Source organism: Camelus bactrianus, chromosome 8, assembly GCF_048773025.1.
Source record: "Camelus bactrianus isolate YW-2024 breed Bactrian camel chromosome 8, ASM4877302v1, whole genome shotgun sequence".
Classification (NCBI taxonomy): domain Eukaryota; kingdom Metazoa; phylum Chordata; class Mammalia; order Artiodactyla; family Camelidae; genus Camelus; species Camelus bactrianus.
In genome coordinates this window covers 51,312,918-51,457,096 of record NC_133546.1, presented here as the reverse complement: position 1 = coordinate 51,457,096, position 144,179 = coordinate 51,312,918, and the positions used below count along the sequence as shown (strand labels likewise).

The 144,179-nt window shown below is 42.0% G+C and overlaps 2 protein-coding genes and 1 long non-coding RNA gene across 8 annotated transcripts in view; 1 reads left to right on the top strand and 2 right to left on the bottom strand.

The window, feature by feature from the left end:
• Positions 1–32,982: 32,982 nt before the first annotated feature.
• On the bottom strand, positions 32,983–101,734 carry SIM1 (SIM bHLH transcription factor 1). 3 transcript variants are annotated; one of them, XM_010965157.3, is made up of 12 exons: positions 100,953–101,734; positions 99,624–100,239; positions 90,158–90,240; positions 86,676–86,765; positions 86,020–86,128; positions 85,830–85,915; positions 84,910–85,109; positions 84,590–84,696; positions 83,800–83,947; positions 61,482–61,650; positions 40,625–41,027; positions 32,983–38,597 (listed from the first exon to the last, which is right to left on the bottom strand). In XM_010965157.3, the coding sequence occupies exons 2-12, from the start codon at positions 99,796–99,798 to the stop codon at positions 37,867–37,869; spliced, it is 2,301 nt and encodes a 766-aa protein (XP_010963459.1). In that variant the 5' UTR covers positions 99,799–100,239; positions 100,953–101,734; the 3' UTR covers positions 32,983–37,866. The 3 variants fall into 3 exon arrangements, with proteins under 3 accessions (XP_010963459.1, XP_045380755.1, XP_045380761.1); XM_045524799.2 differs by lacking the exon at positions 100,953–101,734 and adding an exon at positions 100,720–100,946; XM_045524805.2 differs by lacking the exons at positions 99,624–100,239; positions 100,953–101,734 and adding an exon at positions 91,955–93,708.
• A 4,037-nt stretch (positions 101,735–105,771) lies between these two features.
• LOC123619909 (uncharacterized) lies at positions 105,772–131,849 on the top strand. 2 transcript variants are annotated; one of them, XR_012508686.1, is made up of 4 exons: positions 105,772–106,204; positions 108,761–108,854; positions 127,184–127,541; positions 128,779–131,849. It is a non-coding gene; the product is annotated as an uncharacterized LOC123619909 (long non-coding RNA). The 2 variants fall into 2 exon arrangements; XR_012508685.1 differs by lacking the exon at positions 127,184–127,541 and having other exon boundaries at positions 105,844–106,204; positions 128,779–131,847.
• Positions 131,850–140,921: 9,072 nt separating this feature from the next.
• Positions 140,922–144,179, bottom strand: part of ASCC3 (activating signal cointegrator 1 complex subunit 3) — a 301,513-nt gene continuing 298,255 nt past the window's right edge. For all 3 annotated transcript variants that reach the window (XM_074368581.1, XM_074368580.1, XM_010965191.3), the window contains exons 40-42: positions 144,142–144,179; positions 141,826–142,001; positions 140,922–141,730 (exon numbers count right to left, since the gene is read on the bottom strand). The exon at positions 144,142–144,179 is cut by the window's right edge and continues 172 nt beyond it. In XM_074368581.1, coding sequence (XP_074224682.1) covers positions 141,583–141,730; positions 141,826–142,001; positions 144,142–144,179 — 362 coding nt within the window. In that variant the 3' untranslated portion in view covers positions 140,922–141,582. The remainder of the gene's footprint in view (positions 141,731–141,825; positions 142,002–144,141) is intronic.

The window sequence follows — 144,179 nt, the reverse complement described above, 5'->3', positions numbered from 1 at the left end:
TTTATTTAAAAAAAAAGTTAGTCAAAAAATTTTAACACAGGAAAGTATAAAAAAAAAGAAATAGCACATAATTCCATTTAGCATATTTATTTTAAACATTGTCTTTAAAAAATAAAAGTAGAGCACACACCATTAGAAAATTCCAACCGTTCAGAAGGGCATAAAATGAAAAGTAAAAATCGCCCTCCTTCTCTCACGATCACCAACCCCAGCCTCTTTCTAAAATTATTTAAAACTTTTAAATACATTCATCTAGAAATACATGTTTATATTTGTACCCACATTTACATATACTCACCTACCATTGTACAAATGTTTTTAAAGTACTTTTCCATTTTGAAACACAAATAAGAAAACTATTCCACCTTAAATCGTTAAAATGCTGGTGTAGAACAACAAAAACCTTATCTTTATCATCACTCCATTAAATTTTGTAAGAAGCATGATTTTTCAATGAATTTATCAATTGTATGTGCTTTGTTTCACGTTGTCTCTAGTCCTTGGAACTAATTCTAGGACATCACACGCAACACAGCCAAACCCACACTGAAAGTGACAGGGAGAATTACCCACGCAATTCTACGTACGCCCAAATGAAAATGGAATAAAAAAATAAATAAACAGAAACTCTTCACATATTCATATTAAAGAAAAAAATAAAAACCTTAAAAGAGAAACAAGTCAGGGAAACACCTAGGCTAATTTGTAGGAACACAAAATTTATTTTGTCAACTGCTACTTAAAGTAGTACTAAAAAACCTAACTTCATCTACCACTGCTTAGATTGAACATAAAAAGCTACAAAAATTTAGGTAAGAGATGCAAACATTTAAAAAATGTATATTCTACTATTCATATCTATTTTATATCATAAGTATATGAAAATAAGTAAAATGCTCCAAAAATTTCATTTAAACTTTTTAAAAGGCAGCTGAAATTAGAAATATGTCTCAGTTGTACAACCTGTTTTGAAATCTCATCAAATTATAACTTCAGTGCTTGTCTACTATATCTGAACATATTTTGAGTATTTTTAATTGAAGTAATTCAGTTCTGTTCTTTAAGTCCTCAAAAAAAAAAAATTAAAAAAAAATCCCAGTTCTGTTCGTACACGTGAATAAGGAACTATTTCTTTACTTCAACATATTCTGCCCTGAAACAGAATTTTTGTCTGTCAAAAACTTCATTTTATCATAAATCATAAAATTCCCATTTTAGTTCTTCTACAGCACAATTTATTTCATATGAGAAAAATACTCTTCAAGTAAATCTGTAATTATTTATTAATTCAGGATTATTGATCAACCATCTCATAACCCAGTAGCAAATCTTGTCAGTATGGGTAATGACTCAACGATGGAGTGAAAAGTCAAACTTCTAACTTGGCTTTCATATGGAGAAACGCTTGGGGAGGAAGTTATCATTCAAATTGATCATCTCATGGATAGGCAACTTCTGTTAGAGGAGGATACAACTCTTCAGGTGGAAAAGATCCTTTGAAATTCATAATACATAGACAATTAAAAATAAAAGTGCCATACTGCAGAGTAGTTTCAGGAAGCAGATTATGTGCATTTGGTCTGCATAGTTCAGAAAAAGGTTTGAAATCTCTCTCACGATTAGTAACGGCTTGCCTTCTGTCAGAGTGCCCTTGCTGTTTGAATACAAGCTTGGGTGACAGTCAGAACACTTGCTTCTCAAAGTGCTAACTTTTCCTCCCCGGTGTCTGGTCGCTCTGGCAGTCAGATGCAGCAGCCCCCTCTCAGCCCTCCAACCGCGGCCATGGAGGACCTCAAAGAAGGAGGAAGCTGCGAGAAGCCAAGCTGGTCTACCATTGACTCCTCTACATGCATTCTCGGGTACGAGTCCCGACAGCCTCTCTGATTAATATTGTCATTGGTAGTCAACGAAATCGATTCTTTCACCCCCTTCAAAGCTCTACAAAAAAGAAGACCAAGGGATGTATGGAAGGTAGGGGGTGATCTGTCTTCATGATTTACAGAAGTGATGAAGAAATTTAGCAGAAGAAAGGAAGTATTTATCAGTAAGTTAAGGGGCTTCTGTCACAGGGCAAATTGAATCACCAGGTGTTTACAAGAAGTCCCACACTAATTCTGCCTAAGTACATGACAAAATATTTCCAATTTTGACCCAGTCTTATACAGATTCCTTGCTGCACCTTAGCTGGTTGCATTCCTGAGCAACTTAGAGACTATTTGCTCAGTATTTGCCACGAAACATATGTTGTGGGTAATTTGTCCTCATAGTTTAAAACATTAATCTCCTTGGCTTCTCTCAAGGAGAATTGTGAGTGAAGAGAAAAATCTCTTACACTGTAAACCAACATCATGTACTGATAGCCTAAATGTCTTTGTTCATTAAAATAATAATAATAAAGCACAGTGACAAAAAAAAGAACATTTTCCCACTTGTCCATTTACTTCCCTCTCACCTCTGTTTCTTCTCTGGGGAACATAAAAATCTACTCCCAGGTTTAGAGCTGTTCTCAAAAATCAGCCCTTAGCTTCATTTCTTTGCCTTTTCTCCTTTTTTGTCCCGAGGGAAAAAATTCCTCTGGAAAAAAACCAACATTTTCTGCCTGAATTGATAGCCCAAGCTTTCAATTCTAACATTTCAATACATGGAATAAGGGCGATTATATATGTGTCTTGTGTTTCATGGACTTGGGGTTGTGATAATTTAGGTCTAGATTGCTGATAATATTGGGACATTATACAATATATAGTCTGACAGTGGCCATAAAATGGGCATTTGTTACTGCACTGGGCTTCACGTTGCTTAATGGTGTCCACAAATATTTGCAAAACATAAAAAATACTGATATTTTAATGATGCAGTAGGATCACATCAAATAAAAAGCACTTTCGCTATAGCTGTGTGACAACAAAATTTACTGCACAACAATGGCAACAGAATTTAAATGAAAAGTTATATGGAAAAAAAAATAGCCTGCTTTTTCGAGGTTTATACGTGTGTGTGTGTGTTTATTGGTGTGCTAAATTGATTCTATACAGTAAATGGCATCATTGCTTTTACATAGCATTTTGATAATTTCCAGATGGTCCATGTTTTCATTTTACATTGGAAATTATGAACATAGAATTACTTTTCCAAAGTTTGAAAATGTGACACGGTTGCAAATCTCAAACCTGGGTAAACACCGTAACTACGCGATAACACTTTTTCCGTATAAATGTAACATTTATAGAGATATTCTTGATTAACTGTGCAAAATCCATTTGTGCCTAAAACTAATACCACGGTAGGTGATGAACCACACTGAAGACAGCCATTGGGAGGCAGACTATTTTATATCCCACCCGTCCACTAATAATACCTCTTCAATCAAAGCCAAAACTTCAGAAAATTTTTCTTTCGTTCTTTATTCTCTTCCCCTCCCCCAACGGGACTTTTGGCCCAAAAGGAATTTTTCCGTGGCATCTGATTTCCCAGAAGTCCACCTCCGCAGCCTATCATTTGATATTAAATCGCAGTGTTTCTTCTGCCCACCCTGCTCGTGGCGATCCCGTTTCAGCCCGGTGCACAGCCTGCATTGCCATCCATTCTCCACACATGTCCTCCCCAAAGATCTTGTATTGCAGACAGCTTTGCCACAGGGTCGGCAGCCTGGCTGAGATCCAGGAGCACGTTGTGGGTGATCCTGCTTCCCGTTTCATGTTAAGTACGGCTGGTGGATGCTGCTGAAGGAATGGCTCAAGAAGCCAGATGTCACATCCAGGGGAGGCTGGACACTATCATCACCAAAACAACTTCCATTTGGTAGGGCGCTGGATGCCATGCTGGTTTCTCGTCGTCTTCTATTTCACAAAGGCCTGGCAGCTCATGTCCTTCATATGACTGTCTTTGCTGAGGACATCGAATTCATCTAGGTAGTAATATCCATACTGTCTCTACTATGCTAAATCGTATCATTGGTTCCATATTTGCATTTTAAATCATAAAAAAAATATGTTCCCAACGGACCAAAAACAGACCATTCAACTAATACTTACGGAATCCTCTGCTTTATGCTGGGATCTGTGCTGGGGTTCAGGGATAGAGAACAAGACACCCCAGAGAGCTCACCACTTACCACTGGATTCTGTCTGTATTTCTTTCTTTCCTCAATGAATTTTTTTGGCATTATGGAACCAATTGCAGAGCAGTTTTCAATTGTGCTGTCAGTAGGAATGTTACAAATTTAGTTATATGCAAGTATCAGATTATAACCTGAAAATGGCTGAAGTACATCTAATTAAACCATTTCTTTTCTTGTTTGGGGGTAGTTGTCATATATCTAAATAGAATCTTGTAGAATATTCAAAGGAAAAGAGTCATACAGAACAAAACACGTTAATTTCTGGTTCACTGGTCCCTCATCCCACCTGCAAAACACACGTGCACATTTCTACACACATGCACATGCTCACACATACTCACCTGCACCCCTCCCAGAAGTAACCTCTGTCAACTGTTTAGTATGTGCATCCTGCCTTTATATACATGTGTGTTCAGAGCACATTTATACTTTGTATCCTTTTTGTATAAATGAGATTATACACTGTTATTGTTCCATGCTTTTTTCACTTAACAATATGTCTCAGAGATCTTGCCAAGTCAACATGTGTAAACCTACCTCTTCCTTTTCAACAGCTGAACAGTGTTCTCTACAAAGGATGGACCATCTTGGATCTAACCCAGGTCCCTACTGATAGATCATGGCACCATTTCTCAGCTTGAAGGAATAGCACTTTATTGCCAATTCTTTTTTCTCTTCTGTTATAAGGAATTTCTGAGAAAGGCTACACCATACATATGATCTCCATTTTCAATATGCTATTTCTTTTCATTAGGAGTGTTTGAAATGTATCAAAGCTCCATAACGGAATTCTGGGTCTAATTCTCTCTGGAGTCTTCTCTGAAGTACTCATTGCTTGGAGGCATAAGTTCCAAGTTATATATTTGGTGGTAACAGTAACCTCACATGTACTTTACACTTTGCATGTTTTTAAGACAATTAATTAGCTTACAGTATTACACACCCAGCATTGAGATTTAAAAACCAAAAAAGATAAAGTGGCCTTGTAAGTTTTTATTTACATGACTTGAAAAAGGGTATATCTCAAAAAATGGAGAATAAGAGTACAGTGCGTTATTCATTGGATTGAATTTTAAAAATCTCTTCCCAGTAGGAACAGAGGATAGATCAGGGTTAAATCTTGGTGCTTTGATTGTAACTCTCACGTCAATCAAGACCCCTCACATTTGTCCCCTCAAATTCCTTTTTGGTAAAGATAAAAGCAAATGCCAATGAAAAAAATATATTAGTGGGTAGTGAGCACGATGTGGTTCCAAATAATTCTGAGCAGCAATTTCACCCACTCTGGCTGTTGCTGGTTGACCTTTGTTCCCCATCACAGTTGATAAGTTGCCCAAACTCACTATTCTTTGGGAATCTCTCTCAGGTTGCGAGCTTTCTGATAACCTATTAGGACAAAATATGCCAGGACACAAAAATGTCAGTGATGTTTCCAAGAATGGGCGTATCACTGGTGTTGTGAGAATTTCTAAATTGAATGCTGTCATTTTCATCATCTTCTGCTTATCTTTCAAAGATCACTGGATTGAAATGATGTCCCTCACATCTCTCCATATTTTACCAAGTTCTGCAGAAGGACTAAGTTTATTTTCTATGCTATAGGGGATTAGCTTCATAAAGGCTTTAGACCGAGGAAAAAGCCTCTGACGTCCATAAAGCATATTGGAGACAAAGGGCTTTGGGCACCATTACTGCTGACTCGGGAGTATCCACTTTTTCCTTAACCCTGGCTCAGGTTAGCCAACAGACTGCCTTTGTCTTTCTACGCCCACAGACCTAATCCACGTGGGGTCCCAGCGAGCCAAACCTGAGCAGAAATGGAAGGGGAGATTATTGCCCAACAATAGTAAATAATTCAATTCCATCCCCTTTGCTCCTGAGTTTAGGAAGTAAAAGAGTGAGTCATCCTGGAAAGTGGCATTTTATTTGTATTAACATAACCTCTAGCAGGACAATGAGAAAAGGAATCATTCAGCCAAGGGCACTTTCTCAGGAATGTTTGCCTCTTCTGCAGACGGACTGCAGGCAGGCACTCTGCCTGTCTCCAGCCTTCTCAAGCAGCTCACCAAGCTGCCTCTGCCTCCCTAGCCTCTTCTGATGATGCCTGGGGTCCTAGTTTACTTTAAGCAAATCAAAATATCCATACCTTGCAAAATCAACTTATGTGACAAAATCTATTTTATATCTTTTTATTTCTCTACAAAGTATGATTTCTTTTCAACCTCTTTAATTTCTTATTTTCATTATCATAACAGAAATTAAATTTTTATTATTCCTTTATTCCTTTTCTTTCTATTTCCAATATAATAATAGTAATAAAATGTCATAGCCTGGTTTTTACCCAAACACTGTAGATAAAGATCATATCAAAATTAAATGACCAATGACAATGAGATACCAGCACACATCCACTAGAATAGTTAAAATTAAAAAGAACTGACCATATCAAGTGTTGGCAAAGATATGGAGCAATTGGAACTCCCATCCATGGCTAGTAGGAATGTAAATTGGTAAAATCATTTTGAAAAAAATTGGCAGTTTTCTACAAAGTTAAGTATGTTCTTTTCATATGACCCAAAAATCCTACTAGGTATTTATCCAAGTGAAATGAATACATATGTCCACACAAAGACCATGCAAATATTCAGATCAGCTTAATTCATAACACCCTAAAACTAGAATTAATGCACATGTTCAACAATGGGTAAGTCAATTATTAAACAAATTGTGGTATATTCATACAATGAAATCCTACTCAGTAATAAAAAGAACCAAACTACTGATTTACACAACAACCTGGGTAAATCTCAAAAATATTATGCTGAACACAATCAAGCAGAAATAAAAATGTGTAGTCTGTATGATTCAGTTTATACAAAATTCTAGTAAAACTAGCAAAATTAGCTTATATGTGCCAGGAACAATTACATTCAAGAACATATGTATTATATAAGATGTATATTTAATATACAACAAGCAGGTACATAGTACATAATACTCTGTAGACAGAGATTTGTACATTAGGGCACACTTTCACATTCACTCCTCCTGGTGGAGGTATCACCAAGTCCAAGCTTGTACTGCTTGCCACACCATAGGCCAATAAATCGAGAGAGATGAATTGTTGGGGCAAAGAATAGTGACTATTCTGAAAGCCAGCAGACTGAGAAGATAGTGGACTAGTGTCCCAAAGAACCATCTTACCCAAGTTAGGATTCAGGATTCTTTTGCACTAAAAGGGGAGGCGGGGAAGTGGCTGGTTATTGCCAACTTCTTGATGCCAGAATCCCTTGTTCTTGCAGCTGTCCATGTAGGTCTGGTCACAGTGTTCCTATAAACCCTTAACAAGAAAAATTTTATTCTCTGTTCTACAACTTTTTATCTCTGTATGAATAAAAAAGTGTTGCACCTTTAAAGGTCATAGCCTTGAGAATGGGCTATCCTATAGATTTCAGACTATTGGCAATATTCTTTTAGTTATTAACTTGTAGCAAAAACAACAGAATACAAAGGTTAAAGTAAAAGAAACAGATTCAATATGGAGTTAGATTTGTTCTTTCCTATTACAGAGGCTGACATACTTTCTTGTCCCCTGTGGCCCTATCACCCTGGCCGGCCCTGGTTAGATCCAGAGCCTGGAGACTACCAAATCCTTCAGCAGGAGGAAAAACACCCACAGCTGTTCATCACATTGGATGGTACCACACCGATTGATTAAGATCCCAGGGGATATATTGTGGGAGGTGTTACTGGTGAAGCAGGAAAGAGAGGAAATAGAAATGCAAAGAGGAAAGGCTGAGTCACAGGTAAGTTCAACCCATAGAGTTGCCATCGTACCCTGGAAAATGCCCCAGTCCTCACTGAGGTCTGGCTTTTTAATACTGGGTGGCTTCCCAGCCTCCTTACTTTCCCACAGACCCTTAGGGTCAACCCTGTGACCTGAGGTCCAGAACACACTATGCTCCTTGCCTCTTGAAAGAGCCAAGACATTGATTTTTATGAAGTGAAATGTTATTAAACTCTCTGGGATGAATCAGAAAAATCCAATCTCCTATCACTGAGAAAGAGACAGTAAAAATAATCAATATCAAACGCTTCAATATTGGGAAGAAATGGTTTTATCATCCTGAACAGAATTCTGTTTTCAACTACTGAAGGAAAGAAAAACCTTCAAACTTGGAAAGAGAAAGTGCTTTCGGCTTCCCCTCACTTCCCCTCCCTAATTAAATCAAAACACTGCAGCCAACACAGCAACATGGTGTTGGCCGTAAATGAATCAGGTACATGAGTTCTGTGCAATTTAACAAATTGTTCAGGTCCATTTAGGTCGCCTTAGATTTTCATTTAAAACCTATCACATTTTCTTTATTATTGATATTTATACTACAGTGCTGCTAAAATTTCTGAGTCTAGAAGGTGGCTGCAGAGTGCGAGGACCTGGGGCCAGACACTAGGTTCTAGCGGACCTGGAACGTGTGATTTGGTATCCAGTGCTTGCAGGGTGGGCATTTCTTTCCCAGCACGATCCACACCCTGGAACTGTGTTAGGATGAGAGCATCTGTCCCTATTTTATGAAACCGTGTTTCACTTTAAAGTCACCCTCAGTGCTTGCTATGGCTGCAGGGAAATATATTTTTATAATATAAACAAACAGATAAATAGAGACTAGAATCCTTGTAGCTAAAAGTTATATGATTCTTGTGTATGTTTTTCTTCTGTTCCAGCTGGTGGCACGTGTATTTGGAGTGTGTGAACAACAAACCGGGAAGCAATGGTTCTTGCTTTAAAGGAAGAAAAACATCACTCCCGATTAATCTATAAATGCTGTGGCCACTTGGTATTCTGTCCAACCCCACCACAGCAAGCAGAGTATCTCTTTTCCTCACGCACTCACTCTCACACCTGCACATAAACTCCTAAGTGCCGTTAGTAGAAAACACAATCTCTGTTTAAAAGATGATAACTGAGTTATTCTAAGATAGGAAAGCTCCCCTTCACTCTCAACACCTGCATTAAAGTGCCCTGGGTATTTAAAACAAGTGGGCTGGCATTTATTTCCAGACACCAGCAGTACTACCCGTGCAGCTCGATAAACATCACGTGACATGAGGGACACCAAACATTCTGCCGTGGCCTCCAACAGCTCTGAGTTTACAGAGATTCAGGCAGACAACACTGAGAAACTCAGGCAAGTGAAGAACTTAAGATGTGACTTCTTCCCAGCAGTGTAAAAAGCAATGGGAATTTATTTATTTTTTTTAAAGGAAATGTCAAAAGTTTTGTAAAAATAACTTGCAGAGATACTAGTACAGCTACTGGTGTTAAATGAGACGTCTCTGAAAGTGGATTTTGACTCAGACAATAAGTGGATTTTGAAACTGGACCATTGAGACCAGTCTTTAAAAGGATGTGAAATTGGCAGGAGCACATATGGGTCTGGTAAGATTTCGGGGTTGCTGCTGGCTAAAAGACTGCCCTTATTTGATGATAAGTAGAAATCCTCCATCGCAGCTTTATTTCACTGGGTTCTAGTTTGTCCCTCATCAAAAGACCTATATCCCTGAGGAAAGCATTATTTACACTGTGGTGACAATTAGACTGTTATTTCCTCAGGATAGCTTTCAGTTGGAATATAGAAAAGAACAGAAGATCTTGAGAGCTATTATTTACACAAAAGTGTCCACTCCTACGTTGGAATCCCCAAACCACCAAGGTATAATTATGGAAACCCATTTTTACCAAAATTTCCATTCTTTCCAGATGTACATCTACAATTTCTGTTACTGCATGGAATGTATTAATGTAATATAAATGCATAATGAAATGAAAAAAGTAAGAAAAATATGCTTTCTACCACAGGTTAAGAGGGAAAAATCCAGTGTGGTGTTGTACAGTATTTTTCTTTCTCTTTCTGGCTTACTTCACTAAGCATGACAATCTCCATATATATGTACACACATATATATATCACGACTTTTTATCCAATCATCTCTCAATGGACATTTAGGTTGCTTCCACTTCTATACTTCAATTAAAAAAAATCCAGTGTGGAGAATCAGTGCCCCTTGGTTCTAGTTCCAACTTTACCTCAAATGACCTTGTGATCACAGGCAAGGTTTTTGATATCTCTGGAACAGAACCTTCTCCTCTGTTTAAAAAAAAAAGTTAGGGGGGAGATTCATACGTCAAATCCGCCCTATCTCCATCACTGGATTGCTGTCAGAATAAAAATTAACACAGGGTCGCAAACTTTGAAAAGTTAACAATACTATCCACGTGCAAAATGATTTTTATAAAGTCCATAAAGCATGACCTGGGTTCCCCGCACCACACACACACACTGCTCCGAGGAGCACTCCAGCTGTCACTTTCCCTCTTTCCCAAAGACAAAAGTGACATAACTGTATTTCTACTCATTTTTATCTAATCTCATAAGAACACTGAGACAGCACGACATTCTCAGGACATTTAGAAATGGTTCTTTTCTTGAATCTGCATGACCAGGGAATCTAAAATATTAATTTGTCTCCAATTCTTGCTGTGTTTTCATTTACACCAAAACCGTACACAAAACAAGGTTTTCATTCTTTCAACAAATGTTTTCTGAATGCATACCATGGGCAGGCTCCGGGCTGGGTACTGGCACCTCAAAGATGGTGGAGGAGGCATTCATTATGTATTTGTTGCCAATTATTTGAATCGAAATGAGGGTAAAAGATGTTGTGAATTAGTAAAAGTCTTCATTGCAGACTAAAAAAAAAGTTGCATTATTTTCAAATATGACAGTAACTCAAGCTGAACTAACAAACTTAACAAAATTCAATGGATATTGTACATAGAGAGAGACTCTACTTTGACATGGACATGAATGCTTCTAAAATATTCAAGAAACATTTCTCTTCTCAACCATTTTACTCCTCCACCCTTCTGTCCACACTATTGACTCTTAGTGTCTTCTAATTGACTGAGTAAAGGAAATTTTCAACTGTTTCTATCTAAATACTCAAAATTCCTGTACAGGCAGCAACCAAATTTGTATGTGTCATTGGGTTTCTATGGCTCTTCTCCATTCTGCTTATCAATTGCTCTCACATCACATTTAGAACTTCCTTCTTAGGTGTCTTCATATGAATTGTGAAGCTCACTTTACACGCAAGAAGTGTCCAGACATCCAGGGCTCCCCTTGGAAGATCTCCTCACTGTCTAAAATAGGAATATTGACGTTCTCATGTTGAAAAATAGAAAAGTGAGGCATGCAATTGAAAATAAACTAATGACTTCCAAACTTTACAAATGTTTAGTGGTTTTAATCATTATGTTAGCAGAGATCTATAACTTATATTTATTAACACCAAAGAAAAATTCTGTCCTAATAACATCATTCATTATCTTATTATTAATAAACTTCTGTCTGTTGGAGCTGTTTTGTGTAAAAGTAATCAAGACACAGCAAGCCATTTGCGACTTCAACAGAAATGATTTTGCCAGTGGAAGCTTCTGCCGGGATGTTACGCACACATAAACCACAAATGAGTGTTTCATTACCAGAGGAAGCAGGGTAGATACCGTGTTAGGATTTACCTTCTCAGAGAGACCAAAGAAAGAAGATTTCTCCTGCCTTAGCAGTTTGAAAACAAGTGAAGCAAGCTTTTCACTTCCCAAAGCATTCTTCTCATGTAGAACACTATGCAATTCAAATTTACTTGCCAGAATATAAAATCAGATCATTTAAGAGGTTGGGGGAGGGGGGACAAAGCCAAGGGAAAAAGACCGAAGGAAGCCATGTGTCATTAATTCAGTTATAAATTATTAGCTGAAAGCAGCCTCTCAGCATTTGTATTTGATGAACAAAAATTGATTGCTTCAAGGGCATTTCAGTCCTTTTGATGTTCCCATCTTTAGCCCACCACAAATCTGAATCCTTAACAGAATGATTATAGCATTATAGTAATCCTGAGAGCCAATACTAAAGGATTTGCAAAAGCAACGGAGATCAATAGTTTGAAAAAAGAATGTCTTTTTGAATTGACAGCACTGTCTTGCCTGATCGTGAACCTGAACAAAATAAGCGGGGACTGAGTACACAAGCAACCGCCAGGGCCCCGGCCCGGCCGTGGGGCTGGAAGAGCCAGGCTCGATGCTGAATAGGCCGAGTGCCGAATATTTCTGAAGGATTAATCCCTAACTAATGGCAACCCAAAGAGATTTTGCAAACAATCAGCCTCTCCCCAAAATAGTTCAGATAATATATTATGGGTCTTGGTCTGGTATTCAAAAGACTGCGTTCAGCTTCAGGTTCAACATTTGCTTTTGCACAGACTTTCAGATTATGGGAAATTGGATTAGAGGTGATGCTGTCTTAATGGCTATCTCCCTGGGGCCACTTTGAAACAGAGAATCCGCTGCAGTATCTCAGGATGCACTGGAGAGAACCACGTCCTTAACACACAACGTATTAGAAAACCCAATGGGCCGGAATTGTTTAAAGACACAATTGCCCACATCTATGGGATTTCCAAGTTGTAACATCATTTGAGACCTCCAAAGACAGAGAAAGGCAGCTGACTGTTAAGGGCTCCTCAAACAATTCGAGGATTAGCATAAAATTATACATAAAGGAGGGTAAGCACCGCAGAGGCACTTGCTTTCCACAGTAGGGGCATTGTTGGGAAACACAAATGGACTCCGGGAAAGTGTGAAGGCATCTTAACATTGTCTGAGGACCTGTATGTTTCACATTGATGTATATATTTTCCAGTTCTTTGTTTCCTCAACAAGAGGCCAGCTTAGCCCACCGGAGTGAGGTGTCAGGACACTTCAGATGGCACACATCTGGAGAACATCCCATGGAAAATCGTGAATGGCTAAGTAATCTCTTTCAGTACCAAGACAAGGAGTGGTAATTTATGGTCGAACAGACTACAGAACCTGCCATCAATTCTAACATAACAAACTTTAAACCAAATGATTTGGAAGAGTGAAATACACAACAGCAACCAACAGAAGGAAAGCAACCATCCCGGGTGATACGAGCTCCACATCCTCTTTCAAAGATGAGGAAAACTTTTCTCCAGCAGAGCTGATGTTTTCGTCCACTAAGCGGGATAGCCTTGCTGGCGCACGCTGCCATGACAGTGTTGAGCCCCACGTTTCTGGCATCTAAAAGAGTGGCTCAAATTAGAACCATGTCAGAGTCACAGTCCCTGAGAGTTGTGCTGGAGCAGATTAAACATTTTATTTAGAGAGTATGCATGATAACATGCGGTCCTTAGAGGTAACCTTTTTCTCAAGCTGTTTAAAATGTTTTGTAGCTGTTCTTGTCTAAATGAATCAAAAGACGGATAAGCAGGAACTGGCATAAATAATGCTGCCTTAAAAGGGAGGGGGGCAGCAAAATTGATAGCTCTGCAAATGGCAGCCACCTGTACCAGGAAAACTCAAAGAAAGAGAGTAAGTATTTGAAGAGAAAGAATAATTGGAGATGTGACAGCAAAGAATAGAAATCACTCCCCAGGAGGTGTTTAAAAAGCTCTTCTCTCTCCTACTTAATCACTGTTCCCGTAAGCCCATAAATTAAAATGCAATGCGTATGTTATATGCATTATAAGTATGAATACTCATGTAATCTAAAGCATCTTAACTCTGCCCAGCTTGCTTTCATACTGCCAGAGTCAATTCCATTAATGATATAAGAACAACAAAAATCTTACAGTGAACTGTTCTGCATCACAGTCTCTTGTAATTTTATTAAATTATTGGATTGATGGTCTGTTCCTTAAGGCCCTCTTATTACTGCCTAAGCAAAATTTTGATTTCTTTAACCAATAAAGATGTATCATTCCTCCCTTTAGCAAAAGTATAACAGGTATTTCACTAAATTTGAAAGAAACTTGTAAAAGAGTAAAGTCCTTGCTGGCAGTTTATCCCCAGAGAATTAAAATGGTGCCGCTTGGTGTAGCCAGTTCGGTTACAGCTCGCTACATTAAAGCATCGTGTTTTAAAGGCGTCTATTGTGGAAAAAGAAATGCGTAGTTTCCTAATTGTTGAAAGAATGAATAACATTTAATTCTAACTCTTCGATAATTCAACTTAACCAATATGACTGGCGTGAACTGGCCCCATCATAGAGATTCCAAGATGAGTCAGGCACTTCACTTCAAGGACTGTGTAATCCAGTAGGGGCAATCTTCGTGCCATTCGTAGTCTTGTTTCATTATTGCTGGTGTCACCTGAAATCTGGTACTGATAAGAAAAATACCTATAATTCCAAAGGGATTTTGGCATCAGTTATAAATGAAAGAGCCGTATGTAAGTAATAAGAAAGCAGGGCAAGCCTGGCCACACCAGGCAACACCCACCTTCCCCAGATACTTCCACTAGGAAAACACACCCAAAATATGTTCCCTGGAACACTTGCCCCCAAAGATGTTCTCTACAGAAAAAGGATTCCACAGTCGGATACTTTGGGAATTACTACAACTTTACACTACTTGGAGAATCACAATGTGTATCATGGTATAAAATCTTTTTTAAAACCTTTAACAAAGAGCTGAATTGTGTTTAAATTCAGTGTGTCACAGCATATTTGTACATAGAGTGCCTTTATTCAATACGCTTGTTAACATAACTGAAAACAAGAGTTCAAAGGAACACGCTTAGGGAAACTCTGCTGAGGGCCACCCTCTGGCTCTGGTTTCTAGGCTGGACCAAAGTGAGGATTCTTCTGCTTTGAGATGCGACTTCCATTGATACCAGAAACATTACACAGTTTCTTTCTTAAACATGAGTTGGCACTAACTTTTACAAGGAGGAGGAGGAGGAGGAATACAAATATTCTTTACAGAATTTAAGGCACCTTTCAAATACTGGGTTAGAAATAAATGAATTTCGTTAACCATCATTTCTTAGACTTTCAGCAGTTATAAAATGAGACTGTTCCAAATTTACACAACTAAATCAAATGAACTGTTCTACGTTCTAAGAGGTTAAAAAAAAAAAAAACTGTTTGAAAATACATGGATATCGGTGCCACTGCCCTAAAACCAAATAGCACTAGACTGACAGAGGTCATGGGTGAGTGATGGGGTCCTGTGCATGGATGGCAATGGACTTGTGAGCTTTATTTGAAATCATCACTGATCAGAACCAAGAGTCTTTAAGGTATTTGGTTGCTACTCAGGTACCTTAAGTGAAAACACAAAATTCATTACATCGACAGAGACTTCTTCATGAAATGGAAGAGCAAGAACGTAGTTGGACCTGCCATGCCACCAGGAGTCCTGTAGGTCAGCTCCCTTCGAGTCTCTCTGAATCACATCTGGCTTCTCTCGTCTGCTCCGTTCTCTCTGGCTGTAGACAGGCTTTCTCTACTTCTCTGCACCAATGGCTCCAAGATTTGTATATGACAGTACCAGCCACATGCAGCAACTAGAGGTCTCAGTTCCAGAGCCAAATTATCGACAGAAAGAATGTGACAGGTCCGTTTCAGGACAGCTGTCCCGACAGCCTTGGCTGAAGAGGTAACAGCAAAGAAATATGCGACCTCCAGGCACCTGCCCTGTGGAGCTGAGAGACAGTTCCCCGGGAGCCACACAGAGCATTGTTAAGAAGACTCTTCAAAAGTATCCACTGTTGGTATTGTGATTGGTTCAGCAATTTGTGTCTTGAGAAACCAGCCAGGCTTTATAGTCCCACAGATACAGGAAGACTACCAAAGCCATTACTAACACTGATCGTGGAAAGGCCTGACGGGCAAATCAATAGAGCAGAATTGCAGTGGTTTGTAGAACATCATAATCTCACTTCAGAGAAGGAGATACAATGAGAGACTTTTCCCCCACTTATCTGACCTCATGAAGTTTTTAACAACTAATTTTTTAAATAAGGAACACACTTTTAAGATGATCTTTTAGATACGGTCCCACTTAATAATTAACATTTTCTGCAACACTGTTTGAGATTTTTTTAAGTGAAAGAACTCAATTAATAGTCTTGACAACCCTACAATTAGGCACTAGTTTCATCCCCACTTTACAAACTATGAAACTGAGGCTTAGAAAGGTTAAGCAAATTTTCAAAGGTCACGTGGCTAATAAATGGCAAAGCCAGCTTTTCACCCAAAGAAGTCACAATGGAACTCTCAGAGTGATCAGTCAGTCCGATACAGAGTCCAGGCAAGCGGTCACGGATGTGCCCACAGCTGCACAGTCACATGGGACTGGGCACCGCCTCATCATAGCTGGCTATCGACCACCTTTCTCATGACCTAACATAGATACAATTTTTAAAATGCAATTTAAATCAGTGCACTCACGAAGGTTAGGGAGCACTAGCACTAGCAAAATCCACTAGCAACCCAGGACTAAAAATTATTGCCTCTGAAGGCAGTCGGCACACATCCTGTACACCATATGTAGAGAGACACTCAATCCACAGGTCCTGAGAATTAAATTATTTCCTCAGTTCACAAGAATTGAGGAAGAATTTAAAAGAGTTTGTGTTGGGGGAAAAAGCTTTCTAACCAGGTTTGTTCGCTGGAGTTAAAGGACAGTTAATTTTAAACTATGTGCACTTAAGAACAGCGTTTGATCTGCCAACAAGTAAACCAAGAATTTTCAATAAAATGGAAAAAGTTTTAAAGTCTGGAAGCGATATAAAATTGTCATGAAAAATAAAATGTTGCAGTTGTGTGATAGCAGCCTGGTGCCAGGTCTGATAGATGCTGTAGAATCCAGAGTTTCCCCAACCAGGGGCATATGGTAGAGAATTGTAATGTATACCAGTCGGGTCTAGGACTGTACCAGGCTTTTAGGAATCACCAGTTAGTACTCAAGTGTCAGACTTCCAGCTTTAGTTGGAAGGGAGACAGTGGTACAAGCCACGTTCACAGTCATGGTTGCCACCTCTGGCCACGCTGCCAGGTGACTTGGGTGTGCTCGCTCATGGACCGCCTCAGGTTGCTCTCAAATGGCACTGATGCTGTCAATTAATACAATAATTCTCAAAGAGGTGAGTCTGCTCTTATTTCTACAGTCCTGTTGATGGAACTGCAAAGGCAACAAACATTTCAATGGTCTGGGTGGGGGAAAAAATGTTGCAAGATGAGAAATCAGAGTTGGAAACAAATTTGAGGCGAGTTCTCTGGGACTGAACAGGAGCATCACCAGGAAAGAGCGGAAATCTGAGTCTGAGGAGCACGGGCTTCCTAAGGAAAGAGCCCGAGTGCTATATGAGAAGGATGAATGAGCAGCGGGAAGCCCTAAGATGGACTTTTCTCCTCTGGTCCTCAGCAAATGAGCCTCCTCTTCAAGAAGCTACAGCTAAGGACCCTGAAAAGCTTCACTTCAAGATGAGAAGAAATACGAATTTGAGAAACTCAGAGTTTCTTGAGTATGAACTATTCACAGCCTTATCAGAAATGAAATGTCTTGGTTAATAAAATGAGCTAGTTACCTTATATGCTATATACGAAGCATCAATTTCCAAAGATATGAGCACAAAACATGATGCTCCCTGCATTACCCGGAATAAACTTATTTGTCCCTTTATGGTGTGGGAGGCCCTTGAGGATCTCATTCTACTTCATTTAACACCATTTATCATTCAGCGAAAGATGTGTGAAATTGCTAGTTAACACAATTCCCTTCAATGGGCTGTCAGATTAAACCCCAGCTTTCACTGTTTGCAGTATGTGTTCTCTATATAAATTAATATATTAAAGCTGGAGTCAAAACCACAGCTAATATTGACATTGCCATAGGATTAGGCGAAGGTCCATTTTGCGTTCAGGAACTCCAGGTTCCAACCTTGTACAGATAACGTTCCCGTTAACCAGCTCCACATCTCTCTCCCTGGCTCACCCCTCTCTCTCCCTTCCTCACCCCTCTCTCTCCCTTCCTCTTCTCCAGGAACCCTTCCAGTCTCTTCCCATTTCACCATTTTTAACTTGGTCTGCTTTCCTTATTATGCCTTTCTTATGACCCTACAGATTGTGGCGTGTCTTCTCCAAATTTTAATGTAAGAATCAGTTCAGAGAGAATCGTCTGAGAGAATTTGGAAAGACCTGGGGGTGGGGGTGGGGAGTGATTTAATGCTTTGCAGAAAAGTCATCCTCCTCTACAAGCAGAAAGCATAAGCCATTAGCATTCCAAGCAGGCCGTTCAGAGCTTTCAAATGGTGAGGCTGAGCTGCTCTTGCTCTCTCCCCAGGCACACGCATCCCAGGGGTGCCTCCGACCTGGAGCCTTTCCACACACGGCTGGCACCGCATCTGGGATTTTATCACCACTGTGGAGAGTGAGTCTGGATGGACCCACTGCTGGTTACTCCAAATTGTTTTCATGACTGAATGGCTTGATATGCATTAACTCGCATGGTATTCTTTGTAGTTGATTTTTGCAGATATTTGCTCTTTCGACACATTTGTATTACAAAGAGGAACATATGGTCCCCCCAAAACTATTTCTATATGTATAGGTTCCAGAGTTTTCAGATCTTTTTGTTTCTAATTTAGCTTTAAAAAAAAAAAAAAAAGCTTCTTTTTTTTTTTACATTTTAAAAGTGGTTTTTCTACAAGGAACACGTAGTCATACTTAAAATTCCTTAAGGTCACTGGAGTTTGAGTGCATACATTTTACTTAGGAGATAAATAATGTTCTTTGGGAGGTTACAACAAACAAGAATACACAGAATGGATTTCTATGGAAGGAAACTGTAGAGGGTTACCAGACCCATCCTTCCCCTCATCTGGCATTTCTCCTCGCCTTCACCCCGGCTAATTCACACAGACCACCTCCACCATCACCACTAGGATCCTGGCCATTGGGACCCAGAGGCCATATTCCTTTGACAGCTGGAATGCAGAGTAACGTGGTTGATGTTGAACTAATGGGAATAAAAAGTGATCCTGCCAAATCAAAAACAGAAAAGTGGGTGGACCTGTTGTGTTATGTCTCCATTGAAGTATCCTGGCCCAGCTGGGGAAGAAAAACTCCATAGATGATGCATACATTCACATCGTTATAAGTGCTGAAGTGAGTACCCAGTGACCTGAGGACAGAGATTTTCAGCTATGAAAATTATAGTTACTCGGAGCTACTTACCACAAGACTTTTTAATGGTGATTAGGGCAAAAATTTATTTGACACAAACTTCATTCCATGATTTACTTCTAGAATACAAAAATAATAATAGTAAATGTGATGTTTCATAGAAAAATATCAGAACAAAATGGTTAAGTACATGGCTTCAAGGTCATTCTGCCTCACTTTCAATCCTGGTTCTCTCACTCATTAGCTTGTGACCTTGGCCTGGTAACACGCACTCTAAGCTTCAGTCTTTGCATATAGTTAATATTCAATAGATGTTAGCTATTCTTAGTATTTTGAGTTATTTCTATATTAGTAAAGAAGCATTTATACTGTTTTAGTCAGGGTAAGCAATGTTAGCTAGTATAACAAACAACTCCGAATTTCAGCAAGCTTAAAACAACAGAAGTGTTTTCCATTCACATTATTATGGGACAAGGTGTAGAGGTAGTTCTGCTTACCAGTGTGGGATCCAGACTCCTCCTGTCTAGCAAGTTGCTTCTCCAAATTCTATGGCCTTGGAATCCATCACTGGATCTTCTCCATCCCAGCCAACAGAAAGAGAGATCAAGAGAGTTCAGAAGTAGTCTGCATCACTTCCATCACTTTTTATTGGCCACCAATTAATCATATGGCCCCATCTAGATGCAAAGAGGCTAGAAGATGTAATCTAGCAGCATGCCCAGAAGAGAGGAGAACTGGCTCTGCAGCAATAAGACATCCTCATTCTTATTAGTCATCCTTGATACAAAGGACATTCATAGGAGTGTTACTTGAGATGTAAAGATGAAAAGAGAAAGCAATGTCTTTACAGTCTATCAAAGCAATGGCATATTTATGATGTGACATTTTGCGAGCACTAAATGTCTTGGCCCATAGTAGGTGCTCCAAAATTGTTACCTATTTCATTCATTATTAATTACTGTATATGAATTTACAAATCTTAGGCACATCGTATACCAAATATCCTGTGTGAGACCATACAATATCTTTTCTACCAACCTTTCAAAACCTATGTATGTATTTCACACTCACGCTTTACTTGACTCAGAGAAAAACAGACAATCCTTTGCAACAAGAGGATAAAACCAAAGCTGTAAAGCAACATTAAGTTCCATATTTTCTAATAATCCTGCTACTTATTTCTCCTCGACCTCATCTCAGCTTCTCTTATTTTCTTGAGAGTCCTGAGAATGAAAAAGAGTAACAATGCAAGGGTACTTTTATGTAACCCAATAACACTACTGGGTTATTGATCAAGAATATAATCTTCTTCCCAGTTTCTTGATCTCATAGCTCTCATTTAAAAATGATCTACAATTCCACTTTCTTTTCCAGAAGGTCCTGAGAAACAATTAAATTGAGAGCATCATTTCAAAGAGCAATAAGTTTTATACCAGCCAACTTTAACAAAACATCAACCTGTTAAATAAGAAGAAAGTATTATGTAATTCAAATCTAAAGATGACTTGTATCTATCAGGCCACTGAAATACACTAGCATATTATTTCTTCCATGATGATACCCTATAAGAGTTAATTCAGAAACGTGTCAAGAATTATGTTTATTTTATAGAAGCTATAGTTATCAATGGGGAAAAAAATATCCCTCCAAAGAAGAGCGTTCGTTGGTTTCTGTAGAAAATTTTACCTTTTGAGTCTAGCAAGTGTTTCAATCACTTTCCAGCAGAGAATAAGCTACCTATAGAATGTTCAAAAAATTGAATCACAAAATAAAACTGAATTACCTTCCTAATCCCTTGCGGTGATACAATACTAACATATTTTGAATATTTACCAGAGAGTGGTCTAGACACTCTGAGGTAGATTCTATTGCTTTCCCCGTTACACATATAGGAAAAAGGGGACCCGGAGAAGGTCAGTAACTTGCCTAAGGTCAGAGTGCTAGTTTGGGGGCAAAACTAGAATTTGAATACAGAACTTTGCTCCAGCGTTCAAGTTCTTAACCACAGTCAGTCCTTAACAACCAGAAGGTGAAAAACTCTCTGAAACTGATACTCAGTACAATGTATTAAATATTTCTCATGCCGTTTCTGTGTAGAAACATAACCACTTGGTATTCCAAACCAGTGGTTGGTCCCTAGTTCTGAACATAGGGAAGAAAGTGCTGACACTAAGGAAACAGTTTACTAGATCCCTCCTGCCCCTTCTCTTCACCAAAAACACCTCCCTCTGAAAGTGACTGTGTGCTCCAAGCATCAGACTAACTCTGAATGGTATGGATATTCAATGAGGGCCAAGAGAAACCAAGAACTCCATGGTGTGATTTCCCAATGGGGACTGGGCAGGTTAGGATGACAGTGCAACGGGCTCTTCAGAAGTTCATGTTCATATGCATCTTGAAGACAACATTTCCTAACCCAGGTCCCTGGTCCCAGGTCCAATTGTGGGGATTGGCTCTGACGTGCAAGCACACAGCAAACACCCAGGAGCAGGAGCCCCTCACAGCCAGCCTCCTGAAGACAGCTGGGAGCTACTCCACAGACGATGCTGTCCCTCCCCCAACCCCATGGGTAGGCAAAGCTCAAGCTTACAGGAAAGCCACAGAGAGGGTGTACTCGCTCCAACTTTTACAGTACGGGATAATGGTTAACGGATGGATTGCAAAACAGGATATTCAAATGTTCTTAGTACTTTTTGCTTTTTTTCAGTTGGTGTTTGCATGCAAAGGGTGAAAGCCAGTTGGGGTGGGGTTTTTTGTTGTTTCTTTGTTTTGGGGTTTTTTTTTGGTACATTGAAGGGTGTTAACATTTTATGGAGAAGAGATGGATTGGTCTTTTTGAAGTGCTTGCTTTGCTATTTCTGCTCAAAGAAAGAAATCAGTTCCGCATTAAGCTGAGGCTCTCATGGTAGACTGGGCAGCCAGAGGGACATCATGTTTCCACTTTCTGAATTCAAGACACATAGCTAGGATAATGTCTTGGGATATCTCAGATCTGCTTAGAGCCACTTGCAAATTAATAGCTATAATTGGATCAAAACTACCCAGCTATTGTTTGTTGCTAAATGGGTACAGCAAGGAGAAGCCCCTCTTGTCCCCAGTGGGAAAAATGCCTCAGTTGGACAGCAGATTAGACAGACAAGAGTGAGGCACTCTCTCAGGCCTTAGAGAGTCTGCTGCTTTCATGCTAACTTTCCAAATCACTGTGGGATGAGAAAATTTGGAAACCACTTCAAAAATTCACCCAGCCATTCAGAGCACATGACGAATGCACCATCTTCCACTGGTCTTCCTCATCGTCATGCTGGGAAATGGAAGTTTTGTAAAGTCTGATTTGTGACCCAAGTGACCTAGAGTAAATCACTGAGAAATCTCTGAGCCTCAGGTTCCTCGTCTGTCGAGTGAGGATAATAAGGCTTGGGGGAAGAGCAAACATGGAAATCCCATGAGGAGGTCCCAGCTTGTCACAGACTCTCTGACCTTTGTCTGTTGCTGTGGGGATTAACTCCTGCTCTGAGCACCATGGACTTCTTCCTACCTGCTGCGAAACTTGCCCAACCAGAAACACTTAGAACCATTGAGGACATCCCCCAAATTCACACATATTCATATGAACTTAACTGTTCAACTGCTCAGTTACATTTCTTAAATCTTGTAATTCCAACCATTGAAGAATAAATAACCTGAAGATGGGAAATAGGTTGAAGATATCATTACCCCAAACTTCACCCCCTCAAAGGATTCTTATTCACTGATAACATCTGACCACAGAACAAAATGTTGTCTAGAGTACTGAAGAGAGAAGAGGAGGAAATAATAAGCGATCTGCTCCCATTTCCCCACCTTTCCTTCAGGACGGCTCCCTGTCCGTCACTGGTAGGAGGCTACCTCTGGGACCTCAAGCCAAAGCATCCTATGAGTAGGGTGAGAAAACAGTAAATTTCTGTTTCTACTCTAGGCATCAGAATAGTGTATTTTATAGTGGGCTACAGATGCTAAATTATTTGAATCCTCGTTCAGATGTTTCTAATTTACATTGTCTGTGGCAAATAAAAAGATAAGTACAATCCATATTGCAAAGGCATCACCCTATGATAAATCTATAGCCTTCTCTCTCTGGGGCTTCTCCACCTCGTGGAATTTATATTGAAGTCATAATAATGTCAGACCCGCACTATGAATATCTTCCTGCTAATTATGCCTAGTTTTTAAAACAGTGCCCATTTATGAAGACAGTGTTATGGTATTCTTGATTATACCCTAAATAATTCTGTAAACATAAAACATGCTGAATAATATTGGAATTCCACTAAAGAACTGCAATAAAAATAAAACTATCACATACATTCCAACAGTTCTTTTTTCTCTTTATGAAGAATGCTTTTGATGAGATGCAACTCCCTTTAAAAAAAACCCTGAACAACAACAAAAAAATCCATAAATATTAATTCTGACTTCAGTTTAGCCCTAGAAACAGAAATTATAGAATTTTAGCTCAAAGAATAATATCAGAATAGCAATGATTATAGTCATCATAGTACTAATCACAAATAATATTTGAGTCCTGAGCTGGTTAGGTCCTGGCACTCTGCTTCTAGCTTTTTAAACCCTTTCATCAATTGTTTAAAGTGGGGACTCTCCTTATCCCCATTTTATGGTCGAAGATACTGAGACTTAGATCAAGTCCTTTCCTCAAGGTCGCATTGCTGGTATGACAGAATGTAGATTAGCAAGACGTTGGTTTTGAGATCATATTTTAAATTCTTGGTTTTGTGAGTTCTTAAATTCCAAAAAAGCCAAAAGCAGAAAAGACAGAAAATTTCTCCAGCTAGGCTCCAGCCTCCAATTATTTCTTTCTTTCTTTTTTTTTTTTTTTTGCTAAAAAGACCGAGTAGACACACTTAGACTGGTGGGTCTTGTAGGCAGAGTGTCAGTAGCTCCAGCAGTCATATAATAATGTAAATGTCCAAGAATCTGGCTCTGATTCAAGGTCAGGTGTGTTTGTACACAGGACGCAGTCAGGCCTCCCACCACCTCTGCTGCTCGTTTTCCTCCTAATGCCCTCAGCCACCTCGCTGAGCCTCTTCACTTCACACCCTGCCCCTGTGTTCACAGCTTCTCCACTGGAAAAGTTTCTCAGAACAGTGGCAGTGACAACAGGGTCCCTCTTTTAAACATATTCTTACAAAACCAAGGCAGAAAATGGGGCAGTGTGGCATTTGAAACTGTTCTGACATTTTTAAACCTTGATTCAGTTTTCCAAGCTTAATTTACCTCTAGTTTGGCCATGTTTATGGCTCTAAAGAGCGTGTCCAGCTCTGCAGCATGTGAGAGTTTGGGGGTGGGGGTGGGGATTGTTACTCCTGTCCTGTGATGGTCACCTGTGCCTGTGACACACATGAAGCTGGGACATGTCCCATGGGTTGACAGGAGAGTGGAGAGCTGGATTCAGAGTACTTGAAATGAGTATTCAATTTCACTCCAATGAACAATCCTAAACTTAGTAAACACAATAATTAATACACCACATGTGCTAGGGACACAGAAATATGATTCACTCCCTTTAACATACAATAAAAGACAAATCAAATTTCGCTATAATTTTAAAATCTCATCCTATTAAAAAAACTAAAAGGCTATTAGCTTCATTAAACTACATTTCTCCCCCAAATATCATCTCAAATCTTAGTGTAATTAAGCAATTCCTGCAACTTCTATGTAATTCAGTTTGAATTGAAGGAATAGCCTCTCTGTTACCCCGCACTCTGGGACATCACCACATACACACACACACAAATCTCACACTTAACAAAAAGGAAATGACTCCTGGGAGAAAAATGGAAATATTAGCAGAGATCTGTGCAAATGATTTTTTTCTGATCAATTATAACTTATTCAATAGGACTTGGTCTGAAATAAATATTGCAAGGTTTGGGGTACACTAATTTTTTTCAGTATTTAAAAGGTTTGTCTTCTTCACATCCTTCACAGAATCTTCTTTTCCAGGGGAGAAATGAAAAAGAAAATCTAGTTCAATTCATTTCTCCCAATGCAGCACACTAGGACTTCCTCATTTAGACCCCAGGCAATGTCCCCTCTAGTCTCCCTGTCCCCTGAGCCTGACTGGAGGGAGACTGTCTCAATGTATGCTCAGCCCCCAGCTACCACAAGTCACTTAAGTCAACACAGAGACACCTTGGTGAAAGCAATTGCACGGTCTGAATACCATCAGCTGACACTTCTATCCAGTGACCCTCTCAGGTCTCAGACATGGTCTTTTCAAATTCCGAGTCTTGAGGTATTGATTTCAATCAGCAGCTTTTCCTAAGAGCATCATTTCAAAAATAGCCCTGTCACAATTTCTACTATCTCATCTGAGTTTCATCTGGGTTTCGTATTCCTATTTGAAACCACTCAGCGAGATGACACCAGAGGGTTTTCCTGAGGCATTGATTCAACTCCATGCATAGGCAATCCAATTCATTCTCCTGTATATGAGAAAACATTGATATTTAAGTTTGCTGGAGGGAGCTTTCAGGTTTAAACAATCCAGTTCCTTTTTTTTCTCTTCTTGAAGAAATAAAAATCTCACATGAGAGTAATCTCATCACAAAATTCTCGTGCTTACTGCTGAACTGGTGACTTAAATCAGCATCCATTCTACCCTTTCAGGTTCTAATAGGAATAGACTTTAAAAAAAATTAATAAGATGTGTGCTGTGTGTGTACACACGTGGTTAAAGTAGAAAACATGAAATAATGAACTATAATTCCAATGTAAATTTTTTTACTAATTGACCCCAGCACCTACATGATATTAAATTTTTCTCAAATTGTAATTATGAGATACCTAACAAATATTTATCTGATGACAGTGATCAAAAAAAGGTTGACATCCAACCATCCATTTTGTGGTGAGAAGGTGGAGATGCAGAGTCACCCATAATCTTCTCCATTAAAAAAAATCTTGGATTGCCCTGATAACTGTCCCATGACAGATAAATTCAGGTTATTTCTCTGCATCAATGGGAAAATGAAGGGAGTGAACTTTAATTACTTTTTATGCTCTGAACACTGTAATGGACTTTACATATGTTCTTTTATTTAATCTTTACATAGGCCCTTTAAGGAAGTAGTATTGCATTTTACAAATGGCAAAACAGATTGATATTAAGTAGCCTGCCCACATCATTAGTAAGAGGCAGAATTGGGATTTGAATCCAGGACTTCAGAGCACAAGTACAGGCGAAGTTTTAGAATCTACTGTGTACCAGGTGTTATGTGAGGTGAAGGGGCATTTACATTTATGGTTCCTGTTCTCAAAGAGCCCTTATTCAAATGGGGCAAATACAGGAAAATGATTACAACTAAAAAAATAAAGGAAAATGTCCGAAGTTCAGCATTAGCATATTGAATATAGAAGTATATTAAAAGGATAATTTGATGAAGCAGGTTTTGGCCAGAAATGCAAAGATGTTTCAACATTTGGAAAGAATGTTTCAAATTAAGAAATTAGGAGGGGGGAGGGTATAGCTCAAGTGGAAGAGTACATGCTTAGCATGCATGAGATTCTGGGTTCAAGCCCCAGTACCTCCTCTAAAAACAAATAAATAAACCTAATTACCTCTTCCCCGCCAAAAAAGAAAAGAAGTTAGGAAAGAAATGTACTATCACCTTGAATGCCAAAAAGACATTTGATAAATATGTTATTGATGGTTAAAAACTTATTAATACAGAAATAAAAAAGAAATAATTGCAAATAATAGAGAATAAATATTATTGTTTACCCAGAAAATCCAAAGCTACACACTATTTGATGTAAAAATTTGTATCTGGCACAAGATACATATACAAAAATTAACTCTTTCCTATACACTATCAATACCAAATTAGAAAAAAAAAAGTTATAGAAGAAAGTTAACTTGTTAACAGCTTACAGAATTATTGAGTACCTCAGAATAAAGTCAAGAAATACACAAGTCCTATGTGAAACAAAAGAGAAAACCATTAAGGGACAAGTATATAGTCTTATATACCATTGAGGGGAGAGTCCACTATTACAGGGTCTTTAGAAGGCAACCGGATAGCCCTTATCAAGAATAAAGATACTCTTCAACTCAGCAGTTTTACTTCTGGGAATCTATTCTACTGAAATTCAGTCACAGATGCAAAAGGATCTATTTGCAAAGATGTTTATTGTATATACGTATGTAATGTAAAATGATAAATAAAAATTGGAAAGAAGTAGATGTCTATCAAAATCAGAATAAGTAAGTAAACCATGGCACACCCATACTATCAACTATCGTATACCCATTAAAGAGAATAAGAGATACAGAGACGCCGATGTAGGAGGACGCCCATGGCACATTGTTAAGTGAAAGAGGTCGAAAAATTGTGCACATTCTCTTTATTATTTTACACACTTCTGCACTGTGTCAATTTTTTTAACTCATGTCTTGTTTTTATAATTTAAAAAAGATCCTACAACTCACTGTACACTTGATAAACGTGGCAACAGAAATATGAACCAAGTACGATGACAGCCCAGAAAGAAAGTGTCACACTTTCCCAAAAGGAGCCAGGCTTCAGGCATCATTTGTGAACACTGAGGCATGAAAGGTGAAGAGGAACTTTCTCAGCAAAGAATGGTTGTGGAGCATTCCGCATAGACAACAGCCCTGGCCAAGGCCTAGGAGAGGGGAAGGCATGGTGTGTTCCAGGAAGATGGGAAAACCAGTGCAGGGAAGCCTCTGGTGTCTGGGGGGCCAACAGAGAAAGGACAAAGGAGGCAGTTGAGGGCTCAGTTGTGAAGGGCCTAATGTGACAAGCTCAGGGATTTACGTTTCCTTCAGCCACAACGGGGATGCAAAGAGCCTTTTTATGCACATGAACGGCATGAATCCTGGAAGAAAACCCTGTCTTCTTAGAATAGAATGGAGGAGAGAAGTTTGAGGGGGAAGAGGAGGATTTTGTAAAGAAAGAAAGGTAGTATCTCACACAATGACAGGGTAAGAGCAAGTTGCAACCCCTCCCCCATAAAGAAAACATGAAGAAACTATAATGTTTCTAGAATCCAGAGTGTCATTATGGGTAGCACAAGCCCCAGGAAGTTGTATAATAATGACTGTAGGACAAGATGAAATAACCTGAAACACATCATCATCATTTGTGGGGGAGCATGTAGTCACTCATCCAATATATATTTACCTTTTTTTTTTAATTGAAATATAGTCAGGTACAGTGTGTCAATTTCTGGAGTACAGCAAAGCATTTCCATTATACATAAACCTACACTTACTTGTTTTCATATTTTTTCATTATAGGACCACATGTATTTATCTTGCTTCTCTTATGCCTAGGCACGGTGCTGGGGGCTGGGGCTGGGGGAAACAGAAGGATAGGGCACAGGCCCTTTGATGAGGGTCTTTGCTGCTAATTAACGAGCCCAAACACACTGGAGAACATGGGGGAGCAGCTGCCAAGCTGGCTGAGGACATCAACACGGAGAGTTTGGAAAAAAGTGAGTCCTGAGCCAGCAGAGGATGGGTCGGTCAAGGGGAGGCCATGAGAAGCCGGCATCAGAGGAGGGGCAGCAGAGAAGGAAGTGGGGGAGGAGTGGAAGGGCATCTGGGTACCCCCCCCAGCCCCTACCCCCGGCTGTGACCCTTTTACCTTAGGGGCTGCACAGGTTTGTGTCTGTATTGCCACTGGCGAGCTCAGTGTCCTTCAGGGAGGCCCTGGGCCATGTCAGTTGGAGGCTGGCTGGATGATGAATGAGAGGGAGGTGGAAAACTGCATGATCAGCTTCTCAGAGGCCCATAACACTACATGTCAACATCTATTGAGCACTTGCTGTATGCGGAGGGCTCGGCAGGTATTGCTTCATTGACTGTTCACCACAGCTTCTTGGGATAAGAAGCCCCAGCATTTTCCTTTGACAGAGGAAAGTCCCCTGGCTCATGAGATGAGCAGGCAGATACAGGTACACTTTGAGATGTCAGGAAGAGACATCGAAAGTGAAGGCTGCAGAGCACCACATCTTCAACCCACAGTAGGATTCAAGTTGCTCTCAGGATTGAATACAGCCGCCGTGAGGGTTGAATGGAGAGTAGCTAAGCGGTCATGAGACCTGATGGGCTGCAGGCTGGGCTCCTCCCGCAGACCGCGTGTGCACGGACGTGCAGGTACGCACCCAGCTGTGTGTCAAATGAATACGAGCACCCTTATCTCGGGGAAGAGCTGAGAGGGGTCAAAAGAGAGGAAGAAAACGAAGGTAAGTAGATGAAGGGGCTGTGGGAGGGCTGAAGCCTGGGAGTGTCCAAAGAGAGGCCTCAGGACTCTGAGACACTGGACAGAATTTCATGCCTGATGTCAGTCCCCTCCTTTTACAAAATGCCACGTATTGCATGGCAAGACGTTCTGGTTAATTTTTCTAGGCATGGGAGTGGCATGATGGTTATAGAGACATATTTTTTAAGTCCTTCTCATTAGAGATGGATGGTCACTGAAATAAAATGACATGATGTCTGTAGGACACGGGGATCTTGAGGAAAAAGTAAAAATTTGGAGCAATGCAACATGACAAGTTCTCTAAAAAAGGGTAATCTGGCCATAAACCAAACAGAGGGGAGATGAAAGAGTGGTAGAAATCTTTAGCCATCTTACTTCATTTTGGGAACATTAAATGGAGCAACAGCAGTGTCCATGAAGAGAAAAGTGAATTTCAAAAATAAAACTGTATCCTATATTAAAAGACACCTTCTACATATTTTATTTGTGCAGAAAAGGCATCAGGGTTAATTACATAGCAGATGTGGGTATTTAAACAAAGTACACAGGTGACTGAGAGATATATTTAAGCAGTGTGAAAACCAGCTAGCCCGCCCACCTCTTCACCTCTCCACCCTGGAAAAAAACTTCTTGGCTATTGATAACCTTTTATTTAGTAATAGAATTGCAAATGCTTATTAAAAAGGTGGCTCTGACCTTTCAAATTTAAAAGTAGGTTTAGCATGGCACCATAGACAAACCCCATCTAGCCTCATTAAGGGGGCACGTGACTGAACACAAGGGCTGAAATTAGAAATTAGAAATGTAGAAATTTCTGCATTTCTAATAATGAACCTCAATTAATTTCTGGACGATTCTTGTCACATTAGATCTCAATTCTCCATTCCTGAGTGGACTCTGGAGATCTTACCCATAAAAAGACTCTTGGGGTTCAGTTTGTTAGGTGTGTGTGTGTGTGTGTGTGTGTGTGTGTGTGTCATACACAGCTATCAGAAAACCGTCACCAGATACTGAGAATGATTTCCTTATGGCTTGGGAGGCTTGGGAAATACTGCCAAGATTCCCTTTAAGGTTTCTTTAGATGGCACTCAAGTCAGATTCCCATATGGAATTACTCCCCACACAGGAGCCTGACCTGGGGGAAGTGGAACAAAGTGGAGATTATTTACAAACTCTCAAAGCAGGGGCTGTTTTACATTTCTCCCACCCTGGATCTAATTCCATCGGTAAATACAGCACATATTAAGTTATAAAGCACATATATGGTTATGAGAAGGCCCAGAAGTGCTACAGAGGATCCACCCTCCTGACACTGGAAGGCAGAGGCCGGGGCCGGGGGATGACTGGACAGGCTGCCTGGGTTGCTGGCACCCAGGACTTAGCACCATCACAGAGGCAGAAAGGCTGATGCCAGCAACCTCATGCGTTGCTTAAAGGCATCTTACAGGAATCATCTATGTTCTGAGGGGCAGTCTTTCTGTCAGGTAACTTTCGGGCAGTTTCCCTTCAAAGGAGGAAAACACGTAATATGGTAGTTGCAACAGCCCTCTAAGCTCTCCCCACAAAATACCCTTGAAACCAGGCCCTGAAGTAACGCAGGCGAGACTGACACACATTAGTTCTTGGTGGAGTGGGCTTTGGCTGGTCTTTATTCAGAGAGGAAGGAAAACTTTCCATGAAAACAACAGTATTTACCGACTAGAGTGAACAAGTAACACTTCTGCTTTAGTTCACCTCCTGAAAATGTTGAATGAGAAAAATGTGTAGTTTTTCCTTACTATTGAATCCACTTGTGTTTTCTTAATTGAGAAAGCCTCAAGATTGTCTTCAGATATTATGGGGATCCTGTTAAGATACTTTGCCTGTAGCTTATTTAAGCCGTAGACTTTCCTTGGTATCACATCTATTTAAAAGAAACATCAGAATGCTCACTCAGCAGGAAGGCAAAATGCCGTGTAAGGAAGCACAGGCTTGGCCTCCGTGTACCTCGGGCTGGTCGTCATGTGTCAGTGTGACAACGGATGAGGAGCAAGCCCATCCCTAGGACCCCACGTCGGGCCCCTGGAGCCACCACTGACTGGACTGAGTGATATGTTTTATGCAACCACCATTCAGATAATGTTTTCTTTCGCATGTTTATTTATTTACATAAAGAAAGCAGAATGAAGTAAGGTAGTGTTTTGAAGTAAACCTGCCTGGGTTCAACTGTCACCCCCATCACTTACTAGCTGTGTCACTGAGTTACTTAATCACTCTGGGCCTCACTTTCCTCATTAATGGGACAGCACATGTTGGTAGTTGCCTCTGTGATGGTCTGTATTCAGACTTCAGTGACAATCCGAGCTTGGTTCCATGCCTGACACATGATGATTCAATAAATGCTTGTCGTTTTTATGATTATCTTGAGAATTTACACTTTTAAAGCACATAAGGAAATCAAAGACCCTCTGTGTGTGCTTTCCTATAATGTCCTACAATAAGAAAGATTCTTGGTGTCTCTCCCACGTGGAACATATAATAGGGGTTCCATAAACGCTGTGAATTAAATTGGAAACCCAGTTATTCTGAAGTATAAAGTAGGTGAAAACAATTTTATTTTCAGAAAGAAAAGCACTAAAACAATTACTTAAAAAATCATGTTGGAAAAAATCTGATAAATGCTATAATATCAATGGCAACGATATTTTGTATAGGTTTGTCAAAAAGCTTTATGAGATATAAACAATATTTCCATTGAATTAAAAATGTATCATGTAGGTTTGTTGAACTGGCTGATGGTTGATAATTTCTGGAATACATCAAGGTAAATCAGAAATCTCTGGAGGGGGAAAAAAAACATGTCGGGTGCTATGAAAATGCTTAAGAGAGAACCTCCTGGCAATCTAATTTTTTTTTTGACCTTAATTCTTAATTTCTAAATTTAAAAAACACTTTGGATTCCAAGTAACAATTTTCAAGGTATGTTTTAATGTGTTTTAAATCACAGCAAACTAAGTGATCTCAATATTACAGGTTTTATTTACTTCCCTCCTTGGGCATTAAACATGTAACCTATACTTGTAAAGTTCTCACTTTATCTAGCAAAGTGGAGACCAAAGAAGTCCTGCTTAAGATGTTCTAATAAAAAATTGAGAAACTGGGGGAGGATATAGCTCAGTGATAGAGTGCATTGCTTAGCATGCACGAGATCCTGGGTTTAATCCCCGGTACCTCCACTAAAAATAATAAATAAATAAATAAATCTAATTACCTCCATGGCTCAAAAAAATAAATAAACCATTCTCTGGTATCTAATGCAAATCAGACCTGTTACTTAAGAGTTACCGTGCATGCGTAAGCTTCTATTGCTAGGTCTCTTTTACTGTGTGTGTGCACGTGCGCATGCACACACGCATGCGTTACCCATTCCAACAGAAACTAGAGCCAAAACAATCCTTATTTCTTTACATTTCTAGTGTTCTAGTTAACAGTCTGTTTTGTCCTGTAGAAATTTTTCTTTCAAATGAAGAATTCAGACTCAAACTGCATATTGGTAACTATATTTTAAACCAAAAATTTCCTCACATAATAAATACATTTTATGCACATTAACTTCGAATTTACTTCAGAAAGCTATTTACAATATAAATAATTATAAAGGGGAACACTTTGCAAGATATCATTGACATAGCTAATATTTTCTACTTTACATTCCAAAGTAAAAGTTCAAATTACAGATTTATACTACGATGTCACTAAAAACTATACATTGCAAGATGGTATTTGAAATCTTGGCAATCAGTATTTTCTTTCACAAATATAATCCTTTTTTATAGCATGTCAGTCAAAAAACAAACATAAAATATTTTATCTTTTTTTGAAGTGCCTACTCATATGTTTCACTTTTTGAAATATTTCCCTTTGGGGAAAAATAATGGGAAAAAAAAGTTACAGTACTTCTAAAAATTTTTCCACGCCTATTTCATTTCTTTTGAAATGTAAACACACCAGGGTCGTTGGGTGGAAATTCAACTGTGATTACATGTGTTCCAGATTGGCAAATTAGGACAAACTCTCCACTATACAGGCTTATGAAAGCAAAGTCCCATGCAGCAAAATTGCAATAAATAAAATGATAAATGTTTGGTTTTAAGTTATTAATTAGGATGTCTTATGTGAACCATCAGTTTTTAAGGAGCACAGCAGAACAGAATCTTGTTACTTGTTTTACAACTGTGTATATGTGCGTGTAGACAAAATGAACACACACACACACACAGCCTTTCTGCATACCATCCTAGAAAAGGAACTCTGAGCAAACCCCTGTTTGGATATGGGCACAATCTCCCTTTTTGAGTTCAGCATTACCCGTACGACTCTTGTGCACAAAAAATGAGCCCCACACAGAAATTTCTCCCAAGAACATTTTCTATGCATGTGTCCACAGCTGTCCTGTCATTCATTTAAAGTTGACAATGAAAATGATTGTTTTATCCACAATGCATTTCCCAGCAAAAATTAACCAATTGATTTTGCGATCTTATAGTCTAATTCTGATTCACAAAAGCTGACATTGACATGAGAGAACCATAGGGTTTACATTTATTATTAAGTCATTTGGAAAATAAGATGTATGTTTATGTCCTGTGATTTGTGTGAATGAAGGAACCAAATCTGGGCAAACTTTTTAAATCAAAGAGAGTGTATTAAAGCATAAGTTATTCCACTGGGCTAGGTAAATGACCCCAAAATGGTCAAATCCTCAGTTTTCCAAATATCAGCATTCACTCTGACACTTCCAAACACTACTAGTACTAAAAGAATTGCACTGAATATCTTAGTAATAGCTGACTCTTGAAAGAAAGAGAGAGAGCTCTAAAATATCATCTCTGTATCCAGAAGGTCTCTTTAGCTGTAGTGTCTTCTATCAAACTTATTTGGTCTAGGTTTTGGGAGCGGGGGCAAAGCCTTTCATTTTATTCTAAAATATCTATGCATATTTTCCAAACGATCTTTTATTGAATCGATCCTCACCCCCCATTAAAAAAGAACAGAAAATGGAGCATATTACCCTCTTCTAGAAGAGCCCATTAAAGCTTAAAAATTTTAAGTGGGATTCTCTGCCCAGAGGGAGCACGTGACAGCAGGGGGCTGAGGGAACTAAGAAGAGTGCCGAATGGAAATGTGCTAGTCCTATAAAATACAATCAAGAACGAATAAATGAGTTTTCTGTATAAACACTGAAGGCAATCACTCGTTGCATCCTGTCTCATGCTGAATGCCACCTCAGCCCTGTGTCGGATTAGTCTCTATCAGGCAATTACAGTTTAGAAAAAGCGAGGCTATTATCCTCAGCATAGTGTGTCAAAAGACCTGTGGAGCGGAAGCGCACCTAAATGTCTGACCCATAGGGATTATGACATTAGTATTTTGCATCCCAAAATAATACGTCAAACCTGTATATTCTCAAAAATGATTTTAACTCAACTCAATTTTCCCAAGGAAGATGGGGAAATATTCATTTCTTTCTTTGGTCATCCAAATTTTTTAATTAGGTGGGGCAGACAGGTAAAATGAGAAGTAAAGATACTCCTTCTATTACTCAAAAGTGTGAGATTTGTATTATTTAATGAATTGCTACATATTGTACTAGTAATTGGATATAACACACTTTTATGAATCCCCAGTGATATAAAAATCATACTTCTCTATTTCAATCATGTGTCATGATTCTGAGCATCTGGGAAAGCAATGAAAATCATGTATTAAAACTAAAGCCAATTTAAGTTTAGTTTTAACTGGGAACATACATATATAGGCATTATATGTAATGTAATAAAGCTGCTACTATAAAATTGTTGACATGTGAATTAAATAAATTGTTTGCATTTTGGTCAATTTACCAAAATTTTAATCAAGATGAAATTCAGGTAATTCTGTCTTCACTTAAAAATATGGGTCATACTATTTTAAAGAGCATTATTCCTTCTGATTATCCCCTGTTTGTAGAGTTCATAGCTTATTTCTTTCATCAATTAACTATCTCCCGTAAAAAAAAATTCCACAGAAATTTATTCAGTTAAGAGTCTTTTCTTTTGTAACAGTTCATTGTCCTTGACTCTTAAGATTCCATTTCTTTTATAGCATCTCTCCCTAACATTTTTGTTAAAAAGTGTATCCATCAGTAAAACCCATCTGTACAGATTTCCTTTCCAAAATGCACCATATTCTTGAGATAGTTGTGTCTTTGGACCCTTTGGCCATCTACAGAATTCTGCAAGAACTTTAGCGTTCCTAAAACCTTACTTCATGTTGCAAATTGATCAAAAATCCATCTTAAGTGTGCCAGGGGTTCCCATAAATATCTTTCTCAAAATTACTGAATCCTTTTGCTTGTGTAGTTCAAAATTTAGTTTTTTATTGTTCTTTGAACATTTTTAAAAGGATATATGATAAGCACTAACTTTCTCACTCACTTGCACTTTTTCCATTTACAGCACAAATGTTGCTCTGTCATACCCAAGAAATATTTAATTTTATGTAGCCTCTTTACTCATATACAAACAACCTGGTATTCATCTCTCAGATTACCATCATTCAGAACATCACCTACCTCTGGACTGCCAAATAACTGTGTTAAACGATGAAAATACAGTACTAATCCCTGAGTGTTCAGTGTCATGTTCTGTCTTCAAAATGATAAGCCAAGTTCTTCCAGTGCATTCCCATCCTTCCATATGGCAAGAGTTGTGGGCATATGATTCCTAGGGAATATTACCTGTGAAACTTCTCTAATCACTTATGTCACTTTGCTTTGATTACTATAGAATTATGCATTAAATAATCTTACTTAGTTTTCTTCTCCCTCATCAGTTTGTACCATCTACACTTTGACTGAACTAGAAAGCTGACTGTCACTATACACACCTAAAAGAGCCCATGCACCTGCTTAAGTTTCAAAGCACCCAGACCTCTGTACGAGCACAGAAAAGCCAGAATGATAAGACTTGGATACCTCACAGCAGAGAGTTAACTGGTTAACAAGTTCAGTTCTGCTGGACTAACGAAGCACAGAACCAGGGAACATTAGAACTGCCATACAGACAAAGAAACTGGGGTCCAGGCATGCTGAGTGACACATCGGTGCTCCCAAAAGAAGTTACAGGCTGGGAGAGAACTGGAACCCAGAGATCCCGGCACCTAGTCTGCTGGTCTTTATACTGTATCACATGAACTTAAGACCAAGTTTGCAGTTTTTGTTGTTTGCAAACAATAGGGACAATGAACGCTTTGCCTGATCCTTGGGTCAGAGAACTACTCTTGCTCTTTCACCACGTGTCTATCAGCCCAGGCTTTTATCTTAGACTCTCTCCTGAGGCTTTCCACATGTCACATTTGCACATCTGGGCTTTGAAATGTGTTCAAACACTTACACTGCTGTCATGAAGCACTTCATTGGTTTTCCTTAGGTTTCTTTTTTTTTTTTTTTTTCCTTTTTTGCACGTATCAGCGTTTTTTCTTGGTGAATTAGCTGGAATCTTTTATTTGTTTAGTTTTATGAGCCCCAAATATGTTGATTACATGTGCTGACCCTTAAATTGTTTGTTTTGAGATACCATTTCTTTTTTTTGCTGCCTCCAGCCTTTGCATCTTTACTAACCTATTTTCATTTGGGCACCCCCAAGCTTTTGATGTGTGTCCCAACATCTTGGTGTTTTTACTTAGAAGAACCCTCACTGCTATGTCAGTGTGATCCTGTTCCTTGTATAACTCAAAAGTGAGGTGAAAAATCACCACTTCCTGATTGCTTGTAATGGAAACCAGGTGAAAACTCATTCTTGTATCATATCCAGAACTATTTCCCTAATTTATGCCTGAACCAAATGAGCTGGATGATTGAAAGCACAAAGAAGAAGCCAGTTTACAAGAGGTATCTCTCTCTTTCTTAGTTACTTGGGGAGTGGAAATTTCTTTAAGAAGCTTAATTTGCTAAAGTTAAGGAAAGTAACCTACTCTGGGTGTATTTATGGTATATAGTTTCTATTGCCGTATGTAAAGTATATACAGCAGTTTGCAGATAGTGATCTGTGTGTGTGAAGTTCACTGGATCATCATGCCATCCGTCAGTCCTTTCACGTGGTGTATAAGCTCACTTAATCTACACAAGTATTTTTCAATTCAAAATTAATCTATTCTGATTCCCATATAAATAGAGGGGCAATGTGTATATTCACTTCAGCTCCACTGTCTGTGTGTAACCCTGAATGCCAGCGCTGTTGTCTTCGATTTCACAGGAACACATGTTAAATACCTAGTAACTTAAATTATCCACTCTAACAATCTGTGGCATTGTAAATGCTGGTAATGGGGCATTAAATGATAAATATGTTTCAGAGATCCTTAAAGAACAAAATGTTTTAGAAAAACATCAGCTTCCATTGGTTATTATAACAGATGTTCCCTTGTGTCCTTGTGCGGGATCTGGCTGCATCCTCAGATGGGAAGTTACATCAAAGTGTGAGCCATTACAGCCCAAGGAATAGTTTCTAATGGTTTCGCTGTCATATAAGTGCTCCAGGGCGTATCCAGTTAATGTGTAAGCATGCTTATCAAAATACTGCCGATGTGTGCCAAAGCAGTTTGGAGAGACGGCAGGATGGTCTCCTGCTGTCTGGTGAGGAGACATATCTGAATGGAGATAGTCTTTAGCTAGGATCAAACTGGATTTTGAAATGCGATCCGAATTGGGACTACTTATCCGAGACAGTGCTGTGGGACTGTTGTCATAGTCATTATCGTGGGGGCTCAGCATTTTTCCCTCTCTCTGCTGGATGTGGTCACACGGCGAAGTGTTGGCAAGAGCGGAGCCATGGCAGACCTCCCTTGTCGGTGGGGGCTGCTGGTAGTTTGCAAAACAGAGGGAGTGTTTTTTCCCAGCTCCATTAATGGAAGCCAGTTGGTCTGGGGGGCCTTTCCTTAGCTGCAATCTGTTCTCTTCTTCTTTAATCATTTGCTGGGTGGCTCTTATCAGAGTTTCAATTTTGCTAGGTTCATGCGGGCTACTTTGATACGGCTCAGTGCGATACCGGTCACCTGATTCGCTGGCAGACCCAGGGTCTGGAGAACTGACCACACTCTCTTCATCCCAATGACCTCGCCCTAGAAATCAGAAAAAGTAAAAAGTAAGTGGTCTTAAAACTCACCCCCACCTCAATGTAAGTATATTTTTTTCCTATTAAAAGAAACCTTATATCTTCCATTTTTGATACATGCACCAATATTTGAAACAGACACAGGCTCACATGACAGAGTGTCAACATTTGTCCTGGAATTCACAGTTCTCAGTGGCTTTTAAGTGCAGATGAAATTTATAACAAGTTTTTGAGAAGGTAAACCTTGTTCGTGGGTTGTGAATACCAATTAGCAAAGTGGTAAAGTATGTTTATATTTGTCCATGTATGCACATCCCTGGACCTGTCCAGCTGTAAATAATAAAAGGAAAATTCATAGCACTTGGTTTCTGTTATTTTTCTACAGAAGTGTTATATTGAATTGATGCTTAGAAAATGCTTCCAGTTGGGTTTGAGGAAGATGATGATATAGGCTGAACTGTTTTTTCAATTCCAACTAAGTCACCTAGAGTGTTAAAATTGCTATATGTATCGTAAGTAGAGTTAAAATAAAGCTCTAACGTTAGTTTTTAAACTATTATATATATACATATTCATATATATGTATATGTATACACGGATATATCTGTATATATCTTGTCCCAATCAAAAATATAAATATTGTCTTCTCAAATCTAGTGGTAAAAAATCTCAATTTCACACATAATTATAACTCTGGTATCTTAGATTGCTTCTGAAATAAGGTGAAGAACAAATAAACATTTAAAAAATTAATAACAACCTGTTCTGAACCAAGAAGAGACATCTATTATGGAGGAGGGGTGCATCCAAAATCTATTCCATAAACTGCACTGTTCTCAGAACAGTCTAAAGTCAGTACAAACAGAGAAGAGAGGCAGAAAGGGACACGCGAAAGCTGTCAACTGCTTAATGCAGCAGAGAAGCCCTGGATCACACTTTCCCTTTCCCTTTTCTTCTTATTTTATTTCTAATATTTTCCTCCCGACCACGTAGGTTAAGCCAGGATTTTCACTTCACTCCATTCTTTGGCAAGTAATTGCCCTTTGCCCTGGGTTTCCATTCCCAGTCTACTAGAGAAAGTCAAAGCAAAAGCAGAAAAAGCAAAAGCAAAATGGAAACAAAGTAAAAGCATTCATAGAGAACAGTCAGTGCCTAGGTGGTATTTGCAGACTTTTTTGGGTGACAACAACAACGTCTAGCATATTTCTCATCCTAGAGACACAGCAAGAAAAATAATATGGCTGTCAGATCGATTTTAATGTCACTGACTTTTAACGAAATAGGGAGGGTTTTCAAGACCTGCCTGGACCCAAGCTTGGAATGGACAGAATGAGTGTTCCTTGTGCAATTTACCTTAAGAGGAACAAAGAAGAGCATTAATAACACTAAGGGCTTTTACTGCAGTGCCCGTCTCTGTGTGTTCATTAAAGCCAAGTAACAATCCCCAGGTGAAACTCTCCGTAGGTTCCACACCTCACTCCATCCTTTATTCACAGGGACACGGTGGGTTGTCCTAATGATGGAGGGAGGGGGCAGGTACTGGCATTTAGTTCCCAGAGGTCCAGGAAGGTTAAACTACCTGTGATGTGAGTGACAGGCCATAAAATAAAGACAGGCATCCCCCAAACGCCAAAAGTGTCCTCACCAAGAAACCCTGCTAAATGAGCCCTAAACTACCAGGGTCCACATTTGAAGCCAAAGAATACAGAATAAAATTGCACACAAGACATGTAATGCATATATGCTACATTTCAACAGACTGACTCAACAATTCACTTTAATTCCTTTACTTTTTTTGATGTTAAAATGGGGATCATTTTTACTCGCCTGACAAAAATAAATTCATTTAGCAAATATCAGCAAAGTTAATACACTTCAAAAGAGTGGATTTGGTTTTTAAAATCCCATTAGTGTGAGTTTCTGATTTGTAAAGCCCAGCAAGAAAACCACTGGGTGGGGGTCCCTCCACGGTCAATGATGCACCTGCCCAGGGGCGCAAGGCTGCGAGTCAGGGGTGGTTGGAAAGGGCCTTACCGTGGATCCTGTGGACCGAAGCGATGTGAGGCATGCTGCTCTCGTAGGCTTCTCTGCTCTCTGGGGAGGCCTTGGTCAGGGGCAGGGCTGCTCGAGAGCCCCACCAGGGCTCCCTCCCCGCCTGCGGCGCTCCCAGAAAGTACCTGCCTGCCTCACACCGGCCGCTCTCGCAGGCCTGGGTGTGGAAATGCCTCTCCTCCACCAGCCTGGGATGGTCGAGGGCAAAGCCATAGCAGAGGGCGCTGCGCTCCGAGAATTGCCTGTAGGCGCAGGACGCGTCGTGCTGGGAGCCTGGCCGGTCCGCGGGGTCCAAGAGCTGCGGGGAGGCTGTGTCGGTCAGTGGGCTGCCTCCCCACTGGCTGTCGTGATCAGATTCAGATCTTTCCGTGGGAAATCCTGGATACTGAAACCAAGAGGGTGAGAAAAGTGCATTAAAAAAAAAAAAGAAAGAAACAAGGGAAGGAAGGGGAAGGGAAGGGAGAAGAAAGAAAAGAAAAAGAAAAGGAAAAGAAAGAAAGGAAGGAAGGAATCCGTTTTACTCTGAAAGCACCCTTAAGGTCATACTGGGCTTTAGTCACCAAAATAAGATTCTAAGAACTCTAGCACCAAGTTGGGCACACCAGACTTGGAATCAACTCATCAGTCATGGTACCTCAAAAGAAAATCCTTTCGGCTGCTGAAAGCAGTTATTATTAGAAATAATAAAAAACAGGGACTGAAAATACCAGGCACTGTTGGAAGTACTTCACGTGAATCACTTTACATAATTCTTAGAAGCGCTTTAGTGGAGATATTTGTAACCCATTATATGGCTAGAGAAACTAAGACTCTAAGAGGGAAAATGATTTGCCCAAGACCACAGGATTAGTGGGTGGCAAAGCCAAGATTCAAGCCCAAGTTCTCCATCACCTCCCAAAAGGTATTGCTGAAGGGGGAGTCCAAGAAAGCACCATATTTTTTTCCTATTTGCTTTTCACAGTTATTCTTACTTAAAAAACAAAACAAAAATAAGACTTAAGGCTGCACACTGACTGTTAACTCTCTGATAGCTATGCTGGATACATGGCAAGGTAGTTAATAAATGCTTTCCTAATCTCAGTGTGACTTTGGAGAAGCCTTGCCCCATATAAGGTGGGCCTATGCACGAGGATGTGTTTCTTGCTTTCTAAAGTACAACTTCAAATATGCACAGGCTCCTTGGGACAACACAGCTACAGGCAAGGCTGTGCCTTGTTGGAATCATGCTGCTCACCTGTTGCCAGAGTATTTGGTCAGGTGTTTGAAAGAAAACATAGAAGTCCCCGCAGACCTCCCTAGGAGGTGTGCTCAGTTTGAAGGGCCTCAAGAGCCACTAAAATCAGTGATGTAATCATTTCTACCAGTTTTTGGTTACCTAGTGCCAAACACAATACTACGTACCATACAGAGATTAACTGCTATACTAATAATAGATGTCATTTATTGAGAACTTACTGCGTGCCTGGCAATGCACTAATCATTCATTATATATTACACCAGTGAATCCTTGTAACCACCTGGACAGTAACGGATCTCCATTTTATAGATGAGGACACTGCACACTGAGAATTTTAGCAAGATGTCACTGCCACCCCATAGGCTATCTGGTCTCAAAGCCTGCTCTCTAAACCATGGTTTTATACTTGAGAGACAACACCGGTAAGGAAGAGAAGAGCGAAAAAAGGATTCAGTGTTAGAAAGATTTCCAGAAAAGTGGCAGGAACTGCTTAACAGTCTCAGGAACCAAAATGTAAGACCAGTTTACATTTTCTTTCTTATCCCCAAGAAGAAAGAGGGACGGGCATGTGTGGGGGTGGGGGTGGGGGAGAGGAGAAATTCCTGGGCTCCACTGTTCTTGTCACATGCTAGTTAGTTGAGCAAATCTGACCCATGATGAGACCTTCACAGGACTACGCAAACTCTCCCTTCCCAGAGAAAGAGTCCCGGCTCTTCCCAACTCAGTGCAAACCAACAGTTCCACCAGGTCCCCGGGAGCCAGAAGGATGAGGCCCTCCAAATCACACTGGAACTCCTCCAGGGGTTTTCCCGGGCACTCAAAAGTCTGCTGATACATACAGTGTGCTCAGGCCAGAGTTCTAGGCAATTCCAGGTTCAGGGTTTTTCCATGACCATTTCTAATATTGCTTTAATTATTTTCCAAATGAACATTTGGACCATCAGCATAGTCCATCAAGGAAAAAAAAATAGAAGATCCAACTTGTCTGCCGCAAGCCTGACGGAGGGGCACACGGAGGCATCCAGAGCAGCATTTCTCTGCACCCGCCTCCACGTGCCACTGCCTGTTCTCTCTGTGACGGCGGCCACTCTTTTCAGAGACGCCACCCTCACTTTCACCAAGTTGGGGCCAGCACCTCTCTCCTTCCTGAGCGGGGAGCACCGCACTACCCATTCGCACTCGGAGCGCCATCCCGGTGCGGGCCTAGAAAGATTTCAGATCGTCAGGGCTCTTCCAAGCAAGGAACTGCCCAGGCTTTGCTTGTTTTCATAAAAGTATAAAGCAGGCCTATTTCTGAAGTACTCCAGTCAAGACTTTTGAGCCCTGTTGAGAGGGGGAAAAGCCTTCCCTAAGTGTATGTGGGAAAGAGCTATTGGCGCAGCAGAGAGGAACATTCTGACCTTCTCTGACAAAGAAAATTCAACACGAGGCAACCCTAGCACACATGAGGTACACATTTCAAGAGCACCCAAAGAAGAATCAGACAGATAAGCCTCTTGTCAATAAATCAGGAAACTACAGCAGCAAGTGCACTGCCCTTTGATCAGGCAGGAGCTAGGTGGTTCAGTAAGTCCCAGAATACCCACTGCTTCCGAGGTACGGAGGAGAAGCCTAGCCTTCATTTATAAGGAGAAGGCCTGTAAACTTGAACCTATGTGCACTGTCAAAACTGTGAGCCACATCTACCCTTTAAGATGAACTGCACTCCTTTAACTATCCAGCCCTGTAATCTGATCTGAAATAGTTCAGGTGTTCATTAAGTATTTGAGGAAAGAGAAAGGGCAGAAAGGGAGGAAGGCAGCCAGGCAATGTTGGCAGGGCGTGTACCCAATAAACCAATGCTATGTACCAAGGCTTCCAGTCTCCCTCCACCTACTTCTGCTACTTACGGCGTGTAAAGTTGTGAGCAAATGCTTGAATTTCTTTTGTCTCAATAGGAAAAGGGTCATGATGGTACTTAATCTACCAACCTACTATGATACATTTTTTTTGTAACCATAGAACCACCACCTCTTAATTTTACTTAGAAACACTGAGCAAGTTTTAATTCAAGTGGGTGTAAATCTTGATAAATGATACCATCTGTCTTAACTGTACCAAAAATAAAACATTTAAAAACAACCATTTGAAGGTCAAGTTCAAAGACTGAAGCAGAGTTGGGGCCACTTAATGGAAGAGGCACTAGGAACAGGGTGCCAAGAGGACCTGGTCCCAGGTCCATCCTTGCTAGTAACTCTCAGGGTAACCTCGGGAAAATTACTTTTCCTTTCTTAGCCTCACCTGTAGAATGACAATATTTGGTTAGTCTTTCTTGAACTTTTCCTTCAGCTCTAACATTCTATAGGACACAATAATTATTTGGTATCTTTTCTAGTGTTGAAACATATGCTCCCTATGCCTGTTCCTATATTGCACTTATTTAAAGTTGATAATTATTTAGAACTATAATCCAAGACCAAGAATTTTTATTGTTATGGTTATAGGAAGAAAGTCATTATGTCAGTTATAATTTTACTGTAATGTCAATTTTCCCCCAACTGTCCCATTATGAACAATTTTTATAGGGATTATGAGGCCTTAGGATCAATAAATTATTCCATTCTAGCGGCTTCTGAGTGTGAAGGATGATGACAGCCATTTGAATCTGCAACTCTTCACACATCCTCTCCCAAGAACCTATAAGGTCATCAAAAAGCACAAATTAAATCTCATGTGACCTATGCTGTTACTACGTGGCAGGGAAAACGCTAAACTTCAAATTATGTGTAAGTAAAAAAATTAAAAGACCAACAGCAGCTATGAGCCTTGGGTGCAGAGAATAGGGTACAGAGAGGTTTAAGAGACTCCATAAAGAGAGAAAGAGAAAGGAATTTAGGACATAGTCAATATGAAGAAAATCATCCCCAGAAAAGGCACAGGTAAGTGCCAAACTATGAACACCAGTCAGTATGCAGTGGCTCACAGCACTGGTCACAGGAAAGGGACACAAAATCAGGCAAAAGCCAAAGTGGCAGCCTTAGACAAGTGTCATTTCCATAAAAGAAGACCATAAACTGAGAAAGGGCTGTGTCCTTCGGAGACATAGCAGTGAAAGGAAAGAAGGAAGAGGGAGAAATTAAGGGTCTAGCAGATACACAAGGAAAAAGCCCCACAAGACAGGCCTTTCCTCCCTCCTGCCCGTCTCCACCATAATCATCATGTATTTAAAAAACTGACAGAAAAGGGTAACCTTGACATAGTAGCCCAGCCCATGAAATGCCAGAGTAAGAAAAAATTAAACTCCCTATAAAACTCCTGTAGGAAAGAAACATGAAATTGGAAATACAAACATCTCAGCTGATAAAAATTTACATCAAACAACCAACCATGAAATAAAAGAAAATTGTAAGACAACACTCCAAACTGAAATAAGTACTCTCAACAAGCATTTGGAGACACACACGCACGTGCACACGACATACACACGACATACACATGACTTACACATGGGTGCACATACCTGGAATCAGAAATTTTGAAACTAAGAAACCATCAACAGCAATAAAAACAAACACCCAACAATAATAAAACATGAAAAAAAAGCAATAAAAACTAACCCAACTCAAAGAAATAAAGAATAAACTATAAGCTGTAAAAAGGAAAATAGATTTTAATGAAAATGTAATAAGGGAAATTGAAGGCAAACTAGAAAACATGTAAGGAAACAAAAACTGGTCAGAGAAAACAAAAGGATCAGAGAAAGTGGTTGAAAGAAGGTAGAAAAGTTTCAAAATGTGCATAGATTTATATAGAAGGCAAAGGAACTGGAATTGCTAAAACAATCTGAAAAAGAAGAATAAACTGAGAGAATGGGTCTATCTCCCTACCCTCAAAACTTACCACAAAGCTACAGTCATCATACCTGTGTGGGACTGATGGGCACACAGATGCACAGAGCAATAGAACAGAACAAATGTGTCCAGCTGATTTTTGACAAAGGTACAAAACCAACTCACTGGAGGAAAGACAGACTTCTCAAGGAATGCTGCTGGAGTAGTTAGACATCCATCAGCAAAAATAAAATGAACCTCAACCTAGGTCTCATACTTTATATAACAATTAGCTCAAATGGGTCACAGACTTAAATGTAAAAGGTAAAATTACAAAACTTTTAGAAAATAACATAGAAGAAAATCTTCAAGATCTGGGGCAAGATAAAGAGTTCTTAGACTTGACACCAAAGCACAATGCATAAAAGAAAAATGTGATAAATTGGACTTGATTGAAATTAAATATTTTGCTCTGCAAAAGACCCTGTTAAGAGGATGAAAAGACAAGCTACAGACAGGGGGAAAACATTTGCAAACCACATATCCAACAAAGATCTAGTAACTAGGGTATATAAAGAATTCCCAAAACTCAACAATAAAAAAACAAAATGTGCAAAAGATGTGAAGAAACATTTCATCCAATAGGTAGATAGATGACAAATAATCACATGAGAAGATGGTCAACATCATTAGCAATTAGGGAGATAGAAATTCAAACCACAATGAAATATCACCACATACCTATTAAACTGACTAAAACAAAAAATAGTGACAACACCAAATGCTGACAAAGATGAAGGAAAACTGGCTCACTATTGCATTGCTGATGGGAATGTAAAATGGTATAGCCCCTCGGGAAAACAGCTTAGCAGCATCTAAAAAACCTAAATGTACAACTACCGTATTCAATGCTAGATATTTTTTCCAGATAAATGAAACTTATATTCATATAAAAATCTATACATGAATGTCTATAGCAGCATTTTTTCTACCCTTGACAATATGTTATTTGGCAGAATGTTGGGAAATGGGTGCTCCCTGCGCCACATCCCTGGTGGAGATACAAACTGATACAACCTCTATGGAGGGGAATTTGGCAATGGCTAACAAAAGCTGCGATTCCCCACTTCTAAGAACCACTACACCAAGCAATATACACTGAAGTCTTAAGGTTTAGGTAAAGAGGCATCATATTTGGAACCTACTATAAGATGATTCAGAGAAAATAAATAATGAGAGAAGATGGGAAAAAAAGACAGCAAAATGCTAAGCCCTGGTGAACCTGGATTTAGTAGGCAGGAATACTTTACTATTCTTGCAGCTTTTATGTATGAAATCATTTCAAAATAAATATTTAAACATAAAAAAATCCTATAGAGCAAACTTATATCTTAGTCTTATAGAATTATTAGAGACAATGCCATTTAAAAATTTTTTTTCCTGACGATAGAGATATACTCTAATTAAGCTATAATTTAATTAAATCTTTGTTTTTATTACTGATGATTAGTATTTTGTGCAAAAAAAAAAAAATGTAATTTAAGTTATCAACCAGGGATTCCAGTAGAAACAGCACTGAAGTCAAATATTTGGAGGACCCTGACCTACTGTCATCCAATACGGCTTGTACAAAGCATGACCTTCTGTGGGCCTTGATTTTTTTCCATCTGCAGAATAGGAACAAGTGCATTATAAAATTGCAGCAAAAATCAAATAAATAATATGTACTAAAATACTTCTAAAAATGAAAAACATTACAGATATGTATGTACTATGTAAAGGTCCTTGATTAATGATTTTCACTTGGGTAAATGGGAATAGTTATCATATCACCATCTTGTAAAAAAGAGTTTTTTTCCTTAGACTGTATTATCTAGAGGCCATATTTTCTATCCCATCCTATAAGCATGTCAGAGATAAAACATATATGTTAAGGTATAAAGAAATCAACATCTCTTGTACAGAAAAGGGAACCCTAGGATGTTGTTGGTGGGAATGTAAATTGGTGCAGCCACTATGGAGAACAGTTGGAGGCTCCTTAAAAAACTAAAAATAGAGCTACCATATGATCCAGCAATTCCATTCCTGGGTATTTATTTGAAAAAGAAAAAAAAAAAACTAATTTGAAAAGACACATGTACCCCAATGTTCATAGCAGCACAAATTATAATAGCCAAGACATGGAAGCAATCCAAATGCCCATCAACAGATAATTGGTTTAAGAAGATGTGATGTATATATACACAATGGAATATTACTCAGTCATAAAAGAGAATGAAATATTGCCGTTTGCAGCAACATGGATGAACCTAGAGAATATATCATACTAAGTGAAGTCAGTCAGACGGAGAAAGACAAATACATCACTTATATGTGGAATCTAAAAAATAAGGCAAATGAATCTATGTGCAAAATAGAAACAGACTCACAGACATTGAAAACAAACTTATGATTACCAAAGGGAGAAATGGAGGAGAGGAGAGATAAATTAGGAGCTTGGGATTAACAGATACAAACTACTATGCATAAAATAGATAAGTAACAATGATTTACTGTATAGCACAGAGAACTATATTCAATATTCAATATCTCGTAATAAACGATAATGGAAAATAAGCTAAAACACAAAAATATAATTGAATCACTTTGCTGTACATCTGAAACCAACACAATATTGTAAACCAACTATACTTCAGCAGAAGTTAAAAAAAAAAGAAATCAACATCCCAGCTGCCAAAAAATCAGGCCACTGGCCAATCACCTAAACATGAGGGCCTTTTTTTCCAAAGGCTCTGATTTTCAAAGTTGAAATGACCTTTGGTACCAACGACTCTTATCACTTAAACTTTGACTCAAAGCCCAAAGATCTGTTTTAAGGGTGGAGGGAGAATGGGACTCATGATCAGTTAGAATCTATGCGTGCCCTCTGGACAGTTCTCCCAGCTATATCTAGACTATTTTCAGGTAAAACAAAATCATGTTTCAAGAGCTATAGGATATCTGCTCTTCTTTTGAAAAGGTAACAACACTTTCTCCTCCATTTAAACCTAAAAAACTGAATGATTCAATTCCCTATTTTAATTAGGTTACACCAACCATGAAAGAAAGTTCACTGAAACTAATTTTTGGTTAATTTTGCCCAAACCTCTGCTCTTCTTTCTTAGAAAATTTGTTGTTATTCTGAATACTCTGCACCTTAATTTATCCCTATTTCTTATTTAAAGTTTAATTTTCTAAACAGGCTTTCATGTTGGTAAATTTAAAAATGAGTCTGATGAAGGATGCCTCGATTCTAATAAACATGAAGCCAATGCCACTCACTAAAGGGGCTAAAGCTGATGGGCAAAGAGCCTGGATGCCTGCCAGAAAGGATGTCAGATGACAGCCACATCCCCCAGCGCCCCTCTGAGAGTCAGGGCTCATGAAAAAATCATTCCTTCTAGAAGAGACTGATACCTCATCTGGTTAAAGGTCTGTGCCATCAGCGGGGCTTTACATGCATTCAGTGGGAACTATTCATAACAATTCATTCTGATTCATTATAATATTTTTTGAGTGCCTGATATTTGCAAGACAGTGTGCGGAGTGATGTGAGGAATACAGCCCCGCCTTCAAGGTGTTCACATTCAAAGGCATATAAATAGTGCACAGAACATAAGTTTAATACAAGTTAGAAAATGGCAGAGGCTTGAATAAAGAGAAAAACAATATAGTTTAGGAATTCAAAGAAGGGAGCTATTACTCTCTGTTAACACTGTAGCTGCTTAGGAAAATGAACAATGACCTGGAGGCAGTTTTCCATGTGATTTGCATATGCTAACGAATGCCTATAACAAGGACAATAGCTACCGTTATCAAATACCTGCTATGCTCTCCTCACTATACTGAGATCCCACAGACATTATCTTATTAAGTACCCACAACATCTTAAAAGTCTCATTAATCCCTTTTTAGATGCAGCAAACAAAGCTCAAAAGAATTTTTTTGCTCAAGGTCACATGATTGTGATCTTTAAAAGGAGAGATGCAATTACAGAGTCCTTGCTCTTTCCTGGATTCTGGACTTATCCAAACTAAGATACTGAGCTAACAAAGACAGCAGCACCCTACACTGTAGGCAGCACTGGACCACAGGTCCCCAAGCATGTTCTTACAAAAGGGGCTTTCTCCAACCTCTACACTCCAGTAGACCACCTCCACACAGCGTGAAGCCTGCTTCCACCACAATTACACCCACAGATAGTCGCCTTTGGATAACAGTCATGAGATTCATTCCTGCCTCTGCAGCATGCTCCAGACAGGTGCTCTGCATTCATCTGGATGTGGCAGCCACAAGCCAACTCAGGAAAAATGCCAGATGTTCCAACAATAGATGTTACGGTTATCTATTTTGATTCTGGCAGCTCATTGAGGTTTTTATCATTTTTAGCTGTAAAATATAGAGAGAGACCCTCTTATGGTAAAGTCCTGTTTTCCATGAAAAACTTTCACTCTATCAGGCATAAGCAGCTTTCCTCTTGATTTGTGTCTGCACCGTGAGAAAAAGCATTACAGATGCAGACGTGTTGTACTAAGAACATATGCATGCTTTTAAATCACTTTTATCTTACTTTTTACTAATGTAACCCTGAAACATAAAATATGTCCTCTTTTTTCATTCACTGTTATGGGAAGAACAGATGGCAAAAGGGTTAGATTAAAGTAATACAGCATGTCCATTAAAGCAACCCCACTGCTGGGGATGCTTCCCTCCAACGGGAGTCGTGTTTACCATAAAGAGCAGCTTTGGCTCAGACACGTTGGAAACTGCCCGGAGTTTTCTCAAGGATAAACACAAGGGTAATAGGAAAAACTAATGGCAAAATCAAATGCATTTTCAAATGACAATTATGCAAGTTATTTTGCTAACCTGGGAAGCTGACTGAAAACACTTGCCTGCGATAATGTAACTGAACAGCAGTCAAAACAGAGTCCATTTCTAACTTGAAAAACTTTACTAGATAGAAATTATAACTAAATGAAACTGCAAAGAAGATACTTGCTCCGTTCCTGCACTACTAGTGGTAGGTAGAAGTTTATTGCTGCCACTTCAATTCTAATTTATTGTCTTAATTAATTAACAGCAAGAATAATTCTGTATAAACTATACATTAAGTGTAACATGATTCCCACACAAGTCTCACAATATTTAGCATTGGAAAAGAATCTTCATGAAAAATTCACTTTAATTACATATAGCTCCAAAAGAGTTAAGCTTGAACAAATCTTCAAGAAAAATTAGAGAATGCATTTAAAAATATATATATATATCAATCTTGAGTCACATCCCAGCATTGAGGGTGTCTTCACTAGAGGAACTGAGCAGTAAATATTTTCATTTATACTATAAATAATTAGAAAGCATTCACTGATTCAAAATTCAATTATTAAAAATTTTAAATATTTTGGCTTTTTCTTCCTTCATTTTAGAAGATGGTATAAATGATCAGCTTCTCAAAATCAGTTTTTAAGAATGGGTTCACAAGATTTTCACTCATTATTTTTATGATTTGCTCCACTTCAAGGATAATCTAGTATTTGTGGTGACACTGTTTTTAGCTTTAAGCCACATTTTCATTATTGTTAGCTCAAAGAATATGCTGGTGAGAAACTTTTCATACCTGTAAGTTCCTGATATATTTCATGAAGTGGAAGTAGAAACATGGGAAGTTTTTTAATATGCCCCAAATGTGGTTTGAAATGTCATAGGTCTTCTCTTAATCCACCCCCCACAGCTACAAAAATGTTCCTGGGATTTGGTTCAGTCATTTTTCTCACAGAGAAGTAACTGTAGTCGACATCTCCTTAGCTGTCAGGGTGATGTGCAGCTGGAGGGGAAGCAGCACTCGGAACCAGAGGCTGGGTTTCCTCCAGTGTAATTCTATAGGCAGTCTCCTCTAGGGTTCCATATGGAGAGAGCTATTCCCAGCCATGAAATCCACAATCCACATCCTTTTGTAAATCCAAAGGTAAAGTCCTAAAGACTGGCAGGCATTTTCATTGCACTGAAGATGTAAAACAGGTAATAAACATTTGATTAAGCCCTTTCTGTCCTGGCATCCACAGCTGTCATGATCAAGAATATCCCAGCCTGCATAGATCATACAGAAACGGCTGTAGCCCAGTAGGTAAATCCTGGGTTAACAGGACCAGTAGCACAAGTTTTAATGGTAATCTTCTTCCATGATGGGCTTTGAGCGTGAGCCAGAACCACTTCCATCTTTTCGCTGGTACTCTGACTCACCCTCTGATTTTTCACATGCAAGTGGCAGATTAGAGGGGCTTGAATTTGATGGGTGCAGGTGGTGCCACCTGCTCCAGCCCCTAACTGCTGCTTTGTTTGGTCTCCCGCTGGTTTATTCTGAGTCTGGACAAAAAGGCGGCTGCCTGAGCTGCTCTGGGCCACGTCCTAGAACTGGGCCAACAGATTGGCGGGCATGTTACCAGCTTTCTGCATGCTGAAAGGAGAGATCTATCTGATTTGTAATTTTATAAGAAAGAAATTGAAGTTTAAGGCTTTCTACTGAGTTAATCGATTTCAAATTGGTGTCTGTAAATGGAAGGATGGACCTACCTTTTCATCCTTTTCATCTTCTAAGCCAAGCAGAGTAAAATAATGAGGAGAGCTAAACTCGCCATTAAATAATATACATCCAGACCTTGGCCTTTTAGGGAAACACTGCAATTCAATGCACTATGATATGCTTAAAAGGGTTTCCTAAAAAATCTGTGAAACATGGAAGAGTTAAAGGAATCTAGATTTCTTAGACAAAGATACCAAAATCTAACTTTGTTAACTTAGAAAGTTTCCATTACGAGTGGGTCAAATCCCACCAAGAACTGTCGAATACGGCATTGCTCTCTTTAATTTCACTACTTAGTTTTAATAAAATTTGATTTTATACATTTTGTTAACATAAATTTCCCTGGGCGCATGTTGATGGTGGATTCTGCCACTCCCCTCTTCTCCTCTGTTCAGCTGCAGAGCACAATCCCAAATTCCAGCCATCACCTCCATTAAGCCAGAAGCAGAGGCTTTCCATTTGACTTAGCACAGCTGCTTCGCCCGCTGCCCAATTTCTTTTTTGACACTAACTCTCCCCTGATCCAAACCATCCTCCATTATGAAATAGAGATGTGTTTAACATGAATTATTCCTCAGAGCCAGGGATCTGTGGGGTCGAGAGGTGGGCTGCAGCTGTGCTTTGGTGAGTGGGGAGGATTTAAGAAGTGCGGCAAGAAGGGTGTCCTCAGGGCGAGCACACAGCAGGCCCCAGCGAGAGTGGAGAACCGATGTAGGGGGCGGGGGTGGGGCAGCTGGAGGTGGCCCACAGAGGCGAGGATGTAGCCTGGGCCACATTGTGGAGATGGGGCTGCATACTATAACCAACACAGAGCTGCTGTAGGTTTTTAAATAAGGTCTGGGGGCAGGGGGTCGGGCAGGGGAGGACACAGAAAATGAGATTTCTGGAAGCTTACTCTAACAGGAAAGATCAAGACCAAAAGAACAGTAAGGAGGCTGAGAAGCAGTCTCGATGTGATGTCCTGTTCTGAAGAGCCTGGGACTGGACAAAGACAGTGAGGAGCGGGTAGAAGAGACACTAAGGGTCAGGAAGCATCGTGAAGGAACATGACCCTCACAGGGCCTTCTGTGTCCAAGGGTCAAAAACCAAAGAAAGAAAGAAACAAAACTGTCTGAGTCTTTTCACTTTCTCATGGAAGAACTCTGTCCCTCCTAGGGTCTAACCCTACTAAAGGTGTAGCACCAAAGTGCACACAGATAATTAAAGGAACAAGAGAGTGATGTAGAAAGTGTCTACTGATCATGGGAAGTGGGCTCTGGAACTAGGGCTGAGTCCACAGACAGAGACAGTTTCCTGAGATAAACCACGGAGCCAAATGGCATTTCTTGGACAGACACGTCAGGGCAATTATTTTGTAAATCAAAACACACACACACACACACACACACACACACACACACACACACACACACAGAGCAAACATCAGTTGCCATATCTCTCCACTGCTGCACTGGAGATGACAGTGGAGACATGAAGACTAGAAAGCCCACTTCAGGACGGATGTGGACCGTTCTCTGCCCCTAGAATGAGGGCAAGAGAGTGCTTGTTCCAAGTTTCACTCTTGAAGGGGCCTCTAGATTCCACTGGATCTAATTCCTCCTCAGCATGCAGGTGTCTGGTTTGTACTGCAGGATTCTGCGTTTGCGAAACCATCCTAACATTGTTCTGCATGGGTATCTTTTACCTCTTACGTAGGTTTAAGTTCCATAGTAGCAGAATCTTTTCCCTCCTTGGGAGTTTTATATGTTTTTATAGGCAATTAACAAAATTACCCCATACTTTTTAATGTGTTTATTTAACTGGTCATCCATTTCATTAACATTTAGTGAATGAGTATTTGGAAGATGCTGTACTAGGTCCTGGGGTGAGGTGGGGGGTGGGTATGAAATGACATGGTTACTACTTTCAAAGGCATTATAGTCCAAAAGAGGAGATCTGACATATCTAGAAGACAGATTATTCTAGAGGCCCAAAGGAGAAATATAACTCAGTTATATTTCATGAAAGAGATAGCACTCAATCCTGGCCTTAGAAGATAGGCAGAATTCTTAAAAACAGAGACAGTGCAGGCAGAAATAACTGCATAAGCACAGTGTGGAGGCAGGAAAGGACAAGGCTTTCAGCAAAGAGTGAGCAGAGAAGTCCGGCTGGATCACAGGGTTCAGGTAATTTAGGACCCAATTATAGGTGGCCGTGAATGACGGCTAGGATTGTGGCGGGTCTCCAAACACTGACATGATCAGTGGTCTTTTAAGGTCACTCTGGGAAGCAGGGAAGACTGGAGAGGAAATTTTCCAAATCTTAATTTTCCACAGTGGGGGGAAAATTAAGATGTGTTGCAATTCTCCAGAGTGAGGGCGCTCCTAGGACACAGGCGATGGGAGAAGAAGGGTAGGTGAGTGAGGTGGTGAGCAGCAAGGCTGGGAGATGGAGCATGAGCCTGATCCTTGGGGGGGGGGGGGCACCCAAAGGGTGCAGGGCCTTATTAACAGTCAACCCGCAGCCCCACTGCAAACCTTGCCAACAGGAATAAAGTTGAACCTGCTGGAAACTCCCTTTGGCATGAAGGGCTCTGAGCCTAGGAACTGTTAGTTCTCTCACTGTCAACTCCCAACTCCCACCCCTGATCCACTGCTGGAGGGGCAGGTGAGCCCCCAATACACAGCACCACAGCTACCACCACGGCCACCATGGCATACATACTACACTGCCTTTAAATCACTTGCTCACATTTTTATCTCCCCCCGCTGAATCTGGAAGCCCTCTAGGGGAAGGGCTGTATACCCACATCATCTCATCTCTCCTCTGCTTCTTCGTCCACCTGTCTTACCACCTTCACTTCGGTGGGCTCATCCATCAGTTCATTCACTCACTCATTTCATATGTCCTAAGGGCTTTTGGGTGCCCAAGGCAGTCTGGTTGTCAAGGACAACATCTCCCATCCTCAGGGATCTCAGAATCCCAGCTTACTGCCTCCAAGTTTTCTTCCTTTGGTCTTCTCATTTTTGTAAAATCTCATCCCACCTCCCTCATTGATACCATTTTTTCTCCTTTTTTCTTCTCATTGGTCTTTTCTTATTCAATAAAGTCCTGCTGGGCCAACATGTAAATCTTGTGTGACTAAGTACAGCCACCTGTTTGTTCAAATTTTCATGAGATTTGTCATCATTGGATTCTCACTGTTGGGAATGAATTTTACGTGCCACGTGCCACGATGAAGTACATGTTTTAGTAAACCACACCAGCGAAACAGTGTATTTAAGATACCTGCCCGCTTGAGTAAACTATTCAGCAAAAAAGTGTATCATCTTCTGGTCCTCTTTCTATCCCATACACCTAGTTGTCTGCCACAAATATCTATCTTGCCCTTATCAATATTTTATACTATCGTGCTCCAAAGCAAGGTGCGGGACAAAGAAGCTCCCTACAACGGCAGGTAAACTGAACTGGAAACAACTACTGCTGCCTGGCCCCACTGATGCTTCCTTCTGTCTCATCATTCATTCTATTCATAATATCTCCTCAGACATCACCTTTCTCTTAGTCAGATCACTCCTTCACCCTGCACATTCCTGCAGCAAATTTGTGTGTGCTTTACAGCAGACCTTACCAGCCTATTTCAAATAAGACATCGGGTTCCTTCTGAAACCCATGTACTGAGTGAGGACAGAGAAGCAGGGCACTGATGGGTAAATTTGGGAGTAGAAGGTTGCTGATTAATGGGGGAGTGTCTGTCCTCCCCTCACCACGCGCCAAGGGAATCAAAAGGCAGAAGCAGTGGCCTGGAGGTCCCATGACCAGCCACACCTTATAATTCCTCTCTAAAATGTTGGTTTTGCCTCCCTAGTGACACCGTGGACATGGTTCCTTAGGGACCCACTGTTAGTGTTTTACAGCACAGAATAGATATTTAACTAAATGCAAGAGTTAGTAAAAACCAAAGTACAAATCTGTAACACAGAGGTCTCACCTTACTGAGCAAAGTATTTTCTACAATAAAACTCAGGTTCGTTTACAAAGACAATCTAAAAAGACCATAAAAGTCCACTTTAATAATCTCCTGATATTTTTATAGAAGAGGGGACATCTCAAGTGTAGACATGGCCAGAAAATATAAACAAGCCTGTAGAGTGTAAGATTTTCTGAGTAAAGGATTTTCTCAGAAAGCCCTTCTCTTTGCAAGATGCATTAAAATCTTTTGTTGGTGTTCACGGTCAAGGGTTACGTTTTCATGTGACATCTGAAACATGAAATGAAGGGATATCTATCCTGGTAGTGATAAAAGTACCATGTGTAGAGGAAAACCATGCTTGAGAAATTTTTGGTCCTTCTTTCCTCTGTAACTTAAAAAGTCAGCATAGAGGTCACTGATTTTTTTTTTTTTTTTTTTTTTTTTTTTGAGGCCAGAAAGAACCTTCACAGGAAGAAAGTTTCTACCTGCACCAAAAGGAAGCCAGATTGCTGGTACTGAGAATTAAGAGGGTTCTGAGGGATTATGTAAGGTAACAGATGTGAATTAAACCTGCAAGTGTTAACAGTGTATCTGTAGCAAGTGATTAAATACTTTCAGATTCCAGAAGCATCCATGGTTTTCTGCATGCACTGTTATTAGAGAATTACATAGTGTATTGTTTATTACTGACCAGGCGAAAAGCAAGAAGAGGGTAGGGGAATGCAATAAAAAGGAGGGCACACACTGTCTCTAATAAACATAACAACTATAAACATGCCAAGATGAGAAGCTTAAAAGGAAACTGGCATCAGGAGGCGATTTACTCATGACTGACATGGCTAAGCTACGGCAAGATGTCTCCCAACCGCACTACAGTAGCAGAGACTAGTTCCATCAAAATGGGTGAACAACACTCCAGCAGTTGCTACTGGCAATTGCCAGAGATAAGGTCTGAAAAATAGATTCTGTAGACTCATTATTTCTAATTCAACAGAACTATGAAAAAAAATAAGTTGCTATGTGAATACAACTGTCATTTGGTAAGAGCGCTGCCCCCAGCACAGGAGAGTCTGCAGAACCGCAGAGTTGCAGGGCTTCGTCTATAACATCCCTTACAACGATTTTTCCAAAATCATTCAAAACAATTCTATTTTGACCTCTCTTGTCCTATGTAATACATAGAGGTGCAAAGGTGACTGAGTCATTCATTAAGCGACTATAATATAATCAAGTCTAAAATCTTTCCCAAGGGCATCTCCTACCAGGTTCATCTACTAGCAGACAGACTGGGTGGTGGCAGTGAATTACAAGTGTGCACATCTTGCATGTTCAAATAAGGGTATCTAAATAATTCCAAAAAGCAGTGTTGCTGTTTGCCATTCATCGGATGTCGTTAGAAATTTCTAAATATGCTTGATACATAATAGAGCAAAGAACCTAGTAAATAATATTGATAGGATCATTCAATCACCATTTTCATAAATGAATAAAAGGCACAAGACATTACCCTATGAGCTCAGCCTGGCTGTAGAAATTGCCCCTGGAAAACCTGATGAGAACTTGCATGCTAAAAATAAGGAACATGGGAATAACAAAAAAAAAAAAAAAAAGACTTTCTCTTTATTTTTGAGAAGATGCAGAAGCACTTAAAATTAAATACCATTCAAGTTTGATCATTCAGTAAATAAAAGTACATTTACAATGTGTCTACCAATATATAAAGGGACATTCAGTGCAAGTGTGTCATTGCCTCCAAAACGTAAGCTTTAAAATATAATTTCAAAATAAATCTATAATGATCAAAATATATCTATAAAGAGAAAAAAGCACAAGCAGCTAAGGATAAAAAGGAATTTTATCCATCCTTCTTCTGCAATGCCTTTTACTTCGGTTGAGGACTTTAGCTCAGACCTTCCTAGACTCATACCAGGACTATTAAAATGAGTCTCCTGAGTAGTTCATCCTGCTTCAACCACCTTAATGCTCTCATTTCCTGTTCAAAAACCTTTACTGGTTTTCCACAAAAGAAAATCTAAACTCCTTGGTACCAATCAATGCATTCCTCCAGGCATATAACCACCAGTCCTCATCCACAGGGGCTGACATCTGCTACCTCACCCCCAGTGCATTCCTGCATCTCTTCATAATCGTGGTCTTTCTGAAATGTCCTCCCCTCTGCCTTATGCACATATATCTGAATTCTACCCTCAAAGTCAGGTCACCCCTAACACATTCCCCAGTCCTCCAGGCTGACACATCATCTCCTATACACTCCTTACTCTAGTCTATAACTTATTCCAACTGTACCACAAAACTTAAGGGCATTTCTTATACCACTTCTTTCTATTCTAGCACCTTCTACCCAGCCCCTACCCTCATTCATGACAATGGCCAGAGTAGCATCTTTCTGATGCAGAGGCTCAGCTAATTCTTCTGAGTCAAAGACACATAATAGCAATGATGCAGGAAAGCTGAAAGCAAACTATTAACAATGTGAGGGCAATTTGGACCAAATAAGACTTTTGAGAAGCTAAATTTTTTTTTCTTTAAAATTTCTGAGGATTTAGAATCCAAGATGCTGGTACAGAATTGTTTTCTTCCAGCAAAAACAGTGAAGAGTTTGCCTGAGACATCATGCTTTTCTAATGTGACCCCAAATGTGTCTGCTCACCCCATGACAGTTCACTGCAAATGCCTGTTCTTTTGTCTGTCCACAAGAGTGGCTCCTCGAAAGCAAAGACGTGTCCATTTCTGATCTCTACATGTTAGTAGCCCATGTACAAGGAACTCAGTCAATGATTGACCTAGCACCATGATTATCTAAAGCAAACACAATTAAAGAATAACCTTTACTAGGCACATAAATGTCAAGTAAACCTAATTCATGACTGAAATTTCAAATGAGACACAGGACCAAAATTCTAAAGACTATGTTTATATAAGTATTAATTACAAAAGTGAACACACAAAAAAAAGTCAAGAGAAACTTTCTGTGAACAAATGTGTGTGCATGTGAGTGGTTTTTATGTATCAGACAACATTGCTAGAAGAAACCATCATTTGTAGGGGGAAAATGAGGGGATGGTGGGGGATTTTCTAATTTCTACCCTTCTGTATTGCTTTTTTTAAACTATAAAATATGTATAACTTTCAAATTAACTCCTCCCCACACAAAGTGATGGAAATGTTAGCTATCTTGATTGTGGTGGTGGATTCATGGATGCATACAGCTATCAAAATTCATCAGATTGTACATTTGAAATATGTGTAGTTTACTGAATGGAACCATACCACAATAAAAGTGTTTAAAAAAAAAAAAACTCCCCATACAAGCCCAAAGACTAGTCTAATGGCAGTTAAAATGTTTTTTAATGTGTAGGTCGTCTACCACTAGAGTAAACTAAAGAAATTTTAGACTTAAGAGCTGAGTGTGATAGAAAACATAGACAGGTTTTGGATGTCCAGTGGGGAGATTTTGTTTTTGTGGCTTAATGTCTGTGTAACAGTGGACACACTCCTTCTTTCCTTTGTATTTCCTAATTTAAATTCTTTCATCTACTTGTCCAACACTCCTATACATTTAAGGATAGAATTACCCAAAGGAGTAATCCATCCTTCCAAGTAGTGAAAAGAGATGGTCCAAGAGAGCAATAAGAGAAGCTTCTCAGATATTCAGTGAGAAAGAAACAACCCTTCCTCCTCCACAGTGACTTGAACTAAAATGCACGTTATAAGGAAAGGGCTCAGTCCTCAGAACAGAAGGCGTACATTGAAAAATGTCCAGGCATCTCACATCTACTCCCGTTCCTTTTATCAAGGTAAAGAAATCTGGCATCTGTGGGAAGTTTTAAACCACATGACATCAACCCCTTGGGGGCCATGATCTCATCTTCATACACGAAACTCCTAAGATAATCTAGAAAATAGGAGCTTCTTAGTGACCGTTAGTTCAGTGAATGACATTTCCTCTAACAGTACACACTTGTAGAAGTCAACAGAATGACACAGCTCTGGTAAGCAAGGAAAGAATTCTGGACCCACTAGATTTCCATTTTCACTTAAAAAATATATTTAAAAACACAAATGATAAAGACCACCTTGATGAAATGACTCTGAATCCAGTTTGATTTGATACTAGTTCAGGGACCATCTCCTGAGGTTCTCTGATGAGCTGCAGGAATTTGATGTGGTGCCTTTAAAAAAAAATAGGGTGGAAGTGGCCACAGATAACAGGCGTGGGAAATCCTCAGTTCTGTTCTACTTCCTTCAGGCCAGGAGAGAGTTGTGTCTACACCTTGACACAGATACATTTCCATATCTCTGTGGCTGATGAGGCAAACATTTTTTATCCTCCCAATAATCAAGACTCATCTTTGTACCTTGCAGAATTTCTGGAACACCTCCTCTGGGTCTTGTCAGCTCACCACATTGCAAAGATGAGAAGAGAGTTGCTTTTCCTACCATTCCTGCCATCTGGAAGACCCTCTTTGTTTCATTCTTCCCCATAAATAGTCCATCTGTGCTCAAATCTCATGGTGAAATGCATCCTTGATCTTTTGCTTCCACCTCTTAATTTATCCTCCTTCAGTTCCTGCCCTAAGATTTAATTTTTCTGTATCAAGCTCTTGTTTTCCATATTTTGCTATGCTGGCTGCATCTTTCTGGTTAATTATTATGGGGGAAAATTTTAGGACCAATCTCCTTGAAACAAAGTTACGGTTTTGACTACAACTAAGCCTCTCACAACCTTCATATAAAAGCAGTAAACCACAAGATACACTTCAAATTTTTACCAGCAGTTATTTTAAAGGAAGAAGGGGAGGAAGAAGATATTTTTAGAAAGCTTTCCAGATTTATAGAAGCTTTAAATGTATTAAAGCCAGATAATTAATTCCAAACAGCTTTAATACTTCCCCCACTTCTAGACCAAACCAGGTGACAAAATTAAAAAAGGAAAGGAAAGAAGGGAGGGAGGGAGGGAGAGAGAGAGAGAGAGAGAAGGTAGGAAGGAAGGGAGGAAGGAAGGAAGGAAGGAAGGAAGGAAGGAAGGAAGGAAGGAAGGAAGGAAAAGAAGAGAAGAGAAGAGATGAGAAGAGAAGAGAAGAGAAGAGAAGAGAAGAGAAGAGAAGAGAAGAGAAGAGAAGAGAGAAGAGAAGAGAAGGGAAGAGAAGAGAAGAGAAGAGAAAAGAACATAAGTTGCCAAATGGCAGCGCACCTACCTGAGGGTAAGGGGAAGTCCTGGACTTTGACTTGGAGCTGGAGAGCCTGGACTTGGCCCCCTTCCTGTTGTCAGTCATGGCAGGGGTGGAGCTGCTTGCATAGGAGAAGGCTGGCTTGGAGGCGGAGATCTGATCCAGGGACAGCTGCAGCCCTTTGTATTCCGTGTCCCTGCAGGGTGGGAAGATACAGCCCTTAATCAGCCAGTGTAGGAAACAAACATGCAGGTTCTCTCCCTAGAAATGACAGTCACCCGTATTTGAAAAGGAAGCAAGCCAAAGTCAGCCATATAACTGGTTTTCCACCTTGGTTATTTTAGAAGTGCCTAATATTTAACTGGTGTGTGTGGATGTGGCTTCCACGTGTACCATGACAAATTATATGATAGGTTCATGAAGATGTCTTGATTTTAAAATACTTTTTCATTATTTTTGTATAAGTAGAAAATAAACCTGTAATCCAAGTTCTCTGAGCTTTGTGTCCTCACTGGTGAGATATGGATTATAACATCTACTCTAAAGACTTTCTGTGTGGGGTGAGCTCAGCAGACAACTGACCATCTGATGCTATCTGATTATTGGCAAGAAGAATGTCTTCCATCAGCTGTTCCAAGCTCAGTCATTTTGGTCAACATTCCAAATATTCGTCTGGCTAGCAAACTAGTGTATCCAGGCTTATAAGTGGTTAAAAATCCCTTTCAGCAGGCTAACTAATTCAGTTACCTTAGGGTACACGTTCCCCCCAAGCTCCTTCTACTCCATCATTCAATAAATATCATTAAGCTCCTAATATATACCAGACTTTGTGTCATGTGGAGATGAAAGGGTAAATGAGACGTCCACAGCCTCTGCCCTTGTGCAGATTACAGTCTACTGGGGAGAAGAAACAATAAACAAATAAGCGTAATAACTGCAGGCTGGGATATGACATGGATAAAGAGTGTGTCTCAGAGATTCGCCACCAAGGCATTGCTGCAGGTATGCAGGGACTCAAGATGACAGCGTGGCCCTGCCCACAGCTACCACCTCAGCCTGCTTCCAGGCAGCAGGGAGTCTCATCTGACTCCTCAGTTTTCATAAGAGGATATCAACTCTTCCCACTGGCAGCCAAAATAAAATGTTTCAGAGCCTTCTTTATGAGGACTCGTGGGAGAATTTTCTCTCAGGTTCCAGAACTAGCTGGGCTGCGCCTGGGCAATTGATTTCTTTTTATCTCACGAGCCCCGTGAATCATTTCACTCATCACGTTTCCCTCTTTGCACTGAAGTCAAAAAGCCCAGAGCCCCACGTCCGATGCGTAACCAGCTCTAGCAAGCACACGAGTCCTCGCGGCGGGCGTTTTCTGCAACAAATACCTCTGCTTCCTTTATTTTTCTTATCTTATTTTTCCTTTTGCTAACGGGTTCACCTTTTAAAACATTTTACATGCATTTTCAATCTCTTTGGATTAAGATAGGCATATTAAATGTAATCAATTGATAAAATTATATATGTAAAAGTGACTGGCAGATTTCCGCAGATCGGCAAATATTCATTTACCTTGTTTTCCTTTTCCCTAGCTCTTCTTCTACAGAGAGATCAGTCAAGAGCAAAAGTATAATTCAAGCAAGAAGTTCCTCCTCAAGTGACCAGGAATAGAAACCAGCTAAAACCAGTCCAATAATATCACTGCCACAAACTGCAGTGTAGAGACAGATGTCATCAGATTACAGTGGCTTCATATCAAATAGTCCATCTACTCAGTGCAAGTTAAAAAAAAAATTCTCCTATGTGAGTAACAAAAATTTAGAAGGTAGGCATGCAGTTTGTCTTTCAGGCTGGGAGAGTCTGGTCACATGGCTGGTCCGCTCTACTGTGTCAATCACTTCCAAGGACAAGACACAGCACAGACTCGAGCACTCCTCGATCAGAAACTCAGTGCCCTCCAAAATGTAGCTCCTATCTATTTTTCTGGCAATAACTCAGAATTTTCCTTCATCAGCACCTCACTTCATTCAAAATAGTTCTCACTGGACTGACCTTGTATTTTCCTGATTTTGTTCCTCCTCCAACACGTACTTATAAAACTCCTCTTATAAAGAACTATCTCAAATCCCACTCAGCTCTAGGAAGCCTTTCCCAATGGTTAAACCCATCCATTCCTTCAATAAGTATTTACTGAGTGTCTCTGTGGAGGCCCTGGGGAGACATCAACGAACAGAAGGACCAAGTCTCTACCTTCATGACCAAGGCACCAGAGCCAGTTCCTGAGAGAAGTAGGGAGGGGACTGGAAGCTTATCTCTTTCCTCCTCTCATCTTATTTTTCAAGTGATTATGTCATATCTTTCCCAGTGGATTCTATGTTCCTAGAAGACTAGAGTCAAGAGATACTCTCTCCTATTCCAATGGCATTTTGTATAATATTTCACACAGATGGAAGAGGAAGAAGGTAAGGATGCAACCAGGAAAGGATTGCTTCCTTCTATGACTACTAATAATTCATGACCCAGCAGCCTTTCTCTGTGAGAAAAGACCCCTGTGGGCTGGGGGTCCCCTGACCCACCTGGCCCTGAGGTCGCATGCATGTGACAGTGAGCAAGCTGCACCCAACCAAGAGGGAGAGCCCCCATCCTTGGGCATCTTCTGTTTCAAATGTACTTCTGTCCACTGGGCAGCAGAGTATCTATATAGGCCCTGACAGAAAAAGTCATGTACCCCTGAAAACACAGCCCAATAATTTTTGTAAACTCATTCTTGATGTAACATTTCAGCACAGAGACTTCATGGCTGCAAGCAGAGCGTAAACAAGGATTCACTTTTCTCTTGCACACTGTCAGACCCCAGAGTACGCATCTCAACGACTGAAAAAGTCCCTCCAAAATGTTTGCATAGTTTCCAATGATAGAAATACTCCAAATTAAATAGGCTTAAAATTTTAAAGCCAATAGATGATTTTAAATTCTACATATTCATATGAAAAAGCCAATAAATATAAGAAGAGTTATAAAAATACTTTTGATACACCAATAACAATATTAATATTTTGGTGCACACCAAAAAATACAGAAAAGAATCCACCAAAGTTGAGCAGAAGACCACAAAGTCGGGTAGATCACAGTTTGAGCCCCTGACTGTGTGACAACCTGTCTAGACTTCAGTTTCCTCTTTGAAACTCATAGGGATATGCTGAGATCCAGATGACATATTATATGAAAAACTCACAGCGTGATGCGTAGAAGAACATAGTAAATGCTCGATAAACAGGATTATTTCTTAACGTCCACGCTCTGTGGCACTTTTTGGCACCTGAATGCCCCAGAACAATAGTTTCACTTTGGTAGCAACTGTAATACATTTCATTACAAACAACTGCCATGCTTATTTCTTTCCTTTCTACCCCAAACACATCTTAATTTGCTCTGTTCCTTTTTAGCCTATAAACTCTATTGTGGTGTGGCCAAAATATCTATTAAAGGTAAGTTCTTTATTGCTAAGTTGGCAAACAAAGACCTTGGAGCAACATAGACCCGGAACTCTGAGAGGAGCTCAGCCTTCCTGTTTCTCTGTTCAAGACTCTAACAGCTCAAAAGATGTGTTAGGATGAAAAGCACAATAAAAAATATATATATATCCACTTAAAGACATTTCAAGTACGGTTGATGTGCTGCCAAGAGCAATTCTGAATGGTGGATTCATGAGAACAAAGCATTTGTTTTACTTTTTGAATTCTATTAAATGGAGTACTTCATTTGTGTAGATTAAAGGTCTAGATGCTGATGGGAATCACGTTACAAGTTCTATTCCCCTCCTCCGAACTCAGACACAAAGAAGAGTCTGGCTCTACCTCTCCTCCTCCCCCAGGGAGGCACATTCTGGTATCACACACGCATCCTGCAAGTTAAGTGTGTGCCTGGTAAATCTGTTCAATGCTTCCCTGCCGAGCAGGACAAAATTAAATACTTGCTTGCACAGAACTTAGATTCTGAAATGAGTATGGTGAGGAACTTGAGTTGGCTGACTGTAATAAAGGAAGGACTCAGGCCTGCTCACATTTGCTTGAGAAGAGCCATCTAGACCATGGTCAGGACTCTGTAGGTAACCCTCTCAAGGGCACTCACACTATTCTCCCAGATATGATTCTCAGATGGAAAGAACCATGGCATACGCCAGTTGGCATATTTTTCAAAATGGCTATGATACCAATTTACACTTTTTTCTCCCTTTAATGACTTGAACCAGAACTGAGGACATCCTCAGGTACCTTAGCTCTGAAAGCGATGTGAAACGGGTAATTTGCAGTCACTAGGACTTGCAGCTTGTCAGTCTCACCCGTATTTGCACAGACCAGAGTAATCCTCTTATTCCATTATGGACAGTCAGAAATCATTCAATTTGCAGAATTAACCATCTGAGTCTACTCTAAACTTTATAATAGTCATGTACATATTTGGAGTTACTCAAATTCCAATAGAATAAAAGGGGCTATTTTTGCGTCATTGGCCTTCTCAGCCTTTCCTTAAGCAATAGTCCACGACCACTCACAAGGTAAATGCCAGCTTGCCACAGGGGAAGCTCCGTGTGATGCCAGTGCAAAGCAAAAGTGTCTTCACCGCTGAAAGGTACTGTCAGCTTCCGAGAAATGCGTTAATATCATGCCTATCATTTCGACTGGGAGATGGCGTCAGTGGTGCGGACAGCAGCACCAACAAAGTACAACCTTCAAGACAACTGGAATGAGTGCACAGAGAAGCAATCAACAGTATTTGACCAGTTGAGTCAAGATTCTTTGTAAGAATTCTCCTCTTCAACTCCACCACACTCTATTCTGCTCCTGTTTTAGACCACTGAATTTTTGCTTCTGTCACGTCAATTTTGAAGCTGGCCATTCTAGAGTGATGATTTTATGTTATGTGGCAATTCTTAAAAGATGTTGCCAGATTTCCCAATTGAGTTATTTTTTTTTTAAACAGATGAGGGTGATCAAATTACTGGGGGAAACGTGGACACAAAGACATACAATTGATTTGGCTCCAAAGGTGCAGACTGAACTAAGCAGAGGATTGCATTAAACCGTGGTCGGATTAAGTGGGAATGACTGTGCCTTACACTAAACTTTTTAATTGGATTCTAGAGTCACTGTTACACGAAGTGTATGACCTTCTTTACATTCTGGCAGAGTTACTGCTTGGCCACCGGGTAAACCTCCTCAGCAGAGAGACCTACTTTATGTTTCATTTTCAGGCTCCCACGGAGCCCAGCAGAGATGGTTGATAAGGATTCCATACTGAGGGGCTCACCGACTAAGACAATCTGCTGGGAAATTAGGCTAAGTCACCCTTGGAAATGTAATCGTCTCATTCTAATAAGTGGATTTGTGTTTGCTCCTTGTGGTTTTCTCCATTTGATCTGGTGATTTTAATAGTTCCCCCAAAGTCTTGAGTTTTGCATAAACATTGCCTCTACCTAGAAACCTCTTTCTCCTCCATCTTGTAGGTTTCATCCAACATGCTATGGAGTGGATGGCCCCACAAGGGTAAGGGATGGCTTACCCTTCCCTTACGTGAGAGTAAATATTATGTGGTAGTGAATGAGGCTCACCATCACATTGTGATTTCAAGAAGGAAAGACAGGGGTGTAAATAACAGGCAAACAACAACAACCAAAAAGTAAGTCAAAAACTGCAAGTTGTTGGTAAGATGTGGCAAAACCAACCATCCTCACAACATGGATTGTGTAACACCTTCGTACAAACCCATGACACAAGTTGGAATGTAGCTAAACCCAGAACCGCCACCACTCTGCATCTGACTGTTTGCCTCCCTGCACTTGCCACTGTGATCTTTCCCTGCTCCCTCCCCCGAGCTCCTATACCAGTCACTGTCCCTTCCACCCATTTGGCACTTCTAATTTCTGTCTCACAGAGAGTGACATATCTTACAACAACCTCCTAAATTCCTTCTCTTCTCATAGTCTCTATTTACTGTGTGTCTAGCACAATATCGTACAGAGAGTAGAGGCTCACTTGCAAGAGATTAACAAAATAATTCTCATTGCAACAAACTTTCATTTCTCTTTCATCCAAATGACCAAAAATTCAAAAAAAAGGGCAAACTTTTCTACATAAATGGGAAATAAATATCTGCTAATTAAGCAAGTTTATGTGAGAGATTTCTAAATTCTTAGATTATAATTAGTAACGATCATTCCATAATTCTGAGATCTTAAATCAAAGAAACATATCATATGGTACCATTTTAGTGTTATATATATTAATTAAATGTACTTTCTTGTATCAAGTTATAATTCAGGCACAGCATATGCAATACTTAGGCAAACTAGAATACTAAATTAATTTCATCCTCAACCATTTGTTTGGAACCATTACAGTTGTATAGAAGGAGTGATGAGGAATAGTGCTTTAAACCCCCAGAGAAACACTTCTAGAAATCAATAATAAATGCAGTATCTCTGCAATTGAAAAAGTGAAAATGATGTAAATTATGCACAAATTGCTGAGAAACATTTTTAAAGGTTCAGCCTCCCTGGTAATAACCTATGTGAATTAAAGCAGCGATCAGATGTTATTTTTTGCCTTTCAGATTGGCAAAGATTTCTTAAATGACAATGAATCTTAATGAAGACAGGGTGAAATAAATGGGCATTTTAATATATTACTAGTAAGAGAGTAAACTAACAGTGTTTATCAGGAGTCTTAGGAGTGTTCGTACCTTAAATCAAGGAATTCCACTTCTAGGAATGTAATCATAGATCGATATCACAAGTCTATATATGAGGGTGCTGATCAGCCTAATTTCTTATATTTAATGTAAATAGGCAAATAGGAAGAACCAAAAACATAAGCATTACTTAATTATGGTATACCAATGTGATAAAAAATTATGCAGTCATTATTTTGTTTTTTACTCAGTGTGAAAAATACCATTGATAAAGTAAAAAAATCTCTCTTTTTTTAAATTAACATGTGCTGTATAGGCATGTTTATGCATGTAACATACGGGAGACAGAAAACTAAAATGTTAACAGTAGGTATCTGGAAAATAGATTAATGATGTTCCTTATCTTCTCTTTGTACCTCTCCACATTATCTTAATTTTTTCTACAAACATGTATGACTTTTACAATCAGAAAAATATTCCTTGAAAAAGAAACACTAATTGAGGGAAATTTCAGGCACTCCCACCTTTTAATGAAATGGCTCCTCAATTTCTTTTCTTTGTATTTCCTGGGTTTCTTCTTTGTGAACAATGTTGAGTTACAACAGAGAAAGCAACACTAAACTCTTTCCCCTTAGGTTCAACTTCTCATGTACAACAGTTATCATTTTTTATTGTCCAAGTGTCCTTATGCTCTCCTGGTGCCCATACATTTCATTTACTTTCTGATCTATTTTCCACCCTTCCTACCTTACAGAATTATCTGTCTCTGAAGGGTTTCAAGTGAACTACAGGACTTCACGGTTCCTTCTTTGGAGACTACAAGTTAAATTATTACTTATAATTGACAAAAAGAAAATCTTGCCATGTAGTTTCTTAAAACAATTTAGTTTCACGTGAGTTATAGATGGCATATTTGTCATAGTTTAAATAGCGTAAACCCTACTTTGGGGCCACATCTCTTGCTCTGAGGAACTTAATTTTTTAATGCTCAGAAATTCATTCTATATCTAGCTACTAATGTTTTAGGTGTGTTTGTGAATCTTCCTAGTCTCAGTTTCAAATTCTATTTATCTTACAGCTGTTCTGTTTCTTATTTTCTTGAGGTGGGGGATAGGGGATGAAATGTTGGGCTTTAAAAGTTAGATCCGAACAAATTAAATGTAGAATGTGCTGCCTCTTTCATCAAAGGCATAAATAAAAAATTGTCAGTCTCCTCTCTCACAATCAGAACCCCAAATTTTAAGCCTACTTTGGAGGGAAAAAATAGCCAAATATAAAAAAAGAAAAAAACGACACTAATATCAACCAAGTTTTTCTTACTTTTTAAAATTTGCACAGATATAAAATAAAATGCACACATGTTACTCTAGTCCCCCCTCTTTACTATCTCTTCCCATTCTGTCTCACCTCCGCACCCTCTCTGTCCATCCCCCCCCACCTTCACTGTCACTTATTAAGCTGATGTTTTTCTGACATATGTTCTCTTTAGAACTCTTCCAATACCTAAGATAGATAAGTAATGGGGGACCCAATAACCTAACACCTTATATTCGGCTGGGGCTCTGTTCTCACAGGAATAGCTTTCTCACCTAGTCCTTCTGATCCTTACAAAGCTGATTCCCAAATCCTACAACTGTCCTCTGGCAGAGAGGGTGGCAACACCACATGAACTCCAGGAACAGAAAAGATATCTGTAATCACAAAGAAATAATCTTCCTACAACACTTATCCTTAAGATCACTGGGTTCCCAAATTCCCCAGAGAGTGTGGGGAGGCCCCACAGGCCAAACCTCACAGCACTGTTGGAGGCTCTGCCCTCTTCTACACAACACAAGGCACTGGCATTTCTGAGATAATTGATAAGCTGTACCTCAGGCTTTGAACTCCCTAGGAAAAGATGCAGTAAAAAATGACAGCATGATGCAGTGTTTTTAAATGCACAGGTCTTCATTTGTTTAACTTAAATATTTTAAAATATGTCTCTTAGCATTTATTAATGATTAAACCTCTTCTAGATAGTTAATCATTAACGGTTTCTTTACAGTTGCTGTGCAAACAGTTCACTCATACCTATGACATATCAAATCTCACAGACGTGTTCTTTAATTGGATTCATTTATTTCTAATCTCCTTAAGTCCTTACTACTGTAATGCTTAACTAAATATACATAAAACTCTATTATTTAAATAGCTAAAATTAATTTGTGATGTATTTTATGAAAAAAATCACAATTCAACAAATAATAATAATATTATTATTATTATTATTATTATTATTATTATTGTTATTATTATTATTATTATTATTATTATTATTATATTGCCTGGTAGATAAGTTGTGTTTAAACAAAATAAGTTCTTAATTGTTAGAGATTTTGGATTGCTCACTAAAATGCCAAATTTTTCATTGTTGCCATATTTGGAGTCAGAGAGCTTGTATAACATTATACAGAATACATAGTTATCAATAGAACCCATTACCAAAGACAGGATAGGCAGCTGCCTGCTTTTATTTTTTGTAGGGCTTGAGAAGTTTCTTTGGCCCCCATAAAGATATCTCAAGAATGGGCTACTGGTTGATGTGTAAAATTTACCATTAGACATTTATTTATTTGGCTTTAGACAGATAGCTCATAAAGGATGAAAGGGTAAGCCTTATCTATTATCCTTCATTGATTTCGTTTATCAGCTCCTTTCCCTAGAGTTGTGATTCTCAAATTTCAGCAAGCATCAAAAGCACCTGAAGAGTTTATTAAAACACAGCTTGATGGGCTCCATTCTTTAGAGTTTCCCATTTATAGGTGTAGGATGGAGCCCATAATTTGCAAATTTAACAAACTCCTGCATGGCACTGATGCTACCAGTCAGGGGACCATACTTTGAGAACTGGAGCAGTAGTCATCCGGGATGAGAAAAACTAAAAGAATCAGTTGAAAGAAAGGGTACCACAGAGAAGATGGAAAACCACTGAGAAGGAAAGTACCATTCCAAAGATAAAATTCGCACTTTCCCCAGGGCCTGTCCTGACTGCGTGTGTATCACCAAACTACTCCCTTCCCCACCAGTGACTGTTTGCCTCCTTTCACCCTCCTCTTGGGCACTTCCTGTTCCTGCAGACCCTATAGCACTGGAGAGCTGGAGGGCTTGGTCTTCAGGCTACTTCTCCATTAACACACCCACCCTCTAGTGGTCTCACCCCCTCCGCTGGCTTTAAATTTAATATGCTGAAGCCCCCCAATCTCCAGCTCAGACCTCCCCACTCCAAGACACCACATCCAACTGCCTACCTGATGTGTCCACCCTGATGAATAATAGGCATCTCAAACTAAACAGGCCCACGCATAACCCTTCATTGCTGCCTTTCCTACAAATTGCTTCTTCCTGCCATTCACTCAAGTCACTCAGGCTAAAAACCTAGGTGCTATTCTTGACTCCTACTTTTTTCACAACTCACATCCAGTCCATCTGCAAACCCCATTGGTCTACCTTCAAAACAACCTGAATCTGATCCTTCACCACTACTTCCCTCTTTCGAGCCATGATCTTCCTTCATCTAGGCGATTACAATTATTTCCCAACTGGTCTCTCTGCTTCTTCCCATCACCTTCTCCAAAGCCTATTCTCCACATTAGCCAGATGATCCTTCCATAGCTTAAATTATTTCATGCCATACCCTTGCTCAAAACTCTCCAATGGCTTCCCAAAGCTTTCGAGATCCAACATATTCTGACTCTGCCTATTCTAGCATCATCTCCTCCTGCTCTTCTCCTCCGTTTCCCTGCTCCAGCCACAATGACCTCCTACTTTCATCAACTTATCAAGCTGGTTTCTACCTCAGGGCCTTTGCATTTGCTTCCCACTGCTGGAAATATTCTCCCTACAGGTCTCAGTATGGCTGCCTCCCTCCTTACATTTAATAGTCTTCAGAGAGGACTTCCTTTACCACTCCCATCTCTTTGTCCTACTTAATTTTTTTCCTTTTATTTCCTGGCATTATATGACATATTTATTTGTTTATAGGTATTATCTCTTTCTTCCCACTAAAACTTACGCTCCATGAGGGTAGGTACCTTGACTGTCTTAGTCATACCAGAGTCCTACACAGAGCTTGGCATGTAGTAGACACTGGGGAAATATTTGCTGAGTGAATGCAAGAACCAACCCCAGTTTTCAATAAAAAGGACTATGCTCTACAACATTTCTTACCATCCTCTTAATTATAACAACAGAAATTAAGCTGATTCTAATGATAGAAATTTGTTTATAATGAAGGTCCTATTGAGTCAACCAAGATAAGACACAAATAGAAAAGAGATTATGATATAAAATGCCATGTAGCGTCTCTAAATATTTTCCCCTGGTTTTCAATTAGCCCTCACAGTCAAATGCCACCCTGCACTTCGCTATTTCTTTAACTACTCTAATTGGAGGAATGAAATTGACACCCACTCTGCCCTCCCCTTTGTGGGCTTCATCCTTCCAACATTCCTGAGCTATAACCCTGCAGGAGCCCATTACCCAAATCCAGCACAACAAATACTCCACTTCGCCAGGGCTATAGTAAGATTTCAACAGCTAATAGAAATGCTGTGACTTCCAATGCTATTAGTCTCTTAATGGCTTATAAAAATTAAAACGAAAACACTTGTGTTGCAATTGGTTAGTTCTGGAATAAAAAAAAAATAGCTGCTCTTTTCCTGGCATATATTTAGACACCAATATCAATTAATGGGAGTGTTGAAAGAAGTAAATCTCGTGGGTGCTTACCTTCAGCCACCAGAACACATGACAGTCACCACAGGTGCAGAGAGTGAAATGAATGACTACAGAGCAGCAGCAGGCCATAAACCCCTAAAAATGCTCCGAACCCAGGATTCTATTTTTGTCATGGTTTTCAGTCACAGGAGGAGACAGCCAGCACATTCTCAGATTGCATTACCAGAGAATGTTGCTGTTCTCAGAGAGATGTAAAAAGTGGCAAGGGACTTGGGTTTAAAAGTACAAACACAGAGAGAATCCCACCTTAATGGGTACCATTATGACATCCAGTTCAACATAATGAGGCTATTTCCACGGTCTGGCCAGCAGCCCATATTAGCATGGCTTTACTGATGTGGATACAACAAATTCTGTTTGAACAAGAAATCCTCGGGAAAAAAAAAAAGGAGAGTGAGCCTTTCACAAGCTCTGTCTACTCAGCAATCAATCAAAGGAAAGATACCCTAGTAAAGACAGCAGCTCACATTTGAATCCTGGTAAAAATAATAATAAATGAAATAATGGTCTATGCGTGATGCTTATGGATTGCAGATTTGTGAACACGTTGTAACCATTGATGCTTAAACTGGTGAAGGGGAGATGAGCTGAGGCCTGATGGGTGGGCATAACGGCTCGGCAGCTGACTAGTTCTGAGTACAGCCAGACTGTGAAGCAATGGAGACCTCACACTGTAATATCCATAGCCCTTTGCAAAATCTCTGCAAAACATCCTATTCCTGAGCAATAGGTGGAATCAAATGAAATTGCCAATTATGGACTGTTTTAACGCACAGAAACAGCAATTTCATATGGTTCACCCTGGTACAATATTACCAGCTTAACGACAGCGCGTCAAAGAGGAAATCAGGTAGGCTCTGGAGTCTGGGCTCTGGATTGGCATGCCCATTTATTAGCTGTATTGGCAAAGTCACTTGGGCTTTCTGAGCCTGTGACACAAAGTAGCCACCCCTCTAATGTGAGTCCTTCTTCTGCCCCAACCTTTCTAAGTACAGCAATGAATGGAACGCCTTCCCACTCCACCTCCAGCTGGGAGCTGACAGTCATCATCCAGTCTGTCCAGGGCAAGGCAGCAGCAGGGCCAGGGGGTTACCCCTTACAAGAGAAAAGTTTAAAATATTATAAAAATCTAAAACAATTAGCAACATTTTCTAAAAATGTAATAAATTTGCAAAGACTATTTTGACTCTAGAGTGAGTCTTCAATTGAAAATTTGCGGAGATTCATAATCCTATTAGAGGTCAGTCCCACCAAATATTCAAAAATCCCATTCAAAGCAGAACAAAGATCAGCTCAACATTGTTCCAACAGGACAAAAATTAACTTGGACACAACTGCTCTCTCTGGCCGAGATAATGAGATACACAGGACCTGCCCTGGATAATGTCCTTGTGAGAATTAGAGTTGGACTTCTTGGCTTGCAGCCAGTTACCTTACTGCCAATCATGATCTCCCTGTGCACACACACACACACACACACACACACACACACACACACACCCTCTCTCCAGGGACCCAGCTCCTCCCACTGCCTCCACTCCCTCCCCACCATCTAACCAGAGGGGAGTCTGACCACCCCTACAAGCTTATTCCCTGGGAGTGGCCCCAACACTCTCAGGGTAGTTTAGACCCTCTTCTTTCTAACTGTAGATGGAAGCACTTCCGTCCAGGAAGAAATCTCAGTCATTAGCAAGCCCATGGGGAAATCAAGCCAGGCTACAGCATGGACCTGTGCTTATTTCTTCTTTTTCTTGCAGATACTGTCTTGTCCGTTTTGATGTCCCCAGAACCTGGCCCAGTGCCCGATGCATCATAGGTGCTCAATAAATCTTTCATGAATGTTTAAAGACCTACCAGCACTAACCAGCTGAAGGAGGGTCTCACAATGCTTTCCAGATGCATCAGAATATTTGGCGACTTCTCATTCTTGGGCAACCCTGGGCCTTCGTAAGACTTGTGCTTTCTCTCTTTCAGCTCAAAGACTTACAGACTTGTATTCTGTGTTTACCAGCAGGCCAAAAATTCTTTTATTTAATTTCACTGAAATAATCACCCTGATAATTCCCATTTATTCCATGTTACTTTATAATCAGGCACAGTGCCAAAAAACCTCACACATTATCTCAATTAATGTTCACAACTCTATGAGGTAGATAGAATTATCACCTGAATTTTCGGATTTAAAGAAGTAGAGATGATGAAGCTAAGCAATTTGCCCACAGTCCCAGAGCTAGTCAGTGACAGCACTGAGATTTGAATAGGCAATAGACCCAGAGCCCAAGGCCTTAACTAGTATGCTGTGTTGCATAAAATGTCGTGATATCTCACTTCATAGCACATTTTTCAAATACCTTGTAATGCATCCCTATGGTTATAAGGGTTTGAAACACCTAAGTAAGAAGCCTAGGGGAGATACTGCATCGTATTCTAACAGCAGGATTGGGATGTCAAATGCAACATTGGGAGAACTCCTAGTCCTGCAAATCTGGAGCTAGCCATAGAGGTTCTCTGCACCTCCCTCACCTCCAATCTGCTGCTGTTTGTCATCCTAATATATATCTCACATTAGCTTTCTACAAGTAATTGAAAAAATATAACCATTATAGATGTGGTACCACCATGTATTCATTTTAATAAGATTTTATGTTCAACTCAAAATACTGACATCCCTTAAAATTTGAAAAACTGTGCTTAGATGCTAATATTTACATATTTATTACCAAAGTCAGATGAATGTGTTGAATGTGTTGAAGATACACCAGTACCAACTCAGGAAAGGTAAGAGCCTTAGGGAAAATAGTTCCCAAGCCTGATAGAACATGCTCAGTTCCAAGGTAGAGACAGAAAGAAACTCAGCTTTGACGAGAGCAGTGAGACAAGCATAGCTGAATTTGAAAAGTGATACAAACTGTGTCACAGGGACACTTACTGAGAAAGAACAATGGGACCAATGTGCAGAAGTCACTGCTTCGTATCAAAAGACCCCAGCTCTGCTTCCAACCCTTAAAATTCTACTCCTTCCCTGATAGCTCCACCCTCACTCCAAGCTCCTCTGAATTCTGTGCCCTTAGCAACTAGTGCAAGTGTACCACAGCATTTCAAACTGGGCTGATCTGAGTTCTTAAGTATTTCAATGAAGTGCTTTTACTTTGCCAACTGAACTGTTAACTACTTAAGAGATGCCAAGACTTCTGCTTCAAGTATGCAGGCAATAAATCATTGCAATCTGCCATACTCCGTAAAATGCTGGTGATATGGCCATACCCATCCCTGTGGAGTCATGGGGAACGTACAAAAGGCTCCGCTGAACACATCAAGAGTGCTAGTGTTGCACGCCTTTGTCACTTTGATTCATCATTACTGACATTGGTAAAATTGACAAAATACTAGTTTGAACTAAATTAACCTTAGAAATTTGATGAAAGCTTAGTTTCTTAGAATACTCATTCTCCCTGTAAAACACCATTCCACCATGTAGGGCACCTTCCACCTTGCCTGGCACAAATAAGGTACTCGGTAAATGATGGCTTACCTCCATCCAAGCAGAAATCTCAGCTCCCTCTAGAATTTACAATGACAGCAGTGAAAAACAGGGTGCACTTAACCAAACTATAGAAGCCACCACACACGAAAAGCACAATGCTTGGAGGAATGTGTATGGAAGGCTGTGGAAGGGAAAGAAAATAAACACTTAAATTTGTGGATTTGAGAATTTTGAAATCCAACTTAAAGAGGGGATTATTCATCTCCTTCCAAAGTGTTTCAGTTGATGTCACATAATTGGCAGGAGCTAATACCAAGAGTTAAGATATTCTGAGCATCTGCTTTCTGCCAGGTACTGTGATATATATACATACATACATACACACACACATTGTCTCATTTAATCCTCCTCAGTCTTTAAAAAGTATACACAAATGTCTCCATTTCGTGGATGGGAAAACAGAGGGTCAAAGGAGTAGAACTGTGCTCAAAGTCTCACAGCTATTATGCAGCGGAGCATATTCGAACCCAGGTCCATCTGGCACCAAAGCCCACGCCTTTTCCTTGCAGGTTGCTTTGAATAATACTTTGTGCTTTTATAAAACAAAATCATGATCCAAGTGCAATATAACTTTCCAGAGTCAAAGTCACAGATGGTAAACAGATGGCCCGGACTCAGCCAGACCCCAAACATTGTCAATGCCCAACCAAAGCAAGTTCTCCTTTCATGGCCCTTAGCCCTGCCCTCACCATGGACCACCTCTCTCCCCTGCCAGTTCCCTGGACCTCAGGATGCCTGAGACAGGGGAAAGGAGGTATGGAAGTGACTCCTTCAAAAAAGGCAGGATGTTAAATTCCTCCATGCATAGGCACTCGGGTATTTTCAGGTTCCATCTAAACTCCAGCTAATCCTTTCTGCATGATGGCTTAAAAACAGACACCAGTACTTCAACCCAAATGAATTTTCTATCACCACCTGCTCATCTGGAAAGATGTCACAAGCCAATGAGAACAGAAAACAGAGAGGAAAGCACTGGATAAAGGGAAAGAAGTAGCAGCTTTTTACTAAATTATCGAGATAAGCATAACCCACCCCACCCACCAACCCACACACATCTTGTACCAAATATAACACTGTTTGCTGCATGACTACAATAAGTCAGAAAACAAACAAAAAATATTTCTCAGGAATTCCAGTAATGCCTCCTTTGAATTTCTCCATCTATTCACAATAATGTGGATGGATCCCTGCCCTCAAATGCAATGATCCATGTTTTTCCATGATGTGACTCATCGATCAGAACCCTTTCCCTCCCCACAGCCAGAGAAGAGTGGTCAGGCTAGTCATTTAGAAAACACCAAGTGATCTCTACCCAGGAAGTGAAGGGGAGGTCCTGGGAGTCAGTGCCCTCCAGGTCAAGGCAACAAAAAAGAAGTGGAAGTCAAAGAAGCCTGCGAAGGGGACGCAGCCAGGCAGCAGCAGTGCCAAAGGGCCAGAGGATGACACACTTGCCCAGAGCATGCTGGGAAGCTCTCCATCCCCAGCCTCTGAACAGTCCCAGGGGACAACATTTTCTGCCATTCTCCTTCAAAAGTAGAAAAGGCCCAACGCCACACCCCACCCCCACCAATACACAAACACACACACACACAGAAACACACACACCGCCTAGGATACAGCCTGCTGTCACAGGAGGTAATTAGGTGCCTCATCTGATTTTAAAAAAAAGGGGGGGATGACTTCACTTGCCAATCCACCGACACTTGTTTTCACACTTGTTTAACAGGAACAAAATGTTAAATCTGATTGCAGAAATGAAATTATTAGTAATAGCAATATTGTATCTGTGTAACCTAAAGGCAAGCAATTCAGTAAGAAACTAAAATGTTGGCAAGCTACATTTTTTCTTAAAGACGAAAATGCCCTTGGTGAGGGGGAAGATACACTCTTAACTGAGTGTCACTGAGAAGGTAGCACTGCTAGTTTAACCCCCTAAATTGTCCATATCTGTGCAAACTGGTAAAGCAGCAACACAGAGGCAGCGTGTTAACGTTGTACCATGAGATCAGGTGAACACCTAACCAGAAGCTGGGTGGGCTGAACACTGCACACCTTACTCAGTGAAATCCATTCCTCTCTCCCAGACATTTTCTCCCCTACAACCACCCCCGACCACTCCTCGTATACAGGGAACACAGGGAAGACAGTCAACACTCCAGGCTGCACCCCTGGCTTCGCCACTTCCTCGGCAGATCTGACCTCAGCTTCCTCACCTAGATCATGGGCAGTGTGATCCCCACCCCAACCACTGTACAGCGCTGTCAACACAGCAGGTTGGTAATGAATGTAACAGCACTGAAATATGTATTCAGCAAGGGGGGGAAATGTTGAGTATTAGTGATGAATTCAAAACTAAATGCAGACCATTTTAATTTAAAAAATTACAATAAGTGAAAAGCGTATGAAGGTTAAGATTATTTGAGTACTGGCATCATGTACTGTAGAACAGACTAAATCTCCCAGCTCTTTTCTTTAATAAAGTGTTTTGATAGTTATAAAATTACTATTAATTACTATTAGTTTTGGTTGTTATAAATTACTATCTATAAAAACGTGTCTTCAATTCGTTTCTATGATTATTCAGTTACATAAAAGATCAGTTGGGGCTGAAAAGGACAGTTGGGGCTTTGATGCTTAATGTTATCATCAGCATAATTAAACACAATTAAGGATCAAATCTAATTTATGGGTATATGCTGGTGCATGATTATCATTTTTAAGGATCAAAAACATTAAATCTATGCAACAAGTGCTCCATAGATCTGAGGCACATGAGAGTAGATGATTTTATATTTTGGTGTAGCTTACTTCATTTGATATTATTTGTAATATAAAAGGGTGGTTTTGCCAACCAGAAAAACAAAGTCCATTTTATAACTACACATATTATTGGTCAAGTTTTTAAAAAGCATTTTCTAAAATTTCCTCATAGTAATAACATCACTGGCCTTTAAATTAATTATACATTTTTAAGTTAATCACTCAGAGTAACTCAGCACTATTCACGTACTTGAAAGCGCAAACTAATATGAGCATTTTGTAATGTTTGCTGCTTTATAGTAAGGATATGTGAGGCGTCTATTCACAGACTATAGTAACACTTAAAAACCCTTTCTAATTGAGAGAACTACAATGGTTTTATGCAAAGAAGAACAAAAATTAAGGGACCTGCAATAATTAAAATGTAGAGACTCCTTTTTTTTTTTCTTTTGCATGAAGGAAGTATGTCTCCTTTGATATTTGCCCTAACTTTTCTGCAAATTGCAAGGGTTATTCAGTAGATAGCAAGTGTAATATAGACCACAGATGTAAATTCTCTCTGTTTGTTCTGCCTTCTGTAACACTGAGATAGAAGTTGTAACACAGAAAATTACTTTCTTCTATGTGTTCAGTGACTCACTCTAAAACAGCATATGAGATTTTCCAGAAAAACAGTGTTCTATCCTAAACTTAGGAAATAAGCAGAGATGGCTTCTTTACCAACAAAAAAATGGCTGAAGATGTTAAATGTATTTGATTCCAAAATTACCAAATCACTCTCAAAATCTTCTCTTTTATTTTCCAGATAAAATATCAGAATCATATTAGCGTACAATTCTCATTGGAAGTCTAGTTTAAAATACATGAACATTTACAACTATATCCTACAGAAGTCACCTCACAAAATACTGTCTATCAATCAGCCTAAATGAGGTCACACATCAGCGAGTACTTGATGAATTTCAGTGGTAGATTGTCTTTAATGGCATCAGTAAATAGATCCAATGTATATTTTTGCAACCTTCTACATAGTAGTTTTGAACACTTTAAATGTGCCATCATAAATGGTACAGTGGCTTTGTAGGAGAATGTTATTTAAGGATGATGTATCATGATGTCTGTAGCTTATTTTAAAATGATTCAGTGGTGAAAAAATACACAAATAGACACACATATAGGAAGAGAGTGACATAAAGCAAATATGACATATAATAGATGATGTGTGTATGGATATTCATTGAACTACTATTTTGACTTTTCTGTATATTTGAAAGATTTATGTTTAAAGTATTTTAAATAGGATTTTTAGGCCTTATTGGTTTATTCTTAGAAGTAGACTTTAAAAGTTTAATTTTTTAAACATAAAGAGAACAAAGACCCTTCTTTTTTCTAGAAATTACTTTTCATAGTTTATTGAGTGTTCCGCATTTTCAATTTTCTTCACATTAAGTACTAATGTTTTCCATCTGAACTGGCTACGAATAATTAATACTACTAATTAAACTCAAGGAAATACAAATTCAGGAAAATTAGGTTTTACACAGTATGTTCTTTTTCACTCTCCAGACGTTTCTAGACTTTCCCCACATTCACTATTACTAGACACTAGCTCCATCTCTTCTTTTCCCGAAAATAATCAGGGAGCAGGGACCATCCTACTTAACACTTATTTCAAAGCCTGTGGGTACTCAAAGTTTATAAGATTTTTTGTTTGTTTGTTTGTTTTTAAGCTTACAGGGTATGTGTTTTGTTGTTGTTGTTTTTAAGCTTACAGGCTGGTCAGTTTTTTAGTTTGGGGTTTTTTGTTTTGTTTTGTTCTCTGGAGTTTTAATGAAGAGCTATGTGAGCTTCAGGGAACTTCAAGGACTCACAGAAAAACTAAAGAGAACTTTTTAAATTTAATCTGTGTTTTCTCTGTCTCTTCTCCAGATTTTCAGAACACTAACATTTTGTATGGTGGTCAGACAAAAGCCAGTAAAGGCACCACATGCCTCTAAAATTCCTACATTCACTGTTGCAGCTGCTTATTAAAACAAAGTTACTGAATATTTCTATTCATCATTGCATTTGTTAGATAATAATGACTGATTTTTCTACACATATTTTAACTTCAGCCATAAATTTACCATCAGAAAATCAGAAAAAAATGAGTTTCCTATGACACAGCTTCCACCAAAATGTCACACCTTCATTTAACCAATGCTTATATAAAATTCTCTTTACCTTCATGACATGGAAACCCCTTCAAAATGTATACTATTAAAATGTCTAAATTTGGAAAACATCTGGTCTGTCAAATTATTTGAGGGGCTTGTGGTTTTAAGTATATTGTTTGAGATGCTGTATTTGGAAAGAATTCACTTATCATTCTCAGGCTTCATAGAGAACTAGCCCTGAAAACAAATGTATGTTGTAGTTCACTGCTACCATAGAGAATCAATAGCCATCTATTTAATTTGCTAAGACAATGTAAATTAGTAACTTCCAGCCAGATGTGCGATATACACATCAAACAAACTGCAACCTGTTCATCATGAAAATCCTGTCAACACACCCAGAGCCACTTGATGACATTCCATCTAAGGCAGTTTCCACATTTGCAGCTATAAAAATTATCCTAAGAATTTTTATACAAAGAATTGGAGCTGAGACTCATAAAATCAATTTCAGCTTTTCCTCTTGTGTGCTTCTGTGTGTTTATTTCTATTTTCATTCAGAGGTATAAAACATTCAGAAAAATGTGTGCCATGCTATTTTTCCTTCTGTAAATCATTTATCCTCATTACATCTTTTTAATCTCATGTAAAGTTGGGAGCCTAATCTGCAGCTCTGAAGAAGTGTGTGAAGTGAAGAATGGCAGAGTCAACAGAAGTAAGAAAGTACACTTATCCACTGGAAAACAATATAGAATATTTCAAAATGACTCTAAACATAAATTAAGTTTACCTATTGGGAGATCTAACTTGCATTCTGATCATTTATATGGGTCTGTGTGACTGTATACCCTGCTGTTTGATAAAAAATTACTAACCACAGGCACCCACCAGAGAACAGAGGGTATGTATAATGCTCGTGACGTCTCAGACATACAAAGTACCTTCTTAAAGAATGTCCATTTCCTTTCTATGGTAAGCAGACATAATTTTTCACTCCTTAATACTTCTGCTTCACAAAGTGGCTTATTTTATGAATTATGTTTTGCCATTTTCTCTTACATTTATTTTAATAATATGAAAAACTGCATTCATAAAATAGACGGTTTTGTTTCATGGTGCCCAAAATATTGGTATGTTTTCTGCTCTGTATTAAAATCCACAGCCTTCCTGCTATTATAAAAACCTAATAGTATTTGTTTTAACACCGTTTACTAAAATGAAAGAAATAAAAAATTCTTCTTAATAGCTAGCTATTATTCTTGAGTACTGAATCCTCATTTAAACCAAATTCACTTTCCAAGCCTACTGAATTAAATTTTCTTATTAAACAGAGAGCAGAGTAAATAGTCTTATTGCCAAGCATAATATTTCCAACTACTACATTTTTAATTTGTTAATTTAAAGGAACGTGGAATGAATCTAGTCCTCGTGGCCTATAGTATAGTCTGATTCCAAATAGCAGCCTTTAATCAACTTCCTAATGTCAAAATATCATTTCTACTAAGTGCCTGGTGTGTCAATGCTTCCAAAGTAAATAACTGCTGATGTTCCCTAAAATCACAAGAATTTCAACCTCTACCAAGAAAAGAAAAGAAAAGAAAAATGCGCACACTAGGGTTTTTCATAAAGGCTTCAACCCTAAGCAATTCTACTTTCACAAACATTATACAGAACGTGCTTTCTTCACCAGCGGCACACCAGGACACGTGATCAGCCTGCAGGGGCACACCAGCAACCAGAAACGATTACTGTTCCTAGGAAGAATAAGGCTCCAATGCTGCGACGGGGGCCGCGCAACCAGCCCCGCCTGCAGGTGGCACTGCGCTGCCGGCTGCTCCGCTCGGAGGCGCGGCACAGCGCGCGGCGCCGGGCACCTGCCAAGACTGGCAGCGTTATCGCAGGTCCCTTTGCTTTCCGGAGGTTAAGGTTAGACCCTCCTGGTCACTTAAACCCCCTTTGTGGTTCAGGGAAAGAATCACTCTCTCAGAACTCTTAACTTTGATTGGAGCCTCTGGTTAAAATTAAGAACTTCAAACCCAGATTTGAAAAAGTGAAACAGATGTCCTGTTTGTTAACCATAAACGTCTCCGTACGTGGGACCCTTTCCTCTCTCCCTCTCTTTTCCCTGCCGCATTAAGTTTTATTTAGTGCAGAGTTCACTTAAAAGGTTAAAAGAGAGAGAGCAGAAAGCAAGTACGGAGTATGGATGGAAAAACTTCTAAATCTTTCTTTGGAACATAAGGAAGGAAGCCTCTTCATAACGATGAAAGTGTTCCAGCTGCCACCTTCCAGCGTAGCCAGTGCTCAGGGTCAAAACCGGCGCCTCCAAGTGGACCCCAGCCTCCCTAACTGACTGTGCCCACCAACTGCGCCCTCGTGGAGACCAGAATCGCCTGGGTGGGAGAAGGGATCCCAGACTTGCACTCACGTGAGGACATAGTTGACACTAACGATGCAGTGTGGCCTGGAGGAGCGGCTGTTGTGCACGATGGTCGCATAGCTCTGCACCCATACCCAGCCGCCGTGCTTCGCCAGGAACCGGTAGTACTTGGTGGTCACCTGCCCTTTCACCAGCACTGGCGGAGAAACAGAAGGCAGCTGGTGGTGAACCAGCCCGCTCCTGAACTGGCCCAAAAGCAATCTCTGGCTGTGGGAATTCGGGTCCCCCGAGAGCCCTAATAACTGCACCCAAGCAGGAGGGAGAGACAACCGGTAGATTCCCAAACGAACAGACTGACCCGTTAATTTGCATCGGGTCCGCTCCTCCCTCACAGTTAGCAAAGAGGGGAACAAGAGGGAAACATTTAAAGTTGGGGAATTACCCGAACTCGACTTTCTAACGATGAAAGGTAGGATCTGGGCCGCTGAACTCTGATGCTTACATTACCTGTCCCGGGAGATTAAGCTCAAAGCAAAGCTGTATCAAAAGCTGAAGTGAGTCAATGTGCGTGAGCCAAGTGGGCTAGCCTGGCGGGGTGGGGGGGTGGGAGTGGATGCTGGGGTGCTTGTCAATAGGAGAACAAGACTCCTCCTGGGAGGATTTCACCCAGAAACTCAGACTCTCCCTCTGCTTGTGTGAGGGACCTCGATGACTAGGGCTATAAGGTAGGGTCTTTAGCTCCAGGGCCTCTCCTGCCACCACCATCACCACCGCCCCCAAATGGCCCCCACCCACGCGCCGGGTTGTCCGGGTGCAGCGGGGCAGGGTGGCTCCTTACGCAGGTGGTGGGCGCAGCGCAGGTGGAAGGTGTCGCAGCCATGTACGTGGTGGTACAGAGTCTTCTCAATCAGGTCCTGAGGTTCGTACCCCGTCAGCTCCGCCACTCTGCGGAGAGCAGGAGAGCAATCCCTGCCGGATGAGCACCGGGTGCGGGGATGTCCCCACCCTCGACAGCCATCTCAGACCTGGCTGCCCACCCTCACTTCGCACTTCGGATCATCTGCAAAATGGGCTCACAAGGTCGACTGAAGAGCTCTCAGTCGATGAGCAGGGCTGCCCTCCCACTAAGGGTGACCCTTTCCCTCCCTGGTCCCACACCTGGAGTCCAAGAAGATGAGCTTCATGTCCAGGCTGGCGCGGAACATGAACATGTTGCTGTGCAGCTTGATCTCCGTGACGGCGCTGGGAGGGAGCGAGTGGCCCACGGCCACTAGGCCCACGTTCTGGTAGCAGCCATCGAAGGGGGACATGTCCAAGCTGTACTGGCGGATCTTCAGGTAGCCGCTGCAGTGAATGACCTGAGGCGGATGGTCAGGTGTGAGACTCAGCCACAGTCAGGAAACAGCCCAAAAATGTGGGGAATGGATTGAAACACTTTGAGACTCTTCGGGCCCAAAAGCTTGTGGGCCACGACCATGCATTGAAGGGGTCAAAACTACTGGTGCTCCATGGTGTCTCAAGGGAATGACTGTACTGCCCCACTGGGCTCACTTGGGAGCTTATAAAGACGCAGAGCCCTGAGCCCGGCCAACCCTAAATGCATCTGAAACACGAAGGGGGCCCTGCAACCTGCATTCTGATCGTGCTTAATGTCATTAAACTAGAGAACCGTGGATTCCACTAAAGCTCTGGTTCTTAACCTCTAGCGGGGGGGTGGGGGAGGAGCACAATCTGAAGCTGTGAGTAAACTACGAATCTACCTTAGTTGCCGATCATTTCAGACGCTTTACGCATCCCTAAGGCCTATCATGTACCCCAGGTAAAGATCCCCAGCGTCCAGGCAGTATCTGTGCCCAGTGAGACATACGTAATTGCAAAAGGTAGTCCCCAGGTGTTCGCAAAGTTTAACGGCCCTCGCGGTGGGCCGGGCCCGTGACGCTTGGACCCGTACGGAGTGGTCCCGGGGACGGGAACCTCCCTCCTGCGCCGCGCGCTCCCCTCGTCCTGCCCCTTCGCCCGCACCCGGCTGGGTGGCCGCGGCCGCCACGAGGCGTGGATCTTCCCTCTCAGCCACGCACCTTGTAGCCGCCGCAGGTGAGGCCCGCGTTTCTCTTGGCCAAGACGCACTTCATCCTCAGGAAGAAGGAGCGTTCGATCTCGTACTCTGGGAGGGAGGAGCGGAGAGAGGGGCAGGACGTGAGAGAGGCGGCGCGGCGCCACGGTCCCTGCCGTGCTAACTGAGGAAGAGCTACAAGCCGACTGCCTTACCCTGGACGAAGTGAGAGTGGTAGGGCTGGTGGGCCGTGAGCACTGCGGTCATCTCGTCGTGGTCCGCCGGGTGTATGTACTCGTAAATGCTGTTCCCGGTCAGCTCTACCTGTAAAGAGGAGGGTATCACCGTCTCCGAGATGGAGGACTGCCCCGCGGAGGGGCTGGAAGATTGGGCCAGGGGGTCTGCAAGGCTGTGAGGGCCAGAGTCAGAGCTCTACAGTCCGCCCTGAGTTCTAATTCCAATTCTGCTGCCTGCTACCTACTGCAGCCTATCTAAGCCTGGGTTTCCTTATCTGTGAGAAAAGAGAATGATAATAAAGATTACAGTAGTAGGAGGAGTAGTAGCACTAGTAGGAGTAGTAGCAGCAGCAGCTCCCTGGCAATGTTCTGATGAAGACATCGTGATATGTATGTAACCACCTCCCATGCTGTTTGGCTTATGGTAGTAACTTAGAAAGGTAGCCACTGTTTGGGCCTGGGGTGGAAGCTGAAGGCTATGTAGAGGGGGGAAAAGGGTAAGTAGAGGAAGGGGGAGATCCAGACTTCCTGCCAGCTGAGATGTTTCCAGTCCCAGAAACACATATAAAAGCTTTGGGAAAGCCCCATCCCTGATTGTAAACACTGAAGGCCGGAGGTGTGGACCACTCACCTACCTGAGAAAGACCCAGATGGACTGAGGCTGTCTCCGAGATGTACATGATCTTCCCATCGGGGGCCACCACAAAGATGAAGCCATCCAGGGTCTGGAGAGAGAGAGATAATTGAATAGAGAGCCCTCTGGGCCATCGGGAGAAATTGAAGGTGGGGGAACAGAAGGTAGAGATGTTCTGCTGAAAGCGCAGGGAGATGGAACAGAGAGGAGCTGACAAGAAATAAGGCAAAGAAAGGCAGCCACAAGGGTCCCTCTTCTGTTTACTCCAAATTTGTAAGCATGGGACATGCAGCACCCCAGGAGAGACCCAGAGGAAGTGGCGGATAAGGCTACTGCCCTCCAAGACTGAGGATCCACTGAAATGGACAAAGCAGACATATCTATAACATACACACAAACATTCGGGGGGGGGTGGAAATCACAGCCTGTTATAGGTGGGTTAAGTTCTTGAGGTAATGGTAACTGAACGATCCAGGAGTCTCCTGTGTCAGTCTGGGAGGGGCCTGTAGTGACAGCATCCTATAATGGAAAGAGTACTAGCAGGGTTTGGGAAATAGTAGGCACTGGGAGATGTGGAAGGGCCGGCAGTATGAAAAGTTTGTAGATAGAAGGCAGCTGGCCAGTGGCTCTGGAAAGAGTCCAGGAGAGGGGGATTTAGGAGATGAGAGGCTTTCCGGGCAGCAAGTCCATAGAGTAGTGCTATAGTGTGTATGTGTTTACACTGATGAGTCAAACTGGCAGGCTCTCCATGAAGAAAAAGTCCTAGACTTTCACTGCTCCTTTAACTCTGTGAATGGGCTTCAGTCCAGGCAGTGGAGCATAAGGGTGAGTCAGATCCAGCACCTAAGGAGCTGGAAATCCAAAAGGGACACCTGGGCTAAAGACAGATATGACCATACAGCTGAGAAGACAGTGCTGTGAGGGCCTGGAGGCTGAGTGGCTAGAGGCCTGGAGGAGAATCAGAGAGGCTTTAGAAGAGCTGTTTGATTAGAGCCTTGAAGAGGAAGCTTGAATGGGAGAAGGGAGGAAAGGCACCCTAGGCAGAAGAAATGACACAGTGAAAGCAGGGACTAGGGGAGAGTGGATGTGGTGTATTCAGGCATGATGAGTTTGGTGTACCAGAGAGGAAGTACACCAGTGCTGGATTTTTGGAGAGTTTGAGATGTCAGTCTGAGGAATTCAGAGATGCTCCTGCAGGCATCAGGGCTCTAACAGAGGTATCTAAGCAAGGGAAGAGCATGCTGAGATATATTTTTTTCTGGCAGAATGTGGACAGTGACATATAGGAAGGAAGAGTTGAGATGAGGAGCTCAGAGATGGGCAAGCCTGAAATTGAGTGGTCACAAGGAGGACGAGGTAGGGGGAGAGCCTAAGTCAAAGATGGTTCTAGCTATTGTGAATTTATGGTGGCAGGAAGAGAAGCTGAGACTGACTTCAAGATCATTGAAAATTTAGGGAGGCACAGTAAATTTTTGCATGAGTGGAGTCTGGAGGAGGGAGATAGTGAATTCTTTTCTTCCATATGCTAAACTTCAGGTATATGCAGACTTCCATCTGGATGCATACAGTTGGCAGGAGGAAATAAAGGTCTGGAGCTCAGGAGGGGTGTCTAGACAAGAAACCAGCAGGTGGGGGGTGAGGGGAGAGGGTCATGCAAATGTGGGGAAAGGAGTTGAGGTGGTGGTGTTGACTGAGACAACCCAGGGGGCCTTGAAGCTGTGAGAGGAGAAACAGAGCTGGAACCTTGGGGAAATGCCAGCACATACAGCCAGACAGTGGTGGGAAATCCAGAGGAGCAAGCAGAGAGGGAGAAGAATACAGGAAGGTGTGCTACTTTAGAGACTGAGGGAGAGGCAGGATGTCAGGTAAGCAATGTCACCTCCATCAGGTCTTTTACTGAATGTCACCTGCCCAGTGAGTTCCTCTGCAACCATCCCCATTTAAAATGGCATCACTCAAACACAGCCCTGCTCCTTGTTCTTCTTATTGTTCTCCTTGGCACCTACACCACCTGTTATACTATGCAGCAGCCCTGTCAAACCTCAGTGGGTTTGCAAGGCTGCTTTCCTTAGCATGTCAACTCCATGGAGGCAGGGCTTCCTTCTGCCTGGCACACAGTGGGGCCTGCTATATTTGTGGAGTGAACGAGGTCAGGTGGGATAAGAGATGGGCATCTTATGCTAGATATCAAAATAGAATGGAGCGTGTGCAGAGCACCTGGGAGAGATGCCAGACTGCAGGGGTGTGGGAGTGAGGGGAGCAGGGTAAGTGATGGAAACAGAGGCTAGTTGTGTCCTGTGATAAGTTTGGGATGAAGATGAGGGGAAAGATTGGGCAAAAACTAGAAAAGGTGAGGGATTGCTTGGGTTTTGTTCCCTTGTTTTTATTGGTTACAGAAGTTAGCTGGCAATGTGGAAAAATTTGGGAGGGGTTCAGTAGCTGAGAGACAACTATTGCAGGGTGTCCCTGAGAAAAGTGAGAGACAGCAGGTTTCTAGTTAAGTTTAGATGTGTGGAGGCCAGACCTGCTCACACAGGGCCTTTCTTTGCTCTATGAGACTTTAGCCTCTGGGATTGAGGGAGGGATGGGGTAGTGATGGGACAGGAAAGGCCTCGGCACCACTGCCCTGAGATACTGCTCATGCCTGGCCCAGGACCGGGAATCGTCTCAGATTCCCCAATGCCATGCTGCTCAGGCTCCAGGCTCCCACGTGAGAAGTCCAGGTGGACTTGAATAATAAGAATAAGGGGGTGCAGGGTGGGATATAAGAGTCAAGCCTAAAAATGCCATCGGGAGTCTTACTATTTTAAATATTTGCCAGGCGACTTAAGCGGGCAACGGGCAATTTAAAACGGTGTACACTGCAAACAACGCGGTGATGGGCGCCTGCACACTGGATGAACTCATTACCTGGGGAGGTGTATGTGTGTATGCCAGGGTCTGTGCACGGCCTGGGGGCGCCTGGGGTGAGGGCGTGTGGAGAGAGAGAGGGAGCCGGGAACTACAGGGAAGAGATGAAACGAGTTGCAGACGCAGCAGACGCAGCTGGATCCGGAATGTGCAGGCTTAAAGCATTGACGAGCATTTCTACCAGATTCCCGTTATTTCCTGGATAAATCCTGCATTTCGGATTGTTTTGCAGCCTGGCCTCGGCAACTTGGCCCGGGGAGCTCCGGTTCCCTCTGCCGAGTGGTGTCAGATGGCGCCCCCTCCCTCGGTTTAGCCGTCATGATTGGGGACTTGCCAGGCTCCCTTCCAAACCCAATGGGCCAGTTGTCACCTTATCACCCTCTCTGCTTCGCGAGGCACCGTCCGCATCTATCGAGGTTAAGAGCTAAACATTTTAACTTTATAAGGAGTTATAGGGACTGCGAGATGGCCGCCATCGGACCGGATCCTATTTTCTGGGGAACTAGAAGCCTGGCTCCGGCCGGCACCCGGGTCCTTGAAGCACATGCGCCGCCGCGAGGCCCGCGTCAGTACCTGGAGCAGATGCGAACCCAGTTCGCGGCCAACGTTGTCCAAGGGGCTGGTCCTACTCGAGTGGCCCCACGCCTCGCCGAGCCCTGTGGAGACACAGAGACATCCTTAAAAGACACACTCCGAGCCGGCTGGCAGTTTGAGACTAGTTTCGCGGTTGTGTCACACACGCAAGCTTGCGCACACGACAGATACCATCCCGGCTCCCTCCCCACCTGGACAGCGAGTCGGGTGCGGATTAATGTCGGCCACGCCCTCTCAGCTTCTAAAGGTTTGAGCAAAGGTCAGACTCCCTCTTCCTCTGCTGGACGGGCTCGGCTTCTCCGAAGGGCAGCGCCCTGGCTGAGCGCCTCCCTGGCAGGACCCCAAGTAGCCGAGTTTGGGCTCAGCCTTTGCCCAGTGGGGCCCCGACACCACACGACAGCGGCAACTTTTGCGTAGGTTCACCAGTGTGCTTAGAAGGGAGAAGGACACTACTTCTCACCCCAAGTTTCATCGTCATCCTTATCACGAGGCCGAGGGTGTCCACACAAGCAGCTAATGCCGCTGTCGGCCCAGAGCCACCTGAAACAGCAGGCCGAGTCCAGCTCATACCTGGAGGGCTTTCTGATTGGCTGCGGGGTTCTCCAGCCATTTTCCTCGCCTCGACCTCTGACTTTAATCCCCTTTTGGAAAATCTGTTTACTTGAGGATGACTCCCAGCACCAACATCACTACGCAATCCTTCCTCTGCCTTTCCTCTCCTCCTCACACATCCTAACCTCACTGCCCTCCTCCCATCAAAAAAGAACCTTCCAAGGGCTTTTGTGCAAATCACTTGCTTTCAGGCGCTAACACCGTCTTACTAATATTTTCGTTCTCTTTTTGACATACAGAATTATTTAGTTTCTCTGCTATCCGGGTATCATCTATTAACAAAGACTGCCCCTTCCTCTCCTTGATGTTACCACGTTAAGATCTTTCCAGGCTTTGCCACAAATCATTTCTCTGGTGATGCCTAAAACCCACCCCACCCCCCAGGATACCCGTGGCTGATTTTTTAAAATTAATACGGAATGTGCTATAGTACATTTTTGCCGAGAGAAAATGAAAAATAAGGCAGAAGAAACTGGCGGAGACCAAGGTTATACTACTTATGGGTAATAATATCTTTTAACAGTGTTGCTGCTGAAATTAATTTAACTAGGTAGTTAAACTCTTTTATGCTTACACCATTAAACAAGGTTTAACATAATAAAAAAAGGAGGGTGATTTACTGATTCACTGCATTACGGGACAAATCACTATGAAATACCCAATGACAAACACTTGCATTGTAATATGGGGGTGGGGGCGGATCTTTCTGAATAAAACATGGAGTTGGACTCTTAAAATGTGTTGGCCAGGAGCTGCTTCTTAAGCAAGCGTTCAAAACCCTGGTAACGAGTAAACGTGAGCGCCTCTTAAGCTCGGATCGGGTCTTCCTGGGTGTTTGCACATCTAAATAAATCTAACGATTTCCCCACCGCTCTGCAAACAGTGACCCCCCCCCCCCGCCCTCGTCCGGACTCCTCTCCCTCCCTCCCGTCTCGGCAACCCCTCCTGATTCTTTAGCCAGCCCCAGTTTCCCTCCCCAGAGTGACACCACTGCCCTGATCCCTGCGGTCCTCCAGGATCCTTCGGGAGGCCTCCGACACGGCCGCCTGTACACACCCCTTCGCCTTGCCACCTTCCCTTCGTTCCTCCCGTCTCAGTCAAGCCATCCTCCTAGGTTGCTGGCGGGATCTGTTTATGTTTTCATCCCCGACCACACATACCCACCCAGAGGAAGTAGCGAGAGGGGTTAGTCGGGGAGGCCGCACAGGGGGAAGGGGAAAGGATCCTGGTGGGAGAGCCGGGGACGCGGGTGGCGCTGGCACTCGGATGCCGCGGGCCCAGCCGAAGCCTGAAAGCCCAAAGCTTCCCGGGGTCGAGAGGCCGGGCGTTCAGGGGTGCAGGGAGCTGGCCGAGGCCGCGTCGCGTCTGGAATCGAGTCTTCCGCAGCTCCCTGAAGGATGCAAGGCCTGCGCTTGGAGTCAACAAACGTCTTTATTCTAAAATTACGAAGGTCCTCCAAAGCATCTGGAGATGCCTAAGAGCCGCCTCCCAACTCGAATTATCTGAAAGTCCCCTAAACTCGACTCGAGGTTAAGTACTGTTTCCGAACTCTCGGCGCCAGCCTCGGCTGGTTGTGGTCTCGGGTTGCAGCCTCATTAGTATGCGCCTACGAAGGGAAAATAAGACTTCTCGGCAGGTTAATAAACAGCTGGGCCGGGCGCAGGTTAACAGGGGCCTCCCTCGCCCTGTCCCGTACCCCACCCCCACACTTTTTAAGGAACCTTTTGCTCTCATGGAGCACTGCCTTCTCTTATGTTCCCGGTTGAAATCTCCGTCACACGGTTACGTCTGGGTTAATGTTTTATAAGGGACTGGCTGCCCTCGTCTACCTGCCGGGCTTTCCTGACCTAATACCAGGGCCGAGCTCGCCCTTCAGCCTGCCCAGGACACCTCTGAAGCCCCGGTCACGCGTTCCACCTCCCGAAAACCCTGGAGTGGGTCAGAGACCCCTTCCCTGGACCCCCTCACCTTCTGCCTGCGGTGACGCGCTCCCGCACCCAATTGCAGTTAGCGAGGGGGGTAAGCTGAGATTTCGTTTCTGCACTTGACCTACCGCAGAAAATTCGCAAATCCTTTGATTGTCTGCTTAAAATGAGGAGGAAACCAGCTCCCTTTGGGGCAGGATTACAGTGGGAACAAGATCTAAAGATTCTCTTGTAATTCGGTGAGGCCGAGGGAACGGGGTTTTGCAAAGGAGAAAAGGAGCTCTGTGAGGGAGGCGATAACTAAATCGGGTTTTAGACAAAAGGATTTTCCCCAGCTAAAGTGGCCGAAAACAAAGGAAAACATAATCTATTTTGGAAGATTTCCAAGATATGCCACATTAACCTTAGCAGATAAATTTTGCTTCTCCCCTCCCCCCTTCCCTTAAGGTCTGGTTTATCATATTTACATAAGTAGTATTAGAAGGGATGTATCAATTATGGATCTAAGGGCTAGCTCACATTTCATGAGAAACCCCGGGCGAAGTTTCACTGTTGCTTTACCCTCCGTGCGCGATTGAGCCATTTCCATTTAAATACCCCCTGACCCAAGGATTACCTCAATGGACTGACTGCACGGGTTTTGTAATTTCCTGAAAATGAGATTTCGATTTATAAAACAAGAAACCAATTAGTAACCAAATGAGGCGAAGTAGATCCACTAAAATTGACCTAATCCCACAGGCACAATTTAGGCCCGTTCTTGGCGAATGAATGATGAGCCCCAGTCTAGCGTGAGCTCAAAGCATCATCCAGCTGTGTTATTGCAAGCAGCAAAAATAAATTGATCGAGTTTTTCCTTCGGAATGAATTTCATACCCTTGACAAAATATAGATTACAGACTCGGCGTCATCACCTCCTTCACTCAGACAGGAAGAGGAGGAGGAGGACAGCTTGTTCTACTGGGGTTTTTTCCCCCTCTTCCTTTAATAAATAATCACTATATCTCAATAGAAAGGTGTCCTCCTTATAGTCGGTTTTCGGGCACCTTCATCTCCTGGCTGGATCACAATACGCCTTTTAGGCAATGTGGGGTTGCTGGGGTAGCTGTCCCATAACCCGACCACAACTTGGTGACTGAGGCGGGGAAAGCCCTCCGAGACCCCTCTCCCACCATCGGGTCCCGGGGGAACTTGTCTCAGCCTCCTGGTTTTTCCACAGGGCCTGCGCGACCTCGCTGAGAACCCACTGTCTAAATCTTTCCCCAGCCCAACCACCTAGCTGCCTTCGTATTAGGGCTCCGGAAGCCCCAGCGGCTAGGCTCTCTGGGGAAGAGAGGGACGGAGATCCAGCGCGCTTAGCCAAGACCGAGCGCCTGCAGCGGTCACTGGACAGAAGGCGGCTTCACGCACCAAGGCGCACCCACCCCCGCCTCCCGCACTCGGGCGCCGCCTTCTCCGCCACCTGGCGGGTGTGGCCGATCTTCCGAGGGCGTCGGTGGCCGTCCGGGGCCGGACTTGGTCCCGCGCAGCAGCCTGGCCCCCACAGTGCGTGTGTGCCCTGCCCCCACGCCGCCTCTGAGACCCCTAGCCGCGCCCAGGGGATCCGTTAATGTTAGTGCAAATCTGGGGTGGAGATCGATGGTCACAACGCTGACTCTCGGCGCCCTAGTCGTGCTCCAACCTCGCTTCCGGGGCCGGGCCAAGCCTGCTGACCAGGCTGGCTGTTGGCATCCGAGCCCGCAGCGAGAGAACACGAACTGCGGGAAATGGGGTCAGGCGGGGTTCGGCCAGGTCCAAAATAAACCATGGGACGAAAATGCACGAGGGGTTGAAAATAGTGCTTGCGTGGGGGCCAGGAGCGTCAAGCGATGTCGCCCCAAGACTCCGGACCTTCGAGGGTAGCCGGGCGGGCTGTTGCCACCTGCCCCGAAGGCAGGAGCGGGCGTATCCCGTTTGGGTTCTTCTTGGCGGCCGGGACTCGACAGCAGCAGGACGGCCCCTTGGGCTGGATCTCGGTTTAAAACGAAGAAGAGTCCTCCTGGCAGTGGTCCGCGCGGCACGGAGGACGGCGGGCCCACAACCGCGCCCGCCTGGCCTCTGCTCAGGGCAGGCGGGCGACGACGTCCTCGCACCCGGGAGGGCAGAGACCTTGGCCCGCGCGGGGAGTGAGGAGACATTGCGCGGATGCCTGGAGCCGGCGCACCCTCAGCTGCGGCCACCCGAGCGTGGGCGGGCAGGTCGCCGGCCGCCGCTGCCAGGAGAGAATGGGCCGCACCGCGCGGACTGGCCGACCGGCCTTGGCCTGCATGCTCCTCCCGGATGCGTGCTGCGGGCGGTGCGGGAGGCGCGGCAGGCGCGGCAGGCGCGGCAGGGGCTTCGACACTGCCGCTGTTCCCTGTCTGGTCCGAGCCACCGAGGTCGGGTGACTCCACGCAGGAGCCGCCTACCAGATGGGGCTATCTAAGGAACAAAGTTTGCTTCTTAATTCCTAGACACTGTTTTAGTGTTTTCTGATTAGCAGGCCCATTACTAAATAATTGAGGGTTCCCCGCCATCATGTAAAACTTTTAATTCCATGGATCGGAGACTGGCAATGGGTGAACAGCTAAAATCATAAGGTTTTAGCTGGGTCTAAACTCCATTCTCTTGAGACAGATTCTCTGAGCTGACAGAGAAATGAGGCAAGAATCCATAGGCTCGAACTCTGTCTACCTTTGTGTCTGCAAAAGCTCGAAGCTGCCAAGATTTCCCCAGAATTTAAAAAGAACTTCCCTAGAAATCAGATTTGTCCTCTGGAAATTTAACCTGATTTTTGCTTCAGATGGGTGTGATTGTACCCAGCTTAAAAGCATGCTGCCATAGCTTATGATACCCGGGTTTTACAGTTGTTTCTTTGTTATTGTTTTCATTAGTGATAATTCCCTTTTAAAAAAAAAGTTCTTTTTTCATTGATCTGATCTACAGTTTCTAGCACATAAATCTGCCTTGCAAATACTCTGCGTGAGTTTAGTTCTGCAGTCTACAGTTTAAGTCAGCATCAAAACTGGAATTAAACAGAGAAAACCAGCATGGAGCATAAACTGTGCTTAAAGGCTTTTAAATGAGAAAAACTTCTGTAAGAAAATAAACATGGAAACCTAATGCTCAATCATTTCCCCAAGCAGCAAGAAAAACAGCCTTAAATCACCCATCCACGTGGGAAATGGGGCCTCTTTTTCTCTTTCAGTTCTCAGCCTCAAAAAATAGAAGGTGATTAAGGATTTCAATCTTGAGGTGAATATAATAGAAAGGGTCTGTATAGGTTTGTTTAATCATCCTGTCCTTCCAGCCTTTGTAGAGATTCTTTCCTGCACAGTTACTAATTTCAATTCTGTCATTATTTTTATTTTCCCAAGATATCTTGACAATGAAATGGTAGTGATGTTACCAAGCTTCTGAATGGCTATAGATTTGAAAATATCTGATCTTTTCAAAGGCTATTCTGTGAGCCACTACACCCCCGGCCAAAACTGTATTATATCTGGATAACAAATACATATTTTTAGTTGAGTTTGTTCTATTTGTACACAAATAAAGTCTCAGCATCTCGTTTTTTATCCTGCCTTTCTGGTTTGGATGACACTAAAGACATATATTTCTAGATGCCTCAATTCTTCCTTTGTAAGTCTATTTAGAATAGAATATGTTACCACTTGGGAGATATGCAGTTTTAATGATTTCACAGCAATTGTCCCAGGGTTTTGGGTTTTGTTATTATTAAATCTCCAATCTAATGCTTTATTCTTAATTATTGCAAGTGCCCATATCCTACTTGTCTGTTCTCTCTCTCTCTCATTTTCCCCTCAACAGCTCAATTTTATCTACTCAGATAAATAAAAGCTGAAGTTTGCTCGAAGACCAGGAATCTACTAGACCCCGGGGAGAGGGGCAGATTGTATTCAGCAACTGAGGAGGGAGGCAATTAGCTGTATTTTAAAAATTTTTTAATATGTAGGTATAGAAGGATTTCTGTTTGTTGAGTTAAACCTTTTGTCATTACCGGGTATTATAGATAAAATGTAATATGAGCAAAAACAGTGTTGTTTTACAGCATTGTTATGGCTATAAGTAAGATGTCACCAGATTTAGAATTATTTTAGATTATATACCTTGCAAAACCCACGTTACATGTGATAGAAGGCCACATTACATGATGAAGTAGCCACCTTCATCCCACCCTTAAAATTTTATTGAAGACATACTATGTGCCAGGATGGTGTCAAGATGGATATAAAAACGAAATTAACTTTCAAACAAATTCTTTCCATTTCTCATCACTAAAAAAGATTGCCCCTATAAAGAGTGCTCAGTTTCCCCCACTGCCTTGGATCCAACCTTGTCCTCCTTTATGACTGAAGGTGAACCCAAACTTGGCACCCTCTGCAGGTTGCTCCTAGTTCTGCGCTTGTGATTATTCCATTCCTTTGAAAGCTGCTGTTTTGTTATTGTTCTCTAATATTTTAAAGGGCTGTGTCTAAGTTTTGGACTTTTGAAGCTGATCTATCCTCAAAATTAAAACCTCATCCCTAGGACCAACTGTCCTGATGACCCTGTCTAACTCACCCGGTGGAGGCTGCGGGTGAGTTACGAGCTGAACAGTAGCTTGAGAAATAAATGATGTGTCCAGAGTTCACACATCGTCCATCCCCTCCTCCCCATAAACTCACACTCATCCACAGAAGAAGGGAGAGGAAGGAGGGGCCCCAGGCCCAGAGCTCGGAAGGAAGGTGAGTGGGGCTGCAGAAAGCACAGTCGCCTTTAAAGTAGCCACAGGGGACGGGTTTGGCCACCAAGGAGACTCCAGCGGGAATCTTTGCCGGCGCTCTTTTTAAAAATAATAAGTTGGCTAAGAAAGTTTACTTTTTGTTCCTCCTATTTATTTATCAGGCGACTTATAATTTGTGGAGTTAGCCCTTAATTAAACAAGAAAGCTAGCTCTCTTTAAAACAAAACCAAAACAGCCCTAATCCCTCCCCGCCCCCCACCCCCCCCACGGCCGGCCCGGGGTCTGCACGGCACAGACGAGACCCTGGCCCAGTGACTCCGCGGGTTCTCTGTCCCTCCCTGTGCCCGCCCAGAACGGCGACCCGCTATTCTTTTCCTCCGCGATTACTCGCAGCCTCACAAGCAGCACCATATGCTTCTTCTGATCAAACAGTGAGCGACATCGGCAACGATAATTGACGAGACCCGCTAGAAATCACGCAGAAAGGGAGCCCACTGAGACCGCAGGGGCTGACAAATCACTGCTAATAATCCTGTTACGAACAGAGCGGCCAGCGGAGTTCGCAATAGCTTTATTTTTATAAAGTAGGCGCTGACAGTATAAAGAAGACGAGATCTCTTTTTTAAACAGAAGGCAGTGTAGCATAATAGTAATTTTCCCACCAGCAATTCTCAGGACAGTTTGAATGGGAAATGCGGTTTTTTAGTAAATAAGTTCCCCCTCTTTTTTCTATTTCTTTCTTTCTTTTTTTTTTTTTCTTTTTTTAATTTTTAGGGTACTTTAGGTTTTGATGCCTCTCCTCTTGTGGTTTCCAGGGTCAGATGAGATTGTTCAAGGAACTGCTTTAAGACAAAATTACTGTAACACTACTTACAGTTTTGGGGGTAAAACTGAACTATAATTTGAAAGTTTTCCTTTAGTGCCCTGACTAACCTGGGGTCATGTTTTGCAAGATTTTGATTCCAGTAATAACTTTTAGTCAAGATGAAGCAGAGTGAAACTCAAAGCCCGATAATGACTATTTCCTTCCCCCTATTTCCTTAAAAGAAAACAACAAACCCCAAACATCTAAAATCAACAATAACATAAACCTCTCAGGGTCAAATAAGAAGTTCTAGTTTGTAAGTAAACAGAGTTCTTTCTCTTGGAGTTTTGTTTGTTTAATATTCTCTTCTTTACATTTCCAAATCCCCCTCTCCCAGCAAAGACATATCTGAAATATTTTTAAACCGTTCATGTTATTTGAAGATGGGTAAAGGAAAGGATGGGGAAACAGAAAAGAGTCTTTCTCCTAGTGAGTGTAAATGATTTTATATAAGACAGTGTTCGATGAAGGCTACTCTGTCCTCACACAGGGAAATCTTGATAATCTAAATACACATTTTAAATCATGCCAATAGCTCAGCTATTCTAACTTCTAGGCCCTATAAGACAATTTCCCCAGGTATCCGTTTGCCAACCTGACACCTAGAAGATATTTTCTAAATAGGCTAGCCATCTTAATTCAATCTTACATCTCAGAAAATACCAAGCCAAGAGTTGCAAATCACCAAGGCTCAGAGTTAGTTTCAGAATCTGTGAACATCTCAAAAACTCAAAATACATTAGCTATAAGCAATCAAGAGGCTGGGTAAATTCAGGACGTACTTGTTCATGGCTATGCCTGCTCCCCATTTACTGAATTACTGACATAGAAAATATTATCTGGCTTAGATTATTATCTCCATGTACATGGGGCAATCTAGACATGGCAAAAATACAAGAATTTGGAGGTGTTCCTGCTCTCTACCAGATACAATTCTAACAAGAGGAATAAAAAAAGAGAAAGTCATGTTTAGATTAGCAGCAGTTTCAATATTGAGCCCACTATCTAAGTGTTGACAAAAGCACTGTTGGGCTGCTTCCCAATCAGACATATTTGATGGACTGAAGAGAAAGTATTAATGGAGAAGTAGAAAGAGCTACAGGAAAGGCAACAGAAATTCTAAATCCAGAGGGGTCCTTACTTAAGCAGCCATGCTAAACGTCCCTTTGCAGGGAAGCATGAATGTACTTCTCTGCCCAGTGATGTAGGCTCATTCACTGTCTGGCAAATCCTGTACCCCTTCTGCCTTTGAAATTCCATCTGGGCCAAGTCACTTACCTTCTGGGAACACTACTCTCATTTTGAGGTAGCTGGTGGTGAGTCTGATTATGGATGCTTTGTCCAGCTGCGAGGTGATAGCCGAGGGCAAAGGCAGTAATTTAGCCAGTTCATAAAATTCACTGTTTTCCTTCTCCCTCCTAGTCCGGGCAGCATTTTTGGACTTCTCTTTCATCGTGTCTCGTTCCCTCTTTCTTCTTACAACATAAGTTCCACAGATTCATCCAAAACCAAAAATAAACTTTTAATTAGAGATCATATTTGGCAAACATATATAAAGCACGCTTTGAATGACGAGACTGAAGTCTGCTTCAGTGTTTTGTTGGTAGTAAAAGACCAACGTGGAGAACAGAAAGTATTTTCTTTAAAAATATGAGATGCCAGTAGAGGAAAGTTGCTGATCCTCGGCAATTTGGGCAATCCTAGGCGTCCCTGGGTTTCAAATGCCGACGGGACTCCCGAGGAGCCAGCCTTTTCTTCGGTTCCGAGCTGCGAACCCCGGTCCTCGGAAAGTCGACATAATAATCCCCGACGTTTGCTCTCAGTCCCGCGGCCTTTGAGGCGGCTCCGAGCCCCTTTGGGAAGAACGGGAATGCCGGACAGCTCTTTCAGGCCACTGTGAAGACAACAGCATCAGAGCGTAAGAGATCTGCCGCTCCACAATCACTCACGCGCTCGCCCGAAATCCAAAAAATGGCCGGAAAGGGCCTCAGCGCGCCTCAGCTTTCCTCGCCGGGCTCGGTGTTTTGGTTTGTGTGTGTGTTTGTTAAGATACGGAGAGATCAGCAGCGAGACTGAGCCCTCTGCGTATAATGCTCGCATTCTCTCAGTCCTGCCAGACACATTCTCCAGCCCCCTGGGAAGTTGCCCAAACAACGGAACGCAGATTTTTGAAGACCCTTAGGAGCCCCTCGGCCTCCGGTCCCCAGGCCCCCGCCCAGGCCAGGCGCACGTCCTAGGAAAGCAGGTTTCCGAAAATCAGAATTCCTCCACCGCGCTCGGGAGCCTTTCATTCCCCCCGACTTTGGCAGGTTGGGAACTTGGCTCTCTACCTTGGGTCTCAAGTCTCAAGGATTCCTGAAAAAGTGGCACTTACACATCAAGTCCCTCGGGACTCCCGAGGAGGTGACCCAGCGCTCTCCTTGCACAGCAGGGGCGGCAACACGCCGGGCACAGCAGCGCCAGGTTAACAGGTGGCACATTCGCGACAGCCCCTCGCAGGCACTTGGGGGGGGGGGGCGGCGGTGCGGGAGGCCCTGGCCTCTCCCCCTCCGCCGTAGAGCTGCGGGCGCCCTTAGGAGGGCGCAGGGTGTCTTCCGCTTCACCTACCTTTAGTCCCCGCTGACGGCAAAGGGTGCGGAGGCGCCCGCCTCTTAATTGTACTCATGCTTACGTCCAACTAAGCAACTCCTCAGGCCTCTCCGCTTCCCACCGGCAGAGAGGAGCAGAGCGCGCCCCAGCTCTCTTTTCTTTCCTTGATTATGAATTGGGGGAGGGGTGCATGGGAGAAGGAGGGGGGTGCGGGCTTTGGGACGGGTGAGGTGGTTTTAGAATCCTCCTCCTCAGTAGTTGCTACGAAGCCAGTATTATTCCTAATTGGAAGCCGAAAACGCCCCCCCTGTAACTTCTTTATGGCTTACGGGGTTTAGCTTCAACTTCGCTCCCGGGCTCCTTCTCTCCCGCCCTCCCTTAATGCCACTCACAAACCTCCTCGCTTCCTATTGGTCAGGGGCTTCCCGGGGCGCGGCGCTCACTGGCCGACGGGGCCGAGTGACTTGAGCACTCCCCGCGCCTACTCCCGCGGGCCCCTGCTCCCGGCTCTCCGCCTTGCTACCCGCGTGGCCGCAGAGCTCCTTAAGAGCCGGGGGCCCCGGCGTCTGCGCTGCCCGGCAGCCACTGCTGCTCCTGGCCTCCAGGGCCCTGAGGGACATGTGCAGGATCCGCGCTCCCCGCGCTCCCGGGGGTCGAGTGGCTGTACACTCAGACCCGGGAGCCCGGCATCTCAGTGCAGAGGGCGCCACAAAGCGGCTGGCAGGGACCCCGGGGCCACCGAGGTCGGGCACGGGGGCTGGGGCGCCCGGCAGGCGAGGCTGCAGGCGGGGTAGGAGGCGCCCGGGCTGAGGGCGGGGTTCGCTCAAAGGCCGACTTGGCGGCCACGCCCTTCTCATCGGCAAGTCGCGGGGCCCATAGAGTGCGCGGGGCCGGCGTTGTGTTATATTTTCTCTTTCGCGTTTCTCTGCAACCACAGCGACACCGAAACCATCCGTCTTTAAGTTAGCCTAAAAGAGGTGCATCTTTTTCGAAATGGGTCGAATTTGGGGGCTGATTTGTTCACGGTAGAAAGAAAGCTCAGTCATGGATTTTTTTCCGATAGGGAGCAGATAGGAGACACTAAGGGGAAAAGGGTTACATTTCAGACCAAAATAGAGTTAGAATCATTGATACAGGGATAGATATCTCACAACAGTCCACTATCTTGAACGCGAGCCAAGACTTTTTGTTGGGTTTTGTTTCAGGAAGCAAAAGTCCAACATGAATAATTCCTCACAGAAAGGATACAGTCTGCATGAATGAATTTACAGCATTCACTATTCCGTTACAGGAGCCGTTTAAACAAACGCTTGTTAAGTACTATTGCTGACAAGTTATATTTAAGAGAACCTCTAATTGGAATCGCCTTCTCTGTCATATGAGGATAAACAACAGATAGCAACGGGAAAAAGTTCAGTAGCCCTGGAAGACAATTATTGCTGCTTGAGAATCACTCCCTACAGATGCGATTCCCTGCTTGGTTTTGTCGCTGCTGATGACCACGATTCTGCTCCTGGAGGTGGACTTGGGGGCAGTTGTTTCCTCAGCGATATAAGACAGTGAGAATACCAGTCGTGTTTCACTCGTCCTCTCGTTTGTGGCTCTAATTGCCTCCGAGAAAACATGTATTCTCAAGAGGGGTGTATGCTATCCTGCTGATATTTGGAACAACTTTAAGAGTGTTTGTTCAGAAATACATACATCTGTCACCTCCTTGCCGCCCGATGGCAGTAAGCTCGCAGAACTACCACGGGAGCGTTGTAGGGGTATTTACACATCTGGGAAACACCTGGCGGGAGGAGGTGGTGAGCGTTCCGAACAGAAAGAATTTTTTTTCTGAAAAGAACTAAACGTAGAGATTTTGTAGGTATTTCAAAACCGGAATCCAGCTAATGGGCTCTAACCTAGAAAGAGTCCTTTCCCCAGAGACTGTAGCCACTTGGAGACCTGGGTCTGGGCGGTTCGGACCAAGTAATGCACTCTTATCAAGAGATGAGTGAGAATACATAGAGAGGTATTGTGGCTCCCTTCTACACAAGATTCCAGAAAGACCAGATAAGATCAAGTTAACTGCTACAAGGTGGGTGGGGAGGGGCAGGTGTCTGGAAAGAGTGAAAGAATCTTACGTGAGATCCTTCTTTCTCCCCAATTCCCCGCCCCCAACCTGGACAGCTCTTAGGGCTAAAATGGAGCGGCCAGGCGAAGCAATGACACTTTAGGGGTAAGAAGCAGTTTTCTATTCCGACTGTGTTCTAGAAAGGATTTCAGTTAAGTAAGCGGTTACTGTAAACCCTGTCTCTACTTCAAATAACGGGCAGGTGTGTTAATGCTTTTCTGCAGTCTGAAACCCTTGCCCACCGCAGGGACTCTCTGAGGGTCAGGCAGTGCCGGGCTCCGGACGCAGGGCGCGTTGTGAGCGGAAGACATGTAGTTTTTTGCCTTTAGAAGCAAGACAGGCAAAACGAGTATGGAAATTTTCACACCAAAGACGACGTCCTGGGGGTGGGGGCCAGCAGGGCTGTTCTAGCGACCTAGTGAAGCTCAATAGTCGTTGAATCTAGTATGTGTCCTTTAATAAACAAAGTGAATGCACGGCCACGTGGTGACAGACCCCTCGCTAAGTCCTCCGCACACAACTGTCTGAGCCGCGTTTACCAAGAGAGTGAATTAGCATGGCAACTAACACCTGTTTTTCTAATCTTTGAACCCAGGCTGGAGCGGGAAGGCGGCTCCTTCACTCCCCTGCCCAGGCGCAGGATCCGGCCTCGCACCCTCCTGGCGACCCCGCCCGCGGTCCACGCGCGAGCACCACGCCTGTGGGGGCGGGGGCCGGAGCCTCGGGGGCCTCCCACGTGCTCGCAGAATCGGTGTTCGTCTCTAGCAGCAGGAATTTTTCATCAGTTTCTTGAGTCTAATCCCACCCACCTCTTTGCCAATGTAAAGGGAAAAGCCCCAGAAGGGAAAAAGACGGGCACACGCTACCCACCAACACCAAACAGGATTCCTAAGAGCGGCTAGGCTGCCGCCTTCTTGCGCGGGTGCCTCAAACTGTAGCCCTCTGGCCCTCGGGGGCTGTCTACACGGTCCTGGAACGCGATCCTAAAGCGGGAAGAAACCGGAGCCCATCTATAAACATCTTCCTCCTCCTCCCAGCCCCCAACTAGGAAGGCAAACACCCCAGAGTGACCGCGACATCGTGCCCTTGGGAGTCTCTTCCCACTCTGGGACTGCCCCCCTGGATCCCGCCCCTTTGCGTCCCGCCCTCAGCCACCCTGGACGCCACTCTTTGCATGCAAGTCCCAGGGGCAAGGTGTGCCCGCCGTGGAGGAACTGAGAACGTACACGCCCGTGCGTGCGGAGTCCCGCGCGATGCGCGCGCCCGGAACGCAGAGGATGGGGCCTGTGAGGGCCGCCCGACCTATCTCAACGATAGGCAAAGTCTTGACTAGGGAAACTGAACCCTTGGATTGTAAAAGAACGAGTGAACGCCCAGCGGAATTACCGTGCAAACCGCGGAACTAGTTTCAGCACAGCGGCCGCGACCTCTGCTTCGGGCACAGACCTCTATCTTGCCTTCTGGTAACTCCTTTGTGCGCGTTGCTGCCTCAACATCTTATCAAAATTAGAATGTACTCTGTCTCCCACATCGCCCCTCATAACATACTTTAGAAAACAACAACAGGCTGCTATGGACCCACACACGCACTTTTACACTCTTGCATATCACATATACACAATTGTACACAGCATACAGGTGCAGATTTTACACAATGGCCAACGTCTGGATGAAGGATATATTTCTAATCAAGAGGCAAAACCCGGGGGAAGAGGGCATAGCTCAGTGGTAGCGTGCATGCTTAGTATGCAGATAGGCCCTGGGTTCAATCCCCAGTACCTCCGTCAAAGATCAATAAAGCTTATTACCTTCCTCCCCCAAACCGGAAAAAAAAAGTGCAAAATCTGAAGATGGTCACTTAAATATCTCAGATGTTCACTCTTTACCACTGGAAAGGAGACTTTATCTAGGAAAATACTAATGTCTCAGGAAATACTACCATTTTTCTTCTTCCATGCAAGTGAATTCTGCTCTAGCCCCATTTTATTACATTTAGACGTTGTGATGTCGAAGCAGAAACAAGGGCCCCTGATAACTTTGACGCGGAGGGGCGAGTCTGCTGGAAAACAAAGGATAGGAAGAATCTCAAAAAATAAGGCCGTACTTAATGTTTTTTAAGTCAGGATAAATATTACTTGTTTGATGAGGACATTTGGGAGAGTATATTTTATGCACAAAACAGCCCTCTTCTGAGGTACTACTTCTCAGGTGCCTGCCTGAATTGACCATTAAAATGTCCAAAAAATTAGCTTCAGTCGTTACATACTGAAAAGAAGAAAGGAAGGAAGGGAAGGAGAGAAAAGGAAGGAAGGAAGGGTAAAGAAAATGTGCCAACTTAAAAAATGAGAGTGGCAAACAAAAGTAAGAATTTTGTGTAGTTTCTCTAAATATTCTGGATAATATTTTCCACCCAGATTTTGAAACCTTAGTCTAATATAACTTTGAACTGGTCCCTGAGAAACAAGAGTGCTTCTTAAACTGGGCCCACTTTAAAAGAATTGAATTGTTCAAACATCAATAGTAGCTAAAAAACTGATGCTGCGCTTTCTGAGGACAGGAGAGCATGGGTGCCTGCTACCCCGGGCGCTGGCACTTTTCAGACCTTTCCTTTCGAGAAATCGAGCTGCGGATAGTGTGTGTACAGTTCAGCAAAGCAGGGCACGGAAGCACAACCAACATGTTCAAAAGCTGAAGATGAACGTTGGTTTGCGACTTGGGGTTGAAAGACACTTTAATTTTTTTTTTTCTTGGAGCACAGAAAGGTTTATTGCAGGGCTGAGCAAGGAGGACAGGTGCTCATGCCCAAGAAAACCCCGACACTTTAATTTTTAAGTCGGTTTCCGAATTTCAGGCCAAATGCTGCTCTCAGTGCACTGCAGGAGTGCACGCCAGGTCCCAGTGGCCGGGAGAGCTAGGGGAGGCTAGTGGCCGGAAGGGGGCGGAGAGGCGTCAGTGGCCTCGAAAAGAGTTAGGGGCATCAGACCTGAGTGGATTCAGAGGACTTGTGCTTCACCATCCTGCTCTGAGAGGCTTTGAATTAGGTTTCTGGAGAGTTTCCCCTTCCCTGAGACCCAGCTTTGAGTTTAACTCCTGGGACCAATGTACTCCGGGACTGTGCCGCGAGCGCCTGAAAAGGACCCCCTAGGCGGAGTAGGTAAGGCATTCTCTTGAGGTGGATCCCTCTAATCCATAAACAAATGATGGACTTCCAGACCTGGCTGAGCCCCGGGGTCCCCTAGGGTGGAGTTACTGGCGGAGCGCGGCTTTTAAATACGTGCCCCTCTCTGATTTAGGAATTGGAAACCCCTGTTGGACTCTGGAGTTGGCATTCCTAAGGTAGGAGAGGAGCAGGGGTGGTCCGAGCCGCAGAAGCAGGGCTGAGGACGAGCTCAGAGTAAGGGGCGCGGGCGCCACCTCCCACCGCGAGGTGAAGGCGGCCCGGACCTTGCCCCGAACCCCACCCCTAGACGGCCGCCCTGACTTAACTCGGCTGAAGGCGCCGCCAAAGTTAGAGAGCTGCCGCCCACTCTTGCCTTTTGGCGTCACCTCAGGATGATCGCGAAGTACCTCTGTTTTCATCTGCGCTGGGGACCAAGAGCCTCTGGCTTCTGGGACACATTCCCTGGAGTCCCCCTCTAGCTCTACTCATCACCTCTGAGCCAGAGGACTGGAGAGTCTGCCCTGGAAAATCTGGGTATCCTTGCTGCTAGCTGGTAGTTTGGGAACTTGAGCTTGCACGGGAAATGCCTGGAGGGCCTGTGAAAACACAGATTGCTGGTCCCCTCCCCCAGAGTTTATGATTCAATCGATATGGGATGGGACCCAATAAGTTGCCTTTCTAACAAGTTTCCAGATGTTGCTATTGCGTCAGTCAGGGGGCCACACTTTGAGAACCATAGATTTAGTCTGCTTTTTCTCAGCTTGTCTTTGGAGAAGACTGTCAGGAGGGAAAATATTTAAAGTGGAAAACCTATTGTAGGACCTTGGGCATATGGCATAAAATGATAAGACGTCTAGGCTCATGGTGGGGATAGGGTGGGGTCTCTGAAGATGGGTCATTCCTACCTCCTTGGGAAAGAAGTTGGTGGCCTCAGGATGAGGGGAAGGAGGCAGGGGAACTAAGCCAGACAGCCTTTCAGTGGGGAGTTTGGCCTCAAGAGGACAGGGAAGTGCTCAGAGCACCCCTAGAAGGTTCTAGAGTTCCAGGGTTCTAGCTGGGAAAGAAGTCCAGAGAGTATGAGTCAATCCACCCAGAGTAGGACACACTAGAATAACAGCAGATAAGCACTGGTTCACCTTTTGGCCTTGAAACTGTTCCCTAATTTTGCCAGAATCCTTAAGCATAAAGGGCCCGAGATGTGTGTGGTGTTGGTACAGGGGGGTAGTCCCTAGAGGAAGAGGTCCTGCCTGGGGCCCGGGGCTGTGAGGTCCAGGCCTCCTCTCAGGCGTTGTGTTCTCCCTCCTGTGTAGGGCCACGTTAGTACATTGTGACTTTGTCAGTCCTTGGGCACTTTTGTCATATTTTTAGGAACCCCTTCCTCCATGAAAAAATGCTAAAGATTGTATTTTACAGTGAGGTCAGTATAAAGATGAATGTAACTCAGGTTGGAATCATTATCATATATTCATTATTCTTATATTTATTTTTTCCTTTTGAATGTAAAAGAGATTAAAATTAAAATATTTTGTGGGCTCCTGAAATCATCATGAGCCCGAGGCTCTGTGCCTACTGTGACAAATGGATAAACCAGTGCTGCTTCTGGCGCACCTGGGAGGCTGGGGCTGCTAGGGGCGCCTTTTCCCCGCTGCAGCCCCTCGGCCTCTTTAGGAAACCTGGGGAGAGACTTGGGACCAGAATATTTATCCGTGCATCACAGCCTCACTGCAGAGTCCCTCCACCCGGCTTTACGTCCAAGGTGTGACCCTAAAGCTGGGTGGGAAATCCAGACAGATTAGGTTACCAGCATCATTTTTTATCTTAACATCTGGCCTGCCTCACATTTTTTCCTTACTTGAGTATCAGATTAAGTGAAACCCAATTTTTAAAAAGCTATGCAAACCAAGCAAATGCATCTTTGGGCTGCCAGTTGGTGTCCACTATTATACAACATTTAATTTCTTATTATCTTTTTAGAGTTGCTTTATGCATGTTCAAGCAAACATTAGGGTTGGTATTTTCTACACTGTCCTGAACCTTGATTTTTTCATTTTCCATGACAGCTTCCTCATTCTTTCTTTCCCAAACATCTGTATAGCATTCTGTTTTGAGAATATATCAGTATAATTTATTTAACCTGTCACCCACTGAGGGCATTTATGTTGTTCCTCTTCATTGCGATCATAAACAATGCAGCAGTGAACAACCCTGGACACATGACAGTTACCTTCGTACCAGTGTAACCAAGGACAGATTCCCAAAAGTGGAGTTGCTAGGTCAAGGAATGTGGATTTGTGCTCCTAACAGATATTGTCAAATTGCCCTCCACAGAAGTTGTGCTAATTGTTGCTCCCACCAGCAATGCTTGAAGGTGGCTGTTTCCTCACAGCCTTGCAATGAAACGCATTATAACCTTTTTTTTTTTTTTTGCCAGTCTGATAGGTGAAAAAAAAATCAGTCTACTTTTCATTTTTCTTTTATTATGGAGGTTGAACATCTTTTCATACGCCTAAGGAATTTTAACTTTTATCTCCTCTTGAATTGTCTTTCCAGAAACATTTGAAGGTGGGGCCCTCTTGGCTCTGAAGAGGTTTGAGGTCCAGGGGCCGGGGCTAGAGGAAGAGCTGGGACCTGGCTTTTAATGGAGGTAAGAGTTTCTTGAACCCCTGCGGGAGAGCTCATCAAAACTGTGGGAACTGGAGACAATCAGAAATACCGGTTCAAGGCTCTGGTGTCATCAACAGACACTTTTTTTCCTTTACGTGAAATAGTCAATATTCTTTAGTGCAAAACACAGAAGATAAATATACAAATATAATTTTAATGTGTCTTCATCCAACAGATATCCTGACTAATTATAGTCAATTAGATTGTACATATGTTAAGACAGCAGTTAATTTATGGATTCTGTATGTTTTGAAATTCAGCTGTCCCAAGTTGATATTTGATCAACCTGTTTCTGTATTTTACCTACAAACATGTGGGGTCTCTATCACAAAAACAGCTCAAGCATTAACATATGCCAGCCAATCACTTCACATGATTTGAGCAAATAACTTGGGGGGAACATGGGGATAGACAGCCTGGTGGCAGTTTCACAGGAGGAAAAGCAGTTACGGTCTGGTTAAGAATGTAAATAACAATGATACATAGGAGAAAACAGGGAAGCAAGTGTGCGGCAAGTGTGCCGCCTGTCTGGTTTGGATCTGCTCTGATGTTTGTTTTCACTGGTGGAGATCTGATAACTTGTTTGTGAAGATAAATGTCATATGATAAGCCACCGTGTATTCTCCCTGAATAATCAGAAGTCACATGATGGCAACGTGATTGTTTTACTCCAAACCAGACAGCGATACAAATCTGTGTTAAACCTGATACTAACCCTCCTTAAAATTTTTAATTTCTTATTCATTTCAGGGCTTGAGTGTATTAAGATTATAACATAGTTTTATATCAGATAACACCCTCATCTGTCTCTCTCTCTCTCTCTCTGCCTCTCTTCTCTTCTAAGAAAGACATGATAATAAAAAACTATTCCAGCAGGAGGAGCCGGTTTAGAAACAAATGGATTCCATGGCAACTCCTGACTCCACATGACTTCTAATAACCAGCATTTCGGGTGGAAATTGTCTATGTGCTATTCTGTCCAACGCTGGGGCTTTATGTGGGGTTTTCCCTGCTTTACATCTCAGAAACGGAGTCTTAACCTCCAGTTTCATGAATAAGCAGCAGCAGCAGCAGCAGCAATATGTCACCACCTGTAACCATAATGTGGCCAGTGATTTGTCAAGTGTTTCTGGTTCCAATTTTCAGACTAGCTGACAGAGATGAACACTGAATGAGAAGTGTCCGGAGCTGGTATCGCATAGTGCAGAAAATCTGAGAGGTGTGTTCCACTGCAGGTTGACAGAGAAAGTCAGATGTTCTCATTCAGCTCAATAGAATGGATGCCTCAGGCCCCTGACAGCAGGTCATGAACGCTGGCCGGTGAGTCACAGACCACCGCCCTTGAAGACGAAGACTGAACAGGGACAAAAGTAGCCAGAGCTCCCCCTTCCTCATTAAATAAAACCAAAACGGCTTGAGCTTGTCCTAGAGCCGGGTGACCTGCTCATCCTGATGAGTATGGGCACCACTGTCATGGTAACGAAAAAAGAAACTTGTAGCAGGATGGGTTTGTAATACCTTGTATCTAAGTATTTTATAGTTTTTACTGGGATCCAGGAAAAAAAATTGTGTCACAAAAGGGTCAAGTGACTGCTCTTAGAAACACTGCAAGTCACTGATGGAGTCAGTTAAAGGTGAGGAGGGGCTGAGTTTGTGTTCCTGAACTTGGTTCTTGAGCTTCTGGGTTCAGCTGGGGAGGTTGTGCCCTACTCGGGCAGGTCAAGACTGAAATTCAGCCATGACTCAGTCCTATGTTCTGCTCAGGGAGGGCATCTTTTTTCTAATTTGCACAAAGGTGCTAAGTGGTGTAGCTCTCACTGGGCCAACACTACCCTCCTTGTTGATTCTAGGCTGTGTAACACACATCAGGAAATGTTTATTATGACCTCATGGGAATGATCATGTTTCAGTGGTTAACCCTGGTTGCCAGTGAATTTTTTTCTTGGATTTTATGGGGGTTTTTTTTCACTGTTAGTTTTGAGAGTTCTTTATGTATTCTATGTATATAAACTCTTTATTGGATATGTGACTTGCAAGTATTGTCTCCTCAGATTGTCTTTTCAACCCCTTTCTAGGGTCCTTCATATAGCAAAAACTTTAGATTTTGATGATGCCCGATGTTTCCATTTTTCCTGTCTAATACTTATTTTCAAAAAGCCATAGAACAACATCATCTCCAAGGAAATGCCTCAATGTCAAAACCACACCTCTGGGAAGCTGTTTCATAATTGCAACAGAGGGATGGATGGCAATTCCAGTTCCATAGATATTTAATAAGCATCTGTTGAGTACCAGCCACTGCTCTGTGTACTTGGGAATTTTCAGGGAACAAAACAGCAAAGATCCCCACCCATGTGGCAGTTCCATTCAGATGGGGGAGACAGACAATGAACATGATAAAAGTTAATTACATAGTAGGTAAGAGGGTTGTAAGTGCTGTGGGAAAACAAAAATGAGCCAAGAGTCCAGGGAGCCAGAGGGGGGGCTTGGTTTGCAAGATGGAGTGGGAGTGTCAAGGTGGCTTTGCTGAGAAGGTGCAACCTGAGCTGACTTGAAGGGGATGGGGTTGGTCAAGTGATGTCTGGAGGGAGGGGGCTGCCAGAGCAAAGACCCAAAGAGGGGTTCACACCCAGGGTGCTCACTGAATAGCAGGTAGATTGGTGTCTGGAGTAGAACAGAGCTGGGATGGGGAAAACAGAGGGAAAGAGGAGAGAGGGGCAGATCGCTGGGGTGTGGAGGCCACTGTGAGGACGTTTCTCTGAGTGAAGGGAGGCGCTGGTGTGGGGTGTTGAGCAGAGGGCTGCAACCCTCTGACTGCTGTCAGCAGGGTCACTCTGGCTGCTGTGTTGCGAATAGTTTGAAGGAGGCAAGAACAGAAGCAGGGAGATGGGTGGGAGGCTATACAAGGATCCAGGAGAGAGATGACGGTGGCTTTGATGAGATGCTAGCACTGGAGATCATGAGAAGTGGTTGGATTTTGTACATATTTGAAGGGATATCCAACAGGGCTTTCTGATGAACTGGATGTGGGAAAAGGAGGGAGAAGGAAGACTTTAAGGTTAAAGTTAGAACATGGGATAAAAGTGACTCAGAGTGTAGGATGAGACTAGAAAGTTAGTAAGAGAGAAAGGAAAAAAAAAAAGATGGAAAAAGTCAACAAAAAAGTGAGTCCAGCCTTCGTGGGGGACAATTCAACAGCTTTTATAGAAATGTAAAATGTGTATATGCTTTGTTCCAAAAATCTCCTTTTTAGGAATTTATCCCTCAGGGATACTTGCATGTGTGCACGGTTATATGTAAAAGGATTTCACTACAGAACTGTTTGGAATAGTGAAAAGCAGAAGCAACCTAAATACCCACAAGTAGGGGAGTAGCGCATATACTACAGCACATCCAGAATACAGATCACCACGCCGCATTAACTGAGCGGCATGTATCTACTGTAGGCTCTGCAAGGTACATTGGTCAACAAAAAAGAGCAAGTAGCAGAATGATATATGAAGTGGGTGAAGACAACTCTCTCTATATGCACACTTACACATCCACATCGATGTAAATATGTAGCAGTAATCCTGGAATCATACACAGGAAACTCTTGAAAGGAGCGAGGAGTGGGTTTACCCTCTTTATATGTTTAAATAATCATTTAATACTGTTCTAATTAAACACATTTTAAAAGGTTGAATTATATCCAGAGATTTTTTTTTTAAGTAGTGTGGAGGGATTTTTTTTCCTAGCTAATAAATTAGATTCTTTATTACCTTCCCTAGGGGTCCCAGGAGGTCCAGCCCGCACTCTGGGAAGCACTCCCCACCCCGCGGTTAGGGAGTGAGTCTGGGTTAGCTGGGGCAGCTGGGGCCACTCTATTCAGAAAGGCTCCGGAAGAACCAGCTGGGGCTCCTTTGTGAATGATAAACCCCAACAGAATTATTTTGTCACTTTCTGCCTTACGTTTGGGGCAGCATACAGTGGCTGACAGAGACAGGACTTGAAATCCAAAGAGCTGGGCTCCGGTCTCTGCTGCCACACCCCTTGGTGTCTCTGAGCTTCTGTTTCCTTATCTGTAAAATCAAGCACAACCACTACTGTCAAATGAGAGCTATTGCTGGAAGCGCTCGCATGTGGAAGGTCACCAGCCTGTCAGGGGTCTGAAGGCAGCGATGTGGGTCCTTTTTTACCGCAAGCCAGGGGTTGCTATGTTGTAGGGACTCCGGAAATAGATTTCAGATAGATGCATTTGGTACAATTCCATGAGGTGTTTTGCAGATGAATTGGACTAAATGTTTTGTGAAATTACGTGGGGTTGCTTTCATTGTAAGTTTGCGTGAGAATGTCATTTCTGGATCCTTTTAGGTTTTTTCTTTCCTTTCTTTAAATTTCACTTTCCTCTCCATCCGCTGTGACATTGGTTTGCAAGGGCTCTCAAGGACAGAATGCCAGCAGTATAAGTTTGCCACCTATAGGTGGACACTTTCATTACAGGTGTCGGCCTGTGACCTAGATAGTGGTCTAAAACAAAAACAAAAACAGAGAACTGCCATGCACACAGCACCCCCATGACTTCCACTCCAACTGTCCTCTCCTCGTTTGCTTTCAGTGTTCCCGTAAGGATCACTAGCAGTGATTTTTGTGCTTGCAAACCAGTGTCACTTTTGCTTTACCAAAATTTGTCTTAAACGTTATATTGTTATAGATATTTTTCCTAGTTGATCAAAGTAGTTTGGATTTTATAACATAAATATTGTATTTCTTCAGAGCATTAAAAACAAAAAAACAGATTTAGATGACTCTGTGCCCCTGCTTGTAAAATATGTGAAGGCATGGACCTGTACAGGCATGAACCATCATACCTTCACTTGAATAAAGCTGGGCAGTGAGGAAGGAACCCAGGCCTTTTATGATGTCTGAGCTCTACTCGATCATGGCCTGATCTACGAGCATCTATTTCCACAGCTATGAATGATGTGATTGGACTAGACTTTTTGTGCAGCTCCTTCCAGCTTTAATAAGGTAAGTTATGAATAGTGCTGTCTAACACTTATTAAGGCCTTAGTACCTGTCAGGCCCCGGGCTAAGCCCTATCTCATTTGACTTGCTTGACAAAACTATTTAATAAGTACCACTATTGTAATAAGAAAACAGACTTAGAAAGATTAAGTAACTTGCCCCAAATTGCAAGGAAGTAAGTGCCACATGGATGACCTGAGCCCACCATGCCTTTATCTACTGGAATATATTTCCAATTAAGTGTTTTTGTATAGTCCCTTTGGAAGTCTACCCTTATATTCCAATGATGCTACCACCAGTATTTTTGGAGAGCTGTTTTAGGAATAACAAACTGGTCTAAATTGTTGGGTTAATATGAATCAAACAAGAAAGTTGGCCTTTGGCTACAAAGTTGTGTGGCTACCTCCAAAATAACTGAGTTCTTGAATCAACTGGTTTTTGATCCATCTACGTCCAACACACCTAGAGCATCTCATTGTCCATACAGGACGGAGACAAAAGATGCAGCATGTGCTGTGTGGTAGAGATGTGGGAACTACTGAGAGCCATCGGCCAGACCAAGGCATTTGTGAAGGAGGCACAGGTTGTGGGCAAGACAAGGCACAGGGTGTGGGGAAGGAGGCAGAGCTGGGAAGGTGGAGGCAGGCTTGATCAGACAGGAAGGCTTGTCTCTGGAACCAGCGAGAAGGAATGTTGAAGTGTTCGGGGCCCAGGGAAGGAGGGCCTTGGGTGCCATGGAAGGCAATAGAACATTCTCTTCAACTAAAGAGGAACTTAGTGTGGGGGTCTCGGAAGGACCTGCCTGGGTCCTTGTCTCATCTTTGCCCAGCAGGCTCCCCAAGTGATGTTATTTACCCCAAGGTGTCAGCCGTCACCCTAGTCCCATGGCAATGAGACCCCCAGGTACTTTCCAGATTTCATCTACATTGCCCTATGCTGACACGCCTACCCAGCAGGTGCTTACTTTAGGGGTCTCAGATTCAGCATGTGCCCATGAACTTATCTGTCTCATTTTAGTTCATAATCCCAACATGCTTAAAGCCCACAGGGTCAATCCCTAAAAGACATAATCAGATCTCCCCTCTTCCTCCTTTCCCAGATCCCGCTGGTCCCTGAGTCCTGTCCTAGGTATATCTTCCCTCGGTAGAGCACTCAGGCTTTGGGGTCAGACTTGTGTTCAAATCCTGACTCCATCATTATTAGCTGTAAGGCCTTGGCCAAGACACATGAGCTAACTGAGCCTCATTTTCACCATCTGTAAGACGGGTAATGGGATAATGTATGTAACAGAACCTTGCTTGGGGGCCGGTGCGATACTGTGTAATATATGGCAGCGTGCATCTTTGATAGTCAGTAAAGGTCCATTGGATTGAAGGTGTCTGAACAATCTCATAGTAGCTGCGTGCTGCTTATTTTCTATTTGCCCCTCCCTCTAGAGATCTGTCCTCTGCCCTTTTTACCCTGCTCTCTGCCCCCAACACTGAACCTCTTCAGAGTGTCCCAGAGGGAAGCCGGGCTGCCTTCAGCTTCTGACTGAGTTCAGTCAGTGGGCTGCCACTGGAGAGTGGGAGAGGGAGAGGTGGACTATGTGTTGCTTTGTCCTCTTCCCGCCACCACTGGGTGGTGGTCATGTTCTTCTAGGCTCTGTTTTGGTGGACAGCCTGTCTCTTACAGCTGCAGCTCTTTCTCCCTTTGCCCTCTTAGACCGGGGGTCGTGAGGGCTTCTTCCTCTTGCCAGTCTCTAGGTGCTCCTTCATCCTTTTGTGGCATCCAAAACCCTGTTCCATTCTGCCCAGTCCCTTCATTAAACTCTCCTCACTTCAACCCTGTCAGTGTGCCATCTGTTTTCATTAGAGTCCGCCAGGACAGGGTGCACATGGAGTTTTGGAAAAAGCAATCTGACAGTGGCCCTCAAGATGGGTAGAAAGATGGGATCCATCTGAGAGAAGGTGTAGAAGAGGGATTGGGCTGGAAGAGACAGTGCAGGGAGGGTGGGAAGGAGTACAGTTGGAAACACTCTCTTTTGCTGTGCGGAGTGCCTACCTCTGCCGCTGGCCACACTGTTGGGAAGACATGTGTGTTCACTGTCGGCTCTGAAAGCCAAATCCTGCTTTTAGATGACTGTCTGGGGAATTGAAAGATAAATCTGAGAAACTGAGCATCTGATGAGCAACCATAGCGCCATCGAGGCCCTAATCCTGTTTTGCCTGCTCGAGCCCTGTCTCAGGTCTGGTTGCAGTTGACGCTGAATTTAATTAGAACTATAGAAGTCTTTATTTCTCTCCCAGCAAGATCAAATGCATACCCTCCATACTCCAAGAGTACTTCACAGACACTCCAATTTAGGACTGACCATATTGACTTTGAGGGCAGGGACACACCATCTGGGTTCAGCCTCAGTTCCCTAGCGCCCAGCCCAGAGCCTGTGTACCCTACCCCTGCTCTGAGGAAGCCCCATTGGTTGGGTACCTAGGTTGAGGGGCTGGCTGGTGTCAGTGTGGACAAGAGTGAAGGGCCATGACTTCCAAGCTGTGGCAAAGCCCTGTGTCCATGGGAGTTGGGAGCAGAAATAGCTTTGAAATGAGTGGTTTGTGGGAGGGGAAGGGGAGCCCTAGGAGGAAGCTTGGAGCCAGGCACACACCCTTGTCGCAGCGCTCACAGAAGGAGAGCAAGCCTGGCCTTCTTACCCAAGCTGCCTCTACGAGTTATAGTCCTTTGCAGAATTCTGATGTGCAGTGGTACACAGTAAATGTATGTGGCAAATAAAGGACACCATCCACTGTTCATGCTGCTGAATTGCCCAAGGAAATGTTCCCTGAGAGAGATATTGGAATATTTTATTTGGCAAAAAGAGACATACTGTTTTGAGTTTTGTTTTCTCGTCTCTTGTAGAGATTGTTAGGGATGATTGACAACATACACCTTCACGGGGGCAGGATCTGTGATGGGTTCGTGGTTGAATTGCCACGGGACCCAGGGTATAGTAAAAGCTCACAAAATACTTGTGACTTGGCTTGATCGAGGCAGCCTGGAGAATTTGGCAACCCTGTCTGTGCCTAAAACTGTCTGAATCTCACCAAGATGCCATCCTATGGTGGTTGATTCTCCTATCACAAATATGAGATTTGCTTTAATTGGTTTTTTTTTTTTTTGGAAGGGGCGATAATTAGGTTTATACATACATATTTTTTAATGGAGGTACTGGGGACTGAACCCAGGACCTCGTGCATGCTAATCACACTTTCTACCACTGAGCTATATACCTTCCTGCTGCTTAGATTTGCTTTAAATGAGACTTTCCTAACTGAAGCATACTTTCCACTCTGTTTCCTGTCCTCTGGCTTCACTTTACTTTATCCTCCCCTCTTCCTTTGTGGCAGAAGCAGAACTTGCCCTGGACAGTGTGCAAGCAGAGTGGGAGCCCTGGGGCAGGCCCTGACGCCTTGCCTCCGTGTCCAGTGTGGACTCTCTCCCCTGTCTTTTCCCTGGCTCTCACCCACCGCATTTCAGGACTGGGAAATGCATTGTAGAGACTGCCCTCATCGATTCCTGGATTAAAAAGGATGGCCTGAGAATGCCGTGATAATCACAAGAGGAGAGCGAGACCCTGCCCCAAGTCGACTCTTTCCTTTTTGTTTTTCATGTTTTGATCTTATGAGCCTTGACTGGACTCCATTGAAAACAATGGCAGTGTCTTCAAAGGGGAGTATCAAGCCCTCTGAATGGACTAATTCTGCTCCAGATTCCCGCCATCCATCCGCCCTTGACAGGCTCCGGGAGAAGTCAACAGGTGGTTGTCCAAATATAAATGAAAAGGCTTAACTCTCAAAACATCACTGTCTGAGGGGATTTTTAGAGGACTTTACTCTGTGGTTTTGGCAGTGACTGTGGGCTTCTTTGCCAGCATACAGAGAAATTTGACCTGTGTCACTCAGGAGCTAGAGATTTTCATCACTACTGTCTCTGCATTGCACCTACCCACCCCTTCTTTTCCCCCACAAACCAGCAAATTCAAAACTAAGAAGTGAAGAGAGATAGAGGCTGAGGAAACAAAGGAAAGGGAGGGCTTGGTGAGTCTGTATGTTATTCCCTTATTAAAGTCACATTCATATGTGTCAAAAACAGAGGGTATTCTGATGTGTGGGTGGAGTGGGAGGACAGGTAATTTGCAAGCAGACTTCTCTCAACACAGTTTGCTCTGTGCTGACGAAACTGGGACAAATTATTAGCGTTATCTAGAGGAACAACATATATTTAAGTTACTGCCAGCTTCTCAAGTGGGGATTGAGAAATAAAGCAATAGGCGGGCAGTGGAGGGAAGGACCATAGGGTATAATCTTTCGAGTTTATCTGTAATTTTCTTTGGTACTTTACCTCTTAGGCAGCCAACCACCAGAGACAGGCCATGTGATCCTACAGGAAAATACTGACTTGGGCAAAACCCTTTTTCCAAAGCAGATTCTGTATGTCTCAAAGTAGCAGCAAGTCTGTCAGTAGAATATACCTTATAGAAACTTTACTGAGAATTTAGGGATTCAATTCAGAATCTAACTTTACATGCTTCATCTTCCTGAGCAAATAATTCACTTGATACTAGTTTAGAAGAATAACCTGTCTTCACTTTCCATTTTGGTAAGCCATCCTGGGTGTTTAGTAATTCCAAATAGCTGCTTAAAAGGGATGACTATAACACTTTGGTCTAATCTAGAGGCACAAAGATTTGATTGTATAAATAAAAGAATATATACATCAGAGCTCAGCTTACATATATGACATTGATTAAGTTATATGAATCAAATAAAAATCCCCAGGTAAACAGCAGTGACAAAGGTGAACACTCACATTAATAGCAGGCCAGCATGGAGTCCTTCGTCTTCCTTCTTGTCCAGGGGAGGGAAAGCCTGGACCCCTCAGTCCCAAAATATCAGGTTGGGTCAGTAGGCGGAACACCTGCCCTTAGGAGCTGCCATCTGAAAGGTTCCTTACAGACAAGTCCCTGTGCCACTTAACTTGGAGTTTTCTAAGATCCCTGAGGCTCCTCCTCCGAGCCCTCTCCTCCAATATGGCCCAAGGGAACACACACCCTGTTTTAGCCTGATGCCAATTTCAGATGGGCTCCTGACAGCTGACCTTTGTAGAACAGGCACCCCTGGTAGCCTGGGTGACTCCACTGTGTTCCCAAACACCAGGATGCCATCTCAGCTTGCTGTGGTGGAGCCTCAGCATTCGCTGGATCATGGAAGATGCTCAGGTCCTTTCTTTTCTGTTGGATGAAAGGGTCAGGCTTGGACCCCAAGGAGGCACACAGACTCCTCAAGTGAGTGCAGAGAGAGCATTATTTAGAAACGACTTTATCTTTTTCCTCCCCATATGTACCATCCTTGATCTATCACCAAAATATAGAGAAGTTGCCACAGAAACTGAGCAAAAGGCATTTATAAACCTTGTGGGTGTAGGAAGAGTTTGTTCCTCAGTCCTTGCGATGGGACGGCAGATTAGCACTTGACGACCCTGATGGTCATGCACTTTTGAAATAAATAAATGTCTCCTAATGAGCTTCTAAATTAGAGAGGAGAGGAGGCCCAGCTAACCTCCGCATGCTAATGGCATCAGAAACACGGTAAAGCTACTCAGCACTAATCTTGACAGCTTATGAATGCCAGAAAATGTTGTAAAGTGAAGAATAAAATCTATCGAACAAATCCACAGTGGCCCTTCCACTAGCTAATTAGTTCTGTGGGTTCTAAGAGAACTAATTTTCTCCATCAGAAATGAAGAAAGATGACTGACCTCAGGCGAAAGGAGAAATAGTATCATCAAGTTGTTAATGTCTAATTAAAACTCTGTGAAAAGCAGCTATAGCAAAAACTCAATATTGGCACTCAGGCTCAAGAAAAGAAGAGAGTGACTTTTCACACAGCTGAGCGGACACTGATCTTGGGAGGGCAAACCCCTGTTCCAACAGGCTGCCAATGTGTAAGACTTCCAAACTCCTCTTTGGGAATTGGTTTCAAAATTAATTACTCCAGAACCATAGTCTCATTTTGTTTTTGACGAAAGCTGGTTTTACCTAGACTGATTGTGTTAATTTCTGGTCATTTCCCAAAATCAGATTTTCTCTCAGAGAAAAAATGTTTGCCACCACTGGAGAAATGTACCTCGGGCTCTGAAGGGAGTCCTGAAAGGGAGTTTCAAAAACTTGTGGGATGTAACTGAATTGTTGAACTGACTGTGAAAGCACAGTCTACTGAGATGATGACTTTGAAGGAAATAATAGTCATTCAGGGATTTGCTGAAAGTCAGACTGCTTTGCAATCATTACTTGTAAATTTGAGTATTTATATAACCAAATTTATGAAAGTCATTTTTAACCAAAAGAAAATTGTTGAAGTTTGTACAATTCCTTTTGAGATATAAGAGGAAAAGCCAGATCTTTTCTCTTCCCCTTTAAAATACACTGGCATGTTAAGAAGTCTGTTTTTGAGTTCTTGTGTTTATGAAAAAAAGCCTTATGTCACCTGCCAAGTCTGTAAGTACTGGCTAAGAAGAGTTCTTTTCCCATTCTTATTTTTCATCTTTCTACTTCTCTGTCTTCCACAACCTCTGGCAATCTTTGACCTCTAAATTTTAGGGATTTTAACTGGTTTTGTTTATCTTGAAATTCTTTTCTTAATGATGGTTCTGAAGCAGCCCAAGATGGGGCCCATTTAGGGCAAACAGAGGTAACAAACCCTAAGAGGAATTAAGGAAAGTGTGAAGTCGGAGGAGATTCTATTAATTCTATTTTAAAGATCTTTTCTGGTAAAATTTCTCAGTTACCTACTTGTTATAGTCATATGAAAGCACAGGTCGCCAGAGCTTCGAGATCACTCTTCTCCCTCCCGTCCCAGACACCACTGTCCTGTCTCTGAAGGTCACATTGACATCTCTGGAACCACTGGAAAATTTTCAAAGCCCCAAAGTTTTCCAAAGTGCTGACTTAGAGAACTGGATTGCTTGGTGTGCATTTGTAGAACTTTTCCACAGGTTTCCTATTCATGTGGTGAAGCAATCAATAGGGACGGAGGGATGGTATACAGCTCTTATCCTTGCCTCATTATGAAACGACTACCTCAGCTACACTCAGGTCCAGCACACCTGGGACCTCACAAGGTATTTGGGGGGAGGAGGAGAGGTGGGGTGTGAGGGTGGGTGGTGGTGGTTTCTTGGAAATAAAGAGCATTCATCTCTCAAGGCTTTTACACTGAGTAGCCAATCCTCAAGGTTGCTGTGCTTGGGTGGACAACGTGCCTGGGTTGGATGCTTTGGAGTCAGAGGTTCAAATCCTGCCCTCACCATATGTGGGTTGCATGTCCTTGAGAGACTGACTTAGCTTCTCTTGAGGTCTTTGCGGAATGAGGAGGAATGCCAGCCTCACAGAGTTGCTGACAGGACTTGAAACAGAAGGAAAGTAACATGTGTGAGCACTTGCTTTTATACCCTCACACCACCCTCACACTGAATCCCTAAAACAACTCTGAAAGCCGGTGTCATCATTTCATCTTCAGCTAGGAAACGAGATTCAGTTAAGCCACAGAAGTAGTAAGTAAGTAAGTAAATAAGTAAGTAAGTAGTGGAGACGTAGTTCACGGCCAGGACTGTCTGACTCTAAGTCCTGTGTCTTTTCTGCTACCCCGAGGTACTCAGTAAATGTTAATTTCTCTTTAAGAAGATATCTCAAAGCTCGAGGGAACGGCAGGGCAATGCGGGAGCAGGAGGGAGGCTGGGGGATGGAGACAGACTCAGTAATGGTCTGTGGAATGGCACTGGTGCTTTGTGCGGACGTGCTGGCAGAGGAAAGATGTGTTTTCAAACCCATGTCCTTAATACCAGCCAAGGTCAACCCGAGAACAATTTGCAGTGGAAAATTACACCCGGCAAATTCTGCAGCCTGATCCTAATTAGGAGCTAACCTCTCTTATTAGGTGAACTTTTTCTTTATTCCTCCGCTGGGGAGAATGGACTGTAATTTGTTAATGAAATAGCATGCTAATGTATGTCATCTTATAATTTGTGGATGATCAAGAGAAAATGTTCTTTCCTCACAAAAATAGGGCTTTTATTTCCCACTTTTCTTCTTTATTCCTTCCACATCTTTGGTCCTTTAAACATGTTCCTGTGGATTCATAATGAACAAGTGGAAGAGTGAGACCATCTACTTCTTCCAGAAACTTCTTTCACACCCACCCATTTGTTCAGCCTCCTGGCTTTGCTGTTTCAATTCAACCATTGTTTCTTCAGTTCCCAGAGGACCCTGAATAGTCTCTGAAGAGGAGGTTACAGCTTCAAAGATACTCTCTACCAAATGAGATCAAGGCAGATGCATAAGTAGACAAGTGAGAGAGAGTGAGGGTAAAGATACCCCAGACAGTGCGGGCATCTAACCCAGGCCAGATGCCACTGCTGGGCCCCCATTTGTAGCCCTGGGCTCTTTTATCTCATGGGGCCTCTAAGCGGGAATGAGAAATAGTTACAGAATTGCTGGATGCCCTTGTTTCTCCTGTCATGAGGCTGCTTAGATTCCAGGCATCGCCTCCTCCTTGGAGGTGGGCGGGATGACAGTGCCTCTCCTGACAGAGTTCCACTGACAGTACGTACTCAGAGGGCAGTTCAGATCATGAACAGTTCACTGAGCATCTATGTGCCAGACCTTGTGGCAGGCTTGGGAGTAAAAGATGAAGACCATGTGGTCCCTACCCTGGAGGGAGTTATTCTTAAGGGCCAGACAGACCCACAGACATTTTCAGCATCATGGGCAGGTTCAGCAATGGAAGGAGGAACAAGGGAGGGGAGGGGAGAGTGAGGGATGGTGTAACCGAGCAGGACCCTATGGGGCCTTCCTGGGACAGACCCCTCCCCAATCCTCTGATGAAGCTCCTCTCTGAAGTACCGAGATAGGAGTATCTCATGCATATTTCCTGAGTTTCTCAGATGCTAAAAACCACCACCAAATGGAAGGAATTAACTCCTTGATGATCATAAGCACGTAGCCCCCCAGGCCTTCTGGAGCCTAAGGATTGAGCACCATCAACCAATCTGAGAATTGTGCACAGCTGACCACACACCCTGGGATGCCCCTCCCTCACTTGACCTTTAAAAATGCTCAGCTGAAACCCTTCAGGGAGTTCAGGGTTTTTTTTTTTTTTTTTTTTTTTTTTTGAGGGGCATGAGCCACTAGTTCTCCTTTCTCGGCGCAGGAACAAACCTTTCTCTGCTCCAAACTCTGACATTTCGGTATTTTTTGTCCTTACTGTGAGCCAGCACACAAACTTGCATTCAGTAACAATTTTGATGAAACCAGCTAAGGAGGCTGTGCCCATGGCAGGTTGACCTTGTCCAGGGCTAGCGCCTTGCCTGGGTCCCAGCAGCTGCCAGAACTCACTTTGCTCCAGGGAACTGGGGATGGGGGAATGGGGAGATTCTTTTTGACAGGTGCCGGCTGGCCGGTGCCTTGCCACGAGGCTGTTTGGGGCCAAGAACCGCCCAGAGCTACGGTCCACATTCGGCCCACATTTGGTGTCACCTGGGGTGAGTTGTTCCAGCTCACGCAGGCTGGGAATTTTCTCCACTCCATCTGGGCTCATTCCTTTGTGGGAAGTGAGCCACTCTGGGTCCATTCCCTTTCAAGAGCTGGGCCCATCTCTTTGGAGGCCTCCATCTGGGGTGCAGTGAAATCTAGACTATACCTCCTCTGATTTTCTGTCTGTGCGACTGTAGCTTATTTGTTGCTTGTGTTTTTGCGTGTTCATTCTGGGGTGAGCCACTCTGGCTTTTTTGCAGGATGGGAAAATTCTACCCACTCCACCTGGGCTCTTTCCTTTCTGGAAAGTGAGCCATCCTGGATGCTTTGGGAGCCACTCTGGGGCCATTCTCTTTTGGGAGCCAGTCCACCCTGGAGGCCTCTGCCTGGAAGTGGAAGTGGAGTTTTTGGGCCACACCTCATCTGATCCTTTGTGGGAACATGTTTGTTTGTATGTGTATCGGTACTTGCACGGGCTGGTTTGAGACGGCTTTGGCAACGGGGCTCACACGTGATGACACCAAGGCGTCCTTCCCTTCGGCTTCACCTGAGGCAGAGCATTGTTTGGAATTTTCCCTTTGGGACTTGCCTTGGTCTTTCATTCGGCTTCATCTCTGGGGCGTTGGTTGGGGTTTTCCTATTTTGGACTGAGGGAGCACTGGTTGGGAATCTCCTTTTTGGGGCTAGGGAACTGTGACCCTGAGAGACCATTCTGAATTGTTTGCTTGATGTTTGATGACATTGGCCAAAAATAAGTATGGATGATTAGAGCTCTGTTCCATCTTACTGTCCCCCCAGGGTGTAGTTTGCAAAACTGGGAGAACTTTAGCTATGCTCTCATAAATGAAAATAATCTCATACTACAACAAAAATGATCTCTTTTTTATTATAATACTATGTGGGCTCGGTACTCCCTGAGATCTGGAGAAAATGGCCCCTAATGGCTCTACTATTAGATCAAAGAGGGCCTTTTGCAGTTTAGCTTTTATCTTGCGCGCGCGAGCGTGTGTGTGTGTGTACCTGAGTCCAAATCCTGTTCTCTTTTCCTGGTTTTGCTGAAAGTGAGAGGTGTAAATGTGAATGAAATATATATTTGTCTATTACTGTTACTTCTTTAAACTGAAGTGGATATTTGGGAACTGGAGAAAAAAATCTCTGAAAATAGCCAAGATAGTTGGGTTTTTGTATAAGCAGATACAGGGGAAATTTGCATTTCTCTTCCTGTGCCTTTGAGATGTAAATGATCTAGCTGGGCTCTCAAGGAAAAAAAAAATTTTTTTTAAACTCAAGCAGAAAAACTGAGATCTCTGGCTCTGTCTTTACTTTAAAAAATTAACTTGTAAATGAGCTCTATTTAATTGACTTAAAAGTAAGTGCTTACAAATCAAATATTTCTCTAAGTTAAAAAAAGCTAGACAGAACAAATTTCAGGCTTACGTATGTGATCTAGGAAATACTCAATATTGAATTGATATCTGATATTAAAGCTAGTTTAAGCTTATTGGTACAATCAATGCAGTCATCTCTTATTGTACCTAGGTATATTGAAGGTCAGTAAGTTCATGTAATTTCTGTTGCAGGTTTGTTAGCAGAAAAAAAAATAATTAGCTTGGTATGATATTCTTATGGGTGAATTGAGTGCAGATGAGATGAGCTTTTGGGTAATCTCTTTGGCAGTGATTATGTTTTGGGAATGTATACCGAAAGGGGATCTCGCCAGATATTTTGTGACTTGAATTTTAGAGTTGTGCTGGATTGGGTTAAATGATGGAAGTTTACTGAATAGTTGAATAGTTAGGTCATTCTCAAACAAGATACTGAAACATTCACTAGAAGTTAAGAGCTGAGGATTCTAATTTAAATATGTAATTAAGGCTAGTAGAAAGAAAGGGAGCATTTTTGACAAGTACAGTTTTCTTTTAAACCATACAGCTGATTTGGGCAAGATATTTAAAACGTCTGTAGCTCTGACTTCATGGAACTGCTGTAAAGGGGATTGATTACATGGGATTGAGTGAACTGATGAATATAGTTATGGCTTTTTGGTTTGTCTAAAATATGACTGGCTTTTAATCTATTTTCTAATTGAGCTGATTACCAAATATTTGCCTCCCTATCAACATTGCCCCCGACATGTAGGGTATAATTTTCTAAAGGGTTGTCACAGGATATAAGTACTCATGATGTATAACAATGCTTGAAGTCTGTTGCTAAAAGCACATGTATGATGCCTGTGTAATAACTGGGGTATAAGTGATAAAAATGTATGGCCTATAAAGTGTTTTCCCCATTAACGTCCCTCTGAGCCTGTTCACGATATCTGATTAGTTTTCCCCCAACACGGATCACTAGGCAAATAAAAAAGAGACGTAGCACCAAGGGACGTGATCTGAACCTGAGGCAAGAGCCGCCACCACCTCAGTGTCAAAGGACAGGTATTTTGAACATCAGTGCTTTCTGTTAAAATATTGTAACCAAAAGGGGCAATGATAGGAAAATCTGCATATATTGAGACACGGGGAAGTCATCCTGGGTTATGCATGGTTTGACTTAAACTTTACTGACCAAAGTGGCCTGTTTTATGGGCTTTTGGACGTGCATTATATATCTGCTTTGGCCTTGAGGAGGGGAATGCATATGAAAGTCAAAACGGAGGCGCTGTGTTTCAGACGTCCAAAGTAAGACTAGGTGGCCATTGTGGACGTGATTTCAGACGCATTCCTATATTGTTGAGAACTCGAATTTTCTGAGCTCTGTCATTCTCAGGATGCCACCAGCCATTCTCAAAGCGGTGTCTCCTGGCAGATGGCAGCTGCAACCTTATGACCTCAAGGTCTCCTCTTCTATTAAATTTTTAGACAATAAAATTGCTTTAGATCAGGTGTTAGCAGATAAAAGGAGACCTGTGTGGTGGCCAATAGCTCGTATATATATGTTAACACCATATCAAGAATTAAAACCTATTCAGACAAAAGTAGACAACTGACTCTCTGGCTACAAGTCTCCCCCAGAGTGCCAGGTTCAGACTGGTTTTCAGGCTTATTCTCCGGAATTCCTCAGGGAATAAGATCTTAATCACATAAGACTTGGATCCAGGACTTGGAATTTGGGGATATTTCCAACTCCATGTCCATTCCCCAAATCAAGGTAGAACTATGCCCCATTTCCGTAGGAAGTAACCAGAGTGGTTGTCACCCCATTCCCTGAAGGACTTGGGGGAGGGGTGAAACAGGATTAGGGACTGAAACCAAGATCCTCTGCCAAGTATATGATTAACCTCCCTAACCAAAATATTCCCCTTGTACACACCTGTTCTCAGTATTGAGGGGTTTCAAGAAAAGGGGGGAATTATAACTGAGCAGGACCCTATGGGGCCTCCCTGGGACAGACCCCTCCCTATCTCTGCTGCAGCTTCTCTCTCAAGTACCCAGATAGAAGTATCTCATGCATATTTCCTGAGTTTCTCAGAAGCTAAAAACCACCACCAAATGGAAGGAATTAACTCCTTGATGAGCATGTAGCTTGTAGCATGTAGATCCTCGGATCTTCTGGAGCCTAAGGATTGATGACCATCAACCAATCTGAGAATTGTGCACAGCTGACCACATACCCTGGGATGCCCCTCCCTCTGCTGGCCTTTAAAAATGCTCAGCTGAAACCCCTTGGCGAGTTAGGGGCTTTTTTTGGGCATGAGCCACTGGTTCTCCTTACTCGGCCCTGCAATAAACCTTTCTCTGCTCCAGGTCCAACATTTTGGTATTTTTTGGCCTCACTGTGCATCGGGCACACGAACTTGCATTTGTTAACAGCAGGAGCTTCACCACCTCAAGGAGATGCCTCCAGGCTGAGCCCTGAGGATGAGTGACAGGTGTATAGCCACAAAGGCCTGCCAAGCATGGAGACCCACTGAGCCAAGATCTGGAGATGAGAGCTGCATGATGGAACTAAAAGCAATGAAGCAAAACGCAAGGCATCGGATTTGAGGCAAAAGGCCACAGGCGCCGAGACCTGGCAGAGGTCACTGAGGGTCTGTAAACCCAGAAGATGTGGGAAGGTTTGCGTTAGTTCCCGGGGCTGCCATAACAAAGTACCTGAAACTAGGTAGGTGGCTTAGAATAACAGAAACACATGATCCCACAGTTCTGGCAACAGAAGTCTGAAATCCAGGCGTCAGCAGGGCTATGCTCCCTCTGAACCCTGTAGGGGAAGGATCCGTCCTTGCCTCATCCAGCTTCCGGCTGTCCCCCATTTTCCTTGACTCCGAATATCTGCCTCTTTCTTCACAGGTGTCCCCTCTGTGTCCTTTCACATCCTCTTCACGTATGTCTGTCTCTGTGTTCAAATGTCCTTTTTCATAATGACATCAGTCCTAGTGGATTAGGACCCGCCCCAAGGCCCTAATGATAACTTGACCTCTGTAAAGACCCTTTTTCTGAACCCGGTCATGTTCGGAGGTACTAGGGGTTAGGACTTCATATCTTTTTTGGGGGCAGATACAATTCAAACCATATGGATGAAAGGTGAGAAATCACCTTGAGATTTCTTGAAGTAGAAAAAGCACAGAAATAAAACTCCTTCCCCAGAAAATCTTCAGTTTTCCTCCCCAAATAAAACACTGAATCTTCCCATGTTTTAATCATCCTTTAACAGAGACTCATCCCTCGGGAACACCCACTCGTGCTCATAGAGCTTCGTGGGGTTGAGGGCCTCAAGTACCAGCTGTGCCATTTCGCATACAGCAAACACGCCTGGGAACCCACGCCTGCTCTCAGGAGGGCCCCTTCCCAGGCAGGAAGGGGAAATTGCCCTCTTTCTCCCAAAGTTGTCCTTGACAGGAAATTAAGTTTTTTACCTTAACCCTCCATGGAAACCCTATCCCCTCAGATGAACAGCTAGTGAATCAATTTGTAAAGGAAACACCAAGGGCAGTCTTTCAGTTTGGTTTGCTTCGTTTGAAGCAGGTTATAATTTTGAGAGTTTTTTCCCTTTTATTAAACATTTTAAATCAATTATTTTCAATGGAAAAATACTTTAAGCACAAGGTTAAAAAAAATAGTGCAAAGCATTATACATTAAGTCTCTCTTTCCTTCCCCTCCTCAGAAGCCATCACTCACGAATTCCTCATATAGCCTTCCAGAATTATTCTGCAGAGAGCGCCAAGTTCTCCGCACTGCACGTTTGGTTGGGAACATGTTAAGTGAACAGCAGTCTGGGGCGGAGGCTGTAAAATATTCTCTCGTGGGGACTGTTAGACGTCAGGGACTTTTACTCCTGAGCCCACTGCCTGAAAAATACCTTTAGTTTCCTAAATTCTGTGCTTACTTGGTTCTCTTTCAGATCATCTTTCCCAGCACAGGAAGGCATTTGTCTGCCTAATGACCTGCAAGCAGGAAGGATACTCTGTAACCTCACTTTGCTCTGCTGACCTTCTCCGGAGACGCATCAACGAATCCCTTTAAGAGAAAACAGGACAATGGGCGTAGTGGACGCTGCAGAAGCCGTTAGTAAGTCCATTTCCTCTGTGAGTTTCATTGTCTGTATGAGACAATCCTTCAATCTATTATTTTAAATTTGTATTTGTGCCGCAGATACTTCTCAAGTGCTTCCTATATATGAGGCCATGTGCCCTGCAGGTGAGGGTTTAAGGTGAGCTAGTTAGTGTCCAGGAGAGAGGCTGATGCTCTGAGGGTCAGGAAAGGAGCACAGGCTCCCGGCGGAGGCAGCACCTGAGGATGTCTGGGGTGGCCTGCGGTGCTGACTTCCGTTGCCTCCTGTGTTCTGAAGCATCTGCACAGCTCAATGTTTGGTAAAATGCTGTGCTTAGTATGCCTTTCTTCAGTTGATGCAATGATGAGATGAAATACATGTATTCTGAGAGATATATAGATTGCTTCTGAAAATGATGGATAATGAATTTTTTAATGTGATCTTTTTTATTTCTTCTTGAAGAAATCTTGTGAGTTGTGGTGAGGTAGTAATTCAAGTTCTTTGAAATGTCTGACATCCCTTTAAATAGATCACCCATTCAATGTGCATTAGAACAGCCATTCAATGCAGCACCTCATGGGGTGTTACTATATTTGCATCTTGCATCAAAGCTGACTTTTCTCTGTTTAGATGTCTTATGGGGGGTGGGGTGGGGGGGGTAGGTTGCAGCTATAGCTAAAACTGGGAGGCAAGAGTCTGCAGGATTCTCCTTTCCAATCCACATGTGATAGGAAATATAGAGAAATGTAGTTAACACAAATAACCAAGCTTATCCAAGAAAGCAACACCATTTGACCAAATATGCTGCCAGGGAGGGATAATGTAATGTTAGCTTTAAAATCTGTAAATCAAAAATAGAAGAGAAACTTTTAAGACCTTTGTCACACCATGAAGCATGCAGGCATGCTTGCTAATTCATGATGACATTTTGCCCAGTCCCATTGTGCCAGGAGAGATGATGGCAGAGCACAGTCCCACTTCTCAGGAGGCTTACGACTTCATCTTAACTCCCGTGGTGTGGAAGAGTTAGAGCCCGCCTAACAGCTCCACCCACAGCCTCCGGACAGAGCCTGCCGAGTCCTGGTTCAGCGGCGAAAACACGGGGGCTCTGCTTCCTGACTCTCCTTCAGGTGATGCCTAGAGAATCCACCTGTGAGGTCATCTCCCACTGAGGCGCAAAAGAAGCATCTATTGGGAAATTGTGCGGTTAAATATAAGCTTAAAAGAGCAGAAAAGGAAAACGTGTGCTAACTAGTTTCATTTGTACATAATCAGGGACTCGTGAGATGTGGCTGCCTGTGTTCCATCAGCCCTGGCCAGAGATGCTTCCATGGCTGCCTTTATTCTTTCCTACAATTTCAACATCACCTACTTTCTGTGGAGAAATCCATGGGAGATTACATTTTGCCCTAAAAATATAAACCTGTGATACTAATCTAGGCAAATCATAAAATCATTGTGTCTAATTTCTTTTGATTCTTCAACTAAAATCCTTTTTAAAAGGAGGTGCTGAGGATTGAACCCAGGACCTTGCACGTGCTAAGCACGCACTCTGCCACCGAGCTATTATCCTCCCCTTCCTCCACTAAAACCTTAATCTGAATATTATGTAGCTATGTATATTTTTATGAAATTAATTATAATTCAGTAAGAAGTGGGGAAAATATTGTTGCAGTAATCATTTGTGGTAGCACATGTTGGGAACAAATATAAAAAGCCCATCAGCTTAAATGAATAAATAGTGTATTCATACAGTGTAATAAATTATGTCAACATAGATAAATCTCAAACAATATAGTCTGGAAACAAAGCATCTACACAAAGTCCAGAAAATGTTTTACTGTATTTGCTTTGGAAATCTCTTTTTTAAAAATTGTCTAAGTGCAGTAGTTTTCCAGTGGTTTTTAAAATTGAAGTATAGTTGATTTACCATGTTGTGTTGGTTTCAGGTGTATAGCAAAGTGATTCAATTATACACATACATATATATATTTACTTTTTTAGGTTCTTTTCCATTGTAGGTTATTATTACAAGATATTGGATATATTTCCCTTTGCTATACAGTAGGTCCTTGTTTAGTTTTATATACAGTAGTGTGTATATGTTAATCCCAAACTCCTGACTTATCTCTGCAGCCCCCTTTTTCCCTTTGGTAACTGTAGTTGTATTCTATGTCTGTGAGTCTATTTCTTTTTTTATAAATTAGTTCATTTGTATCTTTTTTTTCAGATTCCACATATAAATGGTATGGAAAATGTTATAATTCAATAAATTAGGCAGACTGCAGGGATATTTGTTATGTTTGTCTGCATTTTTTTTTTATATTGGGAATATTTCATAATGAAGAGTGAGCAAAATACAAATCTTTCATTCTGTTTCCTGTGAGCTCACAGGGTGGGGTTCAAGTACCTCAAAGCATGGGTGTGGGAGATGGGGGAGAGGGAAGGAGGCTTGACTTCTTGGTCACCAGTGTCACACTACTGGAGGTGTGGCTGTCACAAAGGGACCACCGTCCTACCAACCCATAACTTTTTAGTGTGTGGTAGCCGCAGAGTCTTGGGTTATGCTGGGGATGTTGAGTCACCCTTTCGCTCTAAGACCTGGCTCTGACCTGGTCAGGGGTATGGATTCTGGCAGGAAAAGGGGTAGTAGGGAAGGATGCAGGAACGGAAATTAGTTGCTCCACTCCTTTTTTTTCTTTTTTAATATCTGGAAACAATGATTTCTAGATCCAGCATTTGACAGGTTTTTGAAATATATTTTCAATGGATTAGACTGGTAAAATGGTCTGGTAAGTCTTCTATGTGGAATGTTTAATTTTGCCAGTGTTAAATATTCTGATTACGTGTGCACTGTCCTGAAGTTTCAATAAACATTTTGAATGTCATTTGGTTTTCTTATAATTCTTCTATTTGATCTAAGACATTTGACTTTTTAAAAATGACCTTTTCTATTTATGGTGAAGTACACATGTAAAATTTACCATCTTAACCATTTTTAAGTTTACAGTTCAGTGGTGTTAAGTACATTCATACTGTTACACAATTGTTACCACTGTCCATCTCCTAAATTTATTTTATTTTGTAAAACTGAAACTATACCTACTGGCTCCTTGTTCCCTCAGCCCCTGGCAACCACCATGTTACTTCTGTCTCTATGAATTTGACTACTCTAGGAACCTCATATAAGTGGAATCATACACTATTGTCTCTTTGTGACTATCTTATTTAACTTTGCATTATGTCCTCAAAGTTTATCCATGTTGCAACATATATCAGAATTTCTTCCTTTTGAATAATCAGGCTGCATAATACTCCATTGTATGTACATACCACGTGTTGCTTATCCATTCATCTGTTAATGGACACTTGGGTTGCTTACGTGTTTCAGCTACTGTGAATAATGCTGCTATGGACGTGGGTGTACAAATATTTCTTTGAGACTCTGCTTTAAATTCTTTTGCATATATACCCAGAAGTGAAATTGCTTGATCATATGGTAATTCAATTTTTAATTTTTTGAGAATCTGCCATACTACTTTTCCACAGTGGTTGTATCATTTTACAGTCCCACTAACAGTGCACAGCGGTTTAAATTCCACTACTTCTTTGTCAACATTTGTTATTTCCTGGTGTTTTTTTCTCTCCATCTAATTGGTGTGAGGTGATATCTCACTGTGGTTTCATTTTGCATTTCTCTGGTGATTAGTGATGTTGAGCATCTTTTCCTGTGCTCCTTGGCCACGTGTAAATCTTTTTGGAGATGTATCTATTCAAGTCCTTTTCCCATTTTTGGATCAGGTTGGTTTTGTTGTTGTTGAGTTTTAGGAATTCTCTCTATATTGTGGATATTCATTCTTCATCAGATATATAATTTGAAAATACTTTCTCCCCATATTCTGTGGGTTGCCTTTTTTTTTTTTTTACTGTTAATACATAGTGTCTTTTGATGCACAAAATTTAAATTTTTATGAAGTCCAATTTGTGTATTTTTCTTTGGTTGCCTGTGCCCTTGGTGTCATGTCCAAGAAATGCTTGCCAAATCCAATGCAAGACATTTGACTTCTAATTACAGCTGCCACTTCTCTTTCCCTCACTGTTCAGCAAGGTGGAACAGATCTCATTTTTCTGTCTACTGAACCTATAAAACATGTATGTAAATACAGCTTGGGTATACCATACATTTCCCTTTTCATTTTAACACCTCAGTATTGTTACATTATCTTTATCTCATTTTATCAAATCATTTTTGTTCTAAGAATATCCCCAGGTATTTTATTATTGCAATTGGTATCGTCTTTCTGATTCTTTTTAGCTGTTTTCCAGCATCTTAAAGGTGTTTCTGTTCTGATTGCTGATTCATGGATTTGTTGCAATGCACATGCAGATTGCATCTCTGTGAACAGTTAGTTATTTTAAATATGTCAGAATTGTCCCTAGAAGACTTCCTAAATAAAAGCTGATTCCAATCAATTTACTTAAATTCATTTTGAATTACCTCAGGCTCTGTCTTTAGCACATTCAATATTTATGCAATGCATCCTCGTGAGTGCTTCAAATACATTGTTTGGAGATAGGATGAAGCATCCAAAAATAATTAACATGGTGGGCAAAGATAATGAAATGACAAAACTGAAATAAAAGATGCAGATGTACAGTTATTTTCAGCATGAGAAGTAACAAATGAGAGTAAACCTTTCTGGGTCAGAGAGCTGCAAACAGCAGCAGGACCAATGTCTATGAGTTGCAGCATTTTCTAAGGTGGACAGAAGCCAGGATCATCACTGCGGTGTGTAATATGATCTGGGTTTCTATAATTGATTAGAATTGTCCATGGAGAGTGTTCTTTGCTGTAATCCAAGGATTTCTTCAATCTTTCAGTTTCTCCAAAGGCCACTTGAAGGGTAATGTGTTTTTAAAGGAATACATCTCCTAAAGTATCAGAAAACAAGATTGAGGTTTTACTAAGATGTCTATATTATTCTCATTGCTTCTAATACATTAGAAGCCAGTGGCATATTTTTTCCTCCTTATTTTTGGCTAGAATTAGGTTTCAGAAGTTGGATCAAATGGTGTAAAAACAGTTACTTCTGAAAGAAAAACCAAATATTTGATTTTAAAAGTAAAGGGTTTAGGTTTTACTGAATATACTTAAATTGATTTTCACGCTTATACAAGCCTGGGAGCAACGCGACTCCCAGGGAGGTTGGACAGAGAGGGTTTTGCTTGCAGTATTAAGGAAAGAACACAAATGCTTTTAAGGAAATTTTAGAACTTACTTAAATACCATTTTACTCTGGGTGCACTATACCTTGCAATCCAAACACTTGGTGGAAAGGGTGAGGTGCCCACATGCTCTTGCTCTCAAAAGATGTTCAGCTTCCAAAATGGTCCCTGTTTCTGCTAATTTGGAAATGAGAAATGGCCTTGGCAAGGTTGTGAAGTGGTGACATTTGTCCTCATAACCCAGAAGGGGTAGAAATGAGGCAGTCAGATTTCTCCTCCACTGTCTGGGGCTTCTGTCTACCTTCGCTAGCTGTCAAAACACATTCCTGGCAAGCATCCTGGGAACAGTTCCATTCCCGTCTGTGTGTTGAGCTACAACTGAAAGTGTGTATGCATTTGTAGTTGGAGAGGTGGAAACACTTTTCTATGTCTGAGTAGTATTCCACTGCATATATATATTTACCACAACTTCGTTAATTTTTATTTTTTAAATTATTTATTATTTTAAAATTTTTAAATGTTTTATCAAAGTATAATTGATTTACAATGTTTCAGATGTACAGAAAAGTGATTCAGTTATACATGTACTCACATATATATTTTCTTTTCAGATTCTTTTCCATTGTATGATATTACAAGAAATTGAATATAGTTCCCTGGGCTACACAGTAGGTCCTTGTTGTTTATCTATTTTATATATAGTAATATGTGTCTGTTAATCTCCAAATCCTAATTTATCCTCCTTGCCCTTTCCCCTCTGGTAACCATTGTTTGTTTTCTACGTGCATGAGTCTGTTTTTGGTTTGTAAATAGAATTTGTATCTTTTTTTTTTTTTTTAAGATTCCACATGTAAGTGATATCATATTTGTCTTTCTGTCTGACTTCACTTAATATAATAATCTCTAGTCCATCCATGTTGCTGCAAATGGCATTATTTCATTCTTTTTTATGGCTGAGCACTATCCCATTATGTGCTTTTGTGTGTGTGTGTGTGTGTGTGTGTGTGTGTGTGTGTGTGTGTATACCACATCTTTATCCAGTCATCTATCAATGGACATTTAAGTTGCTTCCATGTCTTGGCTTTTGTAAATAGTGCTATGAACATTGGGGTGCTTATATTTTTTCGAATTAGAGTTTCCTCTAGATATATACTCGGGAGTGGGATTGCTGGGTCATATGATAAGTCTATTTTCAGTTTTTTAAGGCATCTCCATACTGTTTTCCAAATGGCTGCACCAAACTACATTCTCACCAACAGTGTAGGAGGGATTCCTTTTCTTCACACCCTCTCCAGCATTTATCATTTGTGGACATTTTAATGATAACCATTGGACTGGTGTGAGGTGATACCTCATTGTGGTTTTGATTTCCATTTCTCTAATAATTAGCAACATTGAGCATCTTCTTACTTGCCTATCGGCCATCTGTATATTTTCATTGGAGAAATGTTTGTTTAGGTCTTCTGTCCATTTTTTGATTGGGTTTTTTGTTTTTTGTTGTTTTGTTGAGTTGTAGGAACTGTTTGTATATTCTGGAAATTAAGCCTTTATCAGTTGCATTGTTTGCAAATATTTTCTTCAATTCTGAGGGATGTCTTTTTGTTTATAGTTTCCATTACTCTGCAAAGACTTTTAAGTTTAATTAAATTCCATTTGTTTATTTTTGCTTTTATTTCTATTGCCTTAGTAGACTGACCTAGGAGAACACTGCTACAACTCATGTCAAAGAATGTTTTGCCTATGTTCTCTTCTAGGAGATTTATGGTGTCCTTTCTTTATGCTTAAGTCTTTAAGCCATTTTGAGTTTAGCTCTGTGTATGGTCTGAGGGAGTGTTCTAACTTCATTGATTTACATGCCACTGTCCAACTTTCCCACCACCACTTGCTGAAGAGACTGTTTTTTCTCCATTGAATATTCTTGCTTGCTTTGTCATAGATTAATTGACCATAGGTGTGGGTTTATTCCTGGGCTCTTTATTCTGTTCCGTTGATCCATGTGTCTGTTTTTATGCCGATACCATACTGTTTTGATTACTGTAGCTTTGTAGTATTGTCTGAAGTCTGTGAGGGTTATTCTTCCTAAAAGCTTTGCTCTTTTTCTTCAGTATTGCTCTGGCAATTCTGGCTCATTTGTCATTCCATATAAATTTTAGGATTATTTGTTCTAGTTTTGTGAAAACTGTCCCAGGTAACTTGATAGGGATCATATTAAATCTGTAGATTGTTTTGGGTAGTATGGCCATTTTAACAAATTTCTTCCAATCCAAGAGTGTGGGTTATCTTTCCATTTCTTTAAATCATCTTTAATTTTCTTAAACATTTTATAGTTTCTCTGTGTATGTATATTACCTCCTTGGTAAGGCTTATTCCTAAGTGTTTTTTGTTTTTGTGATATGATTTTAAGTTAAAAAAATTGTTTTTCCTGATATTTCATTGTTAAAGAAATGCAACAGATTTCTGAATGTTAGTCTTGTATCCTGCTACATTGCTGGATGCATCTATCAGCACTAGTAGTTTTTGTGTGGATTCTTTAGGGTTTTCTATATATAGTATCATGTCATCTGCATATAGTGACAATTTTACCACTTCCCTTCCGATTTGGATACCTTTCATTTCTTTTTCTTGTCTGATTGCTAAGGGTAGGACTTCCAATACTATGCTGAATGGAAGTGGTGGAGTGGGCATCCTTGTATTGTTCAAGGTTTTAGTGGGAAAGCTTTCAACTTTTCACCATTGAGTATTATGTTGGCTGTGGGTTTGTCATAAATAGCTTTTATTATGTTGAGATCTATACCCTCTATACCCACTTTGGTAAGAGTTTATCATAAATGGATGTTGAATTTTATCAAATGGTTTTTCTGCATCTGTTGAGATGATCATGTGGTCTTTGTCCTCTCTTTTGTTGATGTGGTATATCACATTGAATGATTTGCGTATGCTGAACCATTCTTGTGTCCCTGGGATGAATCCAGCTTGATCTTAGTATATGATCTCTTTTATGTGTTGTTGTATTCAGTATGCTAATATTTTGTTGAGAATTTTGCAACTACATTCATCAAAGGTATTGGCCTATAATTTTAATTATTGGTAGTGTCTTTGTCTGGTTGTGGTATCAGGGTGATGATGGCTTCATAGAATGAGTTTGGGAGTACTCCCTGTTCTTCAGTCTTTTGGAAGAGTCTGAGGAAGACTGGCACAAGTTCTTCTTTGTATGCTTAGTTGAATTCCCAGTGAAGCCATTCAGTCCTGGACTTTTGTTTGCAGCTAGTTCAGGTCCTGACATGATCTTTTTTTTTTTTGTCCTACCCTATTATGTGGAGATTTTTCTTGTAGCTTTGCTAGTATAAGATCTTCTGCCAGAGGTTAGTGGGTATTCTGTGAGAATTGTTCCACATGTAGATGTATCTCAGACGTTTTTGTGGGAGGAGGTGAGCTCTGGGTCAATCTCTTCAACCATCTTGAAGCCCCTCTGCAAGAACTTTAAATTAGACAGAGGTGCTGTAATTCTGTTTAACCAAACATGGATTGATTTACAGTCCATTATGTTCTCCAGGAAGTCTGCAAAATGAACTGCTTAATATTAATTTAGGAACATAGTATTACTTGTGAAACTTTAATCAACTACATTTAAAACATATGCTCTGAATTGCAGGCCAATTGAAGAATATCAATAAAAATTTAAGCATCTATTCAGACGTGACTGTTGGGGCCCAAAGCTTGACCCTGGGTGAGACTGGACCCAATATATGAGTATCACCCAAAGATCTTTCTCAAATTGACATACAAAAGACTTGGGAAGAGATTCAAGGCAAAAATAATCCTTAAAATCTCATTTAAAGTCCTAAAATTTGAAGAACTTTTTTTCAGAAATAGGACAGAATGCTCCGTAATGAAAAGTGAAAGAAATGAGGTTGACACTGTGGGAATAACTCTTCCGGAAGTCACTGCAGCCGTCCTCCAGCACCAGAGAAACAGGCTTCCAGGACATCTGGAATCAACTACCATTCTGAGCACTTTTAAGGATCTGAAAATTATATAATTAGAACTCATTAAATAAAAAAAATTATCTGTGTTTTCTAGATTTAGAGTTTAGATTTTTGAAAGCAGGTTAAGAAAGGTAGTCTAGGGGCTCAATATACAACTTTGAAGCCAAGTTTTGTTTTGGTAATACTCAGTTGAGAAATTTAAAACCTAATTCAGGTTTTCCTTTAGCTCATGAAATAATGTTTGCCTCCTCATTCTGAATTATTTCTGAAAGTCTTTATTATCATTTTGTATTCTTCAAATGTATGGAGTTACAGTTTGGGAATCCTTTCACTGTGACTAGTCAGCATCAGTGATGGAGGAAAGAAAGAGGTCTGGTGAGAGAAAGGAGAGCTGAAACTTCAGACTAAAAAGGTCTTATGATAATTTGAAGGTTTAAAATATCTGTAACATCCAAGATCCACTGCTATATAAAAATATTCCATAGTCATCACAATAAAACTACCTGTTAGCTTAAGTATTCCTCTCCTCTGACAGATGACATGAGGGTCAGGTAAGTACCTTGCTTCTGGTGGGTCTGATAGTAGATGCTGTCTCTAGAAGAGGAGATGTCAACTGAAGTAGGTGTGTTTTGTTTTGGAAACCATTTGTGTCTCCAGGTCCATTTATTCATTCAGCAAGGATTTATCAAGCGGCTACCATGTGCCCAGAGATGCTGTAGTTCTTGGTAATGTAGCCGTGAACAAAAGTGATTGAAAAAAAAAAAAAAAACCCCAAAAAACCCTTCCTGAAGCTTAGTTAGGAGAGACTAAGTAATAAATTTTTTTATAGTGGTGATAAGAAAAATGGTGAAAAAACAGGAAAGTGGGCTAGGGGATAGGTCAGCTTGGGTGGGTTGACATTTAGACTGAGGCGGTCAGACCTGTGGGTGTCTGGGGAAAGGGCCAGGCTGAGGGAGCAGCACGAGCCAAGGCCCTGTGGGATGTTCACCAGGCACCGCTGCGGCTGTGTGGAGTGAGCAAGAGGGGGGTCAAGGATGACTCCAAGGTTTTGAGTAACTGGAGGAATGGGAGAAGTGTGTGCTTGGGGAGTGATGTGTAGCTTTCTAAGGCTTCTGGATTCGTTCACTAGAAGGGAATGCCAGCATCTGAGGGTGAGGCTCAATCTCGTCAGCACTTGGTGCCCATCCTCACCACAGGCACAGACGCCTGCCCTCCCGTCTCCACTGAGTCTCCGTTCTACTCTCTGAACTTCCTGGTCATCTTCTCCGGTGCCTTCCCAAGGAACTCCACTGTTTGCACAGAAGACTGCAGTTCTTACCCTGTAATTCAGGGTCTCTTCATATACTGTTCCATCCTTTTTGTCCATCAGTCCCTTTCATGTCTCTGAAAATGCAGACCAACTGGACCCTGCAGGCTCTCAGACTTTGATACTGTTCCTCCTACAATGCTCTTCATCTCTAACTTCACAGTTCTGTCTTCAAAACTCAACCTAAATGTCCCTTTCATGATTTTTCTAAATATTTCACTGCTGCAGCGACTTGCTTTTATGACAGTTATCTACATCTTTTCATCACCAGGCTGCCTTGTCTGAGGCAAAGACATATCTCTGATTCATTTGGATTTCAGAGTACTCAATGTAGTACCTAGAATGAATATCTGACTGGCACTTCCATTATCTGGAGTTGATTAAAATCCAGGGGACTATGAAATGGAATATAGAATTAGAAATGAAATATGAAATTAATCCATTGGAACATGCCCTACATCGTAATGCACACTTAACACTAAAATTTTGGATGAGTGATAAATGAGTGAGGATAAAGTCATAAAGTGGTAGATAAATAGTGCTGGTCATTCCTTGGAATAAGATGAACTTTTCCATCCAAGCAAACCTTGCCTTACTAGTGTCTTCTGCAACTGTGAACTGATGACTTTTAATTTTAAAATTAGTCACATTATTATCTCTCAATGGATGTTCTTTGTTATTGTGCCTATGTTTCTGTTGTGTGTCCTGCGAAGTAGATCCCCCACCTCCCCAAACCTGCCTACTCAAAAAGAAAAAATGATGCTGATAAACATGAACACAATGAGACTGTTTCTCCTCAGGTTCCTCTATGGACTGGTGATTGTCTATACATAGCCTTCATTTTCTTTTCATTTCACTAAAACAATGCTTAAGGTATGAATTGCAATTAGGAAATAAACTGCCAAAGGAAAAGCAAAGAACTCTTTCTATAAAATTCTGAGACTAGAGTTCTTTAGACACGTCATGCTTACTGTGCTCTGTGTGTTCACATTATTTAGACTTAATTTTAGGAGGTGAATGCCTGGTTCTCCCCACCCTTTTAGTTCTTCTTTTTTTCTTTTAGTACCGAAAAGGAGGTACACACTCCAATATGTTCCAGTTTCAGGAAAAAACCCTGAAAATTCTAGTACTTGTGGTGGTAACATTGGAAAGTATTTTAAAATAATTCATTACAGGACCAGGAATAACTGAAAATACAAAGATAAAATTTAATTTCACTAGAATGTATGTTTCATGGCCACTGAATTCCAACAACCCTTTAGTTTGAAAGCTATTTTTCAAGTTGGAAATTGGACACAGAGAAATTTCCTTTATCACGGGTGAAAACCTACCTGTAGGGGTTGAAATTTTTCTCCGAATGAACTGTACTTCTCTCCTTGTGTAAATAAATAATATTGGAAAGAGAATGGAAGTCTTGAAGTAGCAGGAAATGAAAAGAACAGAAGAGTAAGAGGGGCTCAGTGAGGCAGCTAGTCTTGAAGTGGCACTCCAAATATTTTATTTCCACCAAGTAGAGTATCTACATTTTCTAACATCAGGATAGTTGGCTTTCTTTTTAAATCATCATTGGGCTCTGTAATGTAATTTTACATCATATATTATTAACATTTATAACTGTAAGAAATGCTTGAAATTACTTCTGTATGTGATCGAAATATAAATTTTGCCAAAAAGATATACTGGGTGTCACTGTACAGATTTATCTTACATATTTTATGCTGCAGTGTTAGAAGTCTGTTATAACAAATCTTAACAGTGTCACGCCTCTGTACAGTTTTCCTTAAAAAAAAAAGAGAAGCCAATGTACTTGTAAACAGTATACTGTGAGATGAAAATTTGACAATTCCTAAATATCATCTCAATGTACACAAATCACAAGATTCTCCCACCTGTGTGGTCATTTTACATTGCAAGAGACCCCTGCAGACAATATTATAAAAGGCAACGTTGTTAAAGGGCCCCGGCAGCCAAGTTCGTGCTGCTGGAGTCAGTGCTGCAGCCACTGCCAATTTCCTCAGTGGCTTGAGGTTGTAAGTTGATTCCACCAAGGCAAATGTCAAGTAATTCGACTTTGTCCAGATGACTGAACAGCCAGACTTCTCAACCACTCCTTTCACGGGGATGGCTGGGCTCTGGTCACTTCACCTGCAGGTCAGTCAGGGCATTGGAGAGCTCCTCGTCAGCCTGTGCGGAGACGCTCGCTGGCGTGACGTTGAGATGGATGTCGTACTGCTGGTCCAGGCCAAGGTAGCAGTCGCTCATGAAATACAGTGTGTAAATATACCTCAAATATAAAAATGGAGCAAAAATGTAAAACCACTCTTCTCATCACAGTCATAGTCAACTCTTTTGGAACTCTAGGGTTAAGATTCTGCTTACCTGCCTGGTACCTCAGGGGTATAAAAAGAGATGGAGACCACGTGATGATTTCGGACATATCCCACTCTTTTCAAAGCGATAAGTTCTTTCTTATCCACTTCTCCGAGTATCAAAAACCATCCTTCATCTTTTGATTTGGGAAATCGAGGTGTGACTGCATGGCTGTCTTGCTTTCCCTGTAAACCCACACACGCACACACAAACCCCATTAATAACAGCCAGATTTTCTATACCACTCGGTTGTCGTTAAAAGGCTATGTTGTCTTACCTGAAGGCCATAAATCTTCATGTTTTGGTGTGTTCATGATCTACACCATTTTTTAAGATTCTCAAAGCACCGTATAGACACTACTTTGTGGCTAGAACCACCAGAATTATTTGGCTCTGTTAGAACAGAAAGCCCTGAATCTTGACATCAAACTAACATATTCTCACACCATTCTTCTATGAAATTAACACTCCATTTGCAGATGAACAAATTGAGAGACAACCATGTTAAGCAAATTTTCCAAAGTCTTAAATCTACAAGAGACTGATACTCAGGAAAAAGTCAATCCAGCCTAGACACTGGACCTTGAGATAATAAGCACTATGTCAGATAAACATCTTCCCTGCCCCAACCCAAGAATAAAACTCATATGAAAAAGCACATATTCTAATATGGTGATATTAAGAAGTCCTTTCTCTGAGGAATGGGAATTGTAAAGCCAAGCAATTTATAAAACATATTAATAAGATTAGATATCATGATAGTGACAGGACTTGAAGTCTTTATGTTAGGTTGATTTTACAAAATACAAGATTATTCTAGAGATTCTTTAAGACAAAGACTTTCTGGTGTAAAATGTACAAATAACGACATGTACTAATAATGATGTGCACTTAATCCGACTTTGCTCAACCTTTTACAGGGAGATGTTTCACATAAGGCATTTTTAAAGAGAGGTCAGAGAGCAATGTATTTTTACAACATTTAGAAACAAACGAGTTTTTTTTAGCATGATTAAATCTAATTTTAAAGTGCTGATATTAAGGTGAAAATCTTGTTGTCAGAAACATTTGCACAGGCCTCACAATTAAGTTGTCCCCTGTTAGTGCTCTCCAAGTGCCTTAGACACACACCTCAGTACAGTGTGGTAAGTTGTTCGGGTGTTTCTTTGTTGAGACCATGAGCCCCCTGAGGCTGGGGCACATTGTTTAGCTATGTTGACAGGCATAGCTTCTGTCAGGGTGTCTGCACAGGTCAGGGCAAAGAGAACAGGCATTGAAATCAGAGAACTCTCTGCTCCAAGCCCGCTCATGTTTTCAGACTGTAGGTCCTTGGCAAATCTAACTCCCCAAGTTCCATCATTCTGTAAAATGGGGAATCACACCTCCTCACAGGGCAGCTATAAAAAATTTTTTTTTCTTCAAGATTTTATCTGTATGATTATTAGTGCTTTTTTTTTGTAAGTTGGGATACATTAAATCATCTATAAATATTTTTATTAAAGCCTCTGAAATGCCAGAGGCCAGTTTATACTTACACCAACTGATTTTTAGAATTAGAAATCAAATGAGATGAGACTTGAAGGCACAGTACTGAAAAGACACAGTTAACGACAGTAAGTTCCTGTCCATTTTGTGTGTGAAAACAGAGGGAATGGTGTTAATGAACCTCACTCCCCAAGGGGCTGATTATAGATATGGGAAAGCCCCTGACTTTCATATTTTGATTGTCATGGTCTGAAAACCAATCTGCTCACACGCTGTGTACTAATATTCTTAGAGGCCAAATAATTATTTTTGGTGTCTCAGGCAACAGAAAAGAGCACAGTAACTTAAAAGTACTGTAAACTTTTGGCTTGTATGAATGGTGACAAAGCTCTCATATACATTTGAATGAAGGAAGCAGGAGCTGTGGCAAGTGAGGCACAGAAAAGCGTAGCCTCTTCTCCATCTGGAGTGCTGGGTAAAAGTCTAGATTTTGAGATTCCTTGGGAGCCTTGAGATTCTGATGCAGTCAGTCTGGTGTAGAGCCAAGGAATCTGCCCTCTAAAAGGTACTCTAGAAAACTCTGCTGGACTGAGTCTACAGACCGTACTTTGAGAACAGGACTCCAGACATCATATTGTGATGTCAGGTGGGTATTCTGGGATTGAAAAATGGCACATGAGAACTGATTAATTTCAGAAGACCGACTCTTACTGCTTAAGGCCAGTTGATGAAGCGGGATTCATGAATGGCACGGACACATGAGTAATTTAACAGATATGTGTGCTGGGGCATGCTGGTATCTGGTGTGAAGCATTTGAGAATGGAAACCAAACACTATACCTTGTGGAACCCAGTGCTGACTCTCTGCAAGCTGACTT

Excerpts from the sequence above, each read along its gene's own strand:
- SIM1 (XM_010965157.3), bottom strand. The coding sequence starts at position 99,798 with ATGAAAGAGAAGTCCAAAAATGCTGCCCGGACTAGGAGGGAGAAGGAA. Across the intron at positions 83,948-84,589 it reads GCGCTGCGCCCACCACCTGC|TGCTGGTGAAAGGGCAGGTG; the intron begins GTAAGGAGCCAC and ends TTTCTCCGCCAG. Across the intron at positions 61,651-83,799 it reads AGTGTCAACTATGTCCTCAC|GGACACGGAATACAAAGGGC; the intron begins GTGAGTGCAAGT and ends CCCACCCTGCAG.